This window comes from Pholcus phalangioides, unplaced genomic scaffold (genome assembly GCF_987345545.1).
Source record: "Pholcus phalangioides strain wild (caught in Gottingen) unplaced genomic scaffold, Ppha-v1.0 ptg000015l_1, whole genome shotgun sequence".
NCBI lineage: Eukaryota > Metazoa > Arthropoda > Arachnida > Araneae > Pholcidae > Pholcus > Pholcus phalangioides.
In genome coordinates this window covers 25,939,259-26,083,437 of record NW_028301608.1, presented here as the reverse complement: position 1 = coordinate 26,083,437, position 144,179 = coordinate 25,939,259, and the positions used below count along the sequence as shown (strand labels likewise).

Here is a 144,179-nt window from a genome sequence, read left to right as displayed (position 1 = left end):
ATGTGTTAAAATGGTTTTTGTAATATTAGGGGCATTTTCCCTAGTTTAGTAAGTTGAACCCTACACACAAAGGGTTCTTTTTCTCTTCTAAATAATGGCTAGATAGCCTAAAAGGGTCTGCTGAGCTGAATGAAATGTGTGTGCTGAGCTGTAAAAGTTTGCTTAAGTAAACAATTACTCTTTCTACATTAATGCTTCATTATCTCATGATTTTCGATGAAAAAATCAATTTGAAATATGTGTGAATTTCATCTGATTTCAAGAAAAAAAAGGACTATATAAAGAAAAAATTCAGTACCATTTTATTGGAATAAATACAATCTCTCACAGTTATAATGGAATGGTTACTGTAAACATAGCAAACATTATAAGTAATCATAAATATCCTCATAAGGGATAATGCCTTAAAAAGAATGAAAACAAACTTTTATAAACAAAATACAGTAAAAACTGTTCAGAAAAAAATCAGTCCAATATATATCACAGTGTCTTACTAAAAGGGCTTATTGAACAAAAAGTTTGTGATCATCTTGAAAGCTGGACCTGGCTTGTCTTGGGGCACCATATGGCCTGATCCCTGAAGAGAGAGGAGCGAGATTGGGTAAACCATTTAAAATGATTTCAATATCTCATTATCAAGTGCTGCATTTGAAATGTTACTTGATACACAGAAAAAAAATTGGGATACAAAATATTGTATTATATAGCAAAACTGATTAACCGTCACTCATTTAACCATCGGTTTCTGTTATCTGTCATCATCATCTAAAAAAAGGAGGAAACAACAGCCCCAGGTTTTAAGGTACAAAAAGATTGGATCACTGCTATGGTCTGTGAAAATGCCACTGGCAATCATAGATTACCCTTGCTTGTAATTGGTAAATCTAAAAACACCATCTGCTTCCAAAAATTTAAATATGAACACATTGCTAGTGGCCTATTTTCCCCAAAAAAGTGCTTGGATGGACCCACAATGTTTTCAGAATGGTTACACAACGTTTTTGTGTTTCAAGTCAGAGGTCATATATAGCAGAAAAGCAGTTGCTGCAAGAAGAACTGCTGTTAATGGACAATGTCTCGACAAACCCAGCATGTGAACTCAAAAAAGATGATGGCAAAAAAACACACCTCTTTCTCCCAGTCAATACAGCTCTACTTATCCATCCAGCTTATGGACCGGGACATAATTAAAAATATGAAGCGACGTTACAGAAAAAGCTTTTATTGAAGACTTGCTTTATCTGATGATGCCATGACTGCCAAAGAATTTTGGAAGAGAAACTACATAAAGGATGCTATTTTCAATGTTGTCATTGCATAGGCTGACCTTATATTGAAGATTATATTGATCGTTTTGTAAAATTAAATACAAATGTAAGCATATGTAAATGTAATACAATATGTAAGCATTATTCACTTTTAAATGATTTTATTTTCGTTTTCATCCCAAGCCCACAGTGAAATCACGCTATTGCACATATGTATTAAGAAATTTCTGTTATCCGTCCATTCGGTTATCTGTCACATCCCTGGTCAAGATGGTGACGTTGAATTGAAGTTATACTGTAATAGGAAATTTAAATGCGCCATATTTGTATATGGGACCAAAATCTAAAGTTTCTCACAATAATTTGTCTAATTAGAGTGTTTTATACTGTAAAAGGTGTGCTAAATTAAATTTAAAAAAAAATTGTATGTACATCAACAGATTTGGGTATAACTTATGTGAGCATATCCTTTAAATTTTATTTCACAATCTGCATCATCACTGGTTGAATGTATCGTGAAAATAACAACATTTCATTCATAGAATTTTTTGCAATCATGTTTTGAATACAGTGAAAACTCACTAGAATGATACTCGATACAATAAATTCCTCTATAACAATATTTTAAGGAGATTTTGAAAAAATTCTACAACAATATATTTTTTTAATTTCCTCTGATCCCTTTTGAATTTAATTTTAGCTTCATCACTTCTTTTTTTGTTCTTTCAAAGGAGTCTAATAATATCAGTAAATTTGCTCCACAGGATCAACAAACGAGCTCAAAAAGTTATTGCTATTGCTGCTTTCTGTGTAAGACATTAAAGTTCAATGCAGTAAACAAATTTGCAGGAGCAATGCATGCAACTGAATTTTAGTGATCAACAAATCAATGATTTTTCACAGGGAATAAATTAAAAGCACATTTTCTGATTATACTAGCGATGTCGATTTACAAAAGATGGCACCTATAACATAAATTTGGTGACACATGATGATAAGAGTGCTTCTTGATATGACGATAATCCCTCTACAAGAACACTTTTTCTTTGCCTGCAGAGTATTTTTATTTCAAGGTTTCACTGTATTAAATGCATTTTGCTTAAAATTTAACATAAATATTACTTTTTCATAGAAAGTGAGATAGTTAGACCCAAAATTACCATTTTCACCATTTTGAGACACTTTCTATCAAAAAAATGTTATTAAAGTTCAGTACAATTCTATAGAAAAGTGCTAAGAAAGGTAGTCAGATACCTTGACATTCTGATGGAGGTGTCTCTGAAATAGTAGCAATGATGGTATCGTATCTATGAGATTCATGATGAAAAATCTACTATATAATCAGAAGTGCATATCATATCCATCAGGAAAAAGGTGATAGAATACATGATGTAAAAAAAAAATTCAACCAACTATTACTGAAACTATAGAACTGATGGATGCTCCAACACTCCTAAACTTTGGAGTGATCATAAGAAAATTCAAGCAAGGATATCTCGGATCCGGTGCCACCATCGGAGAGTTAACAGAAGAGGGTCATCTTGTTACAATATGGACTGGTTTTCAATATCTACAGAATTATGAGATGCGAGCCAAAATAATTATAACTATTTTTGGACACCATTCCTGCAACAGCAACATATCTTCTCTAAAACATCATTTACTAATGAAAATGTTCATAAAAGCATTATTGAATGGTTCAAAAAGAAATTAACAATACCTGAACAGAATACATTTATGAAATCTAAAATAAAAACGGCAGTTACACAGAAACAGAGCATGAGAAAAATAATTCTAAAATCAATTGAAAAAAAATATCATCTAAGAGAAACAAACCTTTATAGTCACAAATGCAAGATTTCCAAATCTTTTGTAAAAGCCAACTATTTGCCTATCAAATCTCCATGGTTCATAAGATGTGGACGTAGCCTTCAAATAAAACACAAAAGGAAAAATAAATATACAGCAATACTTTAGCTAACGAACCTTTCGATTACTAATACAAACTTAACAAACCTTACTAATTTTTCAGTGAACTAAGATGTTTTTAATAATTTTTCTGCTTCAGTTAACAAATAGAGATTCAGCTGATGATTTTTTTTGTTGACAGAGCATAAAATTTCTAGAATTTACCTGGTAGGGCCTCAAAAAACAGCTTGGCCTGGAAGCCCATGATGCTCTTAAGACGGCCCTGATAGTGACCAGAGGAAGAGAAATCCAAGCTTCTGCTACCATGTAACAGCAGTCTTTGACATTCAGTGTTTTCGTAAAAAACATCTTGTGAGGAATTCTCTTCCTCAATCAGGAACTTTTTATTAACTGTTTTCTGTACCGGTGTTTTAGGCTCTCCAGTAGACCCTGATCAAGAGGTTGAATAGTGAAGTCATGTTTAGAGGCAAAAACAAGCAAACTATCCCCTCATTCTGGAGCATCAAACAGTCTGGGTGTGTTGGTACATTATCTATTACTAGAACTGCTTTTTGTCTAAACCTTTTTCTTTTAATCTTGTTTTGACTTTTGGGACAAATATGCATTGAAACCATTCAGCAAACTTGGATCCATCCAAGCAATTTTCTGCAACAAATGTTTTACTTGCAATGAGGTAACATTAATATTTTTGAAACAACTTGGATTGAAGTTTTTGTCTACCATAGTTAGGGGCAAGCAATGATTCCCAGATGCACATATGCAAGGATTGTAACACGATCTTTTATTTTCTTCCTTCTAGGAGCTGTAGATTCAGTTCCACCAACAAGAGTTTTTGATGGGGAAGCTTTCCAGTAGAGTCTCACAGTTATAAACTTGACTAGTTTTGTTAAACCTTCATCTTCATCAATTTTTTCCAATTCCTTAACAAATTAGGCTACATCTTATGAATTCATGGACAGTTTTTCTCCTTCAATGCTGAGTTTATGAATTCCATGTCTTGACTTGAAACGCTGCAACCAACCCAGGATCGCTTGAAAATGTTTATCACCCTCTAGCATTTCATTAAAGAGTTCAGCTTTTTCCTGAAGCATCAGCCTACTTATCGGAACACATCAGTTCTTTTTTGTACAAACCATGTGTAAACAGCTTTGTTAAGCTTTTCCTTCTCTGCCGATTTCATTGTGAATTTTTTCTTTAGTCCATCTTGTTTTCAAACTGGCTGCAAAATTTTATTTTTTATCACATTTTTTTTAAAAATCACTGATGGTTGCCACACCTAGCCTATATTCAGCTGCAAGTTTTTTCAGACCATAACCCACTTTCAATCTTTTTACAATTTGCACTTTTTCCTCCGATGTTTAAAACAACTTAAAACAACACATTTTCGTTTTGTTGCTATTCTGCACACGAGAAAGACTAAAAGTGTTGGCACTACTAAAGCTAAAGAAAGATTAAAAAATATCTGTTGTTAAGCAAGTTATGGATGATGACAACCCCTTCCCCCCCACCCCGACTAAACCGTGATAAGAACTGTTTTGCTGCCAAGAAGACCCTCTTCTTCCTTTCTTTAAGGCAGGCCCATAGGATTAAAATGAATTCGTCAGATGAAAAAGAAAAAGATGACAGCTAAAAAAATCTGCTCTTATTCATGTGTTTGTTTGTTTGTCAAACAAAATGTCGTGTTGTCAAACAATCGTTTATAATTACAATATACAATGTATCCAGATTCGTCCCTACTTACACTTACTGGTACAGTATGTAAAACTGGTACAGTATGTAAAACTGGTACAGTATGTAAAACTGTGTGGAAGTGAATTATTGTGTAATAGAACAAAGCTATCGAGTTAGGAGATGAGAGAAGTCAAGTCCCAAGAAAATACAAACTGTTGAGCATCACTGACTATAGGAAACTGAAAATGAGTTAAATTGAAAAGGTGTTCGCTTGATCGAGTTGTTTGGAAAATTGATGTTTGGATAAACAAGGTTCTACTGCACTCAGAGTTGTTCACTGGAAGCAACAACTTGCAGTCTACAATAGCCGACATTGATTCAGATGACAAGAGGCATCTGACATTGCCTACTGAAAGTGACCTTACATGCTGCTCTGTTCATGACCGTATATATAATCCATGTCGATATGTGTGTTATTCTATAATGAACTTGAGGAAATATTGAGAAACTAAAATTTGAGAAATTGTGATCCAGAGGACCATTCCTTTATTAAGTTCATATGCAATGCAAGACATCTGACATGAACTTGAAGAAGGCATTTGTGTTGTGAATAAATAAAAATAATATTTAATCGATTACTCTCACTACCACAACCGGCAAACAGCGATTATCAAATTTTCAGCTTCCATGCTTACGAGGAAAAGGAGGGGGAGGGAAGATAGAGATATAAAAAGGGGAAAAATAGAGCAGGGGATGCGAAAAACATAAGCAATTGTATTGTGCCTGTGTAGATAAGGCAAGATGAATAAAATCAAATTCTATTCAGATTTTGTCACTGTCTGCTGCTGTTGCTGGAAGTCACTCGCTCAAGAGGATGATATTCTCTTACTTTCTGTGCAATGGGATTAGTCTTGCAAATACAGTCAATTGTACATGCCTTATTTGTTGCTTCAAGTTGCTTTCCGTGGATGACCAGCCTCACATACCTAAAGGGTAATATAACTGTAAATGAATGTTTCATTCCTTCAGGTTCATCTCTTTGCAACATTTTGATTTTCCCTTTAAAATAAAAGTCATCATGGGCAAGTGATCATATAGGTCTGCATTGATTATCAAGAAAAAGCATTGAAATTAATGGTATATGAGCCCTCACCAAAACAATTATTGGAATTAACCAAAACTTTTTGAATCAAACACAATCAATAACAGTGGTTAATGTTTGACAGTGTGCAAAGGTTGTTTGAGATAAGCAATATTAACAAAAGAAAAACAGATACAAGAATACTAAATGTAAGCTGAAGTTAAATGGAAATGTAACAATTTCTAAAATCAACTCATAGAATGGTAGTGCATCAAACTGTATACAAAACATAAGCTACATTCATTTTTTACAAAAAGCAAAAAAAAAAAAGGATTTTAATTCTTAAATAAAATCAAGCTTTCTATATCTATTGGTAAACAACAATCTTATCAGCCAACAGCAGTTTTACAACTACTTACATTCAGTTCTAAATCCTCAACGAACCATTCATCACCAAGAAAGTTACAAGCCATATCAACATCGCCATTGTATATCAGACCCTTGATACCACCATCGCTAATAAGCTGCATCACCTGATCCTTCATATTGTCATACAGCCTTTCATATGTTTCGGTTATGAAAGAACTGGAGAAAATTAAGAAATAGGATAACATGACCAACAACAAACCTCATAAAACTAACATATCAATCACATTTTAGTTACAAATAACAAGATTATAGGTGATAACCATTGTGTTTTTATTTTGCATTTTCAATAATTCTTTTATTAATAACGTTTTGGTGAAAAAAATACTTCCAGGGAAGTGAGATTTCTTCTGTAGGCTTATACTCGTATTCTTTTCATAAATTTTCAAAAAATGAAATGCTTAACTCCAATTGTTTTGTGCATACATCCAAAACGGACTCAACCAAATATCCATAAGGGCGAGAATTTTACAATAATCAACTATATTTAAAGCAAACCAAAAACATCGTAACTACAGTAAACCCGCTTCTTTTGCAGACACTAATTTGTTGAATTTATTGATATTTATTACATTTACTGTTATTTTCTAGCCCTGTTAAGCTCCATCCTCATAAGGTGTTTTTTTTTTTTCAGAAGCATTGCTTTTTAGCAAAGAAATAATTTATAGATCACATATTTTCCTCATTTTTTAATGGAAGAGGGAACGCTCCGTCCCTTCACACTTCATTACGCAGCATTAGCTAATGGTGAACAAATGATGGTATTCTAAAAACGAATGTTGCAATTTTCTTCTTCTAGAGCTGTCTTTAGGACTATATTTTTCATATTATCCTGGAACAAGCTGGGCCATGGTTAGAATACAGTAGCGCTTGAAAGTCTTTAGATACACAATTGTTTGCTCACAATAATTTGTAATGAAACTCAGTGTTTATGTTACACAGGATAGATTTCATTAAAAAATTCAAATACAAATTTTACAGACACATTTATGGTTTCACAAAATTCAGAAAAAAAATTAGTTTGCTTTTTGTCAGTTAAAAAGTCTTTTGACACAAACATGAAAGCAAAAAAAAAAAAACTACTAAATAATCAAATCAGTCATGTAGTGAACACCATAGCAAAGTAGAATAAGTCAACACTTTGTTGGAAAAGGTTTAAATTGTAAAACTACTTATACCATGTTTTGGTATGGACTCAATGAGTTTGTCCCATTGTCAGTGGGCATTCTTTTCCATTCTTTTTTCACACAATTGAAAAACAAATTTACATAATTTCTGGCTCTGACTTGTCTATCAAATTCAATCCATGAATGTTTGACGGTATTTAAATTATGGCTCTGACTTCACCACCCACAAAACTCTCATTTTCTTGCCTTCCAAGTAATGCACAACCACTTTTGAGCCATATTTAGTCATTGTTGTGCTGGAATATCAGTAATAGTGGCATGTGTCACATCGTAAAGAATGACATGTGGTGATGAAATAACATTTTTGCAACGAAACCTGTCTCTTGTGTTTGCTTAAAATATTTGGCGGTTGAATATAAATTTTCTTAAAATTCATCACAATCATGAATAAAATTATTTTTAATTGAAAATAAAATTATTGGTAAATTCAAATGACTGATATAGAATTTTAAAAATTATGCAATTTATTATTTAAATAATTATTTAAAAAACGGTAATGGAAAGATTTTTGCCATGATAATGACAATCAAATTTAATGATGATACATTACGCTTTAATAATACTTACAGAATCAATTTTTTTTTCAACACTTGTTACAATTTTACATCTAATTAATTTATGTAAAAAATTCCAATTAATATAATTTTTTAAAATTAGTTTGATACTTTGATTTACACAGAAATTCAGCTGGATACCTAAGCATTATTTGGCCAAATGAAACATTTGACGGAATAGGTCAAACACTGAATAACAGCAGAATATTTATCTCTCCCCCATCTCTATACGGTACTTTAATAATTGCATTACAACTACCTATAAGAACCTATAATATCGCATATGTGTATTATATATTATCCATTTGTACCTTGGATTGTTTCTCCTGTCAATAGGAAGATTGGCATAATTCTCCACTGTCCTTCTGCAAATGTGTAATAAAGATTTTTTTTTCACTTGGAAGACACCAAACAAACCCATAATGTACAGTCGATGTTTTACAAGTGATAAACTCACATTCAGTCCATGTTTTAAATTAAATTCACCAGGTTTTTTGCCTAGTGGACATTTTTTGCTTGTATTTTGATTGTGATATCTATAATATATATTGTCTTCTTTGCTCGTATTGAAAAAACTGCATTTTACTAGTTCCCGTGATTATTAAACATGATTTTACAACCTTATGAACTGTCTTGAAATACAAAATCACATGCTACTTGAGCTTGACTTCACTGCTTCCTTGAAGCCTTAATTACACTTTCCCGAAAAAATCCACCAAATATTTTTTTATGTTTTAGAGTTTTCATTATGTGTTCTGCACAATCCTACTACAAATTCAAATTAAATAAGAACTAATTATTTCCATTTCCATTATTTCCTGATGCCAATGAAGAAACGTTTCGGAGTGAAAAAAACCCCATTGATTCTGGAAACTTGAAAAGGATGAAATAATGAATTTTATAAAATTTGGGGTGGATGCTCGAAAGGACAACAAAAGAAGGACTTCTGGTAACCCTACACCTTTTACAATTTTCAAGTTATGAGGAGAATAACAGTAATATAGCAACATATTGATTGAAAAATAATTGTGTATAGAAAAACTATGTGGTTGATCTACAACAAAATGAAAATTTTACTCTATATAATATAATGTCACAAATAAGTGAAAATTATTTGTCCCAAGGAGAACCGTGCAGTCATTTTTAAACGATTCTGCCATGTCTGGTAAAGGTTTTGCTGACTTTGAATACCAAACAAAAAGCCAATCTGCAATGCAACAATGTGTAAGATAGGTATTCCACCTCAAATTGTGGCAATGTTGATGACAACTCTCTTGATATGAAAACACAAAAAGTATGGGTACTTCAAAACTTCACGACGAAACAGTTAAATATTCAAAAATATTCCATTTAAATCTTTGATTACACAAAGAGAAAAACTGGGACAAACAGAAGCATCCTGACAACGTCTCTCAGACATTGCATTATCAAAAAACCCAGGACATCTGGTCATCCTACCTCAAGACCTTGCAATGGGAATTTCAAATGAATTGGTGCATGCGGAAACGTGTTGTGTATGTACGTGTGTATGTATATGTGTGACCCTGACATATTTATGTTATTGGAGTTCTGCTGGTGTTGCTATCTCTCTCCCATATTTTGAAGTAAAGATTGTAAATGCTTGAATTTTCATGTTATGAAAGAAAAAGGTACTAGATGCAAATGATGATTAGTTTCAGGACTAAGAATGTGTTGCAATTATTGTTCACCTTTGTTTCTGAAAATTAGAAATGACAAGAACATTTTGATCACCTTCTAAACAACAGTTATCAAATTTCATTTAAAAAAAAAGAGGAGTTTTCAATAGGATTTTGAAAGAATAAAAAATAAGTAAATAAACTAACCTGCATAAATCCCACTTAGGAGCTGCAGGAACAATGTGAAGAGCTAATCTGACTTCATTCTGATTCAAATATTGCCGTAAATCTGATGCATCAGTGCAAGGAACAGATTCTTTGGATTTCAATTTCCCAAGTCCCTAGTTTGAATATTTACAAGAAAAGATTTGTTGAGTCTCTAATGACTAAAGAATTTTCAGTGCAACAAAATTTTTGATAGAATACCTGAAATCCTGTTAATTCATAAAATTGAAAATATTGTTTCTTCAAAATGGAGAAAGGGAGTGCAACAATTTTTTTTTGAAGTCTCATTTTTCTTATATGTATTATTACAGTAGCATCCAGAATCACATACATTCAAATTTCTACTTGTGTAAATTTTGAAAACTTTCCTTTAAAATGGAATATTTTTTATTTTTCTGCCACTTTCACACAACAGCCAAAGCTCATTTTTACGAAACCCTACAGACCCTTAAAAATGTGCAGTTTGTAACTTGGAGGTTCGTAAAGTCAAGTGTTGACTGTTATTATGTGCTCTTCAAAGCACAATTAATCATTTCCAAAGACCATGTTAACTGTTTCCTAACCATAACACAGAACAAGATATGAGAAGCACTGCACATGTTCCTAAAAAATTATGAAAATGTAAGATATATGAAAATTCTGCTGCAAATGTCCAGCTGTCTATTAATGCTTTAACTCCTAGGGGAGGGAACTTCCTGCTGTAACAAGGTGCTTCTGTGTTAATCTTGTCATCATACCTCTCTGTATCAGAAAACTCTCTACCAAGGACAACTCATTTAATGGTAAATGGGCTTCATCAGCTACCATTTGTATTTAAGGTGTGACCAAAAGCAATAGCTCTTTCATTGTTATCCAGAAAACCCAAATGATTGCATTGGCAATCACTGATCAGAAGAATAAATCTTGATGCTAATAAATGTCATTAAAATTTGGAATAAAAAATGCTTGTAAATTAAAAACACTTACCATATGAATAGATGAATACCTCAATAAATTCATCTTATCTACAACATCTCTTCCAATTGTTGTTTTATTCATCATGTTGCTTCTTAATAAACTCTTGTCTGAAGTACAGTCAGCATAAAGATTGTACATATTTAAGCCGGATTCATATATTAATTTGTTAGCAGCCTTCAACTGTAATATAGGTGATCACACAGATATTAAAAATATTATTAAAAAATGACACCAGCAAGCTAAATGGAAAATGTTGATTTGAAGCTTGGATTATATACACTAAAATATGCAAATATGCACCAAAAACTATCAAAATATCCATTGAAAAAATCATCAAAAAAGTAGTTAATTGTTCCAAAATATGTTTTAAAACTGATAAAATATGCATTAAAAATTAAATATGCAGTTAAAAAGCAAAAAAATAAAAATAAGTAAAAATACACTCATGTCCATAAATCAAGGATAATGCCAGCTCCGGCAAATAAAGGTTCAGAAACAAAACAAACGTTACTTATTCATAAAGCCCATTTATTAAACAAAAGATAAAGAACAAAAACAATGGTGTATATGTATGATACCATTCATAAAAACTACGATTTTTGCTCCCTGGAGCAATTGTAAAAAATATCTCCTTTACAAAAACTTACTATTACATGGTTGGTATGATGGTTAGTACATTGTATGTCTCCCATGCGATGAAATACAGTCCGTACAACGCCTAGGCATGCTGAGTATCAAATTATCGATCTGATCTTGGGGAAGATCACTCCACTCAGCAAGCAATGCTCTCCGAAGTTCTGGTACACATGCAGGAGGTGGTTGACGGGCTGCAACTCGTCGGCCAAGCATGTCCCACACATGCTCTATCGGATTCAAGTCTAGTGAGAATGCTGGCCATTCCATACGGGTTATATCCTCAGATTCAAGGCATTCGTTTACGATGTTTGCTCGGTGAGGACGGGCGTTGTCATCCATAAACAAAAATGGCACCCCTAAACAAACAGACATGTTGTTCCAGAATGATGTCCCGATAAATTTGGGCTTTCATGGTTCTGGTTTGAACATGCAGATCTGTTCTGGAACCCAGTATAATTCCACCCCAAACGAGCAATGCTGCACTACCGTAACGGTGTCGTTCAATGATGTTGTCTTGGTGGTAACGGGTACCTGGCGTTCTCTATATGAAAGTCAGACGTGAATCAGACTGCAAGCTAAACTTGGATTCGTCGGAAAACATCACACAAGCCCACTGTGACGATGTCTACATTGCATGTTCTCTACTCCAGGCTAATCGCTGCTGACAGTGAGTTGCCATGAGCGGAACACATCTGACAGGCCTGAAAGCATATAGACCAATATCTCCCAAACGTCTGTACACAGTTTGCCTTGAAACTGTGGTATCCGTGGCTGCAGATAGCTGATGAGACAGGTCGGATGCTGTGCTCCGTCTGCTTCTTTTGGCAGTTACTGCCAAATACCGGTCTTCATTCGGCGTTGTAACTCGGGGGCGACCTGTAATGTAACGTCTACTGACATTTCCGTTATCTTGGAATCGTTGCCAAAGCCTAGAAATGACACTTTGGGCAATTCCAAGTTCCTCGATACTTCCATTTGAGTACGCCCACATTCCAAGCGGCCGATAATTCTACCATGTAAAAAATCATCCACATGCGTCCTCTGTGCCATAACTATTCGCTTATGGCACTGAGCGCCTTACAGAACTCTTGTGAACAATTTTACTTCTTTGCCACCATTCCTTATATACCCCCCTCTTACACTCTCGTCATTGTGACGTACTATCAGCATCATCTGGTGGCTTCCTGAAATTTGCATATCATTCTTGCAGATGTGTGTGATAATTCTACAGGTGAAATTTTTACTTTAGATTTCTATTTCCGTGTGATTCTGAATTATTCTTAATTTATGGACATGTGTATATATATATAAAATTCAATTTTACGCATTTCTATGCAGTAATACAAATATGGCCAAAATATGCAAATTTGCTTATAAACTATGCTTTACTATACATTCATAAATTGAAAAACTGCAATTACAGCAAAAGTTTGAAATAACTAGTTCAGCTTATAAAGTGAATCTCTCTCTCTATATATATATTTTTTTCAAATGCATATTTTATTTCTTTAGTGCATTTTTTTATATTTTTTAGTACAAAAAAAAATTCTCCTGCAAATAACTTCTACATGTTATTCTTCATTTGGGAATCTATTGTTACTAGCAGCTTCTCACTAATAGAAAAAATCTCAAAAGAGAAAAGAAGTATGAACCAGTAGTGACCAGTGACAAAGTGTCAAAAGTGGCCAATTTTTCATAAGAGATTCAACATTTGGCTGAAAAACCATGTGGCAAGTAAATAAAGCACCCACTTTTGAGCTATGGCAAAACCCTTAGATATTACTCTGCCTAGTTGAGTTGGTCCATCAAAGGCTACAAACATCTTTAGTAATTCCCTAAATTCACCTCTCTTCCTAAATGTTGCTTATATTTTACATGGATTGGTTTAAACCACGTTGGTTTAAACCATGGTTTAAACCTTGGTTTTAACCAACTGGTTTTTTTAAAAAATCCGATAAAAGTGGCCTAAATATCATTTTTTTCCCTGAAAAATATCATATTTGTTCATTATTAGCCAAAATGTTTCATTTTTATCTCATTTTATATCCTTGGGGTACATTCTGACGGTATATCTTTAAATGACATAAGATTTTATAAGTGGTTTTTTTCAAAAAGTCTCATAAAAGTGGCCAGAATATATATATTTTTCATATGAAGTATCTTAGTCATTTAAAGTTATATATAAAAGCCAAAACTTCTCATTCTTACAAAATTTTCTAACCTTTGGCTACATTCTGATGCTCTATCTTTAGCAAATTCATGAATAAGGATTGCATCACACATCTAAATGTAGTGATGTATTACATATCTCACAGGGTTTCTTTTTCCCTTCACAAAGAAGCAGCTACAGTAGTGACACCATCATGCTAGGGGCAGGTGGTCCTATAATCCAATAAAGACACCAGCTGTCCTTAAAGGACAAAGACTAGTGTACTAGTTGTTACATTACCTCACATACATTTTCATTCCCATAAGAAGTAGCACATCTCCTACTGTATATCTCCCAGTCTTAATATTCAATAGTTGTTTTTTTATACTTTCACACACACACTGTTAAGCCCAGTTAATCAAGGTTCTACTGTATAGTAGTAACAGATTTATAAAAAATAATCAGCTATATACAGGGTGATTATAATTTAAGTTTTGATTCCAAAACTATACAATAAGTACTGATCGGAATGACCTGAAAATTTGCATGAATACTCCTGAAGCAATGGACGTTTCTTTCGCAAAAGAAAAAAGTGCAAAATGTGCAAGTAGATGATGCTGTACTTGGCCAGCAGTATAATCTATTTTGTGCAACCACATCATTTCGGCACTTCCACAGCATCAGTGTGTGGATAGAACTTCTATCAAGATGCACATTTCAATACCAGCAAAGCAGCTGCTGAAGACCCATTTTGACAGGATGCACCTTAACCCTTGCAACTACTGGCTATGGAGGTACCTCAAAATGTTATAAACAGTGGTCAGATTGCAAACTTTGATGAACTGTAATCTCCAGCACATTCCCTATATGTTAGAAGTTCCTCATTCCTCAGGAATATGAACGGGGGAAAGGGGGCGCGTTTGGTTTAATAAAGCTGAATTGCAAGCACATCCACATTATGACCATGGCATACTCCGATTCTGCTGTTGAACAAGAATATTTGTGCTTTCAGCCTCATAGCCAGAACACGCGGTGGACAACATATTTAAAATTTTTTGAGTAAGTTGTAGTTATTTGTTCAATTTCTTCATTTTTTTTGTGATGTTTCCGTGAATTATGGACTCGTGCAATACTATAATTAAGTTATAATTTTGTCTTGACTGGCTATCGTTTCCATTCTGCGAGCAAATTTCCCACATGTTGGATGATGTCATTAATTTTACATTTTAAAGTATTTTTTCCCCTTTATCAAATAAAATTGAATTTTTTCAGGAATATTCATGTCAATTTTCAAGTCATTCTGACAATCTCTCTTTTTTTAGTGTTTTGAAATCAGAACCTTAGTTATAATCACCCTGTATATCGTAAATCATCGTTAATTAATCTGCATTATTTATGCATCACTAAATGCATTATATTTACCTAATTTTTATTACTTTTTGCAAAATAGCTTCGTAATTAAGTATACTGAAAGTAACTGGAGAAAAACCTTTATATATTATATGATTAATAACAACATTAAAAGAATTTTCAAGCACACAGTAATCCATTGAGTTAAGCAAAAAATAATTAAATGGCAAAAGTTGGTTTTTGTTAAAATTTAATAAATATTTATTGATTAATTAGCATGGGAATAGTGTTAATTACATTAATAAACATTTTATTTTTGTTAATTATTGGAAGTTTGAATGATTTTTCAGAATTTTCATTGTTTTTAATGTTAATACTATTTAAAACAAAAAAACCGGTTTAAACCAAAAAACCTGGTTTAAACCAAAAAAACCCGATTTTTTGGTTTTTTTCAAAAAAACCGGTTTTTTTACCAACCCTGCATGGAACCAATGTTATGCAAACATATTATAAGCAATATTTATTTGAAAAATTTCAAAAATATGACTGAACTCTCATAAAACTTGAAAAATGTGCAATTGTTTAAAAAAAATTCAATTTTATGCATTTCTATGCAGTAATACAAATATTGCCAAAATATGCAAATTTGCTTATAAACTAAGCTTTACTAATTATACATTCATAAATTGAAAAACTGCAATTAAAGCAAAAGTTTGAAATAACTAGTTCAGCTTATAAAGTGAATCTCTCTATAATGAGTGATCTCAGAAGTGATTGTCAAAACCGCTAATGTTGAAGGTAAAAAAAAATGCAATTATACATAGAAAAAAAGAAAAAATATGAAGTTTTCAATATAAAGTCAATAAAATTCTCTAAAAGGGTCAGTGCTTCTTTCTTTGCCCTTCAAGAGTCTGACTAAAAGTATAGATCATTATCAGTTATCATCGCACATGCTCCTTGTAGGATGGACAAACAAAAGTCTCTCTCAAATCGGGTTCCCCCAAATTTATTTCTTCTATCCCTCTAGTCAGATGCCTCACACCTGTATGGGAAAAGGTTAGTCAAACAAGGAAAAATGTATAAATTTTTTACCAGATCGATACATTTCTCATCAGTTGACTCTTGAAAATTGCAGGTATCTCTTGATGGAATACCTTCACAACAGGCTGCGGTCAATGCTTTCCACTGCCTGAAAATATTTCACATTAAAAAATACATTCATCAGGGTTGTTGATTTTTTGATTTTAATCATATTTTTTTGATTTAAATTACAATTTTTTAACAAAATATATATTTAAATGTACATATTACTAAAATGATAGTCACATTAATCTATAATTTCTTAGAATATACAACTAAATAAATTTTAATTTATAAAAACAACAATTTAAAAAATATTTGCAAACTAAAGATAAAGATATATTTGTGAGCTATGTCAGAACATTTTCTTAAGAAAAATGGAAAACCCTTACATTCCTTGAATAGATATCTTACATATATCGTACATTTTTACCCTCAATAATTGTTCATTTGCTTCATTAGAAACTAGTTTTGATGCTTTTTCCTACTCCTAATCTGTTTCACTATCTGGAATGAACTACACCAAATATTAAAAAAAATAATTTTAGCACAGGCAGTCAATGGTTTGGCTGTGGTCAGCAGATTCAAAAATCGCTTATCACTCTTCGTAATTACATCTTTACTAAAACATTATAAAAATTATTCATCCACTCAAAATCTTAAAGCATCAACAACCTTAGGGTAAAAAAAAAAAAAACATTTTTTCATGAAATGGTTCCAACTTCCCAAAAATTTTAATGTAATTGCCGGGAACCTAGAGCTACAGTTTTGTTTGATAAATTCTCTTTATCAAACAAAATTATTCCCTTATTTCTCTCTTCTTTTGTGACATTAATTCCCTATTAGACGTTAATACTGATGAGCTTAGAATAAATGCATCAAAATGTGCATATATTAATATGATTGTTCATATATATTTTTATGTGTTGAAGACAAGATCTTTTTATTGTTTGATGCTTCTTTTATCTTCAATTGCAGCCTTTTCCATGCTAGTTAGGAATACCCACTCAGTTAGAGAGCAGCTTTTTTGTACAAAATCAATAGTTCTGGCTATCGATTTCAGAATCGCAATCATGTTCTTGACATTTCTTTTTAAACCAACATTTATGATTTTATTGGAGATGTCATTATCTATTCAAAACCTGTGGTCTTCACAAACTGTGGTAACAACTGACCAATTTTAACATAAGATTCAAGAGAATGACAATAAGTATTCTATCGTTCCTCTAGAAGAAGTATCAATGCACTTTGACCTTCTGTATAATACCATGCTTTGAGAGATGATGATTGTGAAAATATTTAAATGTACTGTATTTGTATAACATGCTATGCTACATTAGTTTTAACCAAATCTTTGGCTAGCTTTAAAATGTGGCCACTGCACTCATATGTAAGTTCCGAAAAGCTAAGCTCTTCATCTAGAGTCTTTCTGGAAGAAACCATATTTGCAATTATTGTCTGTAACAAAACTTGATATTTTACATTTGAAGTTTTGTTCTGTTGATTTCACTGGACTGAAAACCAAATTTGCTAAATAATTTCCAGTATGCGATGAGCCAGATGTGTCAGTAGTATCAACATGGATGACTTTACTACACTGTTTGATAACACACATAACTGATTCATTATGGATATTCATACATCGCTCAATTGCCATGCAAACTGTCTGATTTTCTAAGTCAGCTTTACATACCATAACTTCATCATTGTAAATCTTTAGCAACCATTTGTCAGCTAAATCGGTATAACTATCGCATCTCTGATATTTAATGTATATATTAATGCATATTTTAATACTATAAATGATATTTAAAAATATAATAATAATTAAAATAATCTAATAAAAATTTAAATCGCTTTTTAAAGCTGCATACATAATTTTGATTGAAACAGATATTTTTTTCATATCTGAAGTAAATTGATTTAAATCACAACAACCCTGGTTAACATCCATTATATCAACCCTTGTTGTTTCAGTGGAAATAGGCATTATATTGGGTAATCGTTATATTGAAAGGAAAACTGTATAGGGGAGACGTTGTATAAAAAAGTTGGGGACTTGTCTCGTATTGGTCGTTATAATGGAATGGTTGCATTAACCTTGGGTCGTTATAATGAATGTCGACTGTATAATGATAGATTATTATGAATGCCAAGAATCATTTTAATCAGTTTTGTTCAATAGAGGGTTGAATGAATTAGCACAATGAAGATACAACAGAGCAAATGGTAGTTGTCACTGTCCTCCTAAAACATTGGTTTTCAAATACTGTGTTGAAACTTGCAAGAGGTTCACCAAACGTTGATCCTGTGAGCCAATGATATATTCATGTGAGCCTGAACAATGATTAATAGAAATCTTATACGGTACCTGACAATTTGTAAAACTGTTTCTACCACAAGACGTCACAGATTTACAACAATCAAAGTGAGGAAGCAGCAAGCTAATGATAGCTAGGGCACAAGAATCTGCTGATACATGAAAACTACAGGAGAGATTCACAGATGCTAAAATTATGCAAATAATGTTTTGCATGTGTATATTTTGGGGTAAGAAGGCAACAGACAAATTTTGTGATTTTTTTTTTTTGCTTAACATTAGGGGAAAAGTAAGAATTTTCTCCAATTACCATAAAAATCCCAGACTTAGCATCTATGTTAGGCAAGAAAGATAATATAAATGGACAAAAAATTACCTGAAATCAAGCACAGTGCCTATCTAATAGGTACATTAATAAAGCTTTGCATTTTGTGTAGAAAAAACCATACTAAAAGAGGTGGGAGTATTGCAAATTCAAAATTTTAAGTAAAATCAAGAGATAAGACAAAGAATATGAATATCATACGTAAGATCCATAAGACCATGTTGATATGCAAAAAACATGATAGAGTTGACAAGTTTAGGTCCATCTAGAAAACCATTACCAACAGCAAATCCCTAAAAGAGTATGTTATAATTTAATTAAATTTATCAACACATTTCAATGAAAGCATTTGCGCCATTATATGATCATAACATTATATGATAACACCATTACATGATCATAACATTTTTCTGTTTTTGAGCAAAAAACTAACTGTCATGAAAATTTTTACACATGGGTCCTTTTTTGTGCAATACTTGCAGCATCCTTGTGATAACATTTTTGGGAATCAAAAATTTTAAACTTATTATTTTTAACCACCAAGTAGCCACACATTGATATCCCTGATTTGGCATGCACCATCAACAAAGTTCTGTGATGTTCCTACGAGCAACAAAGTAACCACCTTGAAACCAGAACAGTTTTCCCATGTGATTTAGCTATACAGCTCATCTTTATACAATATATCATTATGCTTTCAGCATAAATAAGAGAAAACAAGTTTTTTCCCCTTTCTTGTTTTTTTAATTATTATTTTGTGTTGGGAAAAAGTATTTATCAGCTCGAAATCGGGGAAAAAAATTTATTGAAAATTATTGGCAATTTCTAGAATTGGGGGTTTAGTGATTTCCACTGATGCAGTTGTAATGTGGATCAAGGAAATTTTAAAAACCACTTAAAGGGTTAAGTTGCTGCCTGGCAGTCGAGTGGTTAGGGAACTAGCTTCTCACTGTGCAGGTCTGGGTTCGAATCCCGGTTCGGGCATGGATGTTTACTAACACTAACAAATTCCCTGGACGAATCATGCTGATCCCTTGGGAATACGTGTGGATCACGTTGTTATTATTAAAAAAAAAGAAAAAAAAGGAAATTTTAAAAACCACTTAAAGGGTTAAGTAGAAGTAGGTCATTATATTGGAAAATGAATGATATGGAAATGAATAGAGAAACATTTTGGATTTATCATACCAATCGTTACAATGAAGCATTCTCAATAACACATGGTCATTGCAACAAGTGACAACTGCATTTATATTTTCATTATTACTCACCTTGAAATTTTTTCCAAGTGGACTGTTGCGAACAAGAACGGATAGCATTGGTACATAAACACCACCATAGCTTTCACCAGTTATGTATAAATCATTTTTCTTGAATTGAGGATATTTAACAAAGAAATTTGCAAGAGCAAGATAATTATCCTTTGCTGTAATATCATCATTTGTCTTGTAGTCTCCGGAGTCTGAATAAGAAAAACCAACACCAGCTGGTGCTTCCAAAAACAAAACATTAGCTACCTGCAATAAAACACAAAATATTTCATGACTTATTACCTCTAACAATGACTTATCTCTATAAATCTAAGCATGAATTTTTCGATGACATAAACTTTTTTGGAAGATTGAAAATCTATGAATATTCGTGACAACAACCCCCCCCACTTTCCTCCCAAAAATTGCTAACAATACTACAATGTGTTTGAACCAGAGATTTTTCACCCCTTTCTTTATTCAGAATGTAAATACTGTTTTTGCAACTCACCACAGGTATTGGAAGTGCTTCAAATCTGTGGGTGCTTGTTTTTATTTTTATGTAGGAAATTTTGATTTCTGAATCGATTCTGGGGATGCGCCAACCCATGCATAAAATCACAGTGAGCGCAAGCACCACAGTACCCCAGGGACCAGGCGTTGATGCCACTGCAACTAAATGTCATAAAATTATTGTTTCCTTCTTCTTTGCTCTCTCCAAGGCCTGCCCTTTTCGATCTTCTTATGCAAGGCGAAAGGCTTTGGAAGTTCACATACCAGTGTGTTATCTTTTTCAGTTGCCAACCTCAACTTATAAGCATTTCCTCTTCCGTCTCGTTCCCATAAGATTTCAGAAATAACAAATAACACATAATCCCATTTGAGATCAGAAATTTGCATCTCTAAGTGCTTGTATGGTATGCTTGTAAGGTGTGTTACATACATTTGGCAGGAACTTTTAAGGTAAAGAGTTCTGACTCTCTTCCCCCAGACTGATTCGATTTTCTTTGAAATTCAGTTTAAAAATTCATATAATATAATACAGTCGAATCCCAGTATAAAAACTCCAAGAGACCGGAGAAATAACTTCATTGTAACGAAATCCTGTTATGAAGGAATTCCAGGTTTTTCCATTGTTCCTATGTAAACTCACCAGGGGTTAAGAAAAGCGTTTGTTAAAACGAGATTTTTTCACTATTACAGTATTTGTTAAAACAGGATTCTACTGTATAATAAAAGTTTTCCTTGCCATGGGGTGCTCCCAAGGGCAGAGAATGATGGTGGGCGAGTGTTGTGTTCTTTTGTATTTTGAAGCGGCGTTTGGTTGTTATCTAGTTGGTCTTTTGTTTGTCAATTTTTATTATAATTACATGTTGAGTAGCTTACGAGATAATTCATATATTAATGTGAAATACAATGTTTGAAATGATTTGATTTAAGAGTTAAATGAATGATATTTTTTAAAATATGTTTCAATGCTTAATAGTTATATAAAGTATAGAAGCAGGACACTAGGTGAGAGTCAGAATATATTTAATGAATATGAAATACATAATTTCAATTAAGTATGTCTGATTTGATATCATGACAAAATACCCGAAAAGGATTATTAATTTACAGATATATTCTGCAGAAGTAATGATTATAACCAAGACTGATTCACAAAATGACATAGGTCAGTGACTTTAGATTCAATTAATGTTGCATTATTTTAATTCATGCTAATTTTATACTCAAAATACATTAAAATGTTTAAATTGAATACAAGTTTAAGTCCTTTACCTAGACCACAAGATGACACATCTTGTCCTGCCCATGTTGTACCATAAGACTACTGCAGCGTGTCAGGGGCAGCTTAAACAGGGGAAGGGGTGCAAGGTTAGAAAGGGCTTTTTTAGTCTGACAAAAAAAATTCTTAATATCCAACAGAAAAAAATTAACTTGACATCATGCTTTTGAGCAATAGTCAGATGACAAAATTGTTCAGAAAACTTGAGGGAACAGACAGGACTGTAATATCAGAAATATCAATGTACTCTATCACATGTGGCGAGTGTGAATTTTGGTGCTGTTAAGTTAAGGCAAAAGAAGAATTCTGGAGTACCAGAAATGCCTTCGAAACGAATTTCTTAATAAAAACTGTCTCATTACATGTCATCTTTACAGGATAAGTGTGAGTAATGATGGCTCACCAATTGGAGCAGTTTTGTGGCTTGAGTTATCTGGCATAATTAAGAATGGCAAAAAAATTCTTGTGCAAAAAGCTTCTTTTAAAAAACAGGACAACACTGGTAATTAGTAGCCTAGATGAAATGAACCACAAAATTATATTTTAAATATTCTAGACTCTTATGTTAAAAAATTCAAAATTACAAATTATAATTAACATTAAGTTTTCATCATACTAATATACCTATTGTGTGTTTAAAACATTATAAAAAAGCATTCATTCAGGTTTTTGACAGTTTAAACCAATTTTTGATGTCACAAACACAACCCTGGTTCAAACCTAGATCCTAGGGATGAGAGTCCAACACGATACCCATACTACCACACAGTGGTGGTCAGCTAAAAAAAAGATATAATTTCTAGATAAAAAATCATGCAATTTGAAATAACTACATTATTCCAAGAGAAAGGATTGGGCGACAACGTTTTCCCATCAGGATTTATCTTGAAAGGACCCAATTCTTTCAGCATGCCTTCCATAGAACTGCATCCAGGACCTCCATTCATCCATAAAACCACAGGATCAGTCTCCGGTGTCTTTTGACTTTCTACAAACCTAGAAAATACAAATATGAATACAAACAAAGGCTGCAAAAAAGAGCAAATTACCAAACAAAGCAGCTGAAATAAAACGAAATAAAAAAGACGGAAAACATTGCTGTAAAAAGACATAAATGTAATTTTCATAAATTACCAATGCACACCAACTCTGATGACTCAATTATCACAAACTATACATAAGCAAGGAGTCGGAGTTGCTTTTACTACTGAAAATTTGCAAAACTTAACTTATTCCAGGGCTTGATAAATTGTCCGAAAATTTAGACAGCAGACAAATTTGTTAAAACCCATGCATAGTTTTTAATTAATTTTCTCAAGAAAAAAATTAATAAATAATGTTTCTAGGACTTTTCCTAGACTTAATGACCACCCTCTTCCACATTCATGTTCTAAGACACATCATTGCAAAATCAGAAAATTTTGTGTCATTCTGAGGGTCCAATTTGGCAATAGCATATAGAAAATTTTAGGTGCCAATACTGATTTTCTAGTTGCCATGACAACCTAGCACCCAGGCTTTGTTAAAAGCCTATCTCATTCAATTGACCTTATCAATGTTAACGCTGTGGATTCCCACTGGTGGATACATGAATTCTCAATATTTACTTTGTAAGAGCCTCGGTGCTCTTACAATCCCTCCCCCCTCAATGGGGGGGGGGGGTGAGCCTGGCCAGCTTACCTGTTGTTTTGCCATTTTCACGTGTTTCAATTGAAATATTGTTAAATTGTGAATCTCTGCAAATCAGTCAGAAATGTGATGTATGTATATTTTTTATAGAGATGTAGTAGTGTAGTATAATGCTTGTGCCAAAGAAACACCTGTTTGTGATTGTATGTATGTTGCTCGTTTTCAGAGCATTTACGTATTCATTTGACATTCATCCCATATTAAGTACCTTGAAACAATTCATTTGGTCATTGGTCTATTTGTTTATTCTATAATATGTAACTGCTGAATTAACCAGTGCCGTGGTATATACTTGTTACTGGCAGGTTCGGTTTTTAAATGTGAAGTCTAAGTTTATCATCTAAGCTAATCATCTCTTGTGACCAGTAACTGGAGTGAAATGATTATCGACGATCGGACAGAAATATGTTGTTTATGTTTACTGCACTCTTCCAAAATTTCAACTGATTTGACAACTTGAAGCTTTCTCTTGGTGGTCTCGTGCAACCCTTCTGCGATGTTTAAAGGTTGAACAACTGAGGTCATCATCTCATGCTGATAACACCTATTGTCATTGAACTGTGAACTCTTCAGTTTGTCTGCTGGTAAAACTGCACGTGAACTTTAGACACCCAATTGCCATCCGTCCTGAAAGCATGCAATGTCTGTACCAAGCAGGGTTGGTAAAAAAAACGGTTTTTTTGGTTTAAACCAGGTTTTTTTGCTTTAAACCGGTTTTTTTGTTTTAAATAGAATTAACATTAAAAACAATGAAATTTCTGAAAAAACATTCAAACTTCCAATAATTAACTAAAATAAAATGTTTATTAATGTAATTAACACTATTCCCATGTTAATTAATCAATAAATATTTATTAAATTTTAACAAAAACCAACTTTTGCCATTTAATCATTTTTTGCTTAACTCAATGGATTACTGTGTGTTTGAAAATTCTTTTAATGTTATTATTAATCATATAATATATAAAGGTTTTTCTCCAGTTACTTTCAGTATACTTAATTAGGAAGCTATTTTGCAAAAAGTAATAAAAATTAGGTGAATATAATGTATTTAATGAAGCATAAATAATGCAGATTAATTAGCAATGATTTACGATATACAGGGTGATTATAACTAAGGTTCTGATTTCAAAACACTGTCAAAAAAGAATGATTGTCAGAATGACTTGAAAATTGACATGAATATTCCTGAAAAAATTCAATTTTATTTGATAAAGGGGAAAAAATACTTAAAATGTAAAATTAATGACATCATCCAACATTTGGGAAATTTTCCCCCAGAATGGAAACGATAGACAGTCATGGCAGAATGATACCTTAATTATAACATTTCACGATTTCATAATTCATGGAAACATCACAAAAAGTGAAGTAATTGAACAAATAACTACAACTTACTTAAGAAATGTTAAATATGTTCTCCACCGCGTGTTCTGGCTATGAGGTTGAAAGCACAAAAATTCTTGTTCAACAACAGAATCGGAGTATGCCATGGTCATAATGTGGATGTGCTTGCAATTCAGCTTTATTAAACCACTTAATCTGACCACTGTTTATAACATTTTGAGGTACCTCCACAGCCAGAAGTTGCAAGGGTTAAGGTGCATCCTGTCAAAATGGGTCTTCAGCTGCTGCTTTGCTGGTATTGCAATGTGCATCTTGATAGAAGTTCTATCCACACACTGATGCTGTGGAAGTGCCGAAATGATGTGGTTGCACAAAATAGATTATACTGCTGGCCAAGTACAGCATCGTCTACTTGCACATTTTTCTTTTGCGAAAGAAACTTCCATTGCTTCAGGAGTATCCATGCAAATTTTCAAGTCATTCTGATCAGTACTTATTGTATAGTTTTGGAATCAAAACTTAAATTATAATCACCCTGTGTATAGCTGATTATTTTTCAGAAATTTGTTACTACTATACAGTAGAACCTTGATTAACTGGGCTTAACAGTGTGTGTGTGAAAGTATAAAAAAAACAACTATAGAATATTAAGAATGGGAGATATACAGTAGGAGATGTGCTACTTCTTATAGGAAAGAAAATGAAAATGTATGTGAGGTAATGTAACCAGGGTTGGGTTTTTGACATGACAAGCGTCAAAAACTGGTTTAAACTGTCAAAAACTGTCAAAAACCGTCAAAAACCTAAATGAATGCCTTTTGATAATGTTTTGAACATAATAGGTATAAAACATGATGAAAAACTTACTTTTTGGCATATTACAATGTTTTATTTTTAAACATTAATTTATTACAATAATTAAAACAAAATATTAATTATAATTTGCAATTTTGAATTCTTCAACATAAGAGTCTAGAACATATAAAATATAATTTTATGGTTTATTTATCTAAGCTACTCATTACCTGTGTTCAATTTGTTAAGTGGATTAGAGCTGCTTATTCAAAATATGTATGATAGGGCATCAAGGTTAGGTTTTTGACCCCAGAAACTAACTCGGTATTAAAACTATCAAAATCTTACTGTCAATGATGTCAAATAGTTTTTGTTAACTTGTTAGATATGTTAAATAACAAAATACTTACTTTTATTTAGATTAAAGGGTTTTATATTCAGAATTATAATTACTGAGGAAAAATATATATTTTGATATTTTAAATTTTCTGATCTGCCCAAAATTTTATTCCATATAAAAATTCTAACGCAGCATCTGTTAATGCACTAACTAAACTCATTTATTTTCTCCTAAAAATTTCTTAGATCAGGGTGTATAAATTCACACAGCTTTAAAGAGTATTTTCAACCAAAGCATTTGTTATGCACGTTTGAATACAGCTTCAATTGGAAAACCATTGCATTATAAATACTAGTAAATGTACCATATCATAGTGCAAAAGTAAGAATAAACCAAGTTTGACATATACAAGCTAGCATTGCCAAATTAAATGGCATTTTAGTCCTACAATTTAGTATTTTGATCGCTAGATATATTTCAATGTTATGTGCAGTAAGAGTAATTTAATAATAACAGAAATCAACATTACATACATGATGTAATAAACTTTTATAAACACTTATCTGTTGTAAAAAGAGTACAGCAGATAGTTTATATCAATGCATATATATAAGCAGTTGAAGAAATTTTGGAAGGTCAAGAATCATCTTGAATCAAATAATGTCAAATCGTTCCACAGTTTTCCCTTCAATGTTCATGTTATGCTTTATTCAAATTTTATAAGAAAAAAAAAACATATATTGTCCAAAATAATTCTGTCGGGAGTAGAAAATTATTTTAGAATCTTATTAAATATTTATTCTTTGTATAACATAGTCACTTTAAACATTACATGCAATTAACGTGTGCATTTTCATTGGGAATTTTTATATCGAAAAGCAATATTTGAGGTTTTTGACAGTTTTTGACAAAGGTTTTCGACGGAAGGTTTTTGATGTGACATTTTAAACTGCGGTTTAAAGCGTCAAAAACTGCCATGTGTCAAAAACCTGCCAACCCTGAATGTAACAACTAGTACACTAGTCTTTGTCCTTTAAGGACAGCTGGTGTCTTTATTGGATTATAGGACCACATACCCCTAGTAGCATGATGGTGTCACTACTGTAGCTGCTTCTTTGTGAAGGGAAAAAGAAACCCTGTGAGATAATACACCACTACATTTAGATGTGTGATGCAATCCTTATTCATGAATTTGCTAAAGATAGAGCATCAGAATGTAGCCAAAGGTTAGAAAATATTGTAAGAATGAGAAATTTTGGCTTTTATATATAACTTTAAATGACTAAGATACTTCATATGAAATATATATATATATTCTGGCCACTTTTATGAGACTTTTTGAAAAAAACCACTTATAAAATCTTATGTCCTTTAAAGATATACCATGAGAATGTACCCCAAGGATATAAAATGTGGTAAAAATGAAACATTTTGGCTAATAATGAACCAGTATGATATTTTCAAGGAAAAAAATGATATTTAGGCAACTTTTATTTGATTTTTTGAAAAAAACCGAAGTGGTTTCTTTAAAAAAACCACTTGGTTAAAACCAAGGTTTAAACCAAACAACCCTGGTACCAAGTGATCTCCCTCTCTTTTTTGGTGGTGTGAAAATGTTCCAGAATGTGTATAGAAAGTGTTCCAGAAAGTACATGTTAATAGGTTGGCTCGCTTGGTACGAGAAAAGCTTGATATTTTGTCATGAATCCGAATTGATCAATGTTTGTGATCAGTAACTGTTAACAAGATTTTTTAGATACTAAATGTGCAAGATTCAATTATTCTGTAATAATAAATGTTCCTTTGTAGGGGAAAAAAGATTTTTTGAGTGTTCCTTTTTGTTATTTCAATAATGTGGGTATTAGAAATCTGAGAGTTCATTGGGAATGGTGCAGAGACAAGACCAATATGACACCATGAGTCTACCAGAAGGTGTGGTAGTCTTTCATTCCCTAATGTGAACTGCACAGTGACACCTTCGACGTTACTTTGAGAATCTTCATTGAGTGTTTTGCTGATCTATGCGGGAGATTGTACAACTTATGGTTTCATCACATCTTTTCACTTACAACTTCAATGTGGAAAATTTATTTTATGCTTTTCTAACACTCTCAGTGAATTTTGACCACAGGCTTCCATTGTAAATATTGTTAGTCGTGATGGGTATAGTCATCCCACCAATTTTTTCTAAACAGTTTATGAACACCCTCCATTTTCATAAAGCCTCCTTGAATTAATAACCTTTAAATCTTATAAACGGGCAAAAAACAGACTCACCAATAATGAAGATGCTTTCCAGTAGTGGCATTAAGGTAGCCAGAATATTGTCTAAAATTGATATAAGACCACATTCCAGGCAAGTTCATAATTTCATCAGGATTGGCTGCAGCAAAACTGATGATCGTTACAAACATCACAAAACCCCCAAAACTTGGATAATTCATGACGAGATCGAAGTAGGCCTACCCTAGAAGAAAATAAAATCCATGAACAAACAATGAACATATGTAAATGGAAATTCGGAACAACTCTTAATAGAAAAAATTCCCTCCCCCCCAAAACCATTCTAGTTTACGAGCACCAGCAAAGACAAAATTGTGATTTGGCTATAGGCTTTGATGGATGCCACTCCCCAAAGCAGAATGTGCCAAAATCTGCAATGTACATCGCAAAACAATCGGTGCTACAGCAGAATAATCTAGAAGCATTTTCAGAAAAATGTGGTAAACACTATTACAGTGATTTTTACTTTACTTTTTTCCCAGACGCATCCCACTCCCCCATCTGATACAGGATGACTTTTACAATTACTACTCAACCATCTATGCGCCTTGTACACATTCCTATGCAGAATTTCTAATGAATTGGTACATGTTGGAATGTGTGTGTGAATGAATGTTGTGAACCTAATGTGGATTGTTCCTGTGTAATGCTTGTTGTGTAGTGCTGCCATCTGCCATAAATTTTTCCAACTATTGAGTGAAGTGTAATGAATAATTGCACAGTTGTAGGCCTGTTGCTCTCTGAGCTGATTCTTACTGCAGATCATTTTCAGTCAACAGAGAGGGCTCGTTGCCGAACAATGCAAAACATTCTGCTTTGAGGAATGCCAGTATACCACTATTTGACCACACATGTATCTCAGACATATTCCCCTGCAGAATTCCAATGAATCGGTACATGTCAGAACATGCTGTGGGAATGTATCTATATGCATGGCCTTAATGCAGTGTTTTTCAAATTGTGCATCGCGGCTAATAAGACGGCACCAACCTATGCTGGGGCATGCCCCTGGAAGCTGGAGACATTGATTTGTATGCCTATTTATGCTTCAAAGTGGTTCTTTTATAAGTAAAAATATTTACTACTCTGGGGAGCCGCAGATCACCCATGAATTGAGCAAGAGATCCGCGGTGATGAAAGTTATGTCCTAATGCAGGCGCAGATCCATAACGAGAGCTCTTGGTGTGAACAGACAAAAATTTCCCCACATTATTATACTTTTGGGAGGGGCAATAGCTTCACGTCTTTGGATATGCACCTGAGCAAAGGCAGACAACTTCAGCTGAAAAATAGCGAAGGCAGGCATATATTCAGAGCCATGTGTCAGGACAGGCAACAAGTATGAAGATTCATTGGATTGTCCTGTTCTTTAGGGGGAAATAAATTTTCCCATATTATTCCACTTTTGGGTGGGTGGCGCCTGCCCTAACATATTTCTATTGTCAGTCATGCTTGTTTTGTGTTCCTGATGGTGCTTCTATCGTTCTTTCATATTTTGAAGTAAAGATTGTAAATGCTTGAATTTCCATGTTTTGAAAGTATTACATTGAAGGCCTGCCTGCTATCTGCAGAGAGACCTTTTCAAATGGAGGCCACCTTAAGAGCATCTCATGGTTCCCTCCTACCCCGTCAAGTGATTTTTCTGAGGCTCTACAACGAAAATATCAAAAACTCCAATCAAATTTATGAGGTCCCCTCCCCACATACTTTTCTTTTGAGGCCCATGATGGCACTAATTGGATCATATTTGCACCTTGAAATTGGAAAATAACAGAAAACCAACTTCAGCTGACCGCCACTGTGCTGCCAACTGGTTTTGAACCTAAATTCTCATGATGAGTGTCCAGTATGATGCCTACGCAACCGCAGAGATTACTAAAGTGACCTGAGGCACATTCACACATTACATAACTGGCCCCTCAACAAGCTTCCAAACCAATGAACTGAACACTCTCTAAAAGGTTGAGCTGCTACCTCTTTTTTTGTTGTTGAAGGTGTCCTAGGGTGGCATGGACTTTAGATACCCTTTAGAAAGTCACCAAATGTGACACCTCTGAAATGTTTATTTTCTCTGTCCTCGCCTGGTTTGAGAGGGTGGCTAAGTCATTTGCTGGCTGCAGGCCCACACTGGACAAAGTTCAGCTCACAGGCGTAGTTACTGAAAAAGTTGTCCAAATGTTTGTACCCTTTTTAATTTTCATATCACTTGAGTATTTCCACCTGATTGGTTGATGAGTATTTTGATTGTTCGTCTTGATTTTTACCTCTTCCTTGCGTAACATGTGCAAAGTGTTAACGCGTTGCATGTTTTTTCGCTTTTGCAATCAACAATTTCTTACATTTATCCCAGTGCTTTGCATTTCTTTGCGATTTCAATATTTTTCATTTGTGAGCTTTATCACTATTCCTTGGACGAACATTGCTATTTGTGAGCATTGTTTGTCAGCATTTGTTTGGATATTGTTTTTGGATTGCCATTCTCTCTGTGGCCTGTTGTGGGGTAAGTTTTTCTCCTACATATTCTGCTAAATCTTATTATCTGTAATGGCTGTTGTTGAGTTCGAAGGGGTCGAGTGAGTGCACAACAGTTTTTTTACTGTGTTGGAAATACAAGGCAATATGGAAGTTCTTGAATGGTGTATGAAAGTTGGGTTGATTGTGTCCCGGTATGAATACCTTAAGTGTGGTAGTGATATGAAACTGGTTGACAGAAAGTCTACAATTGATGGGTATGTGTGGTGGTGCCGGAAGCAAAGAGGCAAAAGTGCTCATGATGTTAGTCGGTGTGGCAGGAATAACTCTTGGTTTTCCCATAGCCATTTGTAACGTTATGCGTGTGACATGGTTTTGTTTTGGAAGGTTTATCACAATGAATTTGTTATGAATGAGGTAAAAGTGGATAGCCATACCATTGCCGACTGGTACATGTTTTGCCAAGAGGTTTGTATGGTCTATTGCGTGAAAGTAAGTCTAACGGGGACCAGGAATTATTGTCGAGATTGAAGAAAGTTTGGGAAAATGGAGTATGGAAGGGGTCAGCCTGTGACTGGTCAGTGGGTGTTTGGTGGGATTGAAAGGGGGACTGATAAGAGTTTTTTTTGAGTGGTAGAAAGAAGGGCGAAAGTTGAACTTCTGAGTGTCATCAAGGAGTGGATCTTGCCAGAAATGTCAGACTACTGGGAGGGCATACAATTGCCTCTCAGATGAGGGCTATATACATTTACTTGCCAATCACAGTTTGATATTCAAGGATCCTGACACGGGTGCGCATACCAACACCAGAGTCAAATTGGTCAGCAGTCAAGCGCTTCCTTCGCAGCAACATCAATCATATGGACGAGGAGTTTCATTCCTACTTAGCAGTATGAAGAAAAGTGCATGAACATTCCACAAGTGACATCACATTCAAGGCCTTCCTCGCTGCAATCGTGCGAGTTTACTCGCCCTCGGAGAGAGATATGAAGAAAAAAGATGGATGAGGGTGCGAGAAATTTTTTTCCCCTTTCATTTTTGTAGGGTTACCAGAATATAAATATCCTTCTTGGCGTCAAGAAGGGTGTTTATACTCCATTTTCACTAAACTTTCGTTCTTTAATTAATTATATCAGTCAGAAAATATAAAGACGGGATTTCCTAGGAGTAGTTTTTTTGTGCCACGTGATACGTGAATCACCCAGTGCGACATGCGTCCACTCACCAATAGGAAAGGCGGTATGACTGTTTTCCTACAGAGCACAATAAGGCTCACGACAGTGCTTTACGTCGGGCGTAATTCATTGACTACTTCTGAATGGGCCAAATGCATCATTTGCAGCGCGTTTCACAGATCTTCCTATCATTTTTGATGTTTCCCTTCCCTTCAAACCAGGGCATATACTATATAGCCGCCCTGAGCTGATGTGCTACGCTAGGAAAACACAAATGTGTAGCATGATTGTGTACACGTTTCTGCCGATGTAAAATGCCAGTTCGGTTCACACAGCACAAAAAGCTTACTCTAAAGCCGGGTTTTCCAAGGAGCAGGTTATTTGCGCCGCGTGCAGCGTATAAACGCTGATTGGTTTAAAAACCTGAATTTCAAGTTTCCAACCAATCCCCTCGTTCACGCTACACACGGCGCAGAAATCCTAATCCTAGGAAAAGCCGGCTTTAGGGAATGTGTTTTACAACTTACTTACGCCGGATTTTCCTAGGAGTAGGTGTTTTGCGCCGCGTGAACCGAACTGGATCATTTCACGTCGGCAAAAACGTGTTACATATCCTTAGCTTGGCGCATCAGATCAGGGCGGCTATATAGTGTATAGCCCTGGCATCAGCTACTCTGTCATTTGCATGCTCCAGTTTGAAGGGAAGGGAAAGAAAACAACAAAAATGAAGAGAAGATGAGTGAAACGCGCGGCGCACGACGCATTTGACTCCTCTAGAAGCAGTCCGCCAATCACGCCCGACGTAAGCACTGTATTGAGCCGTATTGGCTCTAGGAAAACAGTCATATTGCTTTTCTTATTGGTGAGTGAACGGCGTGTCACGTTTCGCGCGGCACAGAAAACCCCGGCTTTAGTATCCGCTCATCGGAAAATTTACCGCATAGATTTTCATAAGGGTTTAAATAACACGATTGACCACAAAAGGCCGATAACTACTATCTGAATGCAGATCGAACAAATGTGAACGGCTTGAGCCACATGAAAACCGTTGTGTTGCCAAAACATTCCACACAAATTCACTTATTTCAATTTTGAAGCCAAAGTCCTTAATTTGGACCACAAATTGTCTGTTTATGAATTCATTGTGTATTTTTTCTTTTTTTTAGCGCGAATATTCACATTCATACGTATGGTCGTAATCTTAAAGGAGAAATAAGAATTATATTTCTTCTCAATGGTCGTAACAATCAATTAATTCCAGTTGCTATGACCATACGTCCTATATTTCGCAAGACTGCCGTTCAGCCAACACTTGGTTTACGGATTTAATTCATTCCTGAAGCAGGGTCGTCATTTCAACTTTTTCCGGGGGGGGGGGCAAAGCACATGTACTCAATGCATGTATATATATATATTTGTATGTATCTATATATACCATTTTTAGTGCATTTTCAAAAGCCGGGGGGGGGGTCAACGGCCCCCCCCCCAAATGACGGGCCTGCCCTGAAGTCCGTTCGTAAATCGAATTGGTCGCAAACCACACTTTTTCCCCCATAGAAATAGGTTTACCAGATTAGAAATCTGAGAAAGGAGGAAGCCTGCACGCGCACCCTTGGAAAAAATCACTTTTCGTTATTTCCACAACAGATGACGTCACTATACTATCTAAAAAGAATACAGTCACTCCCATCGAGCTTATAAATAAATTAAATAATTATTTAATATTATAAATATTTAATATTTATCCCCCTTCATTCGCTTACAATGAACTGTTCCCACCGTCTAGTTAGTTTTATGGCTTTGTGGCTTTTGCCAAGAACATGTGTGGCGAGATTTTCTTTGACCAAGAACATTGTCTTTTGTACATTTACTGGCATTTCCGACAGTTTTCAAGCCTCTTTAAGAAGGCTGGATGTTCCAAGATGCACGGGGCTCCTGCTACTTTGATGCCGACTGCCAAGGCTCGGCAACACTACCAGCGGACTTGTAGTGATTGCCGTAGGCACTTTGCAATTTTTGTCGAAAAAAGACCTTTTAATACCTTTTTCCGAGCCGTGTCAGTCCGGCCTAAACTGCGGAACAGCTTTTTACAATATTTACCCTCAGCTCTAAAAGCTCTACCCTCAGAAGTTCTTATTTTGACTTTCGGGAGCATCGATTTTTTGCCTAAGACAATTTGTCATAAGAATCCGCACTGAGAGTTGTTTGCATCCGGTTTTCTTTGATTCTGAAAGGAAGAGATAACGCTTTCTCCCTCCCCACTTGAGTACACGGCATTTGCTGTTGGTGAGCAAACAATGGTATTCTCAAATTTTGTTTCTCTGGATGCTGGGGTTTTCTTCTTCCAGAGCTGTTTTTCTGACTGACTTTTTCACATTGTCCTGGGGCAAGCTGGGCCATGGTTAGAACAGCATCTGTCCCGCTTGGAGGCAACTTGGGTTCTTGTATTCTGGGCACGCACGCGCAAACTTTCATGTCAATAAAAAAAAATTCCCTAGGAAATAAAATAAAAATAATTCCTGACATAACTCTACGTAGGATTCAATGTAAAATGAAATAGTTCATTACTGGAACTCTAGCAATTTCTAGTGCCAATTTTTACAGCACTCTCTTACGTTCAAGTGCTTACCGTATAAAACACACACTGAAATCATAATAGTGACACTGAAAATACTTTATTTTCCCTAGAGAGGAAGCAGTGGCGACCTTATGAGATACGTCATGGATTATATCCTATACAAAGACGAAGCTTAACCCAGGCCCCCCCCCAACTCCCCTCCCCCCCAGCTTTAAAAAATACAATAGAAAAGGACAAACAAGATGAAATATACACATATAGATTGAGTATACTGTACATTCTTTGCTCTTCCTCAGGAAAAGTTGAAATGTCGGGCCTGGCTGGACCATGGTAAGTCTCATTAATTTCATCTATTAATCTCAGTGTCAAAGCACTCGAAATTTATGCCTACAAAGCAATCGGCCCACGATGCTTTCTAAACTGAAATCATGGTTCCATGAGTCCCTTGCTGCTAAGCTTCATCAATAAGCACGATGAGCAATGTAGGGCATTAAAATTATGTTTCCAGAGATCAATGAGTGTTGATTCTGTGTCTGAGATTCTTGCAAAACAATCTAAAAAATACTTTAATGTGAACCCTCTCCAAGTTTGAATGCCCATGTACTGGATACAAGGAATCGAATTTGGAGAAAATCACTTGAAAAAAAAAATCACACTTTACCGTGGATTTCTCAATTTCTTTATTGTTCCTTCGGATTTAATCGAATTTTCGTTGGCTTGTATGTTCGTAAGCCAAGATAAGTTTCATATCTTGGCTCAATATAAAACTTTCTGCTGTCACCATCAACCGCATTCTCATGTTTAGGCCTCGGCCAACATTATTGTATAAATAAATAAATAAATATACCGAATCACTTTTTGCTGTTCATAAAACAGAATCGCACGCAAACTGAGACGTTCGTAAACCGAAGTTTGACTGGATTTCCACGTCATTTTGGCCATCCTAACTAATTTGTAAAAATCTCCCGTTTTTTTCAGGTACTTCAAACGAAGCTAACTTAAATTTTTGTTCTTTTGAAATAATGGAATGAAATTTTCTACCCAACATAGAAAATTATATTATGATAATTACGACTATAAATAAGTGTATTCATCTCATATATTTGTGATGTTAAATATTTGCATCAATTATTCAGTGCAAAAGTGAGGACTCTTGGCAAAAGCGATGAGATAAGAAAAGAAAAGAAAGTCTAAGAATGGGAGTTTGTTGAATCAAAAAAAAGTTTGAGAAATACTGTTCTAGCTCTTGGCATAACAAAGAGAGCAGTAAAACATGAACTATCTTAAAATGGAAGAATTGCAAAGTCCCTATAGGTGACAAAGTGTGTGTATTTATTTTTCTATTTTTTGTTTATATTGTACCTTGTGTGTATATGGACGCTGTATCCAGAGATGAAATTGTGCCACTGCAATTATCTTTCATATATTCCGTAATGGGTAAACCAAAACCAAATCCACAAAGATCAGGAATGCTTATCCTAGGTTTGGAAGACGAATCTAAACACAGCGACTTCCTAATGAGTCCAGCAGAGGTGGATTTAGAGGGGGAAAAACGAGATGAAAAAGGTACGCTAAACTGGACAAACGCATTTACAATATTCTGCTTAATTATGAGACCACGAAAAAGATATTAAAACATTTTCGGAATCCTTAGCTTATATTGAATTTTTTTTTTTTCAATGTAAGCTAAGGATGAAGTTTTTAAGGATGATCAAGTAAACTTTTGCATCAGAATTTTATCATGTGTTTCAACATGCATAACCGGGAAATAAAAAAACTTTTCAATAAAAAAATGATTGCAATACTTCATAGCTAATTGGATTTTATTAACCATGTGTGTGTGTGTGTGTTTCTCCTTTTCAACTGAAAATATTTATGCTTTTTCATTATAGCTTCGAATTATTGCCGAATAATGAACGAAATATTTTGCAGGCAAATTTTCGGTTATTAGTTAACCGTTATTTCTTATTTGGAGAGCTCTGATTTTTTCCCCCCGCATCATATAATTGTGCTTTAGAAAATTTTAAAGCACGGTTTTTCAGACGGGAAAGTAAAAATTTTGCATTTCACAATATTTTCAACTACAATATTGATGTTGAGGATTTACATTCATGTTATACGCTAAATCAATGAGTATGGTAAATTTTAGGACGTACACCTTCAAACGATTTATTCCAGAGGAATTGGAGCGACAAAACTGTTTATTTAAAAAAAAAGTTAAAATATTTTGTAAACAATGAGGACTCTTTATCAGCATAAATATTCAGATTTCAAATCGGTAAGTTAATGATTTATTTTTTGAGCTAATTCTTATGTACTAAAATGTTCATTCATAATGGCTGACACTTATTTTAATTTTTTTTTAGCAAAATACGTGTCGTGGACGTATCGCAATCTAATAAACTGGTTACGCAGGTCACATGAAGAGAACAGAAGTGAGAATTTTCTTTTACATTTATCAAATAACGACTTCAATTAAGAATTATATATAATCGCCGGTGAGAAAGTGATAAAAACATTGAAATTTATCGAATTTACCGAGGCGATCAGTGATTAGGGGCAGTTAAAGTATAACGTAAGCAAATTTTTAGCCATTTTTGACCCCCCCCCCCCACTTTCAGCAAAATTTCGTCATCAGCTCTGCCCCTCTGAATTCTGACGCATATTGGTGGGATCAGAGACGTACGTGGGGTTGGGGGGGGGGGTGTACGTCTTATCTGGTGGTGTACTGATCGTACCACAATCAAAAACGTATTTTTTTTAATGCAAAAAAAATATTTTTTAAATTGTAATTTCGGAAGAAAATACCTTTATATGTTATATATTACTGTATAATAAATTTCTGTTAATTTCAATGTTACTTGAAGGCTATGAACGCAAAATTTATCTTTAATAAATTCATTGCTATCTACCCTCTAAGCCATACAATGATAAATCGCATAAAGGCCCTTGGTCCGCTTACCAAATATGGCCCCGGGGGGTTATCTGATGTGGCCTGCCCTCCTGAAACCTAATTTTGTAAAAAATGAACTAAGTGGCATATTTACAGATCGCTTAAGTGTCCCGTGGTATAATTCCAGAACATTTAAGTGTCCCGTGGCACATTTTCAGATCACTTAAATGACCCGGGACACAGTTCCAGAACACTTAAGCGATCCGTGACACATTTAGAGATCCCTTGAGTGACATGTGACGTAGTTTTAGAGCACTTAAGTGGCCCCCAGTGCGGTTCTACATCACTCAAGTTACCCGCGGCACATCCTCAGATTATTTAAGTGATCCGCGGCATATAATTACGGATCACTTGAGTGATGCGTGGCACAGTTCCAGAGCACTTAAGCGGCCCGTACACATTTCCAAAGCACGAAACATTTAGAGATCACTAAAGTGACTCTGTAGGGTACTTATCAATAGGGGGGGGGATGTTACTTCAAGTGCCCACAAACTATCGAAAGGTTTTTCTCGTTTTTGGCGCACCGAGTAGGATGCTGTTAAAAATATTTCATATTTTCATAAAGGGTGGTTGATGACGTAAGCATTATCCAACCCCCCCCCCATTGTCCTCAAAGTCAGCAAATCGATGCAAACCTCCCATCGATGATGACGTAATACTTGAACGGCATAATCCCAACTTTAGCAACTTTCCCGTAACATTTAAGAGTAAAAAATAGTTTGGAATGAAATATTCCAAAAAAATTCGGCTTTTTTTCCTGTAGTGATGAAAAGTAGTTGAACTTTAACAATGTGATGTGTGAATATCGCTCCCCCCCTGTACAAATCCAATCCATTTCAGAAAGGAATAAAAAGAAGTTGGGGGAAAAAAAGAAAGAAAACATTTTTAAGGGGCTTGATTGTGCGGAAATGTGTCCAAATTCTCCCCTATACGGAAATGCACCGTGCGGATCTGTCGTCAAACCTCTCACAGCGATTTGTTTGCTTAGTGGTTTTTTTTTTTTTTTTTTTAAATTTGATCGCTTTTCGATGTTTCTAGCCATTTTCTGAGAATAGTCGGCGGCCCACGACAAAAGTTCCAAACGCCATGCGTTGGTCTCCTGGCTTATTAAGGCCTGTATACACTAGCGATCGGATCTTGCAATGAAATCATTCGCAAATGGTTGTTCAGTAATTTGTACGGTGTTGTGAACGATTCTTGAGCTGTTTTCACTGGACCCACCTGGAATCGGGTTTTTCAACGAACACTAAGGAAAGAAAGGAACACAAAAGAAGTTTGTGTACCCACGAGCGGATTAGAACCGCTGCAGGGGGTCGTGCGATCGGCGCGCTAGTGTATACGCGCCTTTAGGTGTCACACGCTATTTCGAGTAGCCTTCACCATAACACTCTCTGAACGCTGTTTAGAGAAAATTAAATTAAAAAAATATATTTTCTCATCATTAATCATTTAGAGAAATTATAAATGCGAAAAATTATTTAGACGCACTTACTCAATTGATTGATGTTAATTCTTCTAATCCGATAGAGTGAGACAAAATGGAAGAATAACCTCGAACTGCGAAATTTTCTGATAATTCCGATTGTTTCGAGAAACGTCAAGTCCACCGTGAACACAATATTGAAACGAAATTTCGATTACGTATACTAAAAAAATGAAATATTTGATAACTCCGAACAAATATGTTTTCGATTGAATAACCTAACGCAATATCATGTCGTTTGTAAAGAGTGCGCGTCTTTGATGTCTTATCGAATTTTCATCTAGATAGCATACGAAGAAGACAAGCGATGCATCAAAGGTTAAGAAAGTCGAAATGTACATTATCACACACACACATTGCATTTTCGATTTCATAGCGGAAAGAAAAATTACGGAATTTGAACAAAAGTTATATATCAGTCAGTCTTTTATGATTCTTTCAATTATACCGAAACTGAAATTTACTACAGTGAAATCTCGCTGCAACGATACTCGATATAACGATATAAATACCACTATAACGATAACTTTTCAAATCTTGTCCAATGTTAAACTCCTCCCGACTCAACGACATTTACGATAAATCCCTCTATAACGATATTTTTAAGGAGATTTTCAAACCACTAAAACGATTTTTTCTAAATTTCGCTCAAAAATCATCTTGAATTCAATTTTAACTTCGTCACTCGTTTTCACTCGAGTTCCAAGGGCACCTAATAACATCGGTGTTTTGTACCACATGATCACCTAAATGGGCATAGCGGGGGCGGGGGGGGGGAGTCTGGTCCCTCGAAGATCAAATAAAATTTTTGATTTTTGAAATATAGAAATACACATTTTATATTATTGCTTATTTTTATTTATGTAGTTGATGATGGATTTCTTAAAGAGTTTGAATTTGTTTGTATCGTTTTTTAAATCACGGTTTAAGCTGTTGTAATTTCTGGTGGCAAGATAGAGAAACTGTGAAACACGGGGAAAATGGTTTTCCCCGAAAAGGGTTTTTAAGTTTATGAATGCACGGCACGAACAGGGGGCCGATCCTGAAAATTCTGCTGCCTGAGGCACAACCCCCCCCCCCTCCTATAGATAAATACAAATACAAATACAAATACGACGCCACAACAGGCAAATTGCCCAACGAGGTGGCTGACTTAAGAACATCATGGATCCCCGAGCCATTTCTTTTGGAGGCCCTACCTACTACTGCTACACCACACATGAACCCTCCCCCCCGCGGAACCCCCCAACGAACCCCCAACGAATCGGTACATGCGGGAATGTGCGTGTACGTGTAGTGCAACCTGACGTAAAGTTTGGTCCACTCCCATCTTATCTATAGGTGGCGTTGCCTGAGGCGAATAATATTTTGTCCCCCTTAAGATACGGCTATCTGAAAAGAATTTTCTTTCTTCTTCACCTCTGTTAGCTGGATGCAGTGATTCCCGAAGTGTTGGCCGTGACTTCCCTGGGGGGGGGGATAACGTTGATGATTTATGATATCTCGAGAGAATTTCTTAAATAAAAACGTCCTGATGAGAGTAATGTATATCCAATTTCCTGTTTCAAAGAAGGGGACTTCCATAGTGGGCGCGCTTGTTTACTTTTGTTCTTACGGGTTTTGGAAAAATGCCTACTCTTTAAAGGATTAAATTAAAATATCGGAAGAAAACTTCAAAGCAAACTTGATAGTTTAATTAATATTATTGTTTGTAAAATATCAACGAACATATTTTATTGTTTTTTTTTATACGGTACATTAATCAAAATCCGGTTTCAATCGAAGAATTGTAACAGTTTTATTTGATAGGTGGCGGAAGGGGTTCTAGTTCATTGATGTATGTTTCTCACACATATAATACTATACCGTATAATTATTTTCAATATTTGCTGGAAGGCATATCTTTGCTTATGAAATTTTATTTTACCCGTTTACTGGCTACGGACAAAAGTGCCTAAGCAAGGCAATATTAAGGAAACAGTTATTTTCCGGATATTATGCTGAGGTGAACTCGGAAAGAAAAATCATCACGTCTCCGCCGGGACTCGAACCCAGGCCCTCTTGCATACCGGGCAAGCATGCTACCATCTTCCTTATTTCACGTCCTGTGGTCATGTCTCCAGTGGTGTAGATGATAGTATGCTTGCCCGGTGTGCAAGAGGACCTGGGCTCGAGTCCCGGCGGAGACGAGATGATTTTTCTTTCCGAGTTCACCTCAGCATAATATCCGGAAAATAACTGTTTCCTTGATATCTCGGGCTGAGAAAAAGCCATCTATCTCACTCCAAGGCAATATTGTTTCATTAAAATAAGTTTACAAAGTATGGAAGTCCAGAGTCTGAGAGTCACATTCGATGACGGTCCAGAGGCGTTCTTTTCTCCTCAAGACGTCTGAAAGAATAAAAACACCGCCCACAGCTGATGAAACAGCTATTTTTGGACGTCCGCATCGGAGCCATTGCTGTCGGAGCGCTCGGATCCTAGGAACCCCAGAACGACCGGTTGAGAGATATCTACGTGAAGTTCATCACCGGAGTTCGACAAGTCGACGAACGAAGTGATCAGCGGCCCTCCGAAGCCAGGAGATAGGAACAAGGATATGAACTCTATGTACGTACATATGAACTCTATAAAATAAGATTATACCGCTGTAAATAAGATTATTGCTGTATTCAAGAAGATCTGATACGTAAATGAGAAGCTTGACTATGTAATCGAAAAAATAATTTGTATATAATAATTCTGCGTATCTGTATAATATATTTCCCCCAGAAGGGTTGGATGCTGCTGTTGGCCATTGCACATATCTATCTTTTATATTGGATAAAAAGTTTTTAATTTGTTCTTATCAGCTTAATATCTGGTACGACTCCTATATGGAAAGTACACTGATTTTCTTACAAACAATTTTTGATTGTTGCTTTCCATTTACTGTATCTACTTTCCTCATATCTTCCAACTTCTTGTGAAGTGTAGGAACTAAAAAAAAAAAAAAAAAAAATAGAAAAAATAGGGACGTGTTTGTGTGATCCAGACACCATGCATTGAGGTGGGGTTCGAGCTCAATATTTCAATAGATATCTATCAAAATTTTTACAAATGTTGAGAGAGAGGCATTCGGGCCTACTATGCCCCCGATACGAATTCAACATTGTTTTTTAGACCACGCGATTCTAAAACAAAAATTAGTGACGAATTCGGATATCTTCGTTTATTTTATTGAAAAATAAAATAACAGATCAGAATCCCGAATGAAATATGCTTGTGGACGCTTTTTATTGAAAATGAAGGTCTTGATTAAATCAATATATACATTTGCATGAATTAAAGTGGAAAAATATGGGACCCACGTGAAGATAAAAAATAATAAAAATAAAATCATCGAGACTCTAGGTGTAGACGAATATGAAATAAACGTTTTATTTTCGAAACATTGTGTTTAACGTAAACAGATGATAAGGAGACGCTGATGATATAACACTGGCGTTATTATTTCATAAAGATGTTGCATAAAAATAAAAAAAATGTTCACAGCGGCTCATCGAGTAAGAAATTCTTGATCATGTATAATGATGGGCCAGGCTTGTCGTGAGGTACCATGTGACCAGATCCCTAAGTTGAAAAAGAAACAAAAGTTATTGAATAACTAACAATGTTACATATTAAATTCAGGACATCAATGAACATCTTTGCCTCATGATGGCTCTGAATTTTGAAACTTGAAAATACTGGGGAGCTAAATACAGTTTAATGGCTTGGGTGTATACGATCAAGCAATGTAACAACATACTCGAATGAACAATTCAATAACTGTCTTGACCTCTTTGGAGATTTAATGAAATTTATTTGACAAAATGATGCAATATACCATATTCATTCGCATATAGGACAAGGTTTTGATCCAGTTTCGCTTTTTTCTGAAACCTAGGTCGTTCTACATGCGAATATCTAAACAAAAAATGCCATTAAAAGACAAAAAAAAAAAGAAAAGAAGGGAAATGCCATTAAAAGACAAAGAAATAACTCCAGAACTAATGGTAATTTTGACTGATTGAAAATGATAATTTGGGATCTACTGAAAATTTAATATTGATGGGAAAAACTGCAGTCACAATCGGGGGGAGCGAAATAATTCAAAATAAATGAATAAAATAATCGAAAATTGATGAATAAAATAATCGAAAATTGATGAATAAAATAATCGAAAATTGATGAATAAAATAATCGAAAATTGATGAATAAAATAATCGAAAATTGATGAATAAAATAATCGAAAATTGATGAATGAAACAATCGAGAGAAGAAAAAACTAATGAGAATTACGAAAGACATAATGTCAGAATTGTGAGAGTTTTCAATACTCTTGGGGCTCCCTGTTTGATTCAGAGCTCTGGGCCAGACGCGGGGAAACCAAGAAAGCCGTTAGAGCTGGGGTCGCGGTGGGTGCTCAAGCACGCACGGTATTTTGTAATACTATTCTCTCTCTCTGTGTGTGTGAGAGTATAGAATCTATTCAAAAATCCCTTATACAATAGCATCCCGACTTAAGTCACCTTGCTTTTACGTCGTCTTATCCTAAAAAGCTTATGGTATTATCTGTGAATAAACGAGAATAAGGAGTTGACTCTTAATAAATATAGTTTTCCTTATTTTGATCTCTAAAATCATACTTCGTTCTATATGCGAGTAAATACGGTAATGTGGTTCTAGTACAGTAACATATTAGTTACTACAGAATGTACAAGGTACGTTCCTTGAGAATTAAGAGTAAAATCAATCAAGAAATGTAGGTACAGCAAAAAATGATTTATTCCTTTTCAAACTACAGTCTATGCCGCTTATTGAAATTCGGGATTATTTTATCATTTCGGTATTATTATCACTTTTCCAAAGAATGGAACGGACCAATATCATAACGTGAAAAAAACTGGTTAAAAATTATTGGGACTTCGAGTAATGCTATAAATTTTTCCCGGTCGAAATTTTTTTTGCGCATTTTGAGAAGCTAAAGTTTATTCAAATTTATTTCACCCCGGAAGTTATTAGGTTGCAAGACTATGTAGGAGGCTCTATAAGAGGTATTTTCTCCCCCTTTCCTTGTTGACAAACATTTCCGTACTTTAATCGGTCCGTAGTATTCGCTACGATCCATGTACGTGTGAAGCTACTTTTGCAATGGCCTTCTCATAGTGAAGGCAAATGTATGACAAAAGAAAGTTGAACAGAGTAAAATTTATTATTAAAAAAAAAAGAACAGCAAATTTTTAAACATTTTGCAACCAATTGTGAGGAAAGAAGAACAGAGTTGTCACGTTTCACCAATTTCCATTTACCATACGTCCCATCTGACAAACCGGGATTCATGGTTACCGTGCTTGTAAGCGGGTTTTTTTTTATAGTAGTTATCATTCGGTTATTGCTATTAGAAACCTTGAGTCCCGATGTGATTACATTAAGCGGCGTGGATTGTATTTTCCCTTAGATGATATGCAATGGTCCCATCGTTCAATCCACTTTTCAAAGCAAGTACCGAAGGCTTTTTTCTGAAAGCTTCCTCTGTGAGCTTTGCACAAATGAAATTTGAACCAGTTCAATGTCTCAAACTCTTCAAAACTGAAACATAAATGCAGTATTAAAATCATGCCTTTTACCCCCCATATAGTCCGGATCTCGTACCGTGTGATTTCTGGATGTTTCCAATATCGAAGGAGAAGCTCCGTGGGAGAATTATTAGTTATTTCAGTTCTGCTGGGTTCACTCTGAAGCAGCTTCCAGAGAACGCTTTCTCTACTTGCTTTGAGAAGTAGATTGAACGATGGGATCATTGCATATCATCTAAGGGAAGGTATTTTGAAAAATTATGAATTATATTTTTTTGCTGTATTTATGTTTCTATATTTTTTATGATTTTACTCTGTTTTTCATTCTACATACCTTGACTGTAACAAATTGCAGTTTTCCGTATTCTTTGACGAAGCCAGCGACTTGCTTATCATATTTCCATGGGCGATATTCATTGGTAACCTACATACAGATGGAGAGAGAAAATTACGAGAGAAGAACGTTTTGAGGGAAAAATGATTCGAAGAGAACAGTGTTATTTTTATGCAAAAGTTTCAATGCATTCATATTTGCCAGATTTCGAAGATTAAAATGTGCGATGCATTTCTCTCGGCAATCTGTTAATCTCAAAGATAGATGGACGTACCATGTCCACCAACATAATCGTGCGTTATGAATGGGAAATTTTTCAAACAGTGTTTATCTGTCTTATTTTTGAACCGAGCACAACTTCAGTCTATCGCTATGGGGAATTTTCTTAGAAACGAGTTGTGCCACAAGCGAGCATGTATGTATACTTAACTGAATGTATATGGCCGTGGTGCAACAAAAATGATCAAATGATGATCTGAATGTACATATTTGTGTCCAGTATCGCGTTTTTTTTAGTGCAGTCATCTTTTTTTCAATCTGTGAGTGAAGTATAAAGATTGAATATTTATACTGTTGTAGAGAGAGAGAGAGGTCTGTTTTTTTTTCTCTCTCTCTGTAGCGAGACTTTTTCATAAGGAGATCGGCTCATATCAGACGTCGGTGGCGTTTATCAACGGAGACATCGACGTTCTAATGCCGTTGATCGTCATAAAAATACTTTATTGAGTATATACAGCTGATGAGAACGTTACCTCTAATCGTCTCACCTTCTTTTACGATTATATTATTCTATAAACACTTTCTAAGGCTATGTTAACGAATCAAACTTACTTCTATTCCCAAATCATTAACAAACCATTCATCCCCCAGAAAGTTGCATACGGTGTCAACATCGCCGTTGTAGATGAGACCTCGTAGTTTACCGGAGTGGAGTAGCTTCATAATTTGTGGTTGCATCCTCGTGTATACCCTTTTGTAACGAGATTCAACTTCCGTGCTGGAGAAAAAAAAAGTTAAATTATTTCTGCATAATATATATTATATAATTATATTTACATTTCCCTCAGTAGTTAGTTACAACAATCGAATTATTGCAATCAACAAGTAGAGCTGTGTTAGAGCGAGCCTAGCGGCCGTATTCACCGGCAGAGTTTAAACTATAATCGCAGGTGAAAAAGGATTGGAGATCGAAACAGATTGGTTAAATTCAGGATTTTAGCCAATCCATGTCGATTTCTAATTCTTTAACCTGCGATTGTAATTTAAACTGTCGGTGAATACGGCCATAAGTAGTTGATTCGACGTTTTGCATCTGGTCATAAATTTAGAAAGATAACTTTAGCCAGGGTGTAGAGCCATCGTGTACAAGTAAAAACTTCAAACCCCCCTGAAGATTCCAGTCACCAGGTTTAAACACAAAGCTGGACAAATATATTAGAAAGAATAAATAGAGTGTGCTCAGTAAGCTTATTGCGGTAGGAGGGATGATAATACATCCCTCCCCCACAATAATAATTACATGACATGTAAAATGAGCACGTTATTTGAATCCTTTTAAACTGAAGGTATGTTTCGAATAATCGGTTGAGAAGAAAAAGGCTTGAATAAAAACTTACTAGACATGCTATATAAGAAGGATTCTTGATGGTACTCCCAAAATAATCGTTATTTAGGAGCTACTAAGTTATTCTTGTTTAATTTCCAGCTAGGACTTTGTTAGGCAGTTGTGATGGATTATACAACCAATGCATTTTAATCTATTTTAATTTTACGGCCTGTTGCTGCTCTCGTCCTGTGCACTACCTGTTCAAGTCCGGTCCTGGAACATAAATCGGCTATGATTCAATGAGAAAAATGAAGAGTAACTCACCCACACCGACTTCTTTTCAGACCCAAAGAGCGAGGAAAATCATAATTGACCGATCTTAGATTTCCAATTGGTGACCACATTAATTTTCATGGGAACCAGGATCGACTATCCAAAAATTGATAAATTTGACTCTAAATCTAAAAGCAATTTCTGACAAAAAAGACAATAAGGGAAATCGACTAATGGTTTCAATCATATCAACAGTCACAGATAGTCGGGCATAGTGATAAGGCAGATTTAGATGAAATTTATATTAGAAATTCTGTGTTTTTTCATTATTATTATTATTATTTTTGAATATTTTGTGAAAAACTATTAAATAAAACTATTTTGTGCATTCTTTTTAATAATCAGAAATGATTTTTACAATGAAATGAGTTAATGAGGTAATATATATAGGAGTATTTTTCGGGTATGTATTATTTAAAGTCACATGCTTGGCCGGGCGTAGGCGTCGGAACCTTGGGGCTGAGGTCATTTGAGCCCCTCCCTTCAAATAAATTTTTTGAGGGGGGCTGAGCCTCCCTCAGTAATAAATGAATATAGAGCGCACCACATCCTTCCTCCTCAGGAGTATGCGTTTAAGATCCGTATATACGGGACGACTGACAACTTTCAGGCCCCCCCCCCCCACCCCGCAAATGTTTTCTTCACGTCGGTGCCTCTGTGACCGAGTATGTAAATTTTTGGAGATTTGTCCAGCAATGATCAAATGGTAAGAAAGCCAAACTCACGACAGCCCTACCGCTCGAAAAAGTTGTCTTTCACACAATTGTCCCTGTTTAGAACGATTGAATTACACACAAATATATAGTAAAACGCAATAAATTACCTGCATGCAGTCCATTTCTGAACACTTGGAGGGATGTGAAGAGCAGATCTCACAACTTTGCGGTTCAGATAAGTTGCTGGAGCGCTCGAATCGATGCAGGGCGGAGAGTCTCCTTCCTATAAAATATTATAGAAGCACACATAAAATAGGATTTTTGAAGAAATTTTTCCCGTTCAGTGAGGAGATATGGAAAATGCAATAAAAATTTGCATATGGAAAATGCAAAATTACCTTGTTGAGGAAGCGGAAAGCCTTCCGTAAGTTTCGTTGATCGATCATATCTCTGGTTATTCCGTATGCAGTTGATCCCCGACAGTCATCATAGATGTTATAAGGGTTTATCCCCGCAAACTGTAATATCACTTGAACTTCTTGAATCTAGAAGAAATATTAATATTCAGAGGATTGCGGTTTCAACCGTGGTTCTTGACAGAGTCACCGACGTGAAGAAGACATTTGGGGGGGGGGGGGGAACCTGAAAATCGATATTCGTTCCGTATGTACGGGACTCACTTAAATGATTCTTTAATTATTCATTTCGGTAATTCTGAAATTATTTTGCTTCTCAATGTATCTTTGAATAATTTCTTTTAATAACTATGCAATTATTCTTTTATTGATTGTGAAATAATTTCTATCAGAAACTATGAAATATTTCTATCATTCATATCGATACGTTTTTTTTCACTAATTCTGAAGTTATTCGTTTCGAAAATTCAAAATTATTTCTTTTAGTAATTCTGAATTCAGTTCTGGAATTATTATTATTTTTTATTAATTCTGGGTTTTCATTAATTTGTTTTGTAATTATTTCTTTCATTTATTCTAAATCTATTTCTATAATTAATTCTGGAATTAATCGTTTTTCAATGCTTTCAATCATTTTCGGTAAATGATCTTCGGGCCACGATGAAAAGCTCAGAGAGCCAAATCTGGCCCGCGGGCCATCCATTGAAGACTCCTGCTCTACTCCTTGAGAAGTACGTATTTTGGGGCAATCCGCACTTTTTTTCAATGTAAATTGGTAGATTTTTTATTTGATTTAAAATGTGTTGTCAGGATATTTCGGGGTATACTAAATATATTACAATAAATAACCCTGTATAATAATATTATATTAAATGAAGAGAAAAAAATATCTCGAACCGCAATCATGCACTGAGGTACATCCGTGGTCGCGAAGTTGCAGTTCTGTCTGGAAGCGCTACCGTTGCAACAGAACTTTACCAGAGCATCCCATTGACTGAAATTTAATCAATAATATGTGTTACATACACGATACATTGGTTTTTTTTCATCATTATATCGAAATTCATTGAAATATATTTTTGTATAATAATCAATATTTTTCTACATGGTATACTTACTCCACATCGATGAGACCATGGTGATAAGCGAAGAAAATGACAGAGTCTCCCAATTTAGCAACATCCAGATATCCATTACCGATAGCGAAACCCTTGATAGGAAAAAAAAAAATTTACCATTTTATACTAAATTTACTTGTACTTAAATATGTAGTTACATTGCACCACTTTCGATACGTTTCTATGATGGACAAGAAACGTATACGTACGAAACGTAAACGCATACGATATACTCTATAATGGACTTGTTCATTATAGTATAGAGTAAAATTATAGAAAAAAAAACTGTAATTTTTGTATTAAATTTAAATATCGCGATAGATAGATAGAACCGCTCACAGCCCCGGACTGACGCAAAGCACCTTACATCCGTTACCTCAAAAGAGGCAGAGTTGTGTCGGAAAAGTTAGCAAAGATTTATAGTAGTGGCTCCTCTTGCCCCGTGCTCGCAAGTTTCGAATTACTCGCGTCGTTCTCCCCATGAAGACAGCCATCAACTCAATGCAACATATAAGCCATTTGACAAACATGGGTGACTGAATCCAATGTCTAGTGAGAAAAATTGCACGTGCGCCCAGTGGCACATAAGGACTGGAGAACACAGCCTGGGATTTCGAAAGAAATGTGGAAAAGACTTGTGGGCAAGAAAGAAGAAAAAGAAGCTGGCATGTTGAAGTGGGAGAGATTTGAGAATGGTCTAAATACACAATGCATGCAAATTACATAAATACAGCGACTCGACTGTGACGGGAAACGAAGAAACAAAGCCTCCGTCCACAGCGCTGAGCAGTTCTGCTCGCCCTTCCCCTTACAGAACATGCAATATATACACACACAGAATACACACAGAGCCCGCACTGCGACTGGAACAATCAACAGAGCCTCCGTTGACAGTGCTGGGCATTCACATTTGAATTACATGCATACATTATTTAATTTAAAAAAATTTCCCTTTTTTATACTATTGGGAATGCACATAAACATTACTAATCACGATAGATAAATCGAATACCTTGAAGTTGATTTTTTCCGGGCCATTCAATACCAAGACGGACAGCGTCGGTATATAAACTCCTCCATAACTCTCACCAGTGATGTAGAAATCATTGGTTCTGAACTGCGGAAACTTCGAGAAAAAGTTCTGCAGAGCGTGGTAGTTGTCTTCGGCTGTGGTGTCGTCATCGATGCTGTAATTTCCGGAATCGGAATACGAGAAACCGACGCCGGCTGGTGCTTCCAGAAAAAGGACATTCGCTACCTATGAATATACACGAGATACAATGTGTCTCATAAATTCGTAAATAGTTTAAAACTTCATAAAAATTGCAGGAATTGATATATTTGAATGCGGTTTATGAAAAAATTATTCTCACGCAGCGCGAGATTATTATTATTATTTTGGTATGGGGAAAAGGTTGGGTCAAATTATTCTCGATAGAGGGCGCTGCGTCAAAGAAAATCACTGGAAATATGCGAATCGGACCTTTAAAATGCAAGGTGTACGATTAATAGCTCATTTCTGAATTGCCCTTTTTCTGGCGCTTGCATACAATTTGCACTCTGATGGTGACATTTGAAGATAAATCACTATTGGTGGCATTTTTTTACCTCAGCCACGAATCACCGGCTTTACGAACGTTTCGGACACAGCAGAGGTTGAAGAACGTAGTTTCCTTCGTAATTCTTTGATTTGCTTTCGTGTATTGCCCACTATTGACAAAAATGTGAACTACTTTTTGTAAAAAAAATCCCTCCGAGAAAAAAAACTTTTTCCAAGTTCAAACTTGCTATCTCCTTCAATTTTTATGAATTTTTAAACTTTTCCCGACTTTTATGGGACTCCCCGCACATCGTAACTGCATGTTTCATGATCCAACATACAGCATGTAAAAAAATCAAATTTGAAAGAAGACGTCAATATATCCAGTGATTTTAACCTTTATAATGCTCTTCGAGATTGAGGAGTATCCATACTAATTCGCAATACTAATTGGTCAATTTCCATCAATTTCAGTTGAATCTGTAGAACTGTTTTTCCTAATAATATGTTATTAGGGGTTCACGGAACCTTTGCCCCCGATATTTCGCCTCCGACATTTCGTCCCCGACATCTCGCCCCTGGCACGTTTCGTCCCCAGTACATTTGGCCCCCGGAAATTTCGCCCCTGACATTTCACACCGGAAATTTCGCCCTGACCTTTCGCCTGCCCTGACCACATGAGTGACTCAGTGAGTGACCACATGAGTGACTCAGTGAGTGACCACATGAGTGACTCAGTGAGTGACCATATGAGTGACTCAGTGAGTGACCATATGAGTGACTCAGTAAGTAATCAAGTAAATCGGAAATTTATCTCTGATATTTCGCCAGCCCTTATCGTACGCGTGACTGTATGAGTGAACATATGAATGATGGTACAAGTGACCAAGTGAGTGACCACATGAGTGATCAAGTGAGTTGGACATTTACTCGTGACAGTTTGCTTCCCCTGATCGCATGAGTGACCAAGTGAATGAATACATGAGTGATCGAGTGAATTGAAAATTTATCCCCGGACATTTCACCTGCCCTGACCATATGAGTGACCCAGTGAGTGATCATATGAGTTACTCAGTGAGTAATCAAGTGAATCGGAAATTGACCCCCTGTCATTTTGCCTACCTTGACCGTACGCGTGACCGTATGAGTGAATATATGAATGATAGTGTGAGTGACCACACCGGTGTGAGTCGTAAATTTGGGAAAAATATTTTATGCTTAAACTGAAAATTCCAAATTCTTAGAATCCATTAAAGTGTGAGTCACTTGGTCACTCAGTGCTACGTAACCACCTATAAAAAGGGAGGGGATGAGGAGGATCATCTTTGCAGACACTCCACCCTCGCACTTTGCCAATCACTCAATCGCTCACTCTGTCAATCACTCAATCGCTCACTCTGTCAATCACTCAATCGCTCACTCTGTCAATCACTCAATCGCTCACTGGGTCAATCATACGGTCATTCACTTTATCAATCTTTCGGTGTCACTCATGCAGTCATTCACTTGGTCACACATTCACGTATGCGTTCCATCACTCAGTAACTCCCTTGGTCACTCACACGGTCAGTCCCTTGTTCACTCACTTGAACACTCGTACCGTCACTCACCTGGTCACATATACAGTCACTCACTTGGTCACTCATGCAGTTAACCACTCGGTCACTCATGCGGTCAGTCACTCGGTCACTCATACGGTTAATCACTCGGTCTCTCCCTTGATCACTCATATGCTCAATCACTCAGTCACTCGCAAATTTATTCAAGCATTCACTCTGTCTTTCATTCCGTCAGCCACTCGGTCACTCATACGCTCAATCATTCACTAGGAAACTTACACCAGTATTTAATTAGCCACTCACTTGGTCACTCATTCGGTCAGTCACTTATTCACTAAACCTTCCATCGCTCAATTCCTCCCTTTGTCACTGACACGGTCAATCCCACTATCACTCACTTGATCACTCATACAGTTAATCACTTGGTCGCTCATGCGGTCATTCATTTGCTCACTCATACGGCCATTCGGTCAGTCACGTGGTCACTCATACGGTCATTCACTCATAAAGTCAATTGCACACTAGTTGATACGGTCACTCACGTGGTGAGTCATTCTGCCACTCGCTCAGTCATTTGTGCGGTCACTAACGCACTCCTACAGTTCATTTCACACTCACTTGGTCACTCATACGGTCACTCGATCATTCACACGGTCACTCATACAGTCAATCACTCATACAGTCACTCGATCACTCATACAATCAATCACTCATGCGGTCACTCATACAATCACTCATGCGGTCACTCATACAATCAATCACTCATACAGTCAATCACTCATACGGTCACTCATACGTTCAGGGCAGGTGAAATGCCAGGTGTGAATTTTTCGGGGGCCAAACGCACCAGGGGCAAAATGTACCGGGGCGAAATGTCAGGGGTGAAATTTCCGGGGGCCAAATGTAACGGGGACGAAACGTTCCAGGGGCGAGATGTCGGGGGCGGAAGTTCCGGATCCCGTTATTAGGCTACTTACTTTATTCCAGGAGTATCTGTTGATGGATAATGTCATTCCTCCGTTATCAACTTGGAAAGGTCCAAGCTCAGTGAGGAATCCATCAATTGAACTACAGCCTGGTCCACCATTCAACCAGAGCAACAGAGGATCCGTAGTTGGCGATCTCTGGCTTTCCACAAACCTGAAATTTGATGGTAGAAAGGAATAGTTCTCTGAGAAAACATCTTAGAAAATTCATTGAGAGAGAGAGAGAGAAAACGAGATGCAGTGATACCTCTCTGAAGGTGAAGGACTACCTACCTACTTTGAAAAGGAACCATTTCTCTATGGGAAATTTTTTTCTGCAAGATATACTGAAAGCTGCTTCTGTGAAGATAGCGATTTTTTGGAAAAATAAATTCCCTTGTGCCTCAACGGGGACACAAACCCACACCCTCTCTCATTCTGAACGAGTGTGCTACCATAGTGCGCTAGATATAATGTTTCTTCCTCGGAACGAATATATGATTTACTGTACTGGCGATGGACGGCTTGTAAATGACATCAAGACCGCGTGCTTTTTCTCGGAAAATCCGTATCTTCACATGTACCAGGAGTCTTCAACCTTTTTCCAGTCGCGAGCACTGCATCCATCATCAAAGGAAGAGCACCATCACTCTAAGTTCAACATACAAATGCATGAAATGGCGATGATTTCAATCCTTGAATGCAATTCCTCCAAGGTATTTAATTGGAACGTTGATAAAGTGCTCGCGTGCACGAAATCGAACACAAGCATCGAGCATTCTGGGTATTTCAGGGAGCACCATGGTGCTCGCGAGCAACGGGTTGAAGATGTCTGACATATACAGTTAGTTTTCATTATATCTTGCATTAACAAACTGTAAAAGAAATCTTCCTCTACAATTTTTTCTGGTCTGAAGTTTTCTCCTTGTCAATTCGCATTAATTAGGAGGAGGAGGAGGGACAATTTTTCAGGGAGCAGGGATTTTCATCTTGGAGAAATTTCATTGCACTATATTTGAAATGAGTACGTACCAATAGTGAAGATGTTTTCCGTTTCCAGCTTCGAGGTATCCAGAGTATTGCCTGAAGTTGATTTGTCCTCTAACTCCCGGCAAATATTTCATCTCATCAGGATTCGCTGAAATCGCAACGATGCTCACCAGCAGGAGCAATGCAATTGCACTGAAGGATGGCATTTTATTTTGTTCAAAGTTTTTCCCTGAAATCGGATATCGATTAGTTCAAAAACATTAGTGATCATAGATCAATGTAAACTCTCCTAAAGATGTACACATGGGCGGGGCTGACAGGGCTTCAGCCCTGGAACCCAGGAAAACTCTCATCTTTTTATCTTTCCACGCTATAAATTAACTGTAGAAGTCCCCAAGAAAAGTTTGACCGAGGGTTCCCGTAAAAGAACCCAGCCTAGGGGTCCTTCTCCAGGATGTGGGGGGAGGGGAGCATGGACGTACAGTACCCGAATGGAAACTCGATATACTAATTGCATTGATTCAAGTAAGTAACTTATAGAATGTCATAGATTAAAATTTCTGGAAATTATACATCGATTGATAATTATTAAAGTAAAAACAAGTTTCTTAATGTTTTTGCATTGCTTCCTTGCAATACTCACACTCACCCCTGAGTCAAGTTGGTACCTCAACACCTCGATGATGTCTGCGTATTACATGTCGAGGTAAAATAATGATTATTTTAATCAGTTCTTTTTTTTTTTTATCAAAGGTCATGTGATGATATTGTAGTCGAAAGGTGACATATTACAAAATTGAACGTAAATTGAAACAAAAGAGAAGAGCAGAGTCTCGATTCTTCCCTTTTGTGTGAGTGTTTGTTTCTATTTTTCCCATATCTGAATGAATGTCTAGTGTTTTCCCGAATATCCTATCTTATCGTTACGTCTGTCTCCAATGTTGTTATTCGTGATGCGTGTAAGTGGGTTTGGCATATCAGACATTTTTTTCTCCTTCTTTCTCATCGAGTAGTAAAAAGATAAGACCTTCCTAAATGGAAATATCGGGAATAGAATTGCCTTGAGGAAAATACTGTGTTAAGCGATATTTTCTGAGATTTGTTTTGAAGTGTCTTACGATTCGACACTCCACAATCTCTCTCTGGTTGAATTATTGGATACGGCCTCTTACTATAAGGATTTTGTAATAACAGTCGACACTCGGTATAACGATCAGGGCCGGAACTAGAAGTGGGGGGGGGGACTTCCCCGGGCGAAAAAATTTAGGGGGGTGTCAATTTTAGGTGGGGGACAAAGAACTTCTTTATAAAATTATTGAATTTTAAAGTTGTGGGAGTGACAAAATAAAGTTTGCCCCGGGCGGCTGAATCATGTTTGTCCCAGGCGGCAAAATCCTAGTTGCGGCCTGTAACGTTCCACATAGTTCTACGGAGAACGGAGGTCACATTGGGATGTCATTACTATATCGAAAGTTGGAAAAATTAGCTAAAAAATATCATTGCGAAAAACATTTTTTTCATTCCTGAAAGTTTTCTTTGGTTATATTAGTGGATGTCGTCGTGTCTCCGAGGGGTGCCCCCAACCATTATCACGGGCACAGCGGTGAGCTACCCTTATAAATGTGTGCCTATTCGATAACATGAAGCGGTTCCTAGTTAGAATAATTTGGGCAGCAGAGGATGCATGTTCATTTTTTCCTCATAGTTAGAAAAATTGTTGGCAAATGTTAGCACTGCACGTAACGAGCATTTTACTGAAACAAACTTCACGTTAGGTTCACAGCACATGCACGCAAAGCCTTCAGCACAGGAACAAGTGTCAAGGTGGAAAAGTCATAGCACACTTTTCCCCCCTCTTTTGACATATGACATAGAGTTTTTGTAATCGAGAGTTATTCATATCATATTTATGTGTCATATTTTTGTGTCAAATAGTAGATATGTGTCATGTGTTTTGTGTTGTAAGAAAATTAGTTTGTTGTCCTTTTCAGTTGGGAAAACGAGTAGGTTACACACCTATTTATTTTTTGTACACACGGTATGTGTTTTCAAAAATTTTGATTTTCGATACGATCCCGATATCGTAGACTTTGACCGATTTTTCTAAATTAATCCCCTGGAATATTTGCTCCTTGGTGTCAACAGTGAACCGATTTTGAGGCATCTTTGTTGGAAAAATTAAGAGTTTGTAAAAATTTAAATTTGTTCCAGGATAGTAAGGCAGGAGATGACCATTTTTCGAACTTTCGTTTCCGATCTCGAAGGTGACGTGGAGGGAATATTTTTTTTGTTCGTTTGTTTATTTTTGCAGAGGGAAACACGCAAAATTACCGCTTTTCGTGTTTGAAACTTTTTGCAACGTCATCAGAATTTTTCTGGAGGATGAGACATACATGCTGAACTATTTTTTGGAGTCATTAATTAAGTAATTCATTAATAATTTCTTTTTTTTTTAATGGAAACTTACACACGTGCTGTTGATATTTGTTAACGTTGAATTTGGATAATAATTCTGAATAAGTCTTCTTCAACCACCTTCTCATATCTCTTCATTGAGACAGAGCGTTGGGTCATGATCTCGTTAGGAGGAGGAGGAGGATACATGTCCACTAGGGCAAGGGAGCCACGGAAGGCAAAAGTTTAAGAACTATTGGTTAATACGAAGAGAAATAATTCGGCGCCCCACAGCAAAAACTCGCAGGCTAAGCGAATTCCCACGGATTCTATTCAAAATAGCGGTTAAATTGTTAACATATTATCCGAATAGAAGAGTTTCAATTTGAAGTCTATTTTAAACGAACAACCTCTTTCGATGCGTAGGTTTAACTACTGTCGAAGGAATATTTTTATTTTGAATTTTTAAAAAAAAAAATACATATACATGGGCTCACTCATATACTAGGTTACTACTCTAACTAATGTAACGTAGGACTCGTATAGTAGCCTACATGAGTCATGTACATGTACTACCATATGCTCATATGGATATGAAATACTCATACTAACACAAATATTACACAGGAGTACGCAAAAGCTACTTTTCAAGGGGGCCGAACCAAAATCGTCCCGGCTACGCTCGGGTGGATCTAGGTTCACCCTTCTGGAGATGAGCTGCAGAGGAAAAAAAAAATTGACCCACTCCCGTTTGACATAACATGTAACTTGAAAACAAAATTCAATTTTACAAGAACATTTGATGCCGCCATCTACATTATTTATTTCGCACTACTATTCAAGTAAAGTGTTTCGGGAGAAAAGAGTTGAAATTAGGTTTCTTTTCTTTGATTTTTTTCACATCTAAACTATTCAACAAATAAATAAATAGAACAAAGACAAACGTAGTCGAAATCCCACTATAGTGAATCCTGTTTAAAACGGATTTTTTGCGTTATTACTTTATAGTCACGACCCAGGTTGAACTCAAGAAACTATTAAACTCGGATACAACGAATGTCTTCAACTGAAAGAGTTTTTGCATTATTCATAACATTTTCGAATTTTTTATCCGCAAAATGATCCATGGGCTAGGTGTAAAATCATCGATATACAATCGAACTTCGCTATAACGAATTTCAAGGTACCGCTACTGGTTCCCTATACCCGGAGTTGATCTCTCAATATGAAGAGGTAGAGGCCACAGTTTCCCAAACTTCTTGTTCCATTGCCCTCTTCATCAGAAATTTTTTTCTCTAATCGCCCCCAACTCAAGTAAACCCATAGGATCCTATGTTAAATCAGTAGGTTCTATTGTCCCCCTTGGACCATTCCATCGCCCACCGGGGGTGGGGGTGATGTTGCCCACTTTGGGAAATCACTGACTTACAAACACGGAACTTTTTTTGTTGGCATCAAGAGAGACACGGCAACAACTTTCTAATTGGGTTTTGGGTCACACGGGGACTGTATAAAAAATTACTTTTTTTATTTTAATAAGTATAAAACCCCTTGAATCATGAGTGACATATCTGAGTATTACGCGTTATTTTGAAACTTTTTCTTTTCAGAAGTATGCCTTTAGGAACGGTTCGCCAGTAAAATGCCATATCCCCGTTCGCTATCCACCGTGTATAATATCTATCGATGCTATAAAAATATGCTCTATTCATTTCACGCATCTATCGACTGAATGGATGTAAACAAATACAGGAATAGACAAAGAAATAAAGGCCGTGCCCGCTTGAAGCTATTCAATATCTTACCCCTTTGCCAGAACCATGTGAATGCGCGAATTTCTAGAACTTAGAAAACGGCTTTTTTGAATGTTTGCTCCAACCCATGGCCCCCACATCCTGATGCGGGGCCCCTAGGATGGGACCTTTGGCGGGCCCCCAGACTAGACTTTTCACGGGCCCCTTTATAGTGAATTTATGGCATGAAAAAACAAAAAAATGATGAGAATCGTCCCGGGCCCCAGGGCTGCAGCCCTGCCAGCCGCCCCCTTGTGGAGGCCATGCTCTAGCCCTGTTACTCTATTGAAGTTGTTGTCCTAAAATTTCTTGTAAAATGTGTTTCAATAGGGGATATGAATTTGCGTTTCTGGATAGAAATCTTGGATAGCAAAATAAGTGATCAACCAGCTGATAAACCCAAAAGTGAAAATTTACACAATGTCTTTCGCATAAAAGGGACGATATGCTGAACATGCTTGTCATATCCTGGAATTTCTTAACTTCGATCTTGTCGCTTTTAATCGGTAATTTTAGAAATAGTCACTAGTTTTCGTTGAATCAACTTGTGTTTCCTCGTGTCGAAAACATTTGACCAAAATATTGATTCAAATATTTTTAAATTCGGCCGCTTATCTGAAATGTTTTTTTATAGGAATATAATTTAAGACATTTAATCGGTTTACTCAAATAAATCGAGTTTATAATTCAACTTTTAATAAACAAAATTAATCGAATTTTAATCGTATTAATCGAGTCGATTAACTCAACTAAAATTTTTGACTTCGATTAGCAATTGATCCATTAATCGTCCCGATTAATCACTTAATGGTGGTCGGTAAATCGATTAATCACACAACGCTGGTCCGTGAATAATCGATTGATCACAGACCAGCCTTAATTTTAATGGACATTTTGCGTAGCCATGCCCCAAAACCGGTTTTTTATTTTTTATGCAGCTTGGAATCGGAGAAAATTATTATGCATCAATTTTCAACTAGGCGGATAATACAGAGACCGGATAGTCGAGAGGTTCTCTGTTATAGGAATAAGAATTTATATTCTATATTATACAGTTTGTTTTTGACTTCGCACAGTTTGTTTTTCCAAACTCAGTAGCAGTTGAACTTGACTATGATCTCTCCTAGTGACTCAGAGACCACGGTCACTGAGTTATTTGACAGGAACTTAACAGTCAGATTAACGTCGTTTCCGAACTGCTGAACAGATCATGCGATTACACGCAAAAAAATTTTCCGATCAGCGGAAAAATGTTAATGAGTCCATACAGCCATGAAATTGAAGAGTGATAAAGTTGAGAATTTTAATTGTTCGGTCGGTTGGCTCTAAATCTCTTTCAGAAAAAAAAATCTTTGTTAAAACGTCTCGGAGAATCATTTGCTGTGGAGAATAAAAGTAGATTTCATGGCTAGAGTCTTGTTCTTTCCCTAATACAGTCGACGCCGCTTATAACAATCATGGATAATGTTATCGTCCGGGTATTGTTATCACTTTTGCAAAGAACTGAACAGACCAATATCATAACATGGGGAAAAAAAAATTCGTTACCCGTTATCGGGACACTTCCGATAATATATCTTTTTCCATCAATTTTTTTTGCGCTTTCTGTGAAGCTGAGGTTAAATCAAACATATTTTTCCCCCCGCTAGTTATCGTTATCATGCTGCAAGACCATGTAGAAGGCTAGAGGGTGTTCTCTCCACCTCCCTTGTTGCCAAACATTTCCGTACTCAATGTCGTAATCGGTCCGTAGTATCCGCTGTGATTCATGCATGTGTGGAACTGCTTTTGCGATGGCTTTCCTATAGTGAAGGCAAATGTATGACGAAAAAAAAAAGCACTTTCCTTCAGTTCTTGATCATCAGTTTCTTCCTGTTGATTGACCAGATTCAAATTTCTTTTTACGACAGACTTTCTCAAGGGATCTATGAAAAGCATTGTACATTAAAAAGTATCGTAATTCGTGATATTGGACCTTTCCATTCTAACGCTTCACAATGAGTGAAGAACAAAAATGTATGACTTTAGCTTAAAGGGAAAGAAAGAAAAAAAATTGAACGATTTTAAGCACTTTTTGCAACTAATTATGTAGGAAAGAAAAACAGAGATTTTATACCAATACGCGTTTACCATACGTCGTTCGAACAAACGGGTACAGTGAACACCAGCTAGAGAAGATATGTATCTGCTAAAGCTGGTGGTGGTACGGTGTGGTCACCGTACTTGGAAACTGGAATATTATCGTATCGGGACTCATGATTTCTGATAACTATATTCGAAAAGTCCTATTTGCAAGTACGGTGACAGTACATCCTGATCGGTTGCCTGAAACTACTACTACTACTAAAATACACATGCGCCTATTCCATTTTCCTCTGCGGAACTTCTAACGAATTGGTACATGTTGGAATGAGCATGTATGTTTTGAGAACCTGGATTTGATGTTGGTTTCTGTAGGGTTACCAACCGTCCTCTTTTAGGAGGTCATGTCCTCCTTTTTTGATGTCATTTCAAGCGTTCCTTCTACGTTTCGGAAAATTCGATCTTTTGTCTTACTTTTCAGGTTACCAGAATTATTATTTTTTCTGGGGAAATTTTTTTTCCCTGTTTGAAACATATATTTCTTCACTGGTATGAGTGTTTTTGGGTTTTTCCCCCCCACACGCATTCACCACTGGCCGTCGAAATTCCCAGAATATTTTCTGTTTCTGCTTTTTTTTAGCAGTTCTGTGTCAGAGTTGGGAAAAATTATTATTGTGACAGGTTTTATTGGTCGGAATAGTGACGCCATCTATTGTGAAAATCGGATAAGTGACGCCACTAAGGGTGTGCTCGCTGGCGTCCTCCTTTCTCAGTTTTCGTACCTGCCAACCCTAGTTTCTGTGTAATGCGTGTAATTTGTAGTGCTACCATCGGCCACTAATATTTCTAAATATGAGTGAACCATATGCTATTATAACCAGCACCTCCTAGAGATAAGAGGCCTCTGCACGTTGCTCGTGACGTCACACTTGTCCACCCTCACTCAGAATATTCAGAGGAAAAAAATCCGCTGCACGTGCTAGTATCATCGTTGTGCGTAAAAGGAACGATCGGGTACAGAGTTGATGATCTCTATGCCCCACATCCTTGCGGGATTTGTGAGCCAACCAGGAAGATTCTACGCTAAAATAAGAAGAAACGAAATAGGATGCTGTGGTTCAAAATGTAGCAAATTTGCTAGGTAGTCTTACCGGACTACTTTCGTGGCGTTCAGATGAACTTGGCAACCCGTGTTGAGGCCTTCTATCGCTAGAAGGTGCTGTTATAACCCCCTTTAGACCTGCTGGAAGGACTTACCAAGTCCCTTGGGGTCACAAAGTGTTTGTGTTTATGTGTTTTCATGTTTGCACCTATGTGCATATTTGTACTTACTGTATATGTTTGTGTTTTTAATTACAAAGAAAGTGTAATGATTCAGCTGAACAGGGTTTGTGGTCAATAAAGATGTTACAAAACGTGGCAGCTCTGTCTTTCTTTCATACATAATGCAGGGCCGTCATTTCAACTTTTTCCAGGGGGGCGGGGCAAAGCACATGTACTCAATGTATGTATATATATATTTGTATATATATATATATATATACCATTTTCTATGTATTTTCGAAAGCCGGGGGGGGGGGGCAACGGCCTCCCCTGCCCCCCCCTAAATGGACGGGCCTGACATAATGGTTTTTAAAAAGTTTTCAATCGTCCAATTTTTTTTTATTCTGTTCAAAAACGGGACTCTCCCCAAGCTAAAATCCAGCATTTTTGTTATTCAGCCATTCGTTATTCAGCTTACAAAAAGCCTTTTTTTGTGCGCCTTCTAAAATGCTTTAGAATGGAACTCAATGTATACACATCACAAATTACGATATCTTTTATACTGTATCGAGAAAGTACCTCGTAAAAAGACATTTGAATCTGGTCAATTGAAAGGAACTGATAAAAACTGAAGAAAAGGTTTTTTTTTTCGTCATACATTTCCCCTTAAATACAGGAAGGCCATTGCCAAAAAAAGGAGCTCCATACGTACATGGATCGCATGATGGTCCTGAAATGTTTGTCAACAAGGGAGAGGACGGGGGAGGAGAACACCTTCTGGCCTCCTACAGAGTCTTGCAGCCTGATAACAATAATTTACAGGGAGAAAAAAAAGGTTTACTTAACTTTATGCGGAGAAAAAACTTTCAACGAAAAAAAAAATTGATAACATTATCCGAAGTCCCAATAACAAGAAACGAATATTTTCCCCATGTTATGATGCTGGTACGTTCCGTTCTTTGCAAAAGTGATAACAATACCCAGATAGTACCATCATCCGTGATTCTAATAATTGGTGTTGACTGTAGTTATTATTTGGTTGTTCTCAGAAACCCCGAGTTCTGATGTGATCACATAAACCGGTGTGGATTGCATTAGAACTTATAACAAATGATCTTAAAAGACGGTTTAAATGAATAGAATGAATTTATATATAAGCTGCAAAGTATACGAAATCCGGCATTCTATGGAATGCCTAGGCAAAGTATAGTATAAAACCGGTATTTCATACTTTGCCTGAAACGACCACGCATTCTGGATTTTATACTTTGCCTATAACATACTTGTATATATAGAATTAATTTTTTTCATCTGACAGAACAAAAAACATTCACCTACAACGAGAATTTTCTCCGTGATTGTGGGCTATCGTTATAATATCGTTGTGGGTACTCCGGATTATATGCAATTGCATATTTTAGCAATTTTTATAGTAAGTACATATTTTTGCATAAAATCACCGAAAATTTTTGAATGAGAGCATATTTACAGCATTTTTTCCAAGATTTGATTGCATTTGTTTGCAAGAGATTATTTTTATTCACTTTATTCTTCAAATTAAATGAAATTTTTTTCATTTTTTTTAATAATGAAGAAAAAATATTTCAACTCAGTATTATTCATTTTAGGGCATATTTTTGCATTGCTAAATATATCCTAATTTTTTGCTCATAATTTTTTAGTTTTATTGCATATTTTACATTTATCTTAGGTTAGGCCAGGGGTTCTCAAACTGTGCACTGCGGCGCTCTGGTGTACCTCCAACTTTTGTCAGGGGCTCCGCAAAGCGGTCACCCTAACAAGGGTTTTTCGAAAATATTTTTGTTAAACAGCTCTGGGGAACCGACAGAGTTTGCGGATAAGCATTGAATACGAAACAGTGGCGCTGAGGGTGGAAAAAGTTTGAGAATCTCTGGGTTAGGCAATGCTTCGGTGCTTCTAATTATGCTTTATATAATATACATATTTTTCATTTTTAGGTTATATTTCTGCATTTTTAAATGCATGTTTTTTTTTCCATTTTTGCGCATATTGCGCTTTTTAGGAAAAACTTCAGCATTTTTTAAATGCATATTTCATTTCATATATATTTTTCAATATACCTATGCTGTTTAGGGCCTATTGAAGAATTTTTAAGGCACATTTGTTATCTCCTGCATGTTTTTTGTCTCATGCACATTTCGGTATTTTCAAATGAATATTTCCACAATTTTATGCACATTTTTGAGCACTTTCAAATGCATTTTTTCTTTCGTTTTTAGTGACATACATCGCCATAATTAAATGGATATGTTTTCATTTTTAGCCCATATTTTTAATTCCATGGCACATATCGGCATACTCAAATACAGATTTATCTTTATTTTTGGTGTTTTCTTCAGAGTATTTTAGTGCATATTTTTTGCTACTTTTCATTGCATATAATCCAGGCTCTAGTTATAACGGACTTATAGTGTCAATGAGTCATGGAATTTATATTCAGCAATGTATGAAATTCACATAAAAATTCTTTGGCACGAAGAAGGAGAAAATTGTAGCACAAGAGTATGATTTTTTTTGGCACTTGAATGATTCCCTCAATAATTCTATTAACTTTCCCCTTGTCTGGATAACCGGCGTTATGTTACACTGGTTATCATTTTTTGCTGGTCTTCGCTATAATTTAATGGCACGAACATATTACAAGCGCATCAATCATCGCCTTGTGACATCCGATGAATAGTGGAAATTTCCTGATGGAGTGAGGAGGGCTTTCCTAGAATTCTAATATCGTAAGAATTTCTTGTCGGTTGTCGAGAACCACCGCAGATGAGGTTTGGCTTTTTCCCATCAAAAGACGTTGAAAAAAATAATTGTAATAGATTCACATTGTATATTGTTGTATGAAGTTAAGTGTATTTTATTATATTGTGTTATTATTAAATTTATTATATCAGGGGTCTTCAACGTATGGCCCACAGGCCACATTTTGCCCTCGGAGTTTTTTGTCGTGGCCCACCGATCGATTTCATAAAATGATTGAAAACTTTGAAAAACGATCAAATCTAAAATTAAAGATAGATATAATTTCGGAATATTGATAGAAGATGTAATGGGCGTTGGTGGAAGAAATAACCCTAGAATAAACAAAAGAAATAATTCAAGAATAAACAAAAGAAATAATTCAGGAATAAACAAAAGAAATAATTCAAGAATAAAAAATAAATAATTCAAGAATAAAAAAGAAATAATTCAAGAATGTAACGAATCTATTTTTCCAGTATGGACATTTTTACTAACACTCTGTGGCCTTACAGCATATAATGCGTTATGTTTGTTTATACGTTGTTTAAAGAAGTTGAGAAGAGAAAATCTATCTTCCAAGAGAAGAGAACGTGAGTTGGAATGTGGCTTCCATTCTGTACGGTTGTCTGTTTTGAGTGTGCTTCGAAATAAAGTCTTCTTCGTTAAGCTCCGTAGTTTCGTGTATCAATTGGACATCCCTCCTATATCAAGTGATTGGGGATATTCCGCCACCTCACGGAAAAGAGACGCACCTCCGACTCGACGTCCCCTTATAAAACTGGCGCCCAACGTCGTGACTCGAACTCAAGGCAGTACGAAACGGACATTCGATCTCAACTGTGAGGTTCCTGATAGCTCCTAAAATCGAAATGGCGTATTTGGCCAAAGGTAAGAAACGTGATTTGATCCTACTCGCTCTAGAATTAGGAGAGGAAGTTCCGAATGATTCGCGTGTAGTAGATCTCAAGCACATAATAACAAAGTCCTCCGGTTATGAGGAAGAATTCGTGAAATCCCTGCTGGCTACTATCATCGGAGAAAGAGAGGGAGAAGAAGAACGAGCTAGAATAGTTGAGGAAAGAGAAGAAGAACGAGCTAGAATAGCTGAGGAAAGAGAAGAAGAACGAGCTAGAATAGCTGAGGAAAGAGAAGAAGAACGAGCTAGAATAGCTGAGGAAAGAGCTAGAATCGACGAAGAAAAAGAACGATCTAGAATAGCTGAGGAACAATCTAGGATCGCAGAAGAAAAGGAACGAGAACGTTCGTTTGAACTTGAAAAGATGCGGTTGCAGCTTGAGTTTCAACGACTCTCGCAACCGGCAGAAGAGCCATCCGTCGCTCTCATCGATCAGCCCAAGTTCGACGTGAAGAGGTTGATCCCGAATTTCAATCCGAGTGAAGATGATATGTCGCTATTCCTAAAGTTGTTTGAAAGACAGCTAAAATTCTTGAAAGTGGAGAAGGTGAACTGGGTTGCGTATCTGCTGGGAGTTTTGCCGAATGAAGTTGCTAAGCTCATTGCTCGAGAACCTGAAGATAAGGCCCATGATTACGACCACATCCGGGAGGTTCTCTTACGCCGTTTCAAGCTGAGTGCGGAAAGGTTCCGGCAGCTCTTCTCTACGCACAGAAAATCACCTGGAAGTACTGGAAGGACTATCACTTTGAGATCCAAAGTTATTTCGAAGGCTGGCTGTCCGAACTGAACATTAGCAACTTTGACGAGCTGAAAGATCTGATGATTTCGGATCAGATGAAGAAGAGGATTCCACCCGAAGTAAAAGAACATTTTCTGGATGTTTGGAGTGAGTGGACTACCCCTGATGAAATCGTGGAGAAGCTTGATGCTTATGATAACCTTCGAAACAAAAAGAGCGAGATCCAATGTGAGAGGAAGAAGTTGCAGTCAAAGCAACATGAACCCCTTAGGTCCCCAGTGCGACAAAGAGACTTTCATTCTAATCAACGTGCGAATCTGGAATCGGAAGATGCAGGACGTCATCCTGTCTTAAGATGTTATGGTTGTGGGGAACCTGGTGTTACCAAGTCCCGATGCCGAACGTGTAATCCTCCAACGGATAGACCAGGACCCAGTGTCAACGCTTTGGACTTATACAGTTTATCATCCCATCCTAATATGGAATCGAAAGATGACAGTAGCAGTCATATCCTAAGATGTTACGGGTGCGGAGAACCTGGTGTCGTCAAGTCCCGATGTCGGACGTGCAATCCTGCCACGAACACCCCAGAAGTTAGTGTCGACACCTTGGACTTTTACAGTTTCTCAACTGAGAGACGTCAAAGAAATGCTATCGAAGTCATGATCTGTCATAAGCGCGGACCAGTGTGTGCTGACACGGGTGCCACACATTCGGTGGCAGGGGAGAAGCTATATCATCTCCTACAAGAACATGGTTTGCCCTTTTCCCGCAAGACTATCGTTATGAGACTAGCCGATGGATATGCTCGTAGAGCCGAAGTCCTAACTACGACTGTGGACATTAACGTCCAAGGTAAAGTGATTCCCACCGAGATGATGGTGCTACCACAGGCCAGAGAAAACCGAACCCTTCTCGGTACCGACTTTCTCAGTGATGCTGGTATCGTCCTGGATGTTCAGCAAGGAAAGTGGTACTTCTCTGAAGCTCCTGAGAAGCGACATCCGTTCGTCGAAGGCCCATCTGAAAGCAGTGCCCTCCTGGCACTACCTGCTGAGTCCCAATCGTGTCGACTTCGTGAAGATAAAGGTACCCACCTTACTTCTCAGCAACGAGAACTTGATTCATCCCCGGTGGAGTTCAAGCGATGCTTCAAGCCAGGGGGAGGCCCGATACCTTTCATCGAGCAGCGAGAACTTTATTCCTTCTCAGAAGAATCCCACAGATGCTCCAAGTTAGGGGGAGGAAGACCTTTTCTCAAGCACCAGATCAACAAGAGTGGTAATGACAGGGTATACCGCTGTAAAGGTGGCCCTGGAGAAGGCTACGGAAAGTGTCGTGTTTCAAATTCTCGCTCGACCTCGCGAGGAAGGCATGCTTGCTATAACTGCGGTCGACGTGGACACGTTGCCCGAAGATGTTGGGATCCGATAGTGTGTTATCAGTGTAAAAATCGTGGTCATATTGCCCGTAACTGTCCAGGCAGCCACACTGATAAGCTATCCAGCTCAATTGGTAAAGGAGCCAAGGAGTATGAGCTGTTGAACTTCATTGTAGTGGAGAAAAGTTCACGGACTCTCCGCGAGTCCCAAAATGGGAATGATGTTTTGGATAAGATCATTGAAAACGTTGAATCTACTCAGGAAGCTGAAGATATCCTGAACGGAAGGAAACAAGAACTCGTCTTGAATCCCGTAAAGCAGTGCCGATTCCAAAGGGAGTTGACTCCATTACGAGATGCTGAGACCACAATCGTGGTTACCCGGACCCTAAGAGAATGCCATTCTTCAAAAGTGCATCCGAACCCTAGTAGGCATCCTGAGAACCTGTGCGATTCAAGGACCGAACTTCCACCTGACACAAGAGTGTCGGCAGTTGCCCGGAGCTTCCCGTTCTGTTCTCCAGGAACTACTCCCAAAGGAAAGATGTCTGTTACTGGCTCCTCGCAGAGACGTCGTCGGAGCCAGAGGGGGAGATTGTAACGAATCTATTTTTCCAGTATGGACATTTTTACTAACACTCTGTGGCCTTACAGCATATAATGCGTTATGTTTGTTTATACGTTGTTTAAAGAAGTTGAGAAGAGAAAATCTATCTTCCAAGAGAAGAGAACGTGAGTTGGAATGTGGCTTCCATTCTGTACGGTTGTCTGTTTTGAGTGTGCTTCGAAATAAAGTCTTCTTCGTTAAGCTCCGTAGTTTCGTGTATCAATTGGACATCCCTCCTATATCAAGTGATTGGGGATATTCCGCCACCTCACGGAAAAGAGACGCACCTCCGACTCGACGTCCCCTTATAAGAATAAAAAAGAAATAATTCAAGAATAAAAAATAAATAATTCAAGAATAAAAAATAAATAATTCAAGAATAAAAAATAAATAATTCAAGAATAAAAAATAAATAATTCAAGAATAAAAAATAAATAATTCAAGAATAAAAAAAAAATAATTCAAGAATAAAAAAGAAATAATTCAAGAATAAAAAAGAAATAATTCAAGAATAAAAAAGAAATAATTCAAGAATAAAAAAGAAATAATTCAACAACAAAAAAAATAATTCAACAACAAAAAAAAGAAATAAGTCAAGAATAAACGAAAGAAATAATTCCTAGAATTGATGAAAACTCAGAATTAATGAAAGAAATAATTTCAGAATTTGCGAAAAAACTTATTTAAAATAACTTAAAATAACAGTTACAGAAATAATTTCATATAATTTCTGATAGAAATTATTTTACAATCAATAAAATAATAATTTCATAATTATTGAAAGAAATGATAAGAAAAATAATTTGAAAAATAATTTTTTCAAAATTACCGAAATAAATAATTAAAGAATCATTTAGGGCGATTTCAAATTAAAATAAAGCTGAGAATTAATCAATTTAATCAGTAATTGATCAAAAGCTTTTTCAAAATTTGTGAAAAAAAATTATTTCAGAACAAAATCAAAATTGATAATTAATGAAAGAAATATTTTCAAAGTAAGTAGAAATCTTCAATTATTTTTGTCTCTAATTCGGCCACATTGGCCCCCTTTATATTAAGATACCTATAAATTACGCGAGTTGGTGGCCCACGAGCTTGTGGGATGTTTCACTTTGGCCCGCTGTGAAGACATTGCCGGCCAAAAAAAGATTTCTATGAAGCCAGATGGCCAAGACAGGCCATCTTAACGGGTTGGTACAACGGGGCTCAAAGCTCCGAGTCTTTATTTTTTAATTAATTCTGAAATTATTTTTTTCATTAATTTTGAAATTTTCCATTAATTCTCAAATTAATATTTTTTTTATTAATTTTGAAATTACTTTTTTTCTTAAGAAATTATATTTTCATTAAATCTGAAATTACTTTTTTCTAATTGATTTTTTCTGAAATTTGACTTTTCAATATATGATCCTGAAATATTTATTTACAGTTAAATAAGAATTACCATCAATATAAACTATTTTACCAATTTTTTATTAAATATGAACCTTCATTAATTCTTAAAATATTTCTTCCAATAATTCTGGAAATATTTTCCTTTAACTAGGAATCCTCATAAATTGCAAATATTTTTCCGACCAATTCTAAAATTATTTCTTTCAATAGTTCTGAAATTACTTCTTTCAATAATTCTGAAAATATTTCTTTCAATAATTCTGAAAATATTTCTTTCAATAATTCTGAAATTATTTCTTTCAATAATTCTGAGATTATTTCTTTCAATAATTCTGAAATTATTTCTCATTAAATCTAAAATTATTTTTCACATTTAGTTCTGAAATATTTTCTAATAGTGATTTTTGAAATTGCTTCTTCCATTTGTTCGGGAATACATATTTCTATTGAGGTTATGTTTTTAGCATTTCTATGATTCCGTAAGACTTTTCGACGGCTGGCAACTGCAAAAAGCTTCGAATGCTACACGTGGCTTGCAAATCATACGTTGAAGAGCCCTACAGGTATACTTCCAAGTAGAAAAAGGTTCCAAATAACGTGTAGTACTCTGATGTCATTCATGTTTTCAAGGTGTTTTATGGTTATTCAAATAAAATATCTGAATTTTTATACTGTCCCCTTGTTCTCTAACTTCCAATAAAAAAAAATTTGCCCCCTCTCCCTGATGAGAAAAAAAAAAAAAAAAAAAAAAAAAAATTAATGTCTCCAAGTGCAATATTCGAATTCAAAAAAACGGGAGAAATTTGGGGAAAAAACCAGGAGTGTAAATGCGGGTAAAACGGTTTTTCCTCATTTAACGCTGTTTTCCCCCAAATTTACTCCCTTTTTTGATTTAAAATATCTTAGTGATAATGTTGCACTTAGAGACAGAATTTTTTCGTCGGCATCAGCAGAGACAGGGAAAAAACTTTCTTACTGAGTTTCGGGGCACACGGGGAGTGAACAAAAAGTTAACTTATTTTATTTTAATAAATATACAACCTCTTGCGACATGAATGACATATCTTAGTACTACACATTTGGAAACTCTTTCTAATTGAAAGTATACCTCTAGAATCAACGGTTCTCCCGTAAAATGCACCTGTTTGCTATGCACCCTGTATATCCATAAAGTACGATAGTCAAATACAGGTTAACAAGTAAAAGAAAGAAACAAAAATTTATGATTCGGTGACAGGACTCAAAACAGCTGCTCAAAGCGCCGTCTCAGGGTGTTTACGCATAGTAGACATTCGTTACTAAACGATTTATCACTCTCCGTAAATTTTTAGATGTACCAACGTCTTAAATTCCTTACATAAATTCTGCGAGAATTTTAGATTCATGGTCAGATAGAATCGTAAATATAAGGTGTCCAGGTACCAGGTCTACAGTGCAATCATTTTATATTATCTCACTGACAATATAATCCATAAAAAAATCCTTCCCTGAAGATTTTCACTCAACAAAGACCAGTTCTAAAGACAAGATAATAATATCCTTGAGGATACTCAATCCAAATCAGTATCTTCGATAATAATCAATACAGCTTGCTAACATGAATTATTGTAATCTTACGTATAGGGAGTAGCGATGGATTTGAATGAGGAGAAGAGTTCCACTATCTTGTATAGATAGATACACACATAATAAATAAATACATAAATAAACTCGCTTTTTTTGTACGTAACGGCTGAGACGAGAAAATTACAGTCAGGTGGACACGAGTAGGTCGATAAAAAGCATACAATATATTCTATCACCGAGGTATAATGATAAAGTACTGTAAAATAAAGTGAAAGAGAAAACGTTGGAGTGTTTGCTCGTCGGTGGAGAGAAAATTGTTAAGGCTGAGAATACTTTATTCGCCATCAAGTTTATCCTTTAACACGGCAGAGCCATTTTCCCCGGCTGTTGCGGCTTCTTTTGTCGCCTCAACCTCGACACACGGTGGCTCTTAGCATCATTTTCTTTTCCGTCTTCTACGCTTTTCTATGTTTACCTCGAAGAGGAGAAATATAACTTTATTATATATTATTTTTACCAAGACATGTCTCTTTACCTGGCGATAGGCTTGTAAGAGAGAGAATTCGCCTCCCAGCAATAATATTTTCCCATGAAAATGAACGTACAGCGGGACGAAAGAAGAGCTCGTCATTTTTCGCACAAACACATGTCTTATATTTTTGCTAACCACACACTAACAAGCGAAAAAACATTTTTTTCCTTTGAAAATTCTTCTTCTCTGAGAGTTTATTTATTATTTTCCGAAGGCATTTTCTGTGACGTTAAAAATTACTCAATTCGTAGTAAAAATGATATTCGGAGCACTACGAATTCTCAAATGTTTGTTCATATTTGGCAGATGGAATAACAAAAACTGTTAATTGGGTTGTAGAGTACAACTACTGTTAATCTTAGTAGAGAATATTGTTTATTGTATTATTGAATAATGTATGTTGTGTGTGAAAAAAGTGCCAGATCGATAACGTCCAGCCTTTTGGCTAAGATCAAAGTATAGATCGATAACGTTGAGTGCCCGAGTGGTGCAGTGGTAAAAGATGCCGCTATGGTGATCGAGTGGTCATAGTGACCGACTCGCATCCGGGTTCGAACCCCACCATCGCCATAGTGGTGGTCGGCCGAAGTTGGTTTTCTGTGGTTCCCAACTTCGAGGCACGAATGTGAGCCGATCTTCCCCGTTAAAAAGTCTCGCCACAGGTAGAAACAGGTCTACAACAATACAATTATTCAATAATTACACTTCACTCATAGTTAGAAAAATTGATGGCAGATGGAAGCACTATAACACACAACAATCATGACACAGAAACAAACTTCACGTCAGGTTCACCAAACATACATACACATTCCAACAAGCACCAGTTCGTTAGAAATTCCGCAGAGGCATATTGACGAGGTGCATGTGTGGTTCAGTAGTGGTAAAAGATGCTCTTTTTAAATCATGAGAGTTAACTGTCAGGATACAAGGGTTCGATCCGGGGAAGAACATAGAAATCAAGTTCTTCACGTACTGAGCCCATATCATCAATATATAGATATCGCGCTTTCATTTTAAACCCATCTCCATCGGTAAAAAATTACCGTGTGACGATATAACTGGATTTGGTGTACGCTAAAGAAGAATAGTGTATAAAAGGAAGTTCAAAAATGGTCCATTGCTTATATCGAAATCTATCCTGACTATATCCTAAACTCTCCAGTTGAGAGGAAACGCTTATCCAGGCTTCTGTCTGTTCTAGTGTCGTAATTTACATTTGTATGTGTCATTAAAGCCATTTCATACCTGGATATATTCGGTTCACTGGCTGACCAAGAATAAGTGTATACAAATTTTCTGACGCTCGATTGGTGTATTTTCTTATCTGTTCGGTAGTATTAGAGAACATATAAAGTGCGACATTCGCAGACGCATTTGAATTCAGAAATCAGAGGAGAGTTTAGAAAAAACAACGTATAAAAATGAGGGAAGGAAGCGTTGTCCGTTAGTTTATACTGTTCTTTCCAAACGTTTCTCCGATTTTTAATTTAAATATCTCTGTGAATATTGCTATTGGGAAAGTGGATTTTTTTCCTTTTGGCATCGGGAGAGACAGAGAGACAGGGCAGCAATTTCCTAATTGGGTTTGTGAAGACAGGGGTGTGCGTTTAAAAAGTTGTCTTTTGCATTTTAATAACTATACAACCTTTTGCAATATGAATGACGTATCTGAGTTTCGCACGTTATTTTACGACTTTCTCTAATTGGAAGTGTACCTCTAGAATCAACCAACCTGTTCACTAGTAAAATGCCGCAAGGGAGGAATCATAGAACCACCCTGTATATATAACCACCCTGTATATGAATGGTATGGTTAGTGCGTAAAAATGATGGTTCGAGAAACAACATTCGGGTTGAAAGCTCGATTTTTATTCCATATATCTTTTTTTCTTCTTCAGAGATCCAATTTTTTTCCGAAAATTCGGTTCATAACATCGTTTTGTGCAGTTTTTTCCCCCGAATAACGAACAAATAATTCCAGGAATATTCATCTCAGGATAATCACATACGAAATGTACAACATGGCATTAATATATTTTAGTTCGAAATGACGACGACGTAAACATTCATAATATTCATCTCTTAAATCACGTCGATATATGTATTATATATATATATATATATTGGTGACATAAAGGTTTTAGAAATACATATAAACTTTCGTTACTGAAATACATTTATAGATACATATAGAAACACACCAATTTGCTATTCAAAACATTCAATAAAGTCCATGTTAAAAAACAAAAGAGGGTGTGCAAAGTTTTCTTATGATTCTCATGACGTGGAGATCAATACGTCTGAAATGCTCATGCTATGAGAGATTATTTATAGTCACTGTATGCTGGAAAATGATCGATAACAATCAATATCCTTGGTTAATATTGGCGGCACATTATCAAACGTGAAAATATTTCATTTTCGTTCATGATTGGAGGTTTAATTGATATTGTAATCATTGAGTGATCAAGCACGAATCCTTCGGACACTTATCACCAACGACAAGATATAAAGTTGTTTTTTTTCAAAGTTTATAATATGGTCTCATTGGTCGACGTCCTGGGTCCATTGACGAGAGAATAGCGGGACGAACCTTCCCTGCGACTGACTAGATGCCCGACCACGAAGAGGTCCCTGAAAGTCTGACGGAACTGTCGACTCATGCCGCAGTAGATGGCGAAATTGACGGGATAGCTCAGCATGATGAAGAAATTCGTGAAGAGTATGGTCGCGTTTAGGTGCTCGTAATCAGCGATGTGTAAGTCCAACGCGTTCTGCATGACGTGGAGTAGAGTGGTGACTGCTAGTGGTATCTCGACTGCCAGGAATACGGTGACTACCACGATGAGCATCAGCGTGGTGCAGTTGCTGTCACGAAGTTTCTTGCATTCGCTCTTGCGGTTTTCACGGAAAAGTTTCTCCCTCTTGCGCTGGGCTTTCTTCAGCGCGTGGAAGAGAAGAACGTTCAGAACGACCAGGGCTAAGCACGGTCCGACGTGAACGAAGACGATCCTAAAGCCGTAATACATCGTGTAGTAGAAATTCTCCGATACGCTGCTCACCACCCAGTTGGCAGTCGAGAACGCGCAGCCGTTCTTCATTTGGCCGTGCCACAGGAAATGAACGGCCTCGAATTCTCTGTCGAAGAATCTCGTGGATTGGTGCACCAGCGAGAAACAATACACGCCAAACATGGCCCTCATGACCCTCGGCACCGTGCACCAAGTCCTTGCGGCAGTCGGGTGGCAGACGTAGATGTAACGCTGCACGGCGAGCACCAGCGTCAGCCATATGGAAGCCGTGTGAAAAAACGCCGGAACGGCTTCTATCATGCAGTGATAAGCACGGCACGCGGCCGGTGGATAGAGCAGTCGCACGTGGTTCCCTAAGGTATACATGTAGAAATACCACGGAGCTGGGAATAAAAGGGTCAACATATCCGATATGGCCATGGCTAGAAGAACTAGATTAGTTGGAGTGCGCATGTGACGTTGAGAAAGGACCACGACTATGAGGGTGTTGGCTATGATAGTGACGACTAGGAGGAACGGCATAACGTACCCGAATAGTGGCAGAGCGTATTGGATAGGTATGTCTCTGGTCACATTGACGAGAAATGGGATGTCTGATAGATTAGCCATTCCCCAATCCTTTTGCTGTTCATCAACGAAGTCACTGTCATTGAGAAACGACAGAAAAGTGCTATCGTTCCCATATTCGAGAGATGAATCATTCAAAACGAACTGATTCCGTAAATCTACCAATTCCGAGCTTTCCATGGTTATGGATATAAACAAGTATACGTTTATTATGTTCTTCTCTGCGTGGATTTAATCTTGAAAAGTGTGTCGAAAAACATGTCAAACTCTCTTGTCATCGAAATTTCTCGTCCTGAAAGAAAATAAAGATAACTTTATGTTAGGCAGTTTTTATTTTTGGTTTTGTAATAAATATACTAGAATTAACGTCAAATAGCAACGTATGAAAATCGTCAAACTCTTAAAACTTCAACCATTATATTATATCGCAGTCAATCTCTTCTAAACGAATGTATCCAATGAATTCAGTTACTTTAAATTGTCTGATGGTTCCCAACCCTTCAACTTCCAAGGATCCCCAGAAAGGTGTAGGGGGGGGGGGCGGCGGCGGCGGTGGCTTGAATTAACTTGGAAGTGCGTTAAATGCGTGAATACCCCTTGAAACGAGCAGAAAATACTTGCTTAACACCCCCCCCCCCCTCCCTAAGAAATGGGTAGGAGACTTGCGAGCCAAAAGCAATATGTAGAAGGATCACTTTTTCTTTAGAAATGCAAAATAAACCCCTTTACCTCTGTCCCCTTGATGCACATCTACATGCGCACGCTAAGCGTCGTCCTTGAGTTGTTTGTTGGGATTTAACGTTCATGTATACGACTGTCGCAAAGTATTTAATCGTGAACCAAGCAACGCACACTAGACGAACGTCAAATTTGGGAAGACCCGCGGATAATTGATTCATTAAGGGAGCTTGCGTTGCGTATCAGATTTTGTATAGCGAAGTCTGTGTGGCGTTGTGGTCGGAACTGGGTTGTGCTGGAGGGGGGGGGGGGAGATAAAAAGAAAGAAAGAGCTAAATCACGGAGAACAAAATTCAAAGCTAGTAAGCATGTGTAGACACGCCTTTATCGATGAAAAGGACTTGCTGGCCTCTCATCTTTGCTTACGGGTCTTGCACAATCATAATCGCCATTACTGCGTACCCCTGAATGGCCCCACCATGTAACCTACACAACCGGGGGGGGGGGAAGTACGGATATCACAGGTTGGGAACCACTGTTTTAATATTATAAGTAACTTCAATTCACTTCAATTCAGCAATAGAAAAAAATTATAAAAAAAAATATGGACTAAATAGTTTTTTGCTTTAGTTAACGGTTTTTTAAAATTAAAGTTGAATTTGTTAAGTTTCTTCGCTTCAAAATGTTGCTTAATTGAATATTTCTCTTCACCAGAATATTCTAGTGGTAAACATCGCTTCTCGATTGTTAAAAGTAAGTAAACCAAGGAAATGTATAACTGGATTGGCCGTATTGGTATCGGTTTTCAATGCGAACGAAATGTAGGTTCTTTAGAAATGGTTTTTTCTCATATTGTAAATTGAGGCAAAACTTGAATATTTTTTTCCTCTCAACAACATTTCAAAGTATTTTTGTAGCGTTACGTGTTTTCCTTAGAGTTACCAAAAACAAGTCGAACAAGAAAACTAATTAAAGCTTATAGCATGGTAATATATCCCTCAGGTATCATATGCTGATAAAAATTCAAGGATGCAAACTGAAAAGTTCTCCAACGATTAAAATAGTTAAGTACTACTGCTTCAAGACATGTACTACATGCGATAGAGTTCCTTCAAATATCAGGCTGGCCTATCCTCCATCTTTGGAAAAAAAGTGTGACGTCAGTTTTATAGCTGTAGCCAATCACTGTTCTCTATACAGCTTTTCTTGAAGGTTCGTCTACATATGATTACTCACTTTGAACTTGAGAACCGAACTTCTTCACATTGCAGCGCAGGGTTGTTTCAAGATAGACGTTCGTTTAGTGCGCGATCCTTGGCTCACTATAGAATATTTCGTGACATTCATTCGTACTCGTTGTTGGGGAATTTCAGCAAACCACTTACACACAAGGACAACGCATAGCACATGGATGTAGACGCATCTTAACTATTTCCGAAACTATTTTGAGTGGCAAACCTGTAAAATAGCTCAAAGATGGATAACTCCAGCTCTTCTACATTCATTACTCCTTTCTTTTATTTTCATTCACAGTAAAAACTTTCATTTGTCGACTCCGGTGGGACAAAAAAAAAAACTGTCCGTAAAAGGGGAAGGTGACGTTTAAAGAGGGGTTTGAAATGCATACTTTCATTTTCAAGGTGAAGTAATTATTTGGCCCTAAATAAGGGTCACCGCATCTGAACGGTTTTACTGTACTTTGATTTGATTATTACTCTCTTTCATTTTAAAAGAAAAAATTAACCGATCTACATGAAATTGCAATTTTGATTTGCAATTGAATTTATATATTTTTTTAAAGTCATTTTTGAGCAATCGACTCCAGGGGTCATGACACCCCGGGACAACATGGAACATCTGATGGGATTTGAAATTTGGATAATTTTTTTCAACAACGTGATCCTCACGTATTCCCAAGATATTTTGTATGATTTGGGCAGGGAATTTGTTAGTGTTAGTAAACATCCATGCCTGAACCGGGATTCAAACTCATACCAGCAGATTAAGAGGCTAGCGTCCTAACTACTCCATTCCATCATCGTGCTTAATTCAGAAAATACGTTGAACCAATCTAATTAAGTGTCTTGCTTGGCCAGGGAAATGATGATCAGATATTTCATAATATTATGGAACAGCTTTTTTTTTTTTTGCATTATCTCCATTTACTTACCACATCTGGTACTAAAGTGAGAATAGAAATATACAGCCTAGTAATTTAAGAATTCTTCTTCTTAAATTTAGAATAAATAATTATTAAACGAATAGGAAAATGGCTTTATCTCAGGTTTCACTGGGAAAGTCTCATCCGACGAACTCCCTTGTATTCGAGAAGCGATGCTGCTTAATTATTCTTCAGTTCCCGGAGACAATTTGCGATAATTAGTTTCGTATAACAGCCTTAAGAGGAAAAGCGCGACAAAAGGCACGCGATCCCAGAGGCCTGTATTTCTTCACGCTGTTTATAATTGACGCCGTCGAGTAATATTCACACAGTGGCGTATTCCGTCTTCATTTACCTCCTTCTCCTACATCTCCACCTAAGTTTTGCAGCTCCTTTAGGGCCGAATGAGAAGAAATCAATAAGCGCTATCGTTTGGCCGTCTAAACGGCGTCACTTGTCACGTTAATCCCCATTTGCTCTACTAAATAAGTAGATAAATAATAATAAACAAATAAATGTATCTTAATTTTAGGAGGGGGGGGGAGTGTCCTAAATAATGCATTTCTCGGTGAAGAGTTGCAGGAAAACCGGTGGCTAGTATCGAGTAAATAAAGTGATGATGTGGCTGTTGTGCGAGGCAGGCAAGAGGAGAGAAAAAAAAACCAAAAAACCAAAAACTTCCTAATGAGTCCATATTAAGTACGCTGAAAGATGGCTGTTGAAAACACAGACGCCACCAGAGGAAAAACACGGCTAAAAGAATAACATAATAATAACCACGTTTAATGGATTTCACGAGAAAAATATACAGACGCAAAATATAGCGAGAGGGGAAAAAACTAAAAAAAAATAGTCTCGTAATAACTTTGTGTGAGAATTAGAGCGAACACAAATATCGTAGGCATTTACTGCTTGAATGGTATTTTTTTCCAGCATTACCCAATTGAAACACTATTCAGTGCTTCTTCAGAGTACTTTAATCTACGATTTCAGTTAAGGAGAAAAAAAAAAAATCGTAAGAGGAGTAAATATTTATTTTCAGTATAATTCTCGTATTTTTAACCCGTTTTTGACTGACATTTGCGCATGCTTCGTTTAAAATTGTTTTTTTTTTTCAAATACGTTTCATTAAAGTTTTTGTATGAAATTAATATTTTTTGGGAACTAGAAGGTCTAATGAGTTCCATCGTATTTTTAAAAATTTGTTTAAAATGAAATTTGATTGCTTATGATTTTTCAAACATGAAATTTTATTCTGATTTTCCACCTGAAAATTCTTTTTTCCTGACCATGAACAGAAATAAAGTTTTTAAAAATAGAAAAAAAATATTTTTTTGTCAAATGATACATGAGGTTATAATTATTAATTATTTTTATGAAACTAAGATAGTTCAGGTTAATTAGAAAGGTAATTAATAGGAATACGTAAATTTCGCAAAAAAAAAAAAATTGAAATTTCGCAAAAAAAAATGTTTTTAATCAGAAATTTCGCATTTATTCACAATAATGAATTCCAAATGAAAAATTTCACTTTCGTTCACACACACACGCAAAAACAACTCGAATAAATGAAACGGTTCAAATCAAAAATTTTTCATTTTAAAAAAATGTATCTATTTTCTATTAATTTAAACTTATTTTTCAAATGCTTTTTATAGCATAATTTCCCGAAATTCAAAAAAAGTTGCATATACAGTCGAGTACACTTATAACATAACCGGTGGATAACAAATATGGTTGTGAAATCCTTAAAATTTTGCCCATTCACGTCTATACGTTTTTATCTCTGTTATACCCTGCTTAAAACACGCTGTGGATATAACAAATCAAAAAAACGGGCTTAACCAAAAAAGGAATCCAGATATAATACTGAACAAAAAAAGAACCCAGGAAAATATAGTGAAAAACAGCCTTTTATTTGTATACGGATGATATCTTAGACCTAAATTTTTTCAATAAACGTAAAAATACATGGATGGAATAGTTACACTTCCTGATCAACAGATAGCACTGAACATTATAATTGTCAAAGTTTAGCGTTATCTGTTGTTAATAAATGTAACTATTTTGGCAATAACATTTTTGACATTTAATAAAATCCTGTCTTCCTGTGCAGAACTGCGTCTTATGCTTTTCGAATTATGGAATTTTTACTTGTTTTTATAACTTTGTGATCCTTTTATTGGTGATCTCAATTCAAGTTGAGATTTTTGGCTAATTCAAGTGTATTATTGATTGGTGAATTCATGAACATCAGTGGGGTTATTAATTCTGTATTTTTAATTGTACAATACGGTCACCTTTAAAGGAAAAACCATTAGCATAAACTCAAAAAAAATATTCTCTCTCTCTCTCAACATTTCAAAAAATATCTGCATGTTGTTGTACATATTATCTCGTTTTCTAAATAAATTTCCAAAATTTTCAGATACCAATCAAAAACTATCTACATGCTGCTACATTATATTTCAGTTAAGCGAGGCATATTATATTCAGTTAATGTGAGGCATAAGCTTATTTTCTCCACGATAATCTCAATAATGCATATATGTCATTGCTACGCAATTACGCAAAATTACTTTTCCACTTCAAAAAGTGTAAATTACCTAGATTTCGCGAAAAAGTAGTAAAAAAAATCAAATTTCAGCATTTATTCGTCAAAGTTGGGAAATTTCGCTTTTATCGCGGTTATTTCGTAAATACGAAAGTTCCGGATCCCTAGTAATTAACTATGGAATTTGAATCAATTACAAAGAAAATCATGCTAAATTAATGTCCAATTTTTTGAAACTTTGAAAACAAATTATTTAAGTAGCCAGTCATCATACATGGGAAAATTGTGCGATTTAGTCCCGAATTTCGAGAGCGGTCAAAAATGGGTTAACTGCTACTAATGCGAGTGTGTGTGTATAATGTCTGTTTATATTCATATACATCCAAACCAGTGAAAGTTTACGTATCGGCCTAGCCTCTTCGCTCCAGAGGTACACATATGTGTGTCTCATTTAAACGGTTTTAAATGGTTTTAGTATTTTTTTTTAAGTTAAGACCAGTCTTTCAATGAATCTTGTATTAACAAGTGGAGAAGGACATTTCTATATGCATAAAGTGGCATGAAAGTACACATATGGATACCTAACTAACCCATTCCTAGTAAAGGTATCAATCCAAACTAATCAATTTATTATTTTTCATTTTGATAAATTTTCTTTTACATTTTGGAAAATTAAGACAAGTGAATCAATTTTTTTTAAAGTCAGATTTGGCTCAGGTGTGAAAAGCTCAGGAAAGTAAAATATACATGAGGGTAACAATTGAACTACAACAAACGATTCTAGTTTTATAGACCTATTGAAAGGACACCTTAGTCCCTTGGGGTCACAAAGTGACTGTAAAATATTATTATTATTATTATTTTCTGCTATTGTTTTTACCTTTTGTGCAGTTTGTAATTTTTTTGTCCAATAAAAAAGAAGTTTTCTCTCCAATCCTAAAAGCTCTTCATTAATCCTCTATGGTCCAGTACACACATTTGACTAATATTAGCCTAAAAACCCATTATACCGATTTATTTTCTCGAATTTTTTTGTAATTTCGAAAGTACATCTTTCAGTGTCATTTCAGTACAAAATACGCATATATAGTGCCCGCGCTGCTTATTAAAATTACATTCATCGAGATGTTTTTGGTTTTATTAAGCGGCTGATTTTTATAAACGGTGAATAAAATACTAAAACTTAAAATACACATTTTTAAACAAAAGTTCCGCAAAGTAAAAACAAAATGTACTCTATATACAGGGTGTTTCAAAAAGAATCATCCGATTAAAAAAAAATCATAACTATTCAGCTTTCCGTTTTTATCGAATAATTTATAGGTAGAAAGAGGGGAAATCTCGAGTTTCACGCAGTTGCCGATAGGTAGTGCTGACGCACTTCCTTCAGCCGCCACTTCAGTGTTTGACTTTTCCCACAGTTAGAAATCGAAGTTTTTTTTGCAAAACTTTTAAAAAAACAACCACAATATGCCTATTGACTATATTCGCTCGAATGTAACCGATTCGCTTATTGGTTGCATTTTTCAAGTTTTATAAAAGATTGTTTAAAAACTTTCATAGTGTAATCCCGGTTTTAAGGAAGTTTAAGTTCAATAAAACTGTAATTTCAAAGGCTGTCGAATGTTTGAAGTCATTGAGCATGTAAACATGGAAATTTTCCATTTCACGTTCGCGTCATTGATCTTTTTGATCATTTTTGCCGCATCGCAGCCATTTCTTGCACACGAGGGCTAATCAGACCGGGACCTACATCTTATTGCCGATTCTGAACGGAAGTATTTTTTCTTATACTCACCCAGACGTCGATGCGCTAACCTCTTGATGTGGGACTCCCTAAGGTAGCAATCTTTTTTTGTGGCCATGTCGCCGTTTCTGTGTCAGGAAAGTTTCTGACAAGGACAAACCGGGGATCGAACTCGCGATGTCTCTAAACATCTTTTGGTACTTCATGTGAGCATGTGATCAAGCCCGAAATTGGCCAATTCGCGACCAGGCCGGATAGTTCGTGAAATGGCCGGTGATTCCTGGTAAAGTCCGATAACAAGAGACTTAATTTTTTTTTTTTCGGGATCATTGTCAAGTTGGCGTATTTTTTCGTGATAATTATGTACACAGTTATGAAAACCCATCAAACGTCAGGTACGCGATGCGGTAATATTTTATGTCCAAAATTTGGCAGAAAAAAAAATCATGTTTTACTATGTTTATGTAATTATTTTTATAATTTTTTCTCTCACATTTTACTTTTTTCTCTCTCGCAACATGGAGCTAATCCAATACAGCTGCTAAATGTAAAGACATGTATCACATGTTGGTGATTAAAAAAAAAATGGGCCGTCTCTTACATGAGCACATCGAGGTTTGGCCTTTTGTGTACTCCGGCCACTTCGCGAAATGGCCTGCCAAAGTCCAAACAATTTCTGCAATTCGGACTTCAGCCAAAACTCTTAGCCAATTCGCGAAGTGGATGGCTTCGTTGTGAATCGGCCACACTTCGGGCTTTCTTTGGCAGCAACATATACAAATGTGAAATATGACATGCATGTATTTATACGAAGTACGAAAGCCTGGAATGTATGAACAGCGGAGAGTGACATCGTTTCTCTCTATACATGCATGTATTTACTTTTCTTTTCCAATGTTTTTCAACCGATCCCTTACAGTAACGACATTTCGACATGCGTTATACTTTCTTGAAAAATCCCTCAAATCCGTCAATAATACTTTAGAAAGAGAGAAAGTTGTAATTTCAAATTATGTCATCAAACTTAACGGAAGCTCGTCATTTTCATGAATACGAATTCTTTTGTGTGCTCCGGGACACAACGATCCTTCATAATAATCGTTCCCGAGAGAAAAATTGTATCAACTTCTGGGAGAAAAGCTTTGCATCACAACAACCAGGAGAGAGAGAGGAAAAAATAAAAGTAAAAAGCGTTTTTGACAGATCCTTAACCAATTCAATTTCCTGTCGACAAGGAGGTCTACGCAACGCGATGTCGTTTTTCGTCAAAACTACTTCATTGTTCGAGTCTCTCCCGAACAATTCCCCGGTGAACAAGGGACTTAATGGGTTAACATCAATCAACCATCGTTAAGATAGCTAAGGGCGGAGGCGGGAAGTGCACCAACCCATTAGCGGCAAAAAAAAAAAAGTACGTAGGTAGGACGAGGAATTACTAACTATTTGTATATATACAGATACACACACAAAAGACCCCTTTGTCTCATACTTATTCCCGTTTTCTATTTTTCCCGTTATTCCGCTTCTCTCTTGGGATCTTGGATACACGACGTAATCGCTGTTCTTAAACTCTATGACATGGCCAAGGGTGTAGCTCCCCTTAAAACGCTATTTTCGCTCTTTTGTTATAAGCTTTCCTTACAATAACTGGTTACAATTGCTACCCTGAGAATTGGTTACAGAACTGTGAGCTTAGTTCGCCCATATAATCGGTACTGGGTAATTATTATGCTACTAAACTAAACTCAAGGCTCTACACGTCAGTCTTGATCATTTATCTAAACAATTAAACTAACGGGAACGATTTAAACTTTGAAGTTCTAAAGTATATTTGTGCCCACAATAGGTACCGTTTTCAAAGGAGAAAATTACAGCGGGAATTCACATGAAGTACTGTAAAGCAATACCCCTACTCTCTCAAGCTACCCCGAGTTGGAAAAATTCGATGTTACACAATTTTCTTTGAAGAATCCACATTTCTGGAATTCAATTATAATTAAGGGATTATTGCTAAAATAGTATAGATTATCAAGTGATGATTGAGTGAATAATTGTTTTATTTAGATTTAATGAAAGAAATGATTCCAGAATCGATGAAAATTAAGAAATTATAATTTTATCCTAATAACCTTTACTCCTAGAAAGCTTTGTTAAAATTGGGTTGTTCACTGTTCTTAATTAAAAACAGGATAAGAAATTAGATACAGGTTTCCAATTTTAAAATAGAAATTTTTTAAAATACCGGATATTGATCAACTGATACTCATATTACAAAAATTCCAGTAATAGCTGTAACATTAATGTAAAGCGTATACATATTTAATAATTAATATGATTACATTACTTTACATGAAAGTAGACTCATAAAATTTCTAAATTCAAAGATTGTTTTTTTTAATCCCGTTGAGATCTCACTGAATCTGTTTTTGAAAGTAATACCGTATTTCTAATTATTTTTCAGCAATTGTAGCAGTTAAAGCTTTCGAAAGAGTGATTAAATTCAACCTTCAGGCTCTAAATTTATGCATTTGTGTAGCGAATGCAGTAATGAAACTTGAACTCGAGAATATCGAAGTTCTCTCAACTCCGACGGTAATCATTAATATGCAAAATCATGCCTTTTATTCCCAAAGGCAACGAAGAATTTGACTTATTCATATTCCTTATGATTCAGAGGACACGTGATTTACCTCAGTGTAAACGATGCTCTATCTAATGTATGCTATGTACCTTCGAGTTGAAAACTCCATCCGCTATGTACTCGATTTTAATTCCAACATCACGAGTGTTAGTAATCAAATGCTGATAAAATTAGAAAAGAAAAACAAAATATTCTCGACTAATACGTATATATATTCATTTCATAGACTTATTGAAAAAATAATATACAGGGTGTCCTGTAAGTGCTAATAATGCGGCCTTCATCTCATCAACCGTCCGTCGTAGAGGTATGATTCCAATTTGAAAATGCTCAAAACGAGTTCGAAAATTACCCTGTACAGTTTTGAGAGTGAAAATACAGTGCGCCACAAAATGAAAAATATAAATTTTCATACGTTCCCCTTGTCTTCTAACTTCCAATTGGAAATTTTTTGCCCTGTATCTCCCCAGGGCAACAGAAAAATCCCATTTCTTCACTCGCAATATTTGCTAAGATATTTGGATTCAAAAATCGGACAACTAACGGACAACGCTGCTTTCCCTCATTTATGCTGCCCTTTACCACCTTTTCTCCGACAATTGTTGAATTCGAATACTGCACTTAGAAACTTAGAATTTTTTTGTTGACAGGGCAACAAGTTAGATGACACTACACCAAATCCCAACTCTGGCTATATCGCAATTTACTGCTATTAATGAGATGAGTTGGAAATGAAAGCGCTATTTATCGGTAGTTACCTTAAGCTCGTTAGGGAAAATATCTTAATTAGTATATCCTCTCTCGGATTCAAACACTGGTCCGTGACAGCAACCTTCATGCTGGTAGACGAGCATTTTACTACCACGCCACTCGGCTGAAGTTAGATGACAGAAGGACCGTATGAAAATCTGTATCTTTTATTTTGTGAGGTGTTAACTGATCTTATTTTGTGAGGCACTGTATTTTCACTCTCAAAACTGGTACAGGGTAATCCTTGAACGCCAGAGTATTTTTTAAACTGAAACCATACCTCTACGACGGAGGGTTGATGAGGTAAAGGCCACATTAGCACTTACACAAGACACCCTGTATATTTTTTATTTGACTTTATTTACAGCGTAACAGGCATGTGATTGATCTATAAAGAATGTAAAAACCCATCAAAAGAGAGAGAGATGTCAGTATCATTGACTTAATCGAACTTGGTTAATTCGAATTTTTTGGATAATTCGAATTTTATTGATTCCCCTCGAGTTTCCTCTTCAATTTAACGCTGAAATCACCTGTTTAATTCGACTTTACCCCTAACGATCATTTCAATTTCAATTTTTCTGAACAATCAATTAACATGTAACATTTTCTGTCTGTCACCCCCAAAAATGCTCTCCCGCACCCCCGGTTAAGAACCAATGCTCTATATAGTTTAACTCTAGAAAAAAACCAAAAACTAAACAAAAACTGTTGTGTATAATAATACGGATGGCGGATATATTGGCGAAGTAAAGAATAAAGTCAAATGAAGTTAGTTATACGATGAATATGCCCATGAAAAAGGATGAAAACAGAACTAAGAATGCGACAGAGATCCGCTTATACTAACACTTGTAGAATCTATGGACATGTCAGAAGGGGAAAAAAGAAACGCTGTTAGAAAATCTCATATTTCATTCTGAATCAAACTGAAGATTTTGTACAATGTTTAAGAGCATCCAAAAGAAAATCATAGTTATTACAGTTTTTGATTTGTAGTGAAGAAAAATAATTATCCTATATTGATGAGTTGGACAATTTGAATTTTTTTCACTGTGCCCTTGAGCTTCGAATCACCAAATTAGACTGTAGTACGTACTTGTTATAAAATTTTATTGTCTGATTAACAACATAAATGCTATCAATTGTAAACTGCGCAACTGAATGCAATGTTTAGTGCCTGCTTATATATATACGGCACACCAACTCCGATCATATATCGCCATTCTCTCGACGAGTATAAAAAAAACAAGCCTGCCGTTCCGAATCGGCAATAAATTGTAGGTCCCGGTCTAATTAGCCTTCATGTGCAGAAAATTACCGTGGTGCGACAAAAATGACCAATGATATATCGCCAATTCCAACGAGTCGAATTGGATGGGAAATGAAGTCACTGTCAACTGGTGGTCGCCCCAGGCTCGGTAGGTAAAGAACTTGTTTCTGGCTGGATTCGAACCCGTGGATCCGAACCTGCATAGTGGAAGATGGGCATCTTACCACTGCGCCTCGAGGGAACAGTGCTTAGCACCACTCGGGCACAATGCTTGGCCGCACTCGGGCACAATGCTTGGCACCACTAGGGCACAATGCTTAACGCCACCCGGGCGCAATGTTTAGTGTCTGAAATTGTTGCAGTGATCGTGATGATTTTAACTTGTATCCGAGTTCTCTTATTACCTTCAATCGCAAGATTTAAACTTGACATTAACACTTTTCTGTGTATGCTCAAAAATTACCATTAATGGCAGTGACGCTAATGAATAGTATTCTTAGATGAAATTCTTCTCGATTAACATAAATATGAAGAGAATCTTAAAATTTTCGACCGAAATGGTAATTCTTTGGCTGCACACGCGAAATTTTCTCGAGTCACGATTCACGGGAAATAAGGTTTACGAAATTTCCATCTTTGATTCTCGAACTTCAATCCGAGGGAAACGGGAATTAATACGGGACGTGGGCTCCGGAAAAGATTTTCGGACTTCAATAATCGTTATCGTCCGAAAATGCTGTTGCAAGGGGAATATTTCTCACCTGCCTGCTGTGCGGGATAAGCCGCCAGAAAGAGAGAGAAAGAGAGCGCGCGAAAGGTATATTCAATCCACTTTTGCAGTAGTGTTCATCCTTTTCATCGAAATCACCGCCTCAAAATCTATATAGCATCGCATTAAAGAGAGAGAGAGAGGAGACCTTACGCCATAAAGTTCCTCAAAACGAATCCATTACCGTCGTGAACATCACCATTAGAAACACAACTAATTGGATTTACTATTCCGATGGATGGGGAGAAGTTGGAAGGCTAGAATAATGATTTTCGTTAAACTTCTCCGGAATTTCGGTTAATGAGATTTTCTTGTGTGAGTGTGTGGCGTAACTAACGTTTCATACCTTTTGTACCTTTTCACCATTTTTTTTTTTTACTTCTCGGTAATTAAAGAATTGTATAGGAAAACTCATTCGTCTCCGAAATGTTATTTTCTTCAAATAATAATAATAGAAGAAAAAAAAAAGAAGGAAGCATTGACCGGAGAAGAAAATTGGAGAAATGGCTTGAGCAAAACCCATTTAGGAGAATCATTTGGTTGCAAAAAATTGAAGTCTTCCTATTTTGCTCCTAATGAAATAACCTATACACGAATGATGTGAATATAGAAATCTTCAATATTCCTTACTTTTATTCAAAAACACGTATAATTTGAATTATTATTTTTAAATATTATAATCAAAGCAAATCAAATTAATTAAATAATTAATTAAAATGAGATTATTATAGATAATCTATATTATTTTGTTTTTTCCCATGGAATTCACATTTCGAATTGAAGTAATACGAATTCCCAAGATACCAATATTCATTAATTTTTTATTATATGGTATATTAAGATTTAATTTCCGTATGTATACGTTTATTTAAATACAGGGTGCATAGAAAAGTACTTTTATCCTCCAGTAATTCGAAAACCATTGATTCTAGAAGCATACTTCCGCTCCGAAAAAGTGTCTAAATAATGTGTGGAATTCAGATACGTAATTCATAATGCTAAAGGGGTTGTATAGTTATCATAATAAAAAAATTAACTTTTTATTTGGTTACCCTGTCCTAAAAAAGCTTAATTAGAGAAAGTTGTTCCCTTGTCTCTAAAATCATTCCATGTTTCTAGGTGCAATTTACGAATTAGATTCGCTTAGATATATAAATTCTAAAATCACTGAAAATGAGAAATAGAGCACCATAAAAACTACCGGACAAGTTGATTCTACGCTTCTTTCCCCATCATTTTCAATGGTTTTTGAATTCAAATATCTCAGCGATTATTGCACTCAGAAGCGTAGAATTTCTTTTGTTGGGCTCAGTACAGACAGGGCAACAGAGTTCTGATTGGGTTTATCACGATAGGGTGATCAAATAGAAAATTGATTTTTTTTAATTTAAATAGTTATACAACCCTTTTCAATATGAATGACGTATCGGTTTTTTATACGTTTGTTTGTTTTGACGTGCAAACTATGTTTTAAAGTACAAAGTATTCGAATTGCAGTTCTGCGTGCCAAGTGCAAAGTATCCGAATTCAAGTTCATTTGATATTACCCGGTTGTTGATGTGGATACTTCTTTCTTCCAATTGGAGGTATGCTTCTATCAATGGTTCGCGAGTTATTTCAGGATGAAGGGACTACCCTATGCACCTTGTAGATTAAAACACATGAAAAAATTCCCAACGCCATTTATAAAGCTATGAATCTAATTTTCTCACACAGTGTATTTGTACCACCTTTTTTAAATTTTGAATCTTGAGACGAATCTTTGAATCTTTGTTCTAAAAATACAAAAAGAAGCTTGTTGTTGATCGTGTTTGCTTTAAAATACAAATACAAATACAACGCCACAACAGGCAACATGCCCAACGAGGTGACTGAGAAAAAGATGCCCATAACAGATATGGATGTAATATAACCAATGTGTAAAGTGCCCTTTTACAGAAATTTCTTTCAATGAGAATATCACTCGTATATACCGTAATTTCTTACGTATAATCCACGGAAGCGAATGTCTATCCTTTTAGAAAATATATCATCGTATATTTCACAGTGACGTATGATCCGGATGTAAACATTTCATACAAATAGAAAGAAATTGATAATTAAAATTATTGTACCTTTGAATTATTAAATTAATTCAACTGCATTTCAATTTCTCAAAATTGCCAATGCACTTAGCAAGCATTTTCTAACAACTATTTGTTTGCAGAACAGAGCTATACAGTTGATTTTAAGGGGCTCCAGGGCAGAATATTATCCGAGAGGGTCTCGTCTAATTCTTTATGATATATCTACTCGGGGCCCGCGCACAGCCCATATTGCCCGTGCGTAGTTACAGCCCTATTGTTGACAGAATGCAAAAAAACACTAATTACAGGAAGGTTACGTTTTTCGTCCCGAAAAAATGCGGTTCTTACTTTAAGCTTCTAAATAAAATCGAATAATTTTTAAATAATTTTTTTTGATCATGTCAGTGATAAAATATCTGCATGAAGTAGATTTAACACCCTATAAAGTTTTTAAATATTTAATACTTCTTTGTTTTATAAAGTAAATAGAAGAAATTTTTTTGGAAAAAAATTGAACACTTACAATTTGCAAATAAAAAAAAAAAACCATTATTAAATGGAACTTTCTATCATTTACTTTTTTATTGGTTATAAATTCAAACCTTATAAATTCCGCTAATCCTAAAATTACGAGTGCAATAAGGTAAATTTAGGCAATCGATGCTATTTATCCTTCACTGTGTCACATCACTTTCAACACCAGCCATATGGCTAATTTGACCGATAACTTTCGATCTACTTTTTAAATTACTATACTTTGAAATTCTGGCAGTTAAAACTTTGCTTCTTGGCATTTTTTTCCAAAAAAATAAAGATACATCATGTGGAAAGGGAAAGTTCTGGCGAGTATCTCACACTTAAACACTTGGAGTTAACGTGATCAGCAAGGGCTGAATCAGCCAATCTTTACAAATCCGATCGATAAATTTTTTATCTTAATTTTTTACACTCATCCTTTCCTTCTAGACGCAATGTTGCTGTTCTTCCACATCGACAACAATCTTTAAAAAGAGATGACAGTCCAGAACTTTTGAACTATTTGACTGACAGTTATATATATCTCTTTCCCTGTGTATTATCTTCGTCAAAGTGCAATGTTTCAATATTATGATAGTGGTAAAACAGGTGTAAACACTTTGTGTTTGTCCTTGCATTTACTTTAAATTTTTTTTCCATTTTTGTGTATTTATTATTTCAAGTTTTCTTTTCAAACTCTCGTTAAATCCAAGCTGCAGTGAAAAACCTGCTCGCTAAAGTCATCAGAATCAGTATATACTTAGTATTGTGCGAAATAAATGCATTAATTTGCTTAATAAATCCAGACTTTTGGTATCGATAGGTTCATTATAAGTGGATATTAATGCATTTCGTACATTATCTGTCGGCTTGTAAGGAAAATTTATATGAGAATAATCTAATTGCAATAATAATCATATTGCAGTGCAATATTCTGTATTTAATTTATCTGTTTTTATCTGGTTTATCAATAATATTTTACTGATATTTCACCTCAAATTTGTTCAAAAATTAAATAATTACCTATAAAGGAGAAGTTTGTTATTGATAATTTTTACTTTAAAAGCTCTAACGATGTGTAAAGTGTGTTGTTTTATAGAAATTTCTTATAGTAAGAATATCATTCGTATGTACCGTAATTCACCACGAGGTGAAGTTCGCTCCTTTAAGAAAATATACCATCGTATCAGATCAACGAATGATATGCCACATTGACTTATAATTCGCTTTTGAAAATTTCATTCACCAGCTATTAGATCATAAGGAATGAAGGGGGTTCTTTGCACATTGCACGTCATTCTTGCAGAAAAAAAGAAGTCAATTTCTTTTCTCCTCTCATCTATCACCGTCTGTAAATTTTTTTAACATTATTTTTCACAAATTAATTTTCCAAATACAGTCGGCCTTGGTAAATAGGATATCAACGATTGCAGCACACGATATCCGATTAAACGGGGAACCATTCAATTACCATTTTACGTCGCTTGTATAGTTTGTATATTAAAAATTGATTGAAAAGGAATCAGTTTTAATGAAACTTTTCGAAAAAAAAAATTTCGATAAAAAAATGAAATGAAAATTATATTCGATTAAAATGTGATCTCAATACTTCTCATTAGGGAAATTAGCGTCTTCTATTGGCTCAACAGAGAACAAAAATAAAATAACTAAATATACGTATTGAAGACAACTTGAATACTTGGTGAGGTACTTACTCCAGTTCTTACTCTTTCTTTCTTTTAAATCTTAACTTGGTAACATATTTCTCATTAAAATTCAAAATGTTTCCAAATTCACTAAAACCATTATGCGTATAGTGGTTGATAAGTCCCATTAAGCTCACCAATAAGGTGTTAAGCGAGATGACTCGCTCCGATGGATATTTTATATTTCACAATAAGATTCTCATTTCGTTTTTTTTTTTGTATCCTGTGCGTATAATATCATGTGTACGATAACAGATGAGATGGCATGGGGCCCCCTCCAATTGCTTTTAAAATATACCTCCATCATAATATGCGTACATTCTCCGTCTTAACGTAACCCCGAAACTTTTCTCCAACTTCCAACCCCATCTCGTCTGTAATCACCACAAAATTTGTTAATCCCTAATTACCCAATTGTCTGGGAAAAATATGTTGTAAAAATTCTGTATGTTGTTTTTTCTTTTCTTGACACAAAATAAAGTGTTCCGGACTCTGCCACAAAGCTGAGCTGGAAGAGATCTCGGCAACGGAAAATTAGCGGCAACGGAATAAGTTCAGTGACAATGTTCTGGCGTTCATTCAGTGGTTGATGATTATTTATAGTTGACGTGTGAAGCGTAATATTCAATTAAGCGGGGAAATGTTCAAATTATCATATTAAACGAGAGAACTTCAACATTGCCTCTATGGGGGAAATTTCGGTTCCGGAGGATTTTATCCGATTAAGCCGGGCCGGCTGCATTTATTTCTATATTTCAACATACCAGAATCTTCGGATAACACGCAGTGATTCATCATCCGCATCAAGAAATTACGATGTTTTTTTTCCTCCTTTTTTTTAACGTATAATCATAGATTATATGCTGGCAAATACGTTAATGTGTCTCGAAAGAAAATACGAGTTTTTCATATCGTAGTATTTTTCAAAATACATCATTTTACGTTTGAACACACGTATGGAAATTTTCGTATTCTTCAGAAAGTAAATGTAAACTGAGGTTTATTTATTATAGTACGTATGCACCCTAAAATAGAGCGGATGATGGGATTTTAGGCTCGGGGGTAATTTCCTGTTCTGTATCCAATTTTATTTTATTTTTTTCTCCTTGTGGCATCTACTGGCATTGGTCTGTCAAACCTTTCAACATGTGCTTGTTATCTGGCTATTGCTATACGCCCATTCAAGCTAAAGGTCAGACAGATGTTTTGACTGTTGAGTTTCTCGTCTCGGAGAATGTCAAGGAAAAACGAATCGCAAAAGAACAACAAAATGATCGGAGCGAGTAAATATACAGAAATACGTAATATTCAAAGGAAAAACATATATTATATATCCCATAAGTCTCACTCTATTTTATTCTCTATGAGAGAAGCAATTGAAAAGGAATAATACTTGTGATATTCGATTTTGATACATTATGAAATGCATTGAAATTTTGGAAAGTACTTGAGAAGATAATATCTCTTTCGAGAATCCAATCTAGAAATAGGATCTTTTGTTCCGAAACATTCAAGATTTTCTCGAATAATGATGCTTTGTTTATTGTACCACGAGATTTGATCTGAGAAATATTGCAAAACGCTACGTATAGAATTTCTGCGAAAGCTAAAATACCTCTTCCACTAAATTATTCCACGAGAAAAAGGTGTTTTCCCTTCGGATTCAATTCCAATGTTTTCCAAACATGGATAATTATTCATTTTTGAATTTGTGCAAACCTCTTTTTGGTAACGTAGCGAAAAGAGCTTTTGAAAACGCAAAAGAGTTTCTACAGCAAAACACATTCGTATTGTATACTCAACATCATACTATTTAGTAATTAAATGAATGGAAAATTGTTCAGTACAACCCGCAAATATGGAATTGAACTATATATTTATAGATGAATGTAAGGTTTCGCCATTTCTTTTATCAAATTAGAATTTTAACGAGTGATAAGAGAAGGGCAAATTATATAGTATCAAAAGTGTAACGAAATGAAAATCGGCCAGGGAGAGCGTCAATACCCGTTCTTGTGTCGAATTTGTGTCCCTACTTGTCCACATGACTCGCTTGATATTGGATAAACCTAGAGTTATTGAAACGCATCGCCTGCTGGTGGAAGCTATATAACATCGGATACACAGACACATATATTCTAGTTATGTCTCGAATTCAACATTTCGTTGGGAAACAAATAGGGGTTTAACGGATAAAGTTGTCATGTCGTCCAAAATTAAACTTTTTCCAATATCCCGGCTGCATGTCTTCACAAAGACTATTGAGTCTGTGGAAAAGCAAACATTCGTTTATAAGATATATTTTTGTCGATGAGTCACGTATGCATGTTGGGAAAAATTACACAATTTGGTAAGTAGATGGTGTTTAAGGGTCCATTCGAGTATTACGTCAGCAGATTTTCAATCATTTCTGACCCCTCCCTGTCAGAAAATTTCAGCAAAACTCTGATACCCTCTCCCCCTCGTCAGCAAAACTTTCATCAGTTCTGTCTCCCCTACTTCCTAGCGCATATCAAAGACATTCACGGGGTGGGGGGGGGGGGCACAAGACCCTCTATGTCCTCTCAGGCGGTTAAAAATTTATTTTTTTGATGAAAAAAATATTAAAAAAATTGAAATATTGGAAAAAAAACCACCTTTACGTATGTGTTATTATCAGGATAAATTTCTGTTAATCTCAATGCTATTTGAAAGCTAAGAACTCAAAATTTCTCTTTAAGGAATTTATTGCGACCCACCCTCTGCAGTGGCTCTCAACCTTTGGAAGCCCACGGCTCGATTGATTTCTTCTTTGTAAGGGGGGGGGGAGTCCTTGTCATACACAGACTAATAGGGAATAAATGGAGGAAAATGAGACTGTGTGTGTGTGTGTGAATCATTCACGGCCCGGTACTGGGCCGCGGCCTGGCGATTGAGAAACACTTCTCTAAGCCATATATGCTCAACCTATGGCCAGCGACTTCAAGCCCAATATCAATATTGTAAAAATGAACTAAGCGGCACATTTAAAGATCGCTTATGTTACCCGTGGCACAATTCCAGAGCATTTAAGCTGGTCGTGGCACATTCACATATTAAGTGACCCCCCGGCCCATTTACACATCACTTAAGTGGTCTGTGGTATGTTTAGATATCTCCTTAAATGATATGTGGCACAGTTTTAAAGCTCTGAAGCGGCCATCGACACATTTCCAGATAACTTGAGGTATCCGAGGAACATTTAGAGATCACTAAAGTCGCTCTATAGAAGACTTATCAATAGGCAGAATGTTAGTTCAGGTGCCCAAAAATTAGTGAAAGGTTTTTCTTGTTTTTGTACACCGAGTAAGATGTCATTAAGAATATTTCATATTTTCATAAAAGGTGCTTGATGACGTAAGCATCATTCAACACCCCTCCTTGTCATCAAAAGCCTGCAAACCCGAAACCCCTATCGATGCTGACGTAATACTTGAATGACCCCCTAATGAGGCTGTAAAAAAGAGAGATATCACACCGAACTAAGCCAGGGAATTTTCTCGCGAAATCCATTTAAAAAGCCATTTAGGCGCTTGTTTTTTTCTTTCTCACCTAAATAAATACGATGAGAAAATGCAGCCGTTACAAACGCAAACAAATCGCTTCCCATTTATCTGTGGAATATTACGCGGTTATTAATTGCGATGGTTTAGCGCAGCGTAAAATAGCGACAGGTAGGAATTTCCATCCCACCGAGAACAATGTGTTTTGCAGACCTGCAATTACTGCCCCTGATAAATGGAGCCACTGATTTGAGCGGTGGTCAGAGCCGCGTGAATCACGTGTGAAAATGAACCGCTGCCGCTCAAAATTTCCAGCTGATGCTGTTGTTGCGAGTTTGTTGCAATGCTCTTGATGGAGGTTTGTTTTGTGAGAGAGGAGAGGGTTGCACATATTTAGCCATCTCTCTCTCTCTTGAGAACAGCCGTCTCAAGCTGGGATGACACATCACTAATTAGAATTACCATGTTTCGCAAACACGTTATTTGAAATTCTGTCAAACAGAACATTCATTTGTTGTACAAAGATATCCCAACTCATTGTTACACGTACCACATGATGATGATAACAAGTGCTGTTTGCTGTAGCCGTTTTGTGGTAAAACTCGGTGGTTCAATATAACATTCAGAAACGAATGAAATCGGGTAATAAGTTAAAGGGTGCCCACTTCCAGTATTCAACCACTTTCTAATTTTAGAAGTTTTGGAATTGAACGAATAAACAGCGCCATCTCTCACTGGGGAGAAAAAATGAAAGCTAATCAGCGTTCGTTAAAATGAGATACAGGATTTTCCACTTTCAAAGCATATACGTTTCAAAGGGAATAATTTCTTGAATCCAGTTTTGGGTAGCACTTTGTAACCATCACTAGAAGCTCTCAGGCTATATAGCGGGGGTACAAAATCTCCGGTTCGATAAGTTTCGATTCTGCCCGCGAAAAGTGTTCCTGTAGAAAATTATCAATGTACGAGGTGTCCCATAACTTCGTAAACAGTTTTAAAATTCATAAAATAGCAGAAATTGGTATATTTGAACGCAGTTTTGCGATAAAGTTATTCTTATGAAACGGGATATTTTTTGGCACAGAAAAGAGTTCAATTTTTTTTCGATAGATCGTGAGGGAAACCAGTCGGGCAGGAATGATTTGAAAGAAATTTTCTTCAATCTCTTCTATGTCCGAAAAATTCGTAAAGCTTCAGCCGTTGATCCAAGGTTAAGGTAAAACAACATCAATAGTGCTTTATCCACCAATGCCAATATCACAGTTGAATTCAGTCGGAACCCACAGGCCACTATGTCATATTTAGGATTAGGATGCCAATATCACAATGAAAACCTTATGTGAGCGTCAGTAACAGAAAACTCATCAATGATCCAATAATAGTACGCCCTTTCATTTTATAGGACTCTGATTTGCATATTTCAGTGATTTTATTTCGTGTATTGCCCTCTATCAACAAAAATTTCAACTGCAATTTTTTTTCTGTTCAAAAAAAAAACTCTTCTTTTTGTGAGAATAACTTCTTTGCAAACCGCATTCCAATGTAACAATTTCTTCAATTTTTATGAAATTTCAAACTTACTTTATTGGGAAATTTGTACATTATAACTACTATGCTAATTCATTTAAGGCATTGTATTATCGATTTTTTTTTCAAAAAGGTCTATGCCATATTTCTTCGATGAAAATACAAGAAATTAGGATCCCTCTACATGAAATTTCCAATTATCACCAAAAAAATTGTCGGGGTTGTCATTTATCACCGAAAAATCACCAATAATGACTAATGAAGTAAGTACTACTGCTTATCAAAACCGATCGAAAAGCAATTCACGGAAAAAGTTTAGTTTGACGAATATGGGAAATGTGGATATTTATAGGATTAAAATTAATTGCGGTAATTACAGCCACAATTATCATAATACACTTTTTTTTCAGATAATTTATGAAAATTATCTTCAACCTTGACTTCAGGAAAAAAGAAAACCTCAAGTAAGCTTTGTTAAAAATAAGGGCAAAACTGGACATTTTTTAGTAAAAATGTCGTGATAGGCAAAATTACGGGAATGATCGACCTGCCATGTAAATTTTCGATATTTGTTCAACCTTGCCACAGCGCACATTATATTCAGCATATAACAATGCAAAAATATGGGAATATTGTTTTCTCACGCAATCTCACATGGAAAACCTGAAAAATCTCTAATGACCTCCAAGGTATCCGTGTAGAGGCGTAGGTGGATTGGCGGCATAGGGTCCTGGTGCCCTCCCCCAAGCCGACCAAAAATGAGAATTTTTTAAAAAATATTTTATGAAAAAATTAAAATATCAAAAGAAACTACCTTGTATATAGTAGTTTGACCGATTTCTGTTGATTTAAATGCTTTTTTGAAGGGTTGCGGCTGTAATTGTTATAGCTTGTTGTTGAGATATTTGTTATCTTTAGTCTTCGGTCCAAACCGAGCTCGAGCATCCCTCACCAAATTCAGTTGCCTCAGCACCCTACTCCCAGAGCACCGGCTAATAATCCGAGCAAAATGACACAATCGGCCTCCTCTGAGAGTGGATAAATCAGGATTATAACACAAGGACCGGCAATAAATATATTATAACGTATGTTACCAAAGTGAGTTCAGTGTTTTGGTCCGATGTTCAGAAACAACCATATGATTTCACATAACACCGTCCAAGAAACGCCATGAAGCAAGTTCCGTTCCATGACCATGTTCCAATGTAGCATTCCCGCAATTCGAAATATCCACCGCCTTGTAATATTGCTCTAGCATCGACGTTAATTTCGCACTTTGTGCAGCCCAACAGCTGTCTCTCACGCCGACTTTGTCTAGACATTTGTCGTCGTGCCAAGTGAATTGTTATCGCGTAGCCTTGGAAAGCACTCGAACATGTCGTAAGTTTGACCATAAGTTTTACATCATAACATTATTCTCAAACTTCAGATAAAGAAAAGGTCTATATCCACTTCCATAGTGGCTTTTAACTCTTCTACATTGAAAATTCACAAGCATTAAAATCTCCTCATGTCATCCTATGGAGGTACATGGGTTTTTACGAGATTTTGTAATGTTTTCTAACGAAAATTAATTTAGCGTTCGTAGATGCTTCATCAAAATATATTTCCAGACTGCTAAGTGCTTTACAACTACAATAAAGCAGACGGCTTTTAAGTAAAAATAGACACCAATGGGTAATATAATTATAATTATTCATATATACATATATATATGTATACATACAAAAAAAAAGAGAATTATTTTAAGAAAAAGGAAAAAAAAAATTGAATTTTATGAGAGTGAAATAGAACCTATGCAGTGGGTCGTCGTATTATGTATATATACATATATATAAATGTACATATATGAAAATTTTTTTGTTGAAACTCACCAATATCAGGGTCATAGGCAGCTGCAATATGCAGTGCAATGAAAAAACATTGTAAAAGTTCCATACATAAATGAAACAACGCAAACTAATTAACATGTGAACTGGAAAGAAATTGCAAAAATATGAAAATTCAAATAGGAATTCAAATATGGAAAAGTTATAGCTAATGTCTAGGGCTCTCATCAGGAGGGAACACCCTGACATTGGCTTAAAACACAACGTTTCTGAGACCATTTCTTGGCTTCCATAGCCTAAATAGATGCTCGATCTCCCGACGTTCTGCTGTAGTACCATTGAATTCAAAAATCAAAGTAGAAGAAAAAACAAATGTGTGTGTGTTTTTTGTCAAGTTTGTGAAATAGTAAAGTAGCAGTCAATATAAAAATATATAAAATATTAAAAATTGATGCAGAAGTTGCAAATACAATAACTATAACTGTTCACTTTGAACACATCTAGGACGTTCCCCCCAAGTACGCACATGGTATGTACTTGCAACTTCCACATCTATTTTTCATATTTTATATATTTTTATATTGACTGCTACTTTGCTATTTCATAAACTTGACAAAAACATTTGTTTTGGCTTCTACTTTGATTTTTGAATTCAAATGTACTACAGCAGAACGTCGGGGGATCGAGCAACTATTTAGGCTATGAATGCCAGGATATGCTCTCAGAAACGTTCTGTGTTAAGCCAATGTCAGCGTGTTCCCTCCTGATGAGAACCCTAGACATTGGCTATAGCTTTTCCATTTTTGAATTAATATTTTCATTTTCATATTTTTGCTATTTCTTTCCAGTTCACATATTAATTTGTTTGCAGTATTTCATTTAAATATGAAACTTTTACAATATATATATATATATATATATATATATATATATATATATAGAATTATTTAAATCATAAAATAAGATAATTATAGGATAAAGAACAGTGGTCAAGTAGTGCTTTTCTATACCATAAATCATAATTGGAGGAATGATTGGTCAAGAAAATTATAGTAGAATGGGAGAAAGGCGACAAAACCGTAAATACGTCTCTGCCTAGCGAGTGAGGGACGGGTTGGTGAGCGATCAAAATAGTGACCTATAGAGTGTGTTCAAGAACGTGAGTGACCAAATCAGTGCGCAAGCATGTGTGGATGAAAATAAGAGGGATCTTATCAGTGAGACTACGTGGTCACGTGACCAACAGAAACACCTTATCAATGTGAGAGACCGCGAGAGTTACCTAGAGAGTGTACAAGCATGTGAGTTACTAAAAGAAAGACTTTATCAGGGAGAGGAAACAGGCTGGAGAGTGACCAAAAGAGTGACCTAGAGTTTGTGTCAAAACAGTGTGCAAACTTGTGAATGATCAAAACAGCGTGCGAGCATATGAGTAACCAAAACAGTGTGCACGCCTGCAAAAGATTAAAAGAGTGAGATAGCACGGGAGCAGCTAAAACGGTGTTCAAGCCTGTGAATGATCAAAAATAGCGTGCAAGCACGTGAATCATCAAAATAGTGTGCGAGCACGTGAGTGACCACAAAAGTGACATTTTTTGTGGAGAGAGAGTGTGCAGGCATGTCACCGACGTAAAAAGTGAGGCACCAGTTCAGCGAGCGACCAAAAAAGAATGAGTCAATGAGCGAGGAATGAAAAGAGTGACCCAGAGTGTGTGAAAACATGTGAGGGACAAAGAGTGACTTGGAGATAGGCATATTTACGGGAGGGGGAGCTATGATTTTTTTGTTTTCAAAGTTAATTTTTGGCTTTGGTGGCCAATTCAAAGCCGCGGCAATTTAATAACTTGCTTTTGGTATTCTAACTTCGGAGGTATTCAATGAATTTTTATGAATATTTTTTTACTCCAAATAAACATGCAAAATTTTTACCCGAGTTTTTGTGTTTTCAGTTCGTGAATGAAAATTACTTGCGACTTATACGAAGGAATGTCACGTAAAAGGATTTTTGTCATAAATTGAGAATTTATCATACTCAACGGTGATTTTGTATAATCCCAAGCTCGTATCGGGATCCGTAAATTAATTACTTGATTAACTGAATATAACTACGGTCCAGGATGCTGATTCTGAATGGTGATGCCGGTTTTGTTTGCACACGGTGGTACGTGTGAAGAGAGCCAGCATTACAATGCTGATAATGTTGTTATGAGAACGTTTATTTCTTCTTCTCACTTATTTTAATTTAATTCAATTTTTATTGCAAAATATGTGAAGTGCACGTACCATGTACGGGTAAAAATAATTAATTACTTTAACGAAGAGAAGAAAGGTTGTAAATATTTCTTTATTTATCAGACTTTACAACTTTATTTAAGAATTATGCATAATCACCGGTAAAAGAGATGAATGTAGTGAAATTTAATCAAACTTTTTTTTATCGAGATGATTGATGATTATGCATAACCACCGGTGGTGTATCAGTTTTACACATAGTAACATGTATGAACCAATCACGACCGAAGCCACAAACGCCACATAAATGGAAAAGTCGTATAAACGAGGTTCTACTGTATATGGTACCTCCGCAATAGCGGACACTACTCGTTAGCAGACAAATGTTTGGTCCCGTGGGTGTCCGTTATTGAGAGGTTCTACTGTAAAAAGTTGAATGTAGTTGGCCCTTCTAGGCATAACGTATATTACATAGTCTGGCAATTCTAGTATTAATTTGCTCAGAATTAAGAAAAAAAAATTACGCATTTCATTGCTTTAAAGCCAATACTTTATTTTTCCCATTCGAACTTCATACACAAAAATGTCAAGACTACCGTGTAAGAAAATGCAATTTTTTTCCCCACTTTCGTATACAATTGCAACAAATTATTTCCATCATCTTCAGTTGGGGAAAAAAAAAGAAATTAAACGAATTTCTTGGAACGATTCCAAAAAATATCTCCCGTCTGTTGAATAAAATCGTGTGAAAATGAAAAAAAGGAAAAAATTCACACACACATGTATTAGTTAAAGGAAAAGAAATATGAAAAAATGTTTCGAGTTGGAGGGGGGGGGGGGGCGGTTGTTTCTGATTAACTGCCAGGAAGATTATTTCAAACTTGGAGCAGGAAAGGAATGTGCTCAAGGTTAGTCTAATTAAATGATGCGTGACTTAATAAAATTATTCATGTGAAAATTTTGCTTTCGATTTTGTTGAATTCGGAACCGAATTTATCATGAGAGAATAAAATCCTTGACCTTTACGTTATGATTCATATCTGTGAAAAACCACTAAGCTTATTCGTCGATAATACATTTATTCAATTATTTTGCTATTGCCGCTTCCGACGTAGAACACAAGCAAAAATACGAGGGGACGAAAAAGTGTTAAGTAAATATTATGTCGTCATAAAAGTAATGAGTGATTTGAAAAGAGCAAAAACAGAAGAGTTTAACGAAATATGAAGACGGCGGTGATCACGTTATAATTGCCGAAGGAGGGCGTAAATTGCGGTTAAGAGTGACAAAAAGGGGTTGATTATAAATCATGCAATAACTTCTAAACTATTATGACGAATCTGATAAGAAAATGAAGTAAAAAGTCTAACGAGTAGAGCGGCACTTTTAGGGGTGTGTGACAAGTGCAATCGCACCGGGCCCCGCGGTTCGGGAGGGTCTCACACTTACGGTAATAATTAGGGCTCGCATTTTTTATGACCTAAAAATGTTGAAAACATGCAAGCATTTATGACCTAAAAAACATGAAAATATGACAAAATTTAAAAATACGACGTTATCGTTTTTTCCCATTATTTCGTCTCTCCTTTTTCAGTCATTGCTTCCTATCTTATTAAGCTAAAAATAAACAAAAAATTCACCAATTTCATCATGTTTTTTAAACCAGGGAGAGAGCGCCAAATTTACATTTTGTTCGTTCAAAGTTACGAGGAAGGTGCGCCACAAAATACTTACCTATTTGTTCAAATGTCAATTTTTGTATTTGGTTGCGGCCATGGTTGCATATATGACTGGTTACTGGACTTTTCAACCTATGGGAGATCTACTCATTTGTGCCTGAAGCTGGACAACAACAGAAAAGCAACTTCAGCTAGCCACCGGTGGGATTCGACCCCAGGTCTCCGTGATGCAAACCCCTTACGACCCCCCGCTTTTCCAGAAAAAAAGGCCAGAATTAATTCCGTAAGTGCATAATATATCTTTGAAGAAAATACCTACTGATTAACATTTTCGTTGATAAAGTGTCCAAAAAAATAGATCTATTGTTCGAAAATTCCTAAAATGAGACCGATCGCTTAAAAATGCCTAAAATATGATCATTGGCTCGAAAATGCGGAAAAATATGGCTTGTCCTACAAAATATGACACGTCATAAAAATCCGAATCCTAGTAGTAATAATTTCTTTCATGAATTATTTCTTTCATCAATTCTGGAAATCTGCATTTTCATCTAGAAAGAAATAATTCTGGAATTTTTTTCTTCAATAAATTCTGGATTTTCATTAATTCTGAAATTTTGAACTTTCATAACTTTTAGAGTTTTATTTATCAATTCTCAAATTATTTCTTTCATTTGTTCTGAATTTTTATGGGTGCTGGGGGGGGGGGAATTATCTCTGTCAATTATTTTTCTTATTTTCAATTCATGGATTCGGAATTTTCATCGGCTGTCAGAGAAGTTGTTTCATTATAGGTCTTAATTTTAATTGTTTCGAAATTATTTCTTTCATCTATTAAAAATTGTCTCCGGTTAGAAATTTTCATATTTTTTTTGCTGATTTACATTTAATTGTGTCTATATTTCCTTATGGATATTTATTTTTCATCACTTCTGTACATTTTGTAGTAATGTATGGATTTTTGGATGCCGATTCTACTCTCTTACACAATGTATAAAATGGGAACCAAAGGGACACCCGAAATTATTTTTTCCCTGCGTCTGTTAAAGGCGGCCCTGCTGACGAGATAAATTGCAAGTAATATGATTCATTTTAGCATTGGGAAAAGGTAGCCTTTACAATAACATCATTCATTTCGATAAATCCCTCTATTACGATATTTTTTGAGATTTTTGGAACCGATATTTTTTTATACAGTGGAACTTCCACTAACGGATACTCCCCGGCAACGCACACTTTTCTGATCCGGGGTCCCGTGGAATACGGCATTAATGTATTTCACTCCCCCGTTAGGAACACCCTCGATAGCGAACTGTAAAATCAGGCGAACTCCATTTTTTTTCCATTCTTAACTCTAATTTATTAATTTTCCGTCATAAACTGAGAATTTATCATATTCAACTAATACTATGTTTAATCCCAAGCTCGTGTTGGTAAATATGATAAATCGTCAATTAATTAATTAACTGAACATAACTATGGTCCGGGATAATGAATTGGAATGGTAATTAGGCTTTTATACCAATGATATTAACCAATTAATTATTTTTAACGGATATGATACATGCGCCACACATATCTTGCAGCAAAAATTGAATTAACGAATATGAAGAAGCTAAAAACATATAAAATCCATTATCAGTCTTGCAATATTGGCTTTCTTCACACGTATCGACGTGGGCAAACAAAACCAACAGGACTATTCCAACTCACCATATCCTGGATCATAATTATGTTCAGTTAATTAATTGACGATTTGCCATATATCATATCGGCCAATAGTTTCTTTTTTTTTTTTTTTCTGTTGAAAGTGAATCGGGAAGAAAAATAGTTTGCCTGATTTTATTGTCCGCTATCGTGAAGTGAAATACATTAAAGTCCTATTCCATGGGACCGGGGATCAGAAACGTGTCCGTTAACGGAAAGTGTCCTTTAGGGGGGTGGTGTTTCCATTGTCACAATTTTTATGATTATGAGAGTTCCCACATCACTTATTTCCTTATTTAACGCGATTGTATATTTGACGGCTGCTATCAAGGGACCTTGACAACAGCTTGATATGAATTTGATATATATTGATACGATAGATTTACCCCTATTCCATGCCATAATATGAAAAAGTGTTTTCTGAAAGATGCAAATAAACATTGTCGGCAATATCGATGAAATTACTAGATGCTAAATGATATTTTCAATAATTTTGCCATTTTTTTTATGGAATAATTTTCTTAGTTCATTTTATTTTTGTCGTGACGAACATCTTCGCGAATAAAACACGAACGGGAGATGATAGTAAAGAAAAACCAATCAAAAATTTATAATACGATATAGATTAATTTACGATAAGACAAATTTTGCACAATATAAGCAATTAAAAATCTCCTAGTTCTAGATTCGTAATGCAAATTGGTATTAATTTTTCTAAGGAGCGCGGTAGCCCAAGTCGATAAGATACTCGCCTAAAGTACCGAAGGATGTTTAGAGGTGTCGCGAGTTCGATACCCGGTTCGTCCTTGTCAGAAAACTTTCCTGGCACAGGGGTACAACAGAAACGGCGAAATGACCGCAGAAAAAATTGTTACCGCAGGGTGTACCCCATCGAGGGGTCAGCGCACCAACATCTCGATGAGTATAAAAACAAGACTGCAGTTCGGAATCGGCAATAAATTGCAGGTCTCGGTCAAATTAGCCCTCGTGTGCAGAAAATGACCGTGGTGCGACAAAAATGATCAAACTTTGCATGTAAAGCTTCATATGCGTTTCAGCAATTTAGTATATTGAGCTACTACAGTAGAACCTCAATGACTAGACATGCGGATAACTCGAAGACCCGGAAAACTCGGCATTGACTATTCCATGGTTGACATAATACTAAATTCAATCTGCAGAAACCTCTGTAACGCGACACAAGATACGCGACACAAGTTGAGTAAGAATCAAATTTTGCCATCGCAACTAATTATTCAAATATTCAAAATTGCCCGTGGAGAGATTGGTCAGTTGATAAATTTTCATAACATTTCTCTCGTATATTTCAAAAAAATTCACCGTTTAATAATTATTTTTTTTTGCCGACCGTTGGTCTAAAACGCTTCCTCATACCTTGGAGGGTAGGGTCATTTTCCACTTTTTTTTTGACGCATGGAAACTCAGCGTGAGGGCTACGAAAAGTTACAGAGATGATACCTGAAATTTTTGAGAGAGAAATGGTTGCATCAGCTGGAAAATGAAGGTTTCTTTTACATAAAAAATTTTAAGTTTAAAAAAAAAAAAAATAGAAGTTTTTTGATAAATTCGGCAATATATAGCATTGAGCATTCGCAAACAACAAATAATTCGATACACTTATGCTTTTCTCACCATCATGCGGAAACTTTTCGTAGAAAATTGCGAATAATTTTTTTTGTTAATTTATCGATGATGGAATGAAATTGTTCAACTATATATACAGGGTGTCCTGGAAGTGCTAATGTGACCTGTATTTGATAAACCGTCCGTCGTAGAGGTATGTATTCAATTTAAAAAAATATTCAAAACGTGTTGAAAAACGACCCTATACAAGTTTTGAGAGTGAAAATACAGTATGTAAAGAAATAAAAAAAATTAAATTTTTATAACGTTCCAACATCTAATTAGAAAGTTGTTACCCAGTTTTTTCTGAGTTAATAAAAAACAAGTGCTATGCTATTAAGTGCAATATTCGCTGAGATATTGGAATTCAAAAATCGCAAATAAGTTGGGAAAACAACGTTGTTGTTCATAATTTTCCTGCGATTTTCGAACTGAAATATCTGAACGAATATGTCATGAAGTTTTTTCTGTTGGCCTCAAGAGTGACAGGACCACAACTTTCTAATTGGGAACTCAACCTGAGGACTACGAAAGTTACAGAGTTGATATCTGAATTTTTTGAGCGAGAAATGGTTGCATCAGCTAGAAAATAGAAGTTTCTTTTAGATCGAAATTGTCAAGTTAAAAAAATGAGAGCCTTGCTAAATTCGGCAATCGCACTGCGTATTCGCAAATAACAGACATTTCGATACAATTAAAAGGACAAGGGGGACCATATAAAAATTTAGATTTTTTTTATTTTTTTGCACACTGTATTTTTTCACTCTCATAACTGGTACAAGGTAATTAATGCCTTTTGAAAAATGTTTTCATATTGAAACCAACTCTGTGACGGGTGGTTGATCAGATGAATGCCGCATTAGCAGTTACAGGACACCGTCTAAGTAAGTACAATTACATGGCATAAATGATGTTTCAAAATTGGGAAGGTGGGATCAAAATGAAACCTCGCTAACTTGACGTCCGCTAAAGTCGACATGTTCATTGAGACTTTTGGAATGTCCAGTTATCGAGGATCTACTGTATTAATTAGTAGGAAACAATCTACAATGCAAACTGAATGACGAAAATTCATTTCGTTGTTTAACGAAAGTGGAATTATCTTATAATAACCGTAGAGGTAAAATAATAAATATACTAATTATATACATATTACCAAAATTAAATCGAACTTGGTTACTTCGAAGTCCAAAGTCACTGAGAAAATGGTTCGAATTTTCGAAAAAAATTCTAATTATCCAATTTATCTATCTTGAATGGGTAAAATCATCGCAAATTGTAATTTAATCATCGATATTTACATAGAATAATAGTGATCAATCATTAAAGTTTTATCATCAGTTACGGAACAGTTTCCCAAATTTCAATAATTTATAATTATAATAATTGATCTCAGCTGCTATATTATTCGACTGTTCTTGAATCATAATCGCTACAAAATTTCTTGACCATGTTCAAAGCTTGATCTACGGAAAAATTTCATGATCATTCGTTACGAAACTGTTTCCCAAATGTGCTTATCATTTTTACCTATCGAGGAAATATACTTTCATAAACGTATTACGATCTCAACTTTCCGATACTTTACGTATTAATTTTACACTACTTTACTCTACATTACAGTACTTTACTCTTAATTAATTACGATAGAAATATTCAAATTTTAATTGGTGCTCCTTGAAAGTTGAAAAGAACATAATTGGTATTAAGTGGTACACTTTCCCGATGCACTCCAGCTGAACAATGCTAAAATGGACATTAAATTTATGAAAACATAATTTTCAAACTTTCGTGTCTTCGAAACTTTCTTGTTTAACAATTTGATCAGGATTTGTAGATTTGTTTCGAAATAAATTTGCTTGTGCAAAAATCATGATTGTCTACTTCCAACTGTACAAACAAAATCGAGGAAAAAAATTGAATTAAACAAGAAATTTTAACGATAAATTGGACAGAAAGCTCAGGGGAAATTCGTGAAAGTTCGAATTAACCAAGTTCTACTGCTTATACAAAATTATAAGCAAAATGTATAATTCGAATAAAAATATAAATAAAACAATTTAAATATAAAATAAGAGGAACAATCATCAAAATGATAAACATAAAATTTTTCGAACTGGACTCGGGCGTCACTATCAAGGGGTTAAACATGCGATATCAAGTCCGGAAATTCTAAATTAAAAAATAATGTCTATCCTCATAAATAGAATGAAATTTTCGGTCTTTTCGATAGTGTTAAATGATTGGAAAATAAAACATTAACGTTCAACATATTAATAAAGTATAATGTATAACAATCAACCTTTCTCTTATATTTATCAAGTCTGCTACTGTCAAAAGTATTATAACACGACAAAGTTTCACGAGACTTCACTTACCTGTAATTAGTAGAAATCATCGGAAACATGCAACGTTGCAAAGGTATAAAGTTCCCATTCAGTTTTAGAAGTTGAGGAACGAAAGCCAGAGGATGCTCAACTCCACTTGTTGATATCCACCCCTTTTCTTCAGCATCAACAGGTTCCCCCTCACTTTTGTTGTGGGGGGGGGGGGCGAGAACTTTATTTATATACAGCAGAGAATTAAATGTTTGAGATAGTTTTTTTGTATTATTTTTTCAACAGAAGTAGAAAAAAATTTATTCGAAGATTGTTCGAGAAACCGACAGAGAAAAATACTTCTTAACATCTAAATGAGTTTTATATGTTTTCAATTCCCATATGTTCAGACGCTTCTCGTAGATTCAATCTTTTCCTCGGAAACTCATCGGAATCGCGGGATTATTCCAGTCTTTTTCGAAGAAATGCCATAATTTTGTGGTTACCGGCGGAATCATCGGGATTGTATTTTTTCACCTGTTTTCTCTCTCTCTCGCTATGATACGAGGTCCTTATGTCTGAGATACTGACACCGTGAGAGAGAGAGAGAGCGTTGTGTGTTATATGTGTCGTGAGAGCGAAAGATTTGACGACTCTCTCTCTCTCTTGTTACTCTCTTTGCTGCTCTCTCAGAGAATCAGTATGCATTTTATGGTAGGAAGCAGGGTGATTGGTTCAGGGAGTTGCTGTTGCGCCGCTGTGTGTTTCGTTCGTTGTTCCTGCATCGGGTGGTAGCGACACCATTCGGAGTGTCTTTAAAACCATCTTATATCATGTATTTTGTTGAGAGAAAAATTTTTCTTTTTATAGTCACTAATTTCTCTAGGAAATACTTCACTATCGTTGACGAAAATGTGAGAGAGATAAAAAATAGGACAAAATCTTTTTTTTTCAAGAGAATAATTCGGGGAAAACAGTTTCCCAGAATTTCTAGAAAAATTCTGGAAAATGCATCAGATGGCTGAGTATATACTTGTTGATTCGTTCAAGTCATCGGATAAATGGAAATTTTCTTTTCACGGATTTGCTGTGGAAAGATTTTTTTCATAGTTTATTCAAAAAAATCTTATCATAATGAGTAAGTGAAAACTTATCGCAAGTTGTGATTAAAACAAATGTTTCGAGTTAAACAAATAATAGTTGTAGACACGGGTCGCCATTACCAGACGCTGGGCCAGATAGCGAAAATAATAGCGGTCCACTCCTAGCTGCGATTATACTCTTCTGTGAGGAGGGGGGGGGGGGTTTGATTGAAAATTCAGAAAATGAAAATAATGGGAATTCAAAATAAATGCAAAAAATAATTTCAGAATTGATGAAGATTCTGAATTCATTAAAAAGAAAACATTTCCAGATATGGTGGAAATTCAAAATTTATAAAAGAAATAATTCCAGAACTACTTCTTTCCAGATGAAAATTAAGATTTCCAGAATTGATGAAAATTCTGAATTTATAAAAAAAGTTGTTGTAACCGTAATGCGGACCCCGGTGCGACGGCAAACCCCTAAGGGCGGTTCTGTCGTAGACGTGTGAAATAATTCATCAAAATGTTTATAAGTACAGTAACTTATATAACTTACGCAACTTATGTAACGTAACGTAATTGCAATATGGATAATCATTCAGTGACAATCTCGACGTTGACTCGAAGGAGCTCTGGTATGATCTTATTATAAAGTGGGAAAATATATTTACTTTCGCTATAGCCGAACCTTTTCAAAATCGATATGGATATCGATATGGAATCGATATGGAGCCGTAAAATATTCGGCTGTACGGGAGTGCAAGACCCTAAAACGGGTCTGTGCCTTTGCTGGCAATTTCGCAGCTAGCTACTCGGTCAGCTGCGGAAAGTATGAATTTTAGTAATTTCGAATGAACCACTCATTCACACCCGTATAGAAGACGGACCCGAATAAAACCCTCTGTTTGTGCCTCGATTACAGGAGACGCTAGTTACTGGCCAATAGAAAAACAAGCATTTGAAGACCTCCACAAATAGAAAACAAATAGTTTACTTTTTCAGTGAATAAATCTTATCAACATTTGGGACACCGAATTATATCTGGTCGTACACCTCACTAACCCCATATAGAAATCAGCCCCAGTGAGTTGTTATATTAACAGAATAATTTATATGTAACACATACTTTTTCAAAACTTCATGATTTGTATATCATGATATTATGATCATAGTATAAATAGTATAAATGTGTGAAAATCATAGCTCAAATTAATTCCGCAAAAAAAAAACCATTTCGTAGGGAGAGAAAAATTCCTCTTCATCTAGGAGAATATGGTTTCGCTCAGAGAATAGGACATGTATTCGAATGCACAGTCTCGGTCCCGTTTTATCTGGTAACGGATAAACAAATATCCGAATATTATACGAATAATCCTCCGGAACAAAAATTTATCCCATAGAACAGATATCTTCGACCTGTTGCTTCGGATCACCACGCTGCTCCCTGAAGCTCCCATAGTGCTCGACACTCGCGTCCAATTTCATGCTCGCGAGCACTTGATTAACGCCCCAATTAAACATCTTGTACATATTGCATTCAAGGATTAAAATCATCCTGATTTTATGAATTCGTCTGAAAATCTTGCCGTAAGGGGTGCTCTTCCTTTGATGAATTCGGGTACAGACACTGATCGCATCCTGCCATAGAAAGATGTTAAGCTTCCCCTGCTCAATGGAATAAGCTGAGCAACTTTTCTCAGCTTAATAGATTACGATTCACTAGACATCTGTTAATACACATCAAACACAAGGAATATAATATTTATTTTTATAGAATTAAACATTTTTTCATTTATTAAGTTTTTGTCAAGGTTAAGAATTACGGGGGGGCGCGGGGGTGGAAGTTAGACTTGAGAAAGGGTACTGGATTCGCGGAGTATCCAAGTTGGCTTCAGGACGTACATTCAACAATTCTTTGTTTCCCGATGAGCCCATAGAGGACCCTGGTGATGCCTTGATTCGTCTTTTCCCGTTTCATCCTTTCAGCAAAATAGAGCCGTTTCATCATCAGGTGATAATATTTTAACGCAGTGTGATAGGGTGTCTTAACTTTGAATAACACATGCCAAGTACCTATTCATTGTACCTACAACACTTGATGCACGAATCTTGCATAACTCGGAGGAATTTTTTTTTTCTCGAAAGAAATTAATGACGCAGAGTTTATCAAAAAGAATTGATAATTATAATTTTGATAAAATTCTCAAATGAAATAATTTCTGAATTCTTCCGAATTGAAGATTATGCATAATGTCCGGTAAACTGATTTATTTTTTCGCTTATGACATCAAATTTACTAGGACAAAAAACAGGCGATTATGCATAAACACAGGAAAAAAAGTATGATAAATTCGTATTGAAATCTCCATATAACATATATACTGTATATGTTAAACAGGGGATATTAGTTTTAACTGATATATATTTTTGGAGCTAGAAAAATTTAACTTTCAATCAAAAAATAATTTTAAAGCTGCTATAACTTTTTTTCCCCAATGAATTGGAAAATTAAAATTTTTTTCAATGGTAAGTTATTCAATTGTATAATGTAGTTTTTGTGCTTAATGCTTAATTGTGTATAAATCGATTGTGCATCGAAAGATGTTTGCAACTAATTTTTAGTCATTTTTCACGAAAAGAAATAAAATAAAGGAATAAATAAAAGCAAGTTTTATCAAAAAAACAAGAAAACACAAACGGTGACTGTATTTGCATGCGAACGAACTCAACCATAGCACGTTTTTTCCATCCTAAAAATTTTGTTTGCATCAGTTTTTATTTAAGATACTCGTAAATTTAAATTACCGATTTAATTAAAAAAAGTTTATTCTAATGGTGTAAGTATTTATTTTCCATTACGATAGAAGTTCCATTAGAAATAGACAGATAAAATCGTGACTGTCTCACAAAATGCTTCAATGATTGGTGTACATAGAGTTTATTTTTGGGAACTCTATCAATGATAAAGTTCTTGTTATGTGATTCGTATTTCTTTCAGTGTTCAACCACGGTGGGTTTTATATTGATTGCCAGTAATACTCTATCGACATAGCGGAGGGAAGCCACCACGATGGGAGTTTACCTGTTGTGGCCTTTGTGTTTGTATTTGTATATAGATACGAGTAGGAAAAATCGAAAAACTATCTGCATCATTGATGATTGACATTTTCACACGTGGGTTATACGCCGCTATACGACGACATTTATTTCTCAAAGTAGCGAAGATTACGTGGTGGATTATACGCAGGAGTACACGTTGAACATTTAAAATTCAATACACCAAGCAAAAGAAACTCAGCCATGTGGCTACTATTAAAAGATAAAGAAAAAGAAATGTATATATATTTAGCCGAGTGGCATGTTTAGTAAACAATTCTTCATCGTAATACCTCCAGCAATACATTTCTGCAGAACAGAAAAGCATAGGAAGACAATATTTTCTTAGCGGAACAGAAACTTCTCTGGAGTATATACGAGTGATGTAAGAGGATGACGAAAGCAGAAACATAAAAGTGATTTGCGTGTAAGCGCATATACGTTTGTGTACACACGCACAAACTCGTATATGAGCAAGAACAGACTATATACAATAAGGATTGATTTATTGATTATAAAAGACGTGCTGAATCGGCAGCGGGTCAAAAGTTCTTGTTGTTCGCTTCCATCTTGTTGTTGCTGTTCCTGGGCCGAAAGGCAACATCTTCTTAAGGCTTGTGTAACAAGGAACCAACTTTGTCGAAAAAGAGGTAATATCCCTTTTCCTCTGCAGAGAGAATTGCCTCTGGCGAGTTTATGAGATATACTTGGAACGCTAACACTTCCTGCTTATGTGTTTACTTCTCCGGATATTCTGAGACTCGTCTAAGGGAACACTTTTTGAAAATACTTGCTTTTCTTTCTCGTTTTGTTATGATCCGCAACCTCCTTATATTTTTATAGGTGCATTTTTTTTATGTCGTAGAATGGTGTGTATACTTACACGTGCCGTAATTTCTTTCATATCATTTGTATGAACTGTTTTTTTTTCGGTGTGAACCACATTAGCGATAAGAAGGTGAAATATAAATTTTAAGAGTTTTCGGTTTTTGCTGCTGTGAATATTTCGCTATTTTCAGAAACGGGTTTTTTGGATGCGAGTTAATAAATTCGCAATTTTAGGACGAGCAATGACAGGAATCAGGGGCGTAAGCATTATCGACATTTGAAGAGGTACATCACAGGGATGGACTAATCTATTGCCCGACATGTACGGGGCACGTAAAAATTCTTCTAGGTCATGTATTTTTTCGATCACATGCCCGACGCGGGTATGTAAAAAATCCAAAAAAGGGTTAAAATCACACATAGTAGACTTATTTGGATTTTTTTTTCATATTTATAAAATTTACCAACGCCGCTCGCGCATTATGCAGTCTCCGGTAAAAGTGATAATTTTATTAGTATTTATCAAACTTACAAACGACACTTGGATATTATGCATATCCACCGGAAAAAGTGATAAAATTACAAAAACTTACCAAGACTACCAATTTATCACATTTACCGAAACATATATGTTTCTCATTATTTAAATTCTTCAGTGAGTATTTTCATGAATAGATGGCAACACATTTGTTTAGAATGAATGGAGAAAATATCATGAAAAGGGAAATTTCGTTAGGCCACAACATAAAAATTTTATGAAAGTTCTTTTACAAACTGGACAAATGCAACCAATTAGCTTATCGGTTGTATTCACTCGTAATATGAGTAGCATATGATTCATTTCCTTTTGATATTTTGATTTGTAAAAAAATGTTTTGAAAATATTCTTAATTTTTTGATAATTTTTGGTGGGTGGGCGCGGGCCCCTCTATCTCCCCTCCCTCCCCCAAAGTATGCCTCTTTTAAAACTTTTAACCCGGGATGACGTTCCTTCAGATCAATTCTTAAACCGTTGACGAAATTCAGCGGCAAGAGATTATAGCCTGGTTGTTCTGAATTTTAAAATGGATACGCACTGGTATAGAATCTTTTTGAATTCGCGCTTCAATTAGATTGATAAGAAAACGCTGTTTAGACTCAATATACATGGAATGAATGTTTATTGAATTAGCCCTTTGACAACCATAAATTTATGCAAAATTGAACGTATCAGCCTTGTCCCGGATTAAAATAGTGTACATATTCATTTTTATAAATTTATAGTCTTTCTACTCCTCTCTCTCTCGCTCGCTATATACGTGTAATACTCCCTTTTCTCGTAATAGCCCACTATGTTGTATAACAGATTATGGGATGTGTGGTTAATCCTTTCTAAATTATTCTGTGGGAATCGATAGCTGAATGTAGTAAATTCACGATATACAAATACAACGCCACAACAGGCAAATTGCCCAACGAGGTGGCTGACTTAAGAACATCATGGATCCCCGAGCCATTTTTTGGAGGCCCTACCTACTACTACTACACCACACATGCACCCCCCCCCCCGCGGAACCCCCCAATGAATCGGTACATGCGGGAATGTGCGTGTACGTGTAGTGAAACCTGACGTGAAGTTTTGTTGTTTCTCTGTAATGCTTGTTTTGTGTAGTGCTGCCATCTGCCACTAGTTTTTCTAACTATGAGTGAAGTGTTATGATTGAATGATTTATCGTTGTAGGACTGCTGCTCTCTGTGGCGAGACTTTTTAACGGGGAGATCGGCTCGCATTTGCGCCTTGAAGTTGGGAACCACAGAAAACCAACTTCAGCCGACCACCACTGTGGGGTTCGAACCCGGATCCTCGAATCGCGAGTCCGTCACTATAACCACTCTACCACCACAGCGGCCAAAAATTTCCTCACGAGGCACCGGTGGGATTCGAACCCACGATCGCCTGTTTACTAGACAGGCGCTTTAACCAACTAAGCTACGGCGCCACTAATATCTCGCATATCTGTTTAAGGCGAAGTTTTCACTCAGCCCCAAAACTTTTTATGTATTTTAGTGTTCAAATTTTCCTTTAAGTCGAAGTTTTTGGAAATAACTTAGCAATTAGCAGTAGAATTTAGCATTTGGTAATAGAATTTAGAATTTAGCGACATTTGAGGTTCCTCTTTATAACATTTTATTAGGTAAGTGACCATATTCAAATATTCCTGAATCAATAATGTCATCAAACTTTTTTGGGATTGGGAAATGCAAGTTGATTCAACGAAAACTGGGGAGGATTTCAGTTCCAAATCGAGTTTGATTGAAGTTTAAAAAAAAAAAGCTCCAAATATATTGTCTCCAATGTGAACATCAGTTTTTGCGTTCCGGAGAACTGCCCCTCTCCCCCTACCTGCCAGTATCATTTGGATGCGAACCCCCCCCCCCCCCCCCAGATATTTCCTACAGTTTCTGAAGGAAACAAGCAACAATATAAAGATAGAAAATAATTTCGAAATCAGTGACTAACCTAAAATAATCGATGTTCTGAAAAAGAAATCGACAAGATCCGAGTTAAGAAATTCCAGGATATGAAAAAAATATGTTCAGCATGTCAAATTGCTTCAAGCGAAGCAGGAGAACCAGAATTTCTTAATCTAGTCCTATATTTGTTCTTGTCTAGAAAATGGGTGCTTGAAATACTAGTACGTTCAAAAAGTTTCGACAATTATTTTATTACGGAAGAATGAATACAGATGGAAACTTTATATTTGGTGTTTCCTTCAAATTGACTACCCTGTGCAATTGCGCGTCTTTGCTATCGTTCGTACAAAGATGTACTAAATGCGGATGGAAGATTTGTTAGTCACATCCGCCAGCGTTTTCCTCACTGCACTTTTTCAGACCTTGAGAATCGTTGATCCTTAAGCAAATTCTTTATCCGAGGAAAAAAGAAAAAGTCATACGGGGTAAGATTGGCTGAATATAAGCTGGTTGTGGAAGTATTACAATGTGATGTTTTTTCGCAGGTAATCTGACACCAGGAGGGACCTTTTTTATTTTTTTTTATTTTCAAACCGAGCGCAACTCAGGTCTATTGCCATAGGCAATTTACTACCTAGTGAGTTGTGCCGGAATTATGTGTGTACCTAACAGTCTGAGTGCGTATCTAGTGTTGTGTATGATTTTTCAGTGCTGCCATCTATATCTCAGAAGTGAAGTGAGTGATGTGTATTGACTGAATATTTGTACTGTTTTTAGGCCTGTTGCTCTCTGTGGCGAGACTTTATAACGGGGAGATCGGCTCGCATTTGCACAAGGAGGGACCTGTGAGTTTCGCCTGCATGATTAGGTGAGATGCAAGCGATCCTGGGGAGGCCAAGTCCTGGGTGTTCCATCATGATAATGCGCCGGCTCATAAGTCCCTCCTGGTCTCAGATTGCCTGTAAAAACATCACATCCCGATACTTTCCCAATCACTTTATTTCCCATATCTTGCCCCGTGTGATTTTTGGTATCATACGAAAGAGGAATAACGCGTCTTCGTACAATCATAACTGTTATAGTACTTCAACTTATCATATTTTATAGTGAGCGATGAACGTTCGCTTAACACGTGGATATCCGAGATATTATTGTGAAGAGCATGGTTAACTAAAATGCCCGGTAAAATTGAATTAGTAGTTCTTTGTAATAGACAGAAGGCTACGTTATAAATCCGATTTTTGGCAGCCGTAGAGAAAAACAATTTTATCAAAGGAAATATCATATAAACTTTTAAGTTATACAAGTGGATACTGTATAATACTATACACAAGACTTTTTTTAAAATTAATTCAATGATTAGTTTAAAAGTTATAACTTTTTTTACTTAACACATCGGCGAAAACCTACGATTTCATTTAAATTTGCCTCCGACCTACGAGATGGGATTCATTTCAATCTCCCCGGGCTTGAGGATGGGGGTGTTAAGGGGCAACGATTCTCATGTTCCTAAGAATTGCAGCGAGCAGCGACGAAGGTACTGGAGGATGTGGCAAAAGGAGGCTTGCAATTCGCATTTATATCTTTGTACGAACAATGGCAAAAAATGTATAATTGTGTGTGTGTGTGTGCATACAGGGAACGTTACTTCGAAGTAACCATATCAAATAAGCAGGTTCCTCTCTGTATTCATTGTTCCCTCATAAAATAAGCATCGGAACTTTTTTCAACGTAGTGGTATATTTTTGTAGCACATCAATTAATATTAAATAATCACCAATATACTACGTTTCTTACGAATGGTCAGCTTTTAAAAAAATGTTCGATTAATCATTAAATATTCAATTTATTGATTACAACTATTTTCTTAACCAGTTAAAGAATTTTAATCGTTATCATTATTTACAAAATAATACCGACTGCAATAATAATTTTGACTCCTACATGAGGTTTATTTCAGAAAATAAATCGCAAGTAGAAACCAGTAAAAAAAATTTTGTAGAATGAAACTATTTGGTATGTAGGGGAAAATATTTCGTTTTTTTTTTCTTTTTTTTAATTGAATGGAGGATTTTTTTTTGCGTGTAAGATTCATTTCGCGGTGCTCAAATATTTATAACCGCAGGGGAAAACTTTCCTAACATGAAACGAATGGTTTGGAAACATTCATTATACTACGTCACATGGAAGTCATGACATCGAGAAGAGGCAAATAAGAATTCACGAACACTATTAATATGTAAGTACCCTATACGTGATGTTGCAACACGTTCTTTAAATGAAGTATTACGAAATCACGTTTCACCAGGTTTCCTCGGAATTTCACTCCAAGCATAAAATTGTATATAAAAATATTTACTTATATACAGGATAGTAAGGATTAAGAGAAGTCCCTGACAACATTTTATTGGCGAACCGTTGATCCTAGAGGTATACTTACAATTAGAAAAAATATCCAACTAACGTGTAGAACTCGGATACGCCATTCATGGTACAAGGGGTTGTATAGTTATAAAAATATAAATGCTAACTTTCTCACAAGTACCCTATCCTCAAAAATCCAGTTAGAAAGTTTTTTTCCTGCCTCTCTTGAGGCCAATAATATAAAAATTCCATGTTCCTAAGTACAAAATTCATCGATATATTTGAACAAAACAAGTAGGGATGTAAAGAAGTTTGCGTACGGCGAATAGTTTCGCTATTTTTCCTGACTTCGTTATAAGTGGGTCCGACTATACTAACAGAGTTTTTCAGAAAGGACTCCATAACTTTGAGATGCTATGCTGTAAACACGGCTATTTTGTCTCAAAATGACAAAATAATAAAACGCATTCTAATTACTGTAGAAAACCATTTTCGGAAATAGTTTCTACGGTAAACTTGAAAGCAGTGATGGATATGAAGATGAAATACAAACAGCAGTTCGTTCAGTGAGCAGACCTAAGAATTTCAGATGCACCGGCTTCACAAATTTGTTACAACTCTGATTAATAGATGGCACCATGAGCCTTTAAACAGTGGGTGATATTGTCCTTCGCTAATTTGGGTCCAGTCACATTGCTCAGTAACGACATGGCAAAGGTGAAGTTTGAAGTCACTTTTTTGTACTATAATGGATGTGTCACTCTTGCAATGGACGGTTATATCATGCAGATGAACTTTTCAAATTGATATAGTTTTTGAGGACTATTGCTGTAAACAATGACCTTTTATGACCAGTTATAAAACAAAACGACTATGGCGCCATCTGTTAACTGAAAAATGTAACTGATTTCGCAAACCAATTTTTTTTTAGATTCCAGGCCTATCAAACGTACCACTTGTTCCTTCTTTCTACCACTGATTACAAGTTAAGGCATTTCAAATTTGAGACGTCCACTCTGAAACAGCCCATACTAGTGTATATACACATGTTAGGTTACTTAATCAATGGGTGAAATAGACCCTCATGATTCGATCTAGCTAAAATTAATTCAATACAGCGCTACCACAGGGCTAAAAAATCAAGAAATAACTTGACTCTCTGTTGTCTAGTATGTATTTGAATATACATAGCAAATACGTACACGGTCAAAAGAAACCTATTATACCGATTCATTTTCTCGGTTTATTTGGTGTTTTAGAAAGCGCATATTTCGTGGTTATTTCAATGCAAAATGAGGCTACATAAATATAATATTTCATTTATCTAGCACGAGTTGATTTCTTGTTGGTGTCAATTTTTTAGAGCTGCTGAAATTTTACGTGTTCAGAGATTTATAAAATCGCGCCAAATTGAAGGAGTTAGAAATAAAATTCATGGTAAAAACTACTCAACTTCGCTCATTCATTAAAAAACTCACTCTAATTAATCAAATAGCCATATTGTTTGACATTAAAATATACTGAATACGCTAACAGCAACAATTTACATCCGTTTATACACAGGATTTTTTCAGGTTTTCCAGTAAGTCCTGAGTCGACTTTTATCTCATCAACTGTCCGTTGTAGAGGTATGGTTCCAACTTAAAGAAATGCTCAAAAGGCGTTGAAAAATTACCCTGTACCAGTTTTGAGGAGGGAAAATACACTGTGTAACAAAATAAAAATATAAATTTTTATACGGTCCCCCCCCTTCCCCCCGTCTCTAACTTTTAAAAACCGTTTACCTCAAACACTTACAAACGACACTTGGATATCTGGATATTATGCATATTCGCCGGAAAAAGTGATAAAATTACAAGAACTTACCAAGACTATTGGTGAGTATGCATTATAACTGGTTACTATGTATAAAAACCAATTTATCACATTTACCGAAACATGTATGTTTCTCTTTATTTAAATTCTTCAGTGAGTATTTTCATGAATAGATGGCAACACATTTGTTTAGAATGAATGGAGAAAATATCATGAAAAGGGAAATTTCGTTAGGCCACAACATAAACATTTTATGAAAGTTCTTTTACAAACTGGACAAATGCAACCAATTAGCTTATCGGTTGTATTCACTCGTAATATGAGTAGCATATGATTCATTTCCTTTTGATATTTTGATTTGTACAAAAATGTTTTGAAAATATTCTTAATTTTTTGATAATTTTTGGTGGGTGGGCGCGGGCCCCTCTATCTCCCCTCCCTCCCCAAAAGTATGCCTCTTTTAAAACTTTTAACCCGGGATGACGTTCCTTCAGATCAATTCTCAAACCCTTGACGAAATTCAGCGGCAAGAGATTATAGCCTGGTTGTTCTGAATTTTAAAATGGATACACACTGGTATAGAATCTTTTGGAATTCGTGCTTCAATTAGATTGATAAGAAAACGCTGTTTAGACTCAACATGCATGGAATGAATGTTTATTAAATTAGCCCTCTGACAACCATAAATTTATGCAAAATTGAACGTATCAGCCTTGTCCCGGATTAAAATAGTGTACATATTCATTTTTATAAATTTATAGTCTTTCTACTCCTCTCTCTCTCTCTCGCTCGCTATATACGTGTAATACTCCCTTTTCTCGTAATAGCCCACTATGTTGTATAAACAGGGTAACATCTTTTCAATTAAAAAGATGTTACCCTGTCTGTCCTCAGGCCAACTAAAAACTACTAAACAAATTTCTGATTCAACAAATTTCTGATTTGGGGTTTTTTGAAGACAAAGGGTGGGGGAAGGACCGTATAAAAAATATAGATTTTTATTTTTATTTTGTGACACATTGTATGTATTTTAACTCTCAGAACGAGTAGACGGTGATTTCTCAACATATGTTGAAAATTTTTAAACTAGAACTACACCTCTACGACGAACAGAAGCCAATCATTTTTGTTTTTTAAAAAAGGTTGAAAAATAATATAACGTGCCCATAATGCAGTAGAATCCCGTTCTAACGAACTCCAAGAGACCAGAGAAATCACTTCGTAATAACGAAATTTCATTATAAAAGAATTCCAGATTTTTAGATTGTTCCTATGCAAAATTATTGGGGGGATTAGAAAAGTTTGCGTTGAAACGAGATTTTCGCTATAACGGTATACATTAAAGCGGAAATCGCCTATAACATAAAGGTTTTCTGAGATTTCGTTTCTCTTTTCGTATTGGTGCATACTGACATAATTTAAAAAAAAGTGTTTTTCCTCACACTTCAATTTAGTAACAATACAAATAATGTTTTTGATGCAAATGTGAATTTTTCAGTTCCCATTACGTGATGGTGCTTGAGATTTGTCAATCCCTGTTTACCACTTTCCTTACTTAATGGTCTGATTGCTAACCAACCAGGTCAAAGGAAATAATGACCTATCCATCAAATAAAACAATCGTTGACAACAATCCCGACCAACCTTGAATTTAACCATAAAAAAAATTAATATAAAAACCACATTATCGCACCATTTAACTAGAAAATAGCCTTAATAATTATTATTGCATCAGTAAATCATCTCTTATTACTACTAACTTCAAAAGGCATCCTACCATGATGTTTAATGAAGTTTCAAAAATCACATCACTTAATATATAACCAGTTACTCCTTCCCTATTCAACAGTTTTTATCCTCTTTTTTTTTGATAATCTAAAGGCCAAGGTGACCAGTTAGTTGTTCGAAGCTAAAGGGAACTTAATTACGTTTTGCACGATTAAGTAAATGTATAATGAAAGCGATGGTAAACATGATTTCGTAAAAGTTACACGAAAAATCTATTCCTTTTAAAATTTTCTACTTTTATCCTTAAGAAACATTGTGAAAAGAGTGAAGGTGGGGGCGGGGGTTCTTTGCATGCACATTTATCCAGCCCCTCGTGAGAAATTCCAGGCATTTCCCGCATTCTTCCGGAAAACGAGTTTATTTTAGGCAGTTTTCTTTTGCTATTTTACTTATAAAAATCTCTTTCGCAATTCCTGAATGTTTCTCTCTCCTGTTTTGTTTTTCTTCTACGAATTTTAATCCCGTGTGACGTTTTGTTTAATTACAGTCTTTTAGAATTCACTCTTTGTGATTCGACTGAACCTAAAACTACTGATCAAAGGAAAAATTCGCTTTCATGTAAGTACATCAAAGTTTAAGATTCATAGAGTGAACCGAAGGAAATGAGTTCGAAACAGAATAAATTTGTTTTTCGATATTTGACTTGTCCTAATAGACAAATTAATCGTTCCACAAGTACAAAAATTCGTTTTTTTTTCTATTTTCCAGTAAGAATTCTCTGGAGTGGTTATTGAAAACGTTTCAGTAAATAATTCAACTTTTTTAATGAAATTTTCATTTAATTTTATAGTGAAGACTGTTTTGGAAACGAATTTTACCCAGTGAGGAAATGAAATACACATTGTATGTAATGATTCACTTGGATAAAAAGCCGTAAATGAAGAGGTATATGATATCATGAAAGAATTAAACGTTTAAAATGGAAATGGGCTGGACATATTACGAGAAGACAGGACAACAGATGGACCACAAGCATTCTGGATTGGTACCCCCGAGAAGATGGAGTCCGAGATCAGAAAATTGGCTGGAGTCAACTAGATGGCTAAAGCATTAGACAGAGCAAAATGGGGAAACAAATTATGCCTTGATCCGGCAGTGGATTGGAAATGGTCGATGATGAAGTATTTTCGATTCAAATTAACAACATCAATATCAAATGATGAAAGTAGCCATGTAAAATTGAGGGGAAAGGTAAGAAAAAAAGTTAAAAAAAAAAACAGGGACAGCCGGAATGAACTTTTCCCATTTGCGTTTAGACCAGATATCTCGTCTGTAGTCGTTCAGGGGTTAAAGGGTATTCTGTAACACTAACTCCATCAAGAGTTTCACCCTTTGTGACTTATTGCCATTTTCGCCACTCATTGTGGCTAATAATGAGAGGCTATCCTACAGTCGTACAGGCAAGTCTAGAGTTTGGTAAAATGTGTCGGGGTCTATAAGTCTCCATAGTAAAAATTTCATCGTTTGGCAGACACGACAACCAAAGCCTTCCCGTTCTTTCTATTCTCCTGTTTAATGTGTGTGTGATTCCCCACCACCCCTTACGTATATACCCCACCCGTTATATATCTTTCTAATGTATATTTTTCAGAAAATACTTAACACGTTTATTAAGGCAAATGAATTTTTTCTTTTTAGTGGTTTACGCGTTTCGGCTCTACAATAGAGAGCCATCTTCAGAACCTCGTGGTCAAAAACCCACTCACAAGTGATAACGTTCGAGGGAGGAGTTATGTTTATTTTTGGTCATCTAGAGAATTCGCCTTTGCATTAAACGGAGGCTGAGTGGCCTTTGAATGCAAATCGGTGTGCCATTTGTTACAAAATGTTGAAAACCCTGTCTCGACGGAGGTCTATAATGTCTATCTAAGGTGATGATATAAGTGTCGTGTTCCTTCCATCGTTAACATAAGAATGTCTCACCAAAGGGGTTGGTGCATGGGGGAACGTACTGCGGTAGTAACGTGGTCTGCATCACTTGTTGGCACATGTTCCTTTGAGTCTAGGAACGACATTTTTCATGATGCATTTACCGCTCCAACGCCATTCATAGTTTTTTACTGCGCCAATCACTTTGCAATGCATAAAAATGTGGGTTGCAGTTTGAATTTTTCCAAATTTTGTTGCTGTAACCGTAACCGTGAGAACTAGGTTTTCCTTCTTTACTCATTCTCGAGCGAACGCATACTTTCAAACACCCATGTCTCGAAGTTCATTCGTTGTTGATTTTTGCATCCAGCTAATGGCACGTACATCTCGGCAAAGTTATTTTTTGATAACCCTGCATGTACCTGTTAGTTGAAGGATAAACATTAGGTGTGCTGCTTTCGTCGTAAAACGTATCATTGATGAAGTAATATGCAAATATGTATCAGGATAAGAGGTTTGTGACATCACATGTCTAAAAATGTTTCCTGTTAAAAGACAGAATAAACAAACTTTAATTTTGTCTTATGTCTTCACTTTGTTTTCCTCCCTATAATTTTTCGAACTGGAAAGTGGTAAATCCTATTCAAATAAGTATTCTTTGTGGATTTACTATTTATAAATGGGACAAAAGATAGAAGAAAACGCTCTGTTTCCCGCAAAACTCTGCAGTTTGTCTTATTCCCCCCCCCCTAATTTTTTCCAAAAAAGCCACTTTTTCTAATTAAAAAGTCCCCGCCCCCATTGAATAATGCGTTAACTTTTCAGGATAAAAGTTATGTCTTTCGCAATTATTCATTGAAAAAAGCAACAACAAAGAAACACTCCTCACAACGCATTTATTCTTTTACAGAATCCATTAGCAGTAATGATATTTTATTAATTAACATAGAACCTTTTGAGATACGAAAATGAAAGTGTATGTTTTTCTCTTTTACTTATTTTATTTAATTATTTATTTTTTCCACGATAATAATCCATCGAGTGTTTCGAATGACAAAGGAAGATGCTTTTGTTCTTCGTGGTAAGAAGACATTGAATTCGAATTTTTGATGAAAGAAGATATCGAAAAGAAGTAAAAAGATCATAAAACTCGGAGAATGGATTTCAATGAAGAACAGAACAGAAAAAAACTATTAACATTAAGGTTGTGTATTGATAATTTTATAAATTATTTACAAAATCTCTCAAAAGAAAAAAACTCACAAAATCATAATTATTATCTACTAAATTTCTTCTTAAAAAACTTACTCTTTAAAAATGTTAGTCAATCGGTAAACTTGAAAATGTCTATTATATGCTCCGTGGTAAAACTTTTGAATGGCTTTTCACTTCGGATAATAGCTGAACTTTACTTTCAAGCGATTGAAAGGATAAGTATTAGCTGGGTGAATGAAAGGATTATATCATATTTCTTGGCGTAAATCACAAATCCGGAAAAAATCATGTTTTCCAATCCACGTGGCGAATTTTAAATTTTTTAACCGTTCAAGAGATCTTCTACCTCTTAACTTGGCGAAAACTTTCTTATGCAGAAATATTATTTATATATCCATTGATTAATTTTAAATTTTAACCGATATATAACCGATGGACTCGCGATGCGAGGATCCGGGTTCGAACCCCACAGTGGTGGTCGGCTGAAGTTGGTTTTCTGTGGTTCCCAACTTCAAGGCGCAAATGCGAGCCGATCTTCCGTTAAAAAGTCTCGCCACAGAGAGCAACAGTCCTACAACGATAAATCATTCAATCATAACACTTCACTCATAGTTAGAAAAACTGGTGGCAGATGGCAGCACTACACATAACAAGCATTACAGAGAAACAAAAAAAACTTCACGTCAGGTTCCACTACACGTACACGCACATTCCCGCATGTACCGATTCGTTGTGTGGTTTCGCGGGGGGGGGGGGGGTGTATGTGTGGTGTAGCAGTAATAGGTAGGGCCTCCAAAAAAATGGCTCGGGGATCCATGATGTTCTTAAGTCAGCCACCTCGTTGGGCAATTTGCCTGTTGTGGCGTTGTATTTGTATTGTTGTATTGTATTGTGTATGCTATTCTATGTCAGTACAAAATGTTAAATATCTCTAATACTCAATTTTGTACGAATTAAAAAAAACCTCATTGAAAACAGTTTGCGTGCATGATAAAATAACATGACATCAATGTGAAATTGAATAAAAATTTATTTTATTCTAAATAAAGGAAACAGTTTAGTTCATAAAATCCCGAAAAAGACTTAAGATCCATTCATTAATATTTGTGTTATAAATTTTGTTTAATGTAAAAAAAATACTATTTTAAATGAAATTTTGAATAAGATTGAGTCGATAAAATCAGAATCTTTTTCATCGTTTGATGAATTGTTTTCTTTATTTTGAACCATTCTTTTATTCAATCACATTCATTTCATGCAATTCTAACATACGCACAAGCTGTTTTGATGCATTTCTTTGAAAATTTGTAAGACCTTAAGTAGTAAAGATATGTGAAAATTTGTTCTGGCGTTGGAATATCATACACAATTAAATACGTGTGGCAAAAATTTGAAATAAATCCATGGGTAAATAATATTTATTTTTTACCATGTTGAAAAGGTGAGAGACACCTTAACGGTCAATGTTCCCAATTGCGGTTTCATTAATTAGATTAAAAATATTTTTCATTCATTAAATCACTTTTCTTCCCTGTAGGTCAGAGGTTCCAAACTTAATATACAGAACAAAAATTCCATTCATACTAAACACTCATGTCATAAATTTAAAAATTTTGGAAATTCTTTCTCAGTTCACCTCGGTATAAAATCCAAAAAATATGTTTCCCTAAAAATTAAATATGTTTGTAACAATTCAGAATTTATGGAAGAAGTAATTCATAAAAATTCAAAATTTATATATGGAAGAAACAATTCCAAAATGAATGAAAAGGAAAAATTTATGAGAAATAAATTCACACTTAGAAGCTTTCAATAATTACCAGTCCCTGTGCCCAGGTCCTGTTGGCTCAACTGCTACTGTGCCAATTTTTTATGACAATTTGCGTTACATAAAGCCACCATAAGCATCCTTTCACCCGTTTCGATGTAGCCCGACTTAAATAAGACGCTCATATTTGAATGTGGTAGTTTTATGTAACGCAAATTGCCATAAACATTAATTAATAATTACACATCGTTTGTGTTGCATTTCATGCGTTAGTTTTTCGTTTTACAGCACCACCTATATGCGTAAAATTTTATTTATTTTTTAGTTTAACTATGGGAAACTCAAAGCCATGATAGTGCTTTAGTATAAATCACATCCTTTTATGCCAATTGGTTGATTTGTTATTAATTTTAAAATCGAGTCCAGGACACGTCATCTATTCTGCATTTTTGAAGCTTTTCTTTAACTGCTTATTTCAAGAAATACGGTATTTCGTTTCAACTGATCAATGTATCTGCATTAAAATTGATCACAGGTCATAAAACCTGCCTTCGGAGGCATAACAATAGTTAATATCCCTAAAAGGGAATCGTGGTACAGGATGTCAAGTTTTACAAGAGCGGTAACTTCCATCAGCCTTATCGAGATCATAATAACCCGCGAATTCTATGGGGTATAAATTAAGAGGAAGAGTGCATTGTGTGTGTGTGTGCGCGATGTCATGAATGCAATCGGTATGCAAGTGCACCCCGAAGAATGAGATGGAATCGTATGTGTAACAAGGGAAAGGAATTCTTAATCACAAGCATAACCTTCAGGGCTGGAAAATGAGCTCCATAAATCGGATGTTAATTAATATGAGGAGACCACGATTCGGAAGATCGTAATCGAAACCGCAATAGAAGTGGTCGAGCAAAGACCCCTCGTGGCTAAATATGCAAGATGACGTGTGCTCATTAAATATTATCATGTAAAATTGAAACCTAGATTAATCGAAGACTGGATTTTCATTTAATTAACCTCCGACATGCTCTGAATTTGATGTCGCGTGCTAAACCATCACACATGTAAATATTTTTAACCAGCTTGTATCGAAACTTTCAACTATGATTTGGACGATGACTTGGAAGAGAGATTAACAATTCATATAATCATTATATGAATAGTCGCCTATTTGACGATTTCTGAAATTGGACCTCGATATAACCATTTAATAAATTTTATCCCGATACAATGCATTATAATTCAACAAATTTATCCCACTCACCATGTACACTTGGGTATAATATATAATTATACAAATACAAAGACCACAACAGACAAGTTGCCCAATGAGGTGACTGAAAAATAGGGGCCATAAAAATATGGGTGTTGAATATATGTCGAAACTATATCAAAACCCCACAGCAACCCACTAAGAGCAATAAAAAACTAATAATTGTGATAAAATATGTATACTGCTCATATATATATATATGACATCGATTTATCCCAATATGTTTATCGCATTTTTTGTGAACGTGTCAATCGTGTTGAAATTCACAACCCTCGGAGGTAAGCTATTCCATTTATTCACAACCCTATTAGAGAAAAACTCCACAACATGGAACTGTCTCTTACCAATCGACACTCTTACCGTGTCGAAGAAGTTGATTGACGATGTGTTAATAACTCGTGATCCATTTTAGCCATCTCGTTGAACATTTTAAACACTTCAATCATATCCCCACGCGACATCTGCGATCTTCCAATGCGAAAATGATCAAAAAGTCAAGTCTATCTTCACAGATTAAGGCCGTATGTCATCAAGAGCATGCGTGCACTTCTCTGCATCCCCTCGACCAAGTCAATGTCCCTCTGTAACTATGGTCTTCAAAACCTGAAGGCTTACTCCAAACAAGGGCGGAAACAGTGGAAGGATACTTTAATAGTGAAGGTGACATACAAAGTACTGGTGTGGCATGGGGTGATAAAGACTTCAACGAAATTTAAGTGGAAGATGTGGAAGCCTTAAAACTTCTAAAAAAATATGCAAAGCGCCAGGAAAACATATGCATCCTGAGGTATTCAGGTAATGTACAAATGAATTGTTGGAGCATGCCGCACAGATTTACAGGAGCGGTGTGGCTGAGGAGTATCGTTCCAGGAGATTGGAAGCTTGCTAATGTGGTTCCGATATTCAAAAAGTGTTGTTGAGACGTGCCCAATTATCGTCCATCATGTTTGACGAGCTCCCTCTCGAAAATGTTGGAAATTATTATCAAAAGACAATAATATAATCCCCGAATAGTGGAAGGATCACTTTAGGAGAACGCGAAGAGACCTTTGTAAGAATGAAACCAAGCATTCTATTAGATTTTTTGACCACCGCCGAGCAATGTTCAGAAAACGTAAGCCGCTCGTTAATGAGAATTCCCAAATCGGTCACCCTAGTTGCATCAGGGGATAGTGACACCACTCAACTGGTAGGAGAAACGTGGGTTGTTCGAACGAAAAAGCGACCATGCACTTATCAAAGCTAAACTTCATGCTCCATTCATTTGCCCGTGTTCCTATACTTTTCAAGTGGGTCTGGAGCAACTCCCTCTCGCTTTGATTCCCGATTACCCCCATTAGCTTCATATCATCTGCGAATTCGTTAATTAATTTTTTTGTGAAATAAATTTTATTCCTCGATTCATTCACACGATAATAAATTAACTCAATAATGATCGTGTCCACCAGCATGGATCGACAACGGTCCCTTGGATGGGTCTCCTTCGTTTTGCGGAATGTAAATTTGATGATGCGATGGTTAAAATTGAATTCAATTGAATTGAAATAAGTTGAAAAATTATCACACATAATTTTTTTTACAGGAAAAAAACAGTTCCAATTAATATAATAAATTAATTTAGACAGCTATTAACCAAAAACTACTTCAAAATTAATGAAAAAAATATTTAAGAACTAATCGAAACTAATAATTAATAAAATATAAATAATTTTAGAATAAATAAAAGCCTTCAATTACTTTTGTTCCCTGTTTAACTCGGGGTTCCATTGTTACCTTCTATTAAGATGTTACTAAATTACATAAGTTGGTGGCCCTCGGGCTTCGTTGAAAGTTTCGATTTGGCCCACCCAGTCTGAAAGGTTGAAGGCCCCCCTGCCAAAGATAAAAATTCACAATTTCAAAAATGATTTAAATGAATTATTTCTTTCATTTATTGCATAGTAATTTTTTTCCATTAATTCCGAAATCGTTTCAATAATTCATTCTAGAATTAATCAATGTTTTGAATCATTTTCTGAAAATGATCGGCGTACCACGACAAAAAGCTGGAAGGGCCAAATGTGGCCTGCGGGCTATGCGTTGAAGACCACTTTTCTACGACAAAGTTTTTTGGGACGAAAAACACCTGGGTAATGCGACTTTCTGTGTGTGGACATTCTGCATATTATTAACTAAATTTCCACAACTAATGAATTCTCCGAAGGTTTTTAACAGCTGGCTGATGCGAAGATAAAATTTTAGGAAAGAAAAAAAAAAGTGATTGCCCTTGCGGGGAATCGAGCCCACGTCCTCTTGCTTGCCGGGAGAGTGCCCTAGACCACTAGACTACAACGGATTGGGTTCGATTCCCCGCGAGGGCAGCTGAATTTTCTCTCTTTCCTAAAAATTCACTATCGCATCAGCCAGATGTTAAAAATCTTCGTACGGACACATAGTGAAGAGTGACATCATCCTCGGATAACGAATTTTCCTATCGAAATAGTAAAGGGGAAAAAATTATGCAACACTCACATCATTTTCAACGATCTGGTTATGATCTATAAATTTCCATGGACTCACGATAGGATTGAGCAGAATTCAATAGCTCTATTATAGTAATTTCTTATAATAAATCTAAGCTTTATGGCAGTTTTATGTGAAATGAAGTGCGCTAATGATTCTGTTATGGCTGCAAAGTATTCATCCGAGTCCATACAGAATAGTTCCTTAAGTATTATCCACTAGTTCATTATCTCTCTTTCAAAGTACAGAGAAGGGGGGCTATTATTTCTTTGTCCTACGCCATTGAGTTTTTAAGGGCGTCTCCCATTGCGACGTCGACGACGAAAAAGGTGTTGAAGTTATTCGCGAAAAAAGAAAAGAAAAAAAAAGTAAAATATTTCAATCTGTCGTTAATCACTTCTCATCTGACAGTTTCAGAGAACAAGCGCCACCTTTCACCTTTTTGCACTGAAGGGAACGCTCCTGCAATTTAATGTTATATCATGAATGAATATGCGTTAAAATATTCTTAGAGGAGCTATATCACGACAAGAGTTTGATGCTTATACCATTTATTCCAAAATGCACTATATGATATGATTTTTTATGGTAGTATTATTTCCGTTTCCATGAAATTGACGATTATATCAAGAGATAGAGATCACGATTAGATCGCATTAAAGTTTTCAACTTTTGTAATCAAAAGGTAATGAGCCTAATGTATGTCTGCATCCAAAGAAACCTTCTGATTCATTAAACTTTACTTTTTGGTTCCAGCAGTTGAAGATTTTGTTTTAAGATGGAAAACGCAGATTAGATCGAGAGTTCAGCAATGTCCATCAAACATCATCGATACTTCGGTGGTTTCGTGATATCTGATGATTGAACCTGGTGCTGATCGTATCAAGAGATTGTGGAGTCGTGCTAAAAAGAAGAAAGCTGATCAATTGCGAATTAATTGACTGGTTTTTAGGCCAATGGTCTAGGAGATTTTCTTCCTGACGTTTCGCCCACATCTGTGGCAGTCATCATCTGAGGTTATTTGGACGTAAGTCTCCGCGGCAAGCGAGAAAGGCTTCGTACATCTACTGTCATTGACTTGTTCTATATATGCACTTCTGAGACTTGATCAGCCGCAGAAGAACCGCATTGGTTGGCTTGTGTGCGGTTCTACCCACTTATATTTTTATCGACCCACCATATAATGATAAATAATATAAAAGCCCTTGGCCCGCGGACCAAATATGGCCCCGGCGGTTATCTGATGTGTCCTGCCCTCTTCAAACCTAATTTTGTAAAAATGAACTAAGCGGCACATTTACAGATCGCTTATAAGTGTCCCGTGGTACAATTCCAGAACAATTAATCGGCCCGTGGCATATTTTCAGGTCACTTAAATGACCCGGGACACAGTTCCAGAACACTGAAGCGATCCGTTACACATTTAGAGATCCTTTGAGTGACATGTGACGTAGTTTTAGAGCACTTAAGCGGTCCCCAGTGCGGTTCTACATCACTCAAGTTACCCGCGGCACATTCTCAGATTATTTAAGTGATGCGTGGCACATTTCCAAAGCACTTAAGCGGCCCGGACCCATTTCTAGAGCACTTGGATCCGCGAAACATTTAGAATCATTAAAGTGGCTCTGCAGGGCACTTATCAATAGAGGGGGGTGTTACTTCAAGTGCCCACAAACTATCGAGAGGTTTTCTCGTTTTTGGCGCATCGAGTAAGATGCCATTAAAAATAGTTCATATTTTCATAAAGGGTGATTGATGACGTAAGCATTATCCAAATCCCCCTCCCCTCCCCCCATTGTCATCAAAAGTAGTACCCGAGTGGCATGGTGGTAAGATGTTCGTCTACCATCGTGAAGGTTGTTGTCAGGGTCCCGGGTTCGAACCCAAGTTATATTTTCCCTAACGAACTCGAGGTGACCACCGATAGACAGCGCCTTCACTTCCAACCTATCTCACTAATGGCAGCAAACTGCAATATAGCGATATGGCCAGAGTTGGTGTTTGATGAAGTAGTATGTCATCAAAAGTCAGCAAATCGGAAACCCCCCTCCCTCCACATCGATGATGCCATAATATTTGAACGGCCCCTAGCCAATTATTCAGAGATATCTGAATTCAAAAATCTGAGAAAAGTTAGAAAAAAAGCATTGTTCGTCAGTTTTTGTTGTTCTTTTCCAACTTTCCTCCGATGTTTGAATTCAAAAATATCTCAACGAATATATCACTTAGAAATGTGGCAGCTTTTTAATGTGCCATCAGGAGAGACAGTGCAACAACTATCTAATTGGATTTTTGGGCACACGGTGTCCACATAAAAATCCAATTTTTTTTATTTTGATAACTTTATAAATCCTTGTAACATGAATGACGTACACGCTGATTTCGCACATTCATATACCGCAAAAATAAGACTTTAGTATCTGCCACCGCTTTCTCGCTACCCCATTTTGAAAACCGTTCGTCGATTGTGGTACACTCAGCATGAATCAAAGTACCAGGCATTTTAACTTTGTTATTGCTACTTCGTATCTGTTTCTAGACCGTATTGACCATAATTCCTATATATCGATCTTGCACCGAGAATATCGTTCAGATTCAAGTAATTATTGATAAATCCTATGTTTTATATGGTTCCTATGAAGAATGATGTGATCAGAGTTAATGCACTGCAATCGAAATAAAATATCTACAAAAAATAAAAGTTTGCTTGTTTTAAGAGCTGAAAATATCGAAAGTTCATTAAAAATGGAGATAATGTTGAATGAGTTCTAGGATTCAACTTCAATTATAGACATGAAGAGGAATTTCATTCTTTAAATGTCTTGAGTTGAGAGAATAGAATTTTCTAACTACCGTCATTTGAACCCTCAAATGTTCAATTTTGTTTTCGAGCTTATAATATATTTCACAGTTAATGACACGTATTGGCAACCGGCAAAATCGTTTTAATTCGAAATGTTTCGAATTTCACTGCTTATACAGGACCTTATTGAAGGTGCACAAAGCCTCAAAAATCCCACGTAAAATTTATGCATTGAAGTAATATCACTTTCCAAATATTTAACTACATTCTCGGTGATTCAAACTATAATGAGAAAAAAAATTCGGATTGCAAACTTCAAGGTGAAAAAGAAGAAATGCAAACGGAACAACATTTTTTAACAAATTAGCAAAATCACAGCCGTTTGCATTTCTTCTTTTTCACCTTGAAGTTTCACCTCCTTTTTCACCTCTGCAACAAACGAAGAGTTGTTGTCGTTGAATTGGGACATCTACCAACAAACTGAAAATTTCCGGAGCAAATAGCCTAAGAATTGCTTCAAGTGTTGCTTCATATTTAAATATCTCAACAACAACTATTTTTCCTTGTCTTTTTACATGACTGTAACTAGGATTTTTGCCGCCTAGGGCAAACATTATTTTGCCATCCCCCACAATTTTAAAATTCAATAATTTTGTAATGGTGTTATTTGTTCCCACCTAAAACTGTCGCCTGGGGCAGTTACCCCCCCCCCCTTGCCCCCTCTAGTTATGGCCCTGTCTTTTTAGCATAATCCAGCGGTTCTCAACCGATGCTCGGCGTAGCCCTTGGGACTCCGTGTGCACTTCCCAGGGGCTCCACCGGCAACTCGAGGGTAATAAAATAAATCAATAAATTTTATAAACGAAAAAGAAGCCTAAAGGGTACCTCCACATAAATAATCAAATTAGGACTTTGCAAATATTTAGAAAATAACTATTTCTTAAATTCAAAAACAATAATTTGCTTTCATACTTTTTATTATAAAAGTAGGAGCAACCTTTTTTCCTCACTTAATTGTAAGACATTATGCAAGCCACAATTCTTATAAGCTCACCCCCTCACGAGGTCAAATAAAATCCCCGTAAAATAGACACGTGATGCTTCATAAAACACCAATTCTCTATAATAGACTTCTAAGAACTGAAGAACTGTAAACACGGGGCTTTCTCTTCATCATCCCTTTTTCAATTTTTGGCCTATTCTAAGTATAGACTAAGGAATACGGGGAATGGATCCCATCATGAGAGAAGCCAACATAAGTGAGAGAGAGCCATTCAATATTCTCTCTTTCTCTCTCTTGACATAAATTACTAATCCGGCGCTGAACATTCACTTTAATATCGTATACGTAAGCCCGAAATTCTCAGAAATGGAAGGAGCTACGTAAGTTTTCGATAAGAACAACCCTTTTGTGCACGTCGTTTTAGGTACAGATCGGAAAAGACCTCGACGGTTCAGATATTAATCCTAAGCGGATTATGAAGTTGCATCGACGTAACGAAAAGCTATAATAGAGCCTAAGTCTCTTCCTTACAGATTATTTTTTTTTCGACTGAATTTTTGTTTCTTTTTTCGCCGTAGAAGAAATAAATCGATAATGATATCATACGTGTATCGTCTCTTATGCATATTTAAAATTCTTTCAGCTTAATGGGTAGACGAAAAAAGATGCGACAAGCAAACGATACAGTAAAATATAATGGAATATAATATTTCTCCAATATATTTTCCACGTTATTCTATTTGTTCCTGTAATTGCTCTACTTGATTCTCAACTTTCATCGAATATTGCTGTTTTATATTATCCTCCGAGAAGAAGAAGAAAAAAAAAGAGAGCTATAGACATTTTTCACATTTGTCTCATTATTGTAGTAAATTTCTGCGTATAAGCCTTAGATGCAAATTTTCCGCTACTTGGAGAAAAAATATGTCCGTATTGTCCACAGCGGAGGCATGGGAGGCATTGCTCTCCCACAGCATCAAAAATGTGTACGGGTGGGTGACCCAATGTACATGCGTGAATTTTTTTGACATTATCATTACCTTGCTCTTCCCTCCCCACCCAAGTGTTTCCCGTGCCACACCTTCAAGCCTATCTCCGCCCATACAATTAATCAACAGATGTGAAAATTATACTCATCAATAGAGCCCGGATTATACTCAAATATAATCAGGGTCCATCCGGATATATTTGCATATAATCCGGAATAATAATACCAAAATCCACCATATTTTGGTCTTTTTAGCATTAGCATTAACTCATATAAATGCATAAAATCGAAGAAAGTTTTCAGAATAAGAGCATATTTTTTGTAAGGTTTATTTAAGCTCACTCAATTTTTTTTTGTAATTTTTCATAATATTTTCATTACATCGGTTTTTTCCCCGCAGGTGAAATTTAGTGAACTTATGCATATTTATAAAGTGCTAACTATAATACCCGGCGCTACCCGGGTTTTCTTCAATGAGGCTTTTTGGATCACGTAATATCTCCCTCTTTCATTGAGGGACATACAAACCGTGTCTAAGTTAACCAATATGGCGCCTTCCTGCGCGACTCATGAAAAAAAAACAAATCTAGATTTAATGAAACGTAGAAATGAATATACAGGGTGTTTCAAAAAGAATCATCCGATTTAAAAAAGCCTTAACTATTCAGCTTTTAATCCTTTTTCCATGTATAGGTAGAAAGAGGGAAATCTCGAGTTTAACGCAGTTAACGACACGTAGCGCTAACGCTCTTCCTTCGGTTGCCACTTCAGTGCTTGTCAATATTTGCTTTTCCCACAGTTAGAAACCGATTCGGATGACTTCATTTCCCGGTAGGACTTGGCACCGTTCAAAGCGAAACAGATGCCATGGTACAATGTACTACTACTTCAACATACACCAACTCTGACCGTATCGCTATATTGCAATTTACTGGCATTAAGGAGTTGGGAATGAAGGCGCCATCTTTCGGTGTCCCCCAAGCTCATCCGGGAAGATATGTTATCTATATTCTTCCTTGGGTTTGGACCTGGGATCGTCACGGCAACCTTTACGGTGGTAGACAAGCATCTTACCACGACGCCACTTGGGGCCAGTGTACAGTGTACTATATCAGCACAAGTTTTCTAATACTGTCCAAGCAAATGCACACAATTTTGCATTCGCATAAATATCCCGTTTTTCTACACTTAATTCAGAGACTGAGCTGTTCTAGGCTTGCATAGACTTATTCGATCAATTCTATGTGAATTTGCATTAAAATATTCATGTAACGATCCCTTTTAAGTTAGATGAACTTTTTTTAAAATAAATTTCGGGATGTTCTAATATTTTGAAAGAAAAAGAGCAAAACAATTTTTTTTTCCCATTTCATGACGCATTTGATCTACTTTATTCATTTTTTGACATCGCATATGCTGAAGAAGAACGTCTAAGAAGATGGAATGCAAATTATAGCCATACTGCAAATTTGGGCTTTCCAACTTCAGCATTGTGAAATGCCCTAGTAAATTTTTAGGGGGGTGTCCCTATTTTTAGAAACAAACATGTGTGTATATATACACACATTTTCTGTTCAGACAAGCTTTTAATTTTTCTTCTTTTTTTTAAAAAAAAATTTATGGTTTTTATGGTTTTTATGGTATTATGGTTTTTTTCTAATTTCTTAAATCAACAAACAACTTCGGGGAAAAACCACTGGAGATGATGATCATATTGCCCTCGGGTGCTTTACACATATTTTAATTCTAAGATCCTTTATTATTTCTACGAAGATCTAATTCTGTTGAACAAATCTGACCATCCGCAGAGAATTTAACTGTATGATATGCACACAACAAACATTAAAAGTTTCTTGAACCAGAAAATACCTAATGCGCAAATCTTTGGAACCAAAGAATACGATATCTTCCAATCGTAACATGAGAGAGTCCCTGATGGCATTGAAAGATCTCAAGTCCATCCCAAGGGTACTTGAAAATCAGCTGTCGGGGTTGAGTTACCATGTCGAAAAAAAAATCTAGTTTACTCTGATGTGATTGCTCTCTATCAGCTTGAAAAGGTTATGTAGCACTTGGTTTGTTTTCCCTGAAGAGATTTCTATCTTTTTTCGCCTTTTTCCCCGATGTGTTCATTCTTTCTTACTTTTATATTTCTTCAATCAGAAGAAGAAAATTTTCCATTATTTAGGGAGTCTCGAAAACTCAAGCAAATGTCAAAAAAATCAATTAATATATCAATTTCATCAATGTCATCCAATTAATGTACAAGATATGTTTCGGCTTCAAATTGTTTTATTGCGGGTTTTTTGCTTTTCTATATTTTCAAATTAGAAAGAAATGCACGAGTATGAGGATTGATTTATACATTAGTATATAATAGGCATTATATTTTGACGTGCTCACTTGCAAAAAACTGCAAAATACTGTATACGTACATTGAAGAAAAATGATCACACGGTACTTTGATGAGATGAAATTTTGCAATCGTATTGATTTAAATGTTCACACAGGATAAACTTGATATCTTAATTTTACATTTAAGATTAATGACTAAATTAATGGTTATTAATTTACTTATTGATTTGATGATTAATATTAAATTCAAATATTCATACGAATGAGTATCACGGGTGGTTATATTTTTAAATAAGTCTAGAATTTTCAGTTTTTGGTACTTACCGTATTTTAAACAGTATAAGGAATCCCTATTTTGCCAAAAATTGGGTCCTGAAAATAGGAGGTTTCTTATATATTGATAGTACTGTAAAACCCCCTCTTAACGGACAACCCCTCAGATTCGGTGAACCCTCTTCTACGGCAAAATAAAAATTTCCTCTTGCATAATAAAGTATGCATTTTAAACCCTTGATGAACAGTCGCTCTTTATTTAATGACGAATATTTTTGTCCCGCATGTCTGCAAAAGACAGGATTTACTTTGTTAGAGATATTGATAAATTACTCTATTCCTCACAATTTACAATGTCTGATGATGATAATGAATTCGTTAACGTAGCTGATTTTGATGTATCAGATGAGATTGATGAGGAATTTAATGGTTTCTATGATAAATAAAAAATATATATTTTTATATATCTCAATGGGATCTCCTGGTAAAAAACTTTCTTGTGTAAAAATATTATACACACATCCATTGATTTATTTCAAATTTTTACCACAAATAGTTAACTGTGTACGCTATCTTATGCCAATACAAAATTTTAACATATATTTTCAATACCCAATTTTTTACAAATTTTCAAAAGAAACGCATTAAAAGCAGCTTGCGGGCATGTTAAAATTACATGACAGCAATGAAGTTGAATGAAAAAATTGATTCAAAATAAAAGAAACTGTTCTGCACGTAAAATGACGAAAAATATTTGAGATCCCCATTCATAAATACAGTGGACTCTCGGTAATCCGGCATGTATCAAACCAGGATAGGCCGCTCTATCGAAACCGCCAGATTACTAGAATTGAATGGGAAAAAGCCCATTTAAATAACATAAACTTCTTCACAGAGACATGCGGTGATACGTTTTCCTCTTCTATGCTCTAAGAAAATTCGCTCTATAATGCGCCGGATTACTGGATGGGCCGGAATATTGGAGTCTACTTAAGTTATAAAAAAATATAAACACATTTAAAATAAAAACTTGATATTAAAAAAAATTAAAATTAAAAATATAACTAAAATATAATTAAAATTAAAAATATAACTAAATATGCGACCACCACAGGCCGCTGTGGTGGTCGAGTGGTTATAGTGACGGACTCGCGATGCGAGGATCCGGGTTCGAACCCCACAGTGGTGGTCGGCTGAAGTTGGTTTTCTGTGGTTCCTAACTTCAAGGCGCAAATGCGAGCCGATCTCCCCGGTAAAAAGTCTCGCCACAGAGAGCAACAGTCCTACAACGATAAATCATTCAATCATAATACTTCACTCATAGTTAGAAAAACTGGTGGCAGATGGCAGCACTATACATAACAAGCATTACAGAGAAACAAAAAAAGGTTTCACTACACGTACACGCACATTCCCGCATGTACCGATTCGTTGGGGGGTGTGTAGCAGCAGTAGTAGGTAGGGCTCGGGGAATCCATGATGTTCTTAAGTCAGCCACCTCGTTGGGCAATTTGCCTGTTGTGGCGTGGTATTTGTATTTGTATTTGTATAATTAAAATATAACTAAAATATAATTAAAAATGAATGTAATATAATAAAGTCTCTCTCGGTTCATAACTATGTAGTTACTCGAATAATTTCGAGCAAAGTGTCGTGGACAAACGGATGAAGAATATTGTTCTAAACCCTGTTTGAGAAATGTTGCTTCAATTTTGTAAGTAGAAATATTGAAACTAATGATACCTGTATTCGAAAGTATGGCATACCTTTGAGCGGAGCGACTTCAACGTTATAGCCCGCGGGCCACATATGGCCTTCGAAGCTTTTTGCCCGCCGTCGAAAAAGCTTGCATAGTTGCAGCTTTATATATCTACAGCAATTTATTAGAAATGCTTGAAAAAAAATCCAAAATTGGTGAAAAAAGCTATTTTAAAATTACTTTTTGAGAAAAAAATTCGGAACTAATGAGCGAAATAATCTCAGAATTAATGAAAAATAATTTCCGAATCAAAGAGAAATAATTTCATAATTATTGAAAGAAATAATTTAAGAATTTAGGAGAGATTATCATTTTATAGTTATCAAAATTAATAATTTCAGAATTGGTGAAAAAATGTATTACGCAATTTCATCATACTTTAAAATAAGCAAAAGATATTTCCAGAATTATATTGAAAATTTATATTTTTTGAAAAATAATTCCAGAATGAATGAAAATTCATATTTAATGAAAAATAATTCAGGAATTAATAAAGAGTCATATCGAATAAAAAATACTTTTAGCAGTTATGAAAATTCACATTTGATGAAAAAATAAATTCAGAATTAATGAAATTCATATTAATTTAAAAAATAATTTCAGAGAATTAATGAAACTAATATTTGATAAGGAAATAATTTGAGAATAAATGAAATTTGTATTTAATGTAAAAGGTTGTTTATATATAAGAATTAATGAAATTCGTATTTAATTTAAAATATTAAGAATTAACAAAATTCTTATTTAATGCAAAAATAATTTCAGAATGAATGAAAAATTAATATTCGATACTAATTAATTCATGATAATTCATGAATTAATGAATATGATTATGAATCAATCATGAATTAATAATTTATGAATATAATTGAATTAATAATTTATGAATATAATTGAATTAATAATTTATGAATATAATTGAATTAACAATTTATGAATATAATTGAATTACTAATTTATGAATATAATTGAATTAATAATTTATGAATATAATTGAATTAATTATTTATGAATACAATTATGAATTAATGAAATTCGTATTTAATTTTAAAATAATGTAAATAATTTCCGCAGTTATGGAAATTCGTATATAATGAAAAAATAATCTCACGCAGAATACATAAAATTCTCCATTAATAGGTTCGTTGGAAATTCGTTTGACTCCAATTTCTTCGGACCCCATGGCTCTCCCCACAAGGGTTGTGGCCAACAGGGAGGGTTCTAGCCCTTTGGCCTGGGACAATTACCATCATTTTTCGTTTTTATAGTCTATAAATTCACTATAGAAGGGCTCCGTGAAAAGCCTGGTTTAAGGACCCGCAGAAGGTCCCAGCCTCTCGGATGTGGGGCCATGACCCACATGGGCTCACAGTTGAACCCAACCATCAGGACGCCAGCGTGTGAATCAAGAAACCAAAGTATGACTTGTTGGTCTTCTTAGGGCAACATGGAAATTTGTTTTGGCCTGCAACGTCTGCAAGGTTGAAAAGCCCCGCCATAGGGTCATCATTTCACGAATTTTCTGCATACAAAATTTTTTTTACTAGAATACTCACATTTTTTTTTGTTTCTTCAAGCTACAAAGTATATTTATGCCCATGGAGAATTTTTCGATAGAATAAACAGACTTCTTTACATAGAGATTCGATTGTATTTTATTATGTCAGTGAAATCCGAGTATTGAAATTGCAACACAGAATTTAATATATCACGAATTCTCATACGCGAAGTAACATTTCATTCAAAGTTCCAACTCGTACAGAAATGAGCTTTCGCTTACGTGACTCTAATTAAAGGTTTTTAACGAGGAAATTGCGTGAATAAATTTCATACAAGTTGATGTTCATTCACATTTACTCTCTTCCAACATTCTGGAAAACCACCCTTCAGTTTTCAACAGGGCGTGATATCTTACGGGAAAACGCGAAGCTTTTGTGCCTTTATAATACACATAAATCGATTTCGGTCTCGTCCGTGTCTTTCTAGTGGCTGGTCTTTTAGACTTTTCGCACTCACTAATGCCGTCCCAAGAGAAGACGAAGAATAATAAAAATAAAAGATAAGTATGAATTGCTTAACCTTTAACATTTTGGCGTAAGAAAAATTGCTCGTGCCACATTTCACTGATAAATCTGTCTCCCAAGGAATATCCATGATAGTTACTGTCAGACATAGATACATCATTTTTTCCTGAAGCGTTTGAAAGTTTGAGGGTCATACTTTGAAATTACACAAGACCCAAAATAACAACAGTTTTTTTTTGGGTTATGGCCATACAGTCTTTTTCGCACTTAGATACAGTCAGGTCTCGCTATTATGCCATTTTCCTTATGACGTCTGTTTTCACAAAGATTTCTGTTTAATTAGCACAATCAAAGTGTTTTTCGTAAAAGGTTAATAATAAGTTTCTTATAAGATTACTATAATCTACACTGTACCCAAGGGCAGACCTGGGAAAAGAGAGTGGCATTTCTCTCAGACCGCTAAACGATGGTACTCGAATCCGGTTTGTGTCCATCTCGCCTTACCAGTCTTTACTGTAGTGTTTCTAACCGGTGTGCCGCAAAAAATTCCATAATAAATTTAACTATATTGTTTTCTAAAGAAGTCTAAGACACAATAAATTGAAATTTTATAATAGTTAATGCCAAAACCGAAATGGAAAAAGATCTCTTATGATAAAGAGTAAACTTGGTACATTATTTTTCAAAATTTTTTCTCAGTGAATGTTTTTTTGTTACACAAATACAAACATATAATACACAAATACCAATATATATTAAAGAAAACACTTTGTAGTCTCAAGCGACTGAAAAGTCCTTTCAGCAGGCCTAAAGGAATTAGCTATTAAATATTTATTTACTTTTTACAACAGCGTTATTGTTTTTATTGGATATGTGTTCAAATGTGTTTTCGTTTGTGTATATTTCTGAATAAAGTTCAGAATTCTCTTTTATTATTGTATTCTTTAGTTGTCTCTGTCCAATATTGTTTTTTTATACTTTTTGAATAAATTCATCAAAATGGTTTCGTAATCTATGCTTTTAACGAATTCAAACATTATAGATTTATATTTTTATTATTGCTAAGTTTTCAGTGTGAAAAATATTTAATATCTTAGGGGCAATGTATGAGAGAAACGCTCCTTTTTATATAATGTTTTATTCTGTTCTGGCAATTCATAAACTCGATTATATCTGTTTGTAGATCTATTTTGATTTTTCGTGAAGTATTTTTCATTTAATTGTGAAAATTTGATAACTCTGTAAAAAAAGTTTTGTCTCAAAGATAGAGTATGGTATTGTATTTTGAACTATTTATGAATATTTGAGATCTCATTCTGTTATATATTTTATCTAATTTCCGAATATTCTCGTAATATGCTCCTCCCCAGGCACTGTTTGCATAACTGATAATTGAATACATCCATGCGTAAAATGAATCTTTAAAAAATGTTCATCGATGAAGTTTTTCATTTTGTAAATAATCATTGCATATTTTCTAACCTTTTTTATTAAAATATCACAGTGCAAGTTCCATTTAAGATCATTCTGCGTTGTGGTACCCAAATAATTTTACTCCCGAACAATAACCTTCCTTGGCAATAGCACTGACTGTTCTCCAGGCACTGACAATGATTATGCTTTCTTTAGATGCATGTTCGTGTTATAATTTATGTTTTTTTTTATTTCTGACAGGTAAATTTTGTTTTTTGAGTGTTAAGTTTTAATTTATGTTTAATTAACTACACATTCATTTTTGTTAGATCATCTACTTTTTGAATTAAATTTGCTGTATCAGTATCTTCCACAGAAAACACTGTATCATTTATAAAGGTTATCAGTTTCCCATTTAATCGCAAGTTATATAGATCATTTACACATATATATTAAAAATAATATATGGGACCCAGAACAGAACTTTGAGGTAAACTTTTTCCCTTCTTGAAAAGTACCAACTTCTTTTTGAATTGCAACTGCTTGTTTCCTATTGTAATATAGTATGATTAGTAGTCTTCAAAGATGACGACTTCTTCAGAAATTTTTTTCTCCCATCGCAATCTAACCTATAGGATCCTATGTTATACCCGTAGCTTCTACCACCCCCAGCGGGAGTCAACTCCCACGTTGGGAATCACTGATTTAAACCACTCAACTTCAGAATACTATTTCAAATAGGTTATTTGTTGAAATGCCCAAATCCACAAAATCAAACGTTCTTCTGAAATCTAGGAACACAGTTATGGAATATTATTTATTATTGTTGAATCTATTGTTTATACAGTTTTAGATCAAATATTGTCATTTCTGTATTTTATTTTATTTTTGAAATCCATATTGGTTTGGTTAGTTGAGAAAATTTTTTGGAAATGAATGTTTATTTTTATAGATTTTTCGATTATTTTTGAGAAAACTGGAAGCATTGATGTTTTATTTATTTTTATTTATTTATACAATATTGTTTGGCCGAGGCCTACATAAGAGGATGCGGAATTATATATGGCAAAAGTGTCGATTGATGGTACGAGAAAATTCAGAAATCGTAGGGCAATCTACA

At 35.6% G+C, this 144,179-nt stretch overlaps 3 protein-coding genes and 1 non-coding gene across 8 annotated transcripts; all 4 read right to left on the bottom strand.

Annotated features, from left to right (window-relative positions):
- Positions 1 to 279: 279 nt before the first annotated feature.
- Positions 280 to 39,211, bottom strand: LOC149075745 (lysosomal protective protein-like). Of its 5 annotated transcripts, none has more exons than XM_089243252.1 (11): positions 38,959 to 39,211; positions 28,283 to 28,472; positions 22,668 to 22,830; positions 20,067 to 20,312; positions 18,997 to 19,088; positions 16,163 to 16,259; positions 10,945 to 11,115; positions 9,961 to 10,094; positions 6,369 to 6,534; positions 3,105 to 3,197; positions 280 to 577 (listed from the first exon to the last, which is right to left on the bottom strand). In XM_089243252.1, the coding sequence occupies exons 2-11, from the start codon at positions 28,447 to 28,449 to the stop codon at positions 494 to 496; spliced, it is 1,413 nt and encodes a 470-aa protein (XP_089099378.1). In that variant the 5' UTR covers positions 28,450 to 28,472; positions 38,959 to 39,211; the 3' UTR covers positions 280 to 493. The 5 variants fall into 5 exon arrangements, with proteins under 5 accessions (XP_089099378.1, XP_089099376.1, XP_089099377.1 ...); XM_089243250.1 differs by lacking the exon at positions 38,959 to 39,211 and adding an exon at positions 32,873 to 32,973 and having other exon boundaries at positions 28,283 to 28,467; XM_089243251.1 differs by lacking the exon at positions 38,959 to 39,211 and adding an exon at positions 32,873 to 32,969.
- A 3,142-nt stretch (positions 39,212 to 42,353) lies between these two features.
- On the bottom strand, positions 42,354 to 54,868 carry LOC149075744 (lysosomal protective protein-like). Its single transcript, XM_089243257.1, has 11 exons — positions 54,656 to 54,868; positions 54,049 to 54,235; positions 53,029 to 53,191; positions 49,965 to 50,210; positions 48,953 to 49,044; positions 48,732 to 48,828; positions 47,817 to 47,963; positions 47,586 to 47,701; positions 45,715 to 45,880; positions 44,884 to 44,973; positions 42,354 to 42,561 (listed from the first exon to the last, which is right to left on the bottom strand). Exons 2-11 carry the CDS (start codon positions 54,210 to 54,212, stop codon positions 42,478 to 42,480), a joined length of 1,365 nt encoding a protein of 454 aa, XP_089099383.1. The 5' UTR covers positions 54,213 to 54,235; positions 54,656 to 54,868; the 3' UTR covers positions 42,354 to 42,477.
- Positions 54,869 to 73,336: 18,468 nt separating this feature from the next.
- On the bottom strand, positions 73,337 to 108,929 carry SPR (G protein-coupled sex peptide receptor). Its single transcript, XM_089243248.1, has 2 exons — positions 108,442 to 108,929; positions 73,337 to 75,355 (listed from the first exon to the last, which is right to left on the bottom strand). The coding sequence occupies exon 2, from the start codon at positions 75,241 to 75,243 to the stop codon at positions 73,996 to 73,998; it is 1,248 nt and encodes a 415-aa protein (XP_089099374.1). The 5' UTR covers positions 75,244 to 75,355; positions 108,442 to 108,929; the 3' UTR covers positions 73,337 to 73,995.
- Positions 108,930 to 115,295: 6,366 nt separating this feature from the next.
- TRNAT-AGU (transfer RNA threonine (anticodon AGU)) lies at positions 115,296 to 115,369 on the bottom strand. The gene has a single exon. It is a non-coding gene; the product is annotated as a tRNA-Thr (tRNA).
- Positions 115,370 to 144,179: the final 28,810 nt, after the last annotated feature.

Excerpts from the sequence above, each read along its gene's own strand:
- LOC149075745 (XM_089243250.1), bottom strand. Across the intron at positions 20,313-22,667 it reads ATCCTTTCTCTTGGAATAAT|GTAGCTAATGTTTTGTTTTT; the intron begins GTAGTTATTTCA and ends GTTTTATTGCAG. Across the intron at positions 11,116-16,162 it reads ATGAGAAATGTATCGATCTG|TTGAAGGCTGCTAACAAATT; the intron begins GTAAAAAATTTA and ends CCTATATTACAG.
- LOC149075744 (XM_089243257.1), bottom strand. The coding sequence starts at position 54,212 with ATGCCATCCTTCAGTGCAATTGCATTGCTCCTGCTGGTGAGCATCGTT. Across the intron at positions 49,045-49,964 it reads CGGAAAAAATCAACTTCAAG|GGTTTCGCTATCGGTAATGG; the intron begins GTATTCGATTTA and ends TTTCCTATCAAG. Across the intron at positions 42,562-44,883 it reads TGCAATTTGTTACAGTCAAG|GGATCTGGTCACATGGTACC; the intron begins GTATGTAGAATG and ends TTTTCAACTTAG.
- SPR (XM_089243248.1), bottom strand. The coding sequence starts at position 75,243 with ATGGAAAGCTCGGAATTGGTAGATTTACGGAATCAGTTCGTTTTGAAT.